Source organism: Tursiops truncatus, chromosome 19 (assembly GCF_011762595.2).
Source record: "Tursiops truncatus isolate mTurTru1 chromosome 19, mTurTru1.mat.Y, whole genome shotgun sequence".
Lineage (NCBI taxonomy): Eukaryota > Metazoa > Chordata > Mammalia > Artiodactyla > Delphinidae > Tursiops > Tursiops truncatus.
The window spans coordinates 1,567,671-1,696,342 of NC_047052.1; the positions used below are offsets into that span (position 1 = coordinate 1,567,671).

Here is a 128,672-nt window from a genome sequence, read left to right on the forward strand (position 1 = left end):
ACCAGCGCATCCCACCTCCTAAGGACAGCACTTCATTTCACACCCCGCTGCCAGCCGGCGGGGACCCAGGGGGCCTGCACTTACCCCGGAGGCGGCCGTGGCACGTCTGCCGCGTGTCCTGCGGATGGCGTGTGACGAGAAGGCTGTTGACGTGTCCTCCCCTACTCCGCGGGCCCAGGTGCCTGCGGAAACCGCAGGGTGGCTGGCGCTGCCTCTCCCCGGGCTGCTTCGCTCTCAGCTGGGAAGTCTCAAGTTCCGGACGGTCTGGGATTCCCTCTCCCCTCGCACACACTTAACCCTGCTCGTGCCTGCCGAGGCGTGGTTGGAAGAAACCCAGTCTCGTGTGCTCCAGAACGAAGGAGCGGCGCCTGGTCCCCGGCTGGCTTCCCTCCTGCTTCTCCTTCGTAAACTGAACACATGTGCAAGGAGCCGGAAGATGCTTCTCTGCAGCGCAGGCCCGCTTCTTAACCCTCTGGACCGCTTCCCCGGGCAGCGAGGGCGCACCTGCCGGCAGGGATTTCCGGAGACGTCCACCCCGGGGCTACCAGCCCGCAGGTCTCTGGGGGGCTGCCTTTCGCCGGCCTCCTTTGGGGACTTCCCTCAGAGCGTGGAGCGGCTCAGACCCACCCGCAGGCTCGGGAGGCTGGTGGGCGCGGGGGTCGGGGCGGGGGCGGAGAAGCGTGGCCGGGCGGACACCAGCCTCCCCGCTGGTTCCCCTCGGATGCTCAGCGGTCACACTCCTTCCGGGACCGGCGTCCTCGTCCAGCAGCTGTCCACAGCACCCACACGCACACACCAGTGACCCCAGGGTGGGGAGGGGGGCTGTACGTGCCCGGGGGTTGGGGCGAGGGTCGCCATTCCTCCGAGTCGCGCCCCTGAGGTGCCCATTTTGTACTCCCACCACGGCGCCCTCGACTCTCGTGAGCCCCCAGGGAGACACGGCCCGAGAGCTTAACACGGCCATTGTTGACGTTGACCCGAAGCGGGTCCTGAAGCCCTACCACCGGCCAGCCTGGGATTCCACTGCCGAGGCAGGAACGGGAGCCGGAAGTGACCCCCTGAGGGCCAGCGGCCGGGGAGGGGGAGAAGTCCCCGCCCCTGAGGGCCCCCAGGCACGCTCACGCACGCATGGCACGCACGCTCACGCACGCCCCCCACGCGCCCACGCACACGCTCACGCACGCCCCCCCACGCGCCCACGCACACGCTCACGCACGCCCCCCCCCACGCACCCACGCACACGCTCACGCACATCCCCACGGCACGTCCTCACGCACACACAGGCGCTCAGGTCCTCCCTCCCGGTCTGACCACGTGGACCTTGTGAGGCCCTTGTTATTATGCTCCCCGGTCACACGAGGGTCACGTGACCCTCCCAAAGTGTCTCAGGAATCCTCCCTCTTGACTAAGACCCCTTCAGGAAGGACCCTCAGTGGCCATTAGATGGGGAGCCTGAGAAGATGCGTCCCCGATCTTGGTTCCGATTCCTGGTTCCAGAACTCAGCTGATGCCCCACGAGCTCCAGTCCACAGGGGGCATCCCTGGGTTCTCCTTCAGTGGCTCCCCCTGAAGTGGCTCCTGCTCCCACGTGGAGGAAAGGGGTGAGACCCCCCCGAGCACCCACACCATGGTGGAGAGGCAGCGGTGTGTAGGGGCCCTGTTGGGCTGCCCCCTGCAGGCCTGCAAGGCCTGTGCTTGCCCAGCCTCAAGACCAAAGAAGGAGCCCGGAGTCGGTGACAGAGACATCAGTGGTTTCATGGGTGGCAGAGCTTACGTGTCTGAAGAAAGGTCCTGGAGCAACACCCCACCGTGTGCAGTGGACAGTGGGCAGGACGATGTGGCAGCCTCCAGCGGGGAAGGGGAGGTTACCAGTTACAGTGGAATTGCCATCAGGTGCGCTCATTAGCTACCAGGGGAACCAGCGGAGGGGCCCGTCCCTCTCCTCCCCTTGATGAGCACAGTCACCAGCTGGCCTGGGGCAAGTATGTAGGAAGGTTAGTCAGGTGCGTCGGGTGTAGGTGAATCAGGCGCTGGACATGCAGGTCCATACAGGTCGGACCCTGACTCTGGAGCCAGCTGCCTGGGTTCAAATTTGATTCCACCACTTACTGGCTGTGCTGCTTGAGGCAAGTTGCTTAACCTCTCTGAGCTTCAGTGTGCAAATCCGCAAAATTCAGATGATAATAGTACCTCTCTCGTGGGGATGGTGTTCAGGATTAAATGACTTTTAACACATGTAACATTCTCAAAGGTGCTATTACTAGAACTCAAAGGAGAGATCCTACCATCCCCTGGTCCTGACACAGGGCTCCTGCGAAGCCCTGTAGTTCCAGCACATAAGAGCAGGCCCCAGGCAGTGAATCTGCCGACACGTATCCGCAGCCCTGAAAACGCTGTGAGCCTCTAGGGCAGTCACTCCGTGGGCACTGCTCTGTGGAAGAACTGCCATGTCCAGGAAACATGTTACAAGGATGCTAACTGGAAACGAAAGGCCCCCAAATAGGGGGCTGGTAAATTAGGAAACATAATGACACAGGTGAGCATGCAGCTCACGGGGTGATGCTTGAGGGGCTGCTGCCTTGTGGGCTTTGTATCTGAACATATATTTTTAGATGTAATTTTAATAGGTTTAATAGATATTAATATATATATATTTAGAAGTCCATCTAGAATAGACAAAATAAGATGTCCAGGATGGAGGACCAATGCATTAAAATAAAATGATTAGAATTTTTAAATCATCTTAACTGATGTCTAAGACATTAAATGCTGAATCGGGGAGGTGGGGGAGGGTGGAGAAAAGAAGAATGAATAACTGAAATACCCCCAAACTTTAATCTTGGAGTTTTGTACGATGAGCAGGACTGCGTCTATAATCAGGAAACAGACATTTGCAAAACAAAAAGCCAACTCTGGGGCTTCCCTGGTGGCGCAGTGGTTGAGAGTCCGCCTGCCGATGCAGGGGACACGAGTTCGTGCCCCGGTCCGGGAAGATCCTACATGCTGCGGAGCGGCTGGGCTCGTGAGCCACGGCCGCTGAGCCTGCGCGTCCGGAGCCTGTGCGCCGCAACAGTGAGAGGCCCGCGTACTGCAAAAAAAAACAAAAAATAAAAAGCCAGCCCTGACCTCTCCCTCATGTTCAGTCACAGGCTCTTCCTTTGAAATGTCTCTCTTGTTGCTCCCACTTTTCTGTTTCTGCTCTTCTCTGCCTGACCAAGCCACCTCCCTCCTCCTCCACCCGCTGTCCCCTGCCTGGTCTGCGGGCCCACAGCATCCTGGCCCATTGTCACGCTCACCACCTAGGGTCTGCTGGTGTTCTTGCCTGAGTTACAGATGGGAGCCGAGACTCCCAGAGGCTAAGTGACCTGCCCACGTCACCAAGGTAACAGGTGGCAGGGCTGGGACTTGAGCCCAGTCCCTTGGCCTGTGAGGTCAGGAACTCCCCCGTGGGGACCAGGGCAAAGGTGCCGAGTCCCACGTGGGGCTTCCCTTTTGGAGCTTGTCTGGGAGTTGCCCTTGGGGACGGTGGCCTCACGATCCATGTTACAGTCATCCAGGTGTCCCCATCATCACAGGGAACATCTAGGGGCAAGTCTGCACCACCCCGCAGAGGAGCAGAGGGACGCGGGCCCTAAACCAGCTAGGGAACATCACAGGTGTCCAGGAGCGGTGCGTTTGGGCAAAGAATCCCAACACGGTGGCTATTTCAGGGTGAGTATCCAGGGAAGGCCCCTCTGAGGAAGGGGCGGGAGGAACCTGGGGCGGAGCCGGCCGAGTGAGGGACCTGGTCAGGTTGGCGAGGCACCTGGCCGGGCTGCTGTCCACCCGTCATTCAATCAAACGCTCACCTGGGGGCTGGGATGAAGGCACCTGGGGGATGTGTGTCACCTCTGCCACCAGCTGGCTTTAGGTGAAGGAGATCCCCCTCCGTGATGTGCGGGGGCCTCGGCCGCTCGGCTGAAAGCCTTTTGGAGAAATTGGAGGTTTCCTCGAGGAAGAAGAAATCCCGCATCTGAGCTGTAGCGTTAGCTCCTGGCTGTTCCCAGGTGCCAGCCCCACAGCCGTCTGCGCCCAGCCCTGTAAGAGATCTTTCTGCATAAAAATGTCCTACGACTTCTGTCCCTGGTAGAACCCTGCCCAGTACGAGACCGAACCGGTCGCTGGGTGTCAGCTGTCTGAAGGGACCTCATGAGTTAGTAAAACGTGGACGTCCCCGTAGTGCCGGCTTCCTAATGAGTTTCGTACCGTCGGGCAGCTGTGCTCCGGGCAGGTAGAGCCTCTGAGGTCGTTTACAGAATCAGTGAACTGCGCTGTCTGTGGCCACTGCTGTTTAAAGAGCCCAGCTGGGCATCCTGCCCTCCGCGCAGTGTTTCCTGGGGCACTTTTTCCTGTGGCAAAATGCGATTAAACGTAAACCATCTCAGGTTAGACCACTGTGTCCAGAAAAACCATTTCCTGAGATGTGGCCTGCCTGATGTGTTGGAGTCTCCTTTTTAAACAAGTGCTTGCTCTATGTTGTAAACAAGGCCTGAAAACACTTTTAAGCATCAACGTGGCTGACGTGAACCAGCTGTTTCGGCCGCGGCTGCATTCAGAACGCCCGGGTAGGTCTGAGCTTCCTGGCACCCGATGTGTCCCAGACGCTGAGCCGGTGTCGGGCTGGGGCCGGCACGGGGGGCTTCGAGCTCCCACCGCTGCTCCCAGTGCATGGCCGAGGCTGAGCGCCTCTGGTCTACCCACAAGAACTCTGATTGAGGCACTTCAGAGGAAGGCTTTTCCTTCGTGGGGCAGACACAGCCTCACGCCCTGCTAACAGCCTGCCCAGCTTTGGGGAGGAGCTGAGACCCAAACCTGGCCTCCCGAGTGGTGAAACTGCTAGTCTGGTTGTCACGTGAGGGTGTGCCCTGCTTGTGGCCCTGCGGGTTGGAGTGGACCCTCCGAGCAGGTCACTGATGCTGACGGGAGTCCAGTTACCCCAGGATGACTAAGAAGGGACCTGGGCAGGAAAATGAGAAGGTTTTGTCTGTCTCGGGTGTAGCCCCACGTCTAGGTTCTGTGCAGGTCTGGGTGCTGGTTCCAGTCACACCCCCCAAACTCAGTGGCTTCTCTCACACCGTCGGTCGGCCAGGCCTCTGGGGAGGGCCTGGCTGAGCAGTCTCCACTTGGGCCGTGACGTGCAGGTGTGGTCCTGTGTCAGCCGGGGCTGTGGCATCGTCTGAAGGCTGGCCTAGGGCGGGAGGGGCACTTCCAAGGCGGCCCTGTCACGCGGCGGGCACGTTGGTGCTCTTAGCCAGAGACCTGTGTTTCTGCAAGTGGCCCTCTCCGTGGGGCTGCCTGAGTGTCACGACACGGCGGCTGCCGCCATCCAAGAGGCCAAGGCGGAGGCTGCAGTGCCTTTTATAGCCTCAGAAGTCAACCCCATCAGCTCTGCCCTACGCCATTGGCCACGTGGACCAGCCCTGATTTGATGCGGGAAGGTGACGCTGACCAAGAGGCCGGGATGAGTGGGGTCATCGTGGAGGCTGACCGCCACAGCACTGTGTTAGAAAGAGGGTTCAGAGAAAAGCAATGGGAGGGTCCAGGGAGTCAGATTAATCACCTGAAAATGACCAAATTAGATAGGAGGGGGATCAGCGTTAGACCGTGGAAGGCGGGCTGACGGTGAGCTTACAGAAGGAGCCAAACTCACCATCTCCGGCCCGAAGTCTTAGACCTCCCACTTCCCGTCCGGGGCTGTGACCATCACGTAGCTCCCTCAGCAGCAAAATGGGGACGGTGGTGGTGCCTGACCCCCTTCTACACCTACCTGTTAGGAGTTCGAAGGAGTAACAGAAAGAATAATGAAGGGCCGAAGGGTGATGCCGTTGTCATTAACAGCTTTACTGTGCTGCAAGTCATATGCTGTGCGTTTCACCAGTAGGAAGCCCGTGATTCAGTGGTTTGGGTCTGCCGTCACCAAGACAGACTCGTGAGGCCTTTTGACACTTGAGAGGGTATTTTCGGGCACTGAAGAGAAATGCCGGTCGATGTGGCTAGTTCAGCAGGGAACTCCTTGCCCCGGAGGTACTAGGAACCATGAAGTTCGGGCTGAAAAGGACCTCGGTGGGAAGACAGGTCTGGAGGCGTCAGGGCCGAACCGCCCGTGAGTGGATATCACCAGAGAATCCGCTTCGCTCCCGTGATGCTGGCGTGAAGCCTGGCGGCCTGTCCCGAGGGGCCTCAGCACCACAGTGAGAACCTGCTTCCTGAATCCAGCGCCGAGTTCACGGGCCGACATCCCTACCCACGTTCTCTGGCTCTGTGGGGAGAGGGTCCCTGCGGCCGGGGGCATAATTCCGCCCTCCCCTCCTGCAGAGCTTTCCCAGCCCCTGCAGCTCACCCTGGGACCCGTCCAGCCCCGCAGGGTGGGGAGCTTGGGGTGTAATGTCGCCCCCCGATCCGACCCTCCTTTCCTTTGTGCTTCCGGCTCCAGCCAGGCCGTCCTGCAGCCAAACCCGGGAGAAGGGGCGGGTGGGCCCCACAGGCCAGAGCACCGGCGGGGGACGGTGGCGCGGCCCGGCGGGTTGGCCAGGCGCCTGCACAGAGGAGACGGGCACTGGCCGCGTGACTTTCCTACCGATCGACGACATTCGGTGGGAGTCGGGGTGCGGCTCTGGCGGCCCAGGGCAAAGGGACGCGAGCACGGGCTCACGGTACGTGTGGACTCGGACTCACTTCTCCCGGCCCCTTGCCGCGATCCCTGACAAGGCCAACGAGCAGAAGGCCCCGTGGGCCCCCGAGCCGGGTCACAGGGTGTCCTCCGGAGTGGAGAGGTGGGGGCTCCGTCGTGACCCCAGGAAACAGCAAGTCCCAGCCAGCCCGGACGCAGGTCACGGGGTTACCGCTCTGAGCGCTGGCCTGCCCTGGCCTAGTGCAAGCTGTGTTGCCAAAACGCTCCCTCCTCCCCTCGCCAGCTGCAGCCTGAGAATACCCGCCTCGCCCTCTGCCCCCGGCCCTCGGTCCGGAGCCAAGAATTCCGTGACAGACGCCCAAGCCATAGTTCACAGAATCACTCCCCACCACTGGACACGGAGGCCTGCTCGACCCTCTGCCAAGGTCAGGAGCTGCTGCAGAAGTCTGCTAGGAGGGCCTCGAGGACGGACTCTGTTCTGAGTTCCACCCGGGTCCAGGCTTCCCGCTGAGCCCAGGCTGCTCCGTCCATCAAATCACAGCCTCGAGGGACAGCTTCCTAAGGCCCACAGAACCCTGCCATGGACCAAGTGAGGAACTCTGTGCATCAGTAACCTGAACACACGGCCCGCCTGGCAGGGGAAGTGAGCCGGCAATGGGGAAACTGATCATGAGATAAACACGGATATAAATGTGTGAGTGAGTGCATTTGTGCGAGGGTGACTGTGAGTGTGGACCTGCGTCTGTACAAGTCCTAGTTCTGTCCACTGAGAGGGCTGGCAGCTGTGACACCCCAGCAGCAAGGACCCAGGGCACCCCAGCACCCAGATCATGGTTTCTAAACACCAGCTTCCACTGACAGTGGCCGGGACTCCTTGGAGAGATGGCCGATTCCAACCTGGGCAGGAAAACACCAGATGCTCCTGGAACATCTTGAAACACCAGATGGCCAGGAAGCCGTCCAGGGCCCCCGGGGGCCCCCAGCGTGCTTGGAGCCAGCCTGACAGGGTGCCCCGACAGGAACAGACTACCGCCTGCTGAAAAGAATTGTAATTCACGCGCTTATACTCAGATGAATAGACAAGTGGAAGTCTGAGGAAGCGTGGGATGTTTGTGTAGTTTTAAAGTGCTTTCCTACAAAATAGTTACTTATAATAAAGAGGGAAGGGGTAGCTCTGCAGGGGAGGCTGATGTCGTTTGCATGGCCAGTAGAGGGATGGATCGAACCGCCCCCCTCCGCCTGTGCATGGAGCGCATCCACCCTCCCCAGGGGTGGGGCTGACCCGTCCACAGGCCCAGCTCTGCTCGTCCCTCCACCGGCCTCTCCTGACCCGAACGGAGCCCTCCCGATGTCCACCTCCTGCTCTGCTGCCTGAGGGCTCACACCGCTTCCCTTGATGAAACAGTGAGGCTTTGCCAGCAGTGAGGGCGGGAGGAGCTGGAACAGGCCGGGGAGGGCAGAGTGGGCTCGCCAGGCAGAATCACGCGGCCCCTGGGAAGCGCAGGGTGCTCCCCCGCTGATCTGTGCAGGTAGGCGAACACTGGGATTTTCTGTGTGGGCTTTTGCTAGATGAGTAGGAGTTCAAGCGGGTTGAGGAGGGAAGAGAGGGCGTGAGGGGCGAGGCGGTCAGCGGGTTATGGCTCCCGACTGGGTGAAGGATTCCTGGGCTCAGCAGGCCAGGGGAGGGGGCCAAAGCCCAGGAGACTCCAGGGCCAGGGCAACAGGGCGCCTTGTCACCCACCAATGGGGACAGGTCTCCCTCGGGAGGTTTGTGATTTTCCCCCATAAACATCGTATGAATCTTTAATTGGATTTATTTCTTGATATTTTACGGCTACTTTAATGAAGTCTTCTTAAAGTTTCATTTTCATGTGACTGCTGATGGAATGTAGAAATGCAGCAACACTCTGTACAGGAAGTCCCCTACACACAAAGCTTCCAGTTGTGAATTTTCAGAGATGCAAACATGCCCCTGTATGCCAGCTGTTGTACCGTGCTACTGTACTTTTCAAGGTACTGTACTGTAAAATTAAAGATCTTTTATTTTTTGTGCTTGTTTTTTATGTATTATTTGTGTGAAAAGTATTATAAACCTATTACAGTACAGTACTATGTAGCCGATTGTGAGAGTTGGGTACCTAGGCTAATTTGTTGTACTTATGAACGTGCTCTCAGAAGGGAACTCGTTCGTATGTAGGGACTTGGTTTTGACCCCAAACCTTGCTAACAGTTGCGATAACCCGTCTTTGGAAATTGTTTGGAATTTTCTAGAACACAACGCCATCACCTCAAATAATGACAGCTTTGTCTCTCCCTTTCCACTCCTGAAGTCTTGTTTCCTTCTCCCCCACGGCTTGGAAGGCCTTCAGCTCAACGCTGAACCAAGTTCCTGGGGTCAACGGTGAGCCTGCTGCCGGCCGGCCGGGCTTTGTGGAAAGCCTTGAGCGAGGTGAGGAAGTTCCCTCTTATTTCTAGAATGCTGTCTCGTTTTTTTTTTAGCATTTTGAATAGAGGCTGAATTTTTTTAAAGGCTGGCTCTGCTTCTGCGGAGCTAATCGTGTGACTTTCCCCCTTAATCTCTAAATGTGCCGTGTCACAAACCAGGCTGCAGTCCTGAGCTGAAAACACACGGGCACCAAGAAAACCTGAAGGATTTATTGTGTCCACGCTTGTGAATTCACGTATTTAGTTTAGGGAGCTCAGCCCGGCTCCTAGAAATAAAATAAACCCTCAAGCCCGACGTGTTTCTCGCGACCCGCAAGTCAGGCAGCGGATGATCTCCCGTCTGCACTTTGTATTATTGCCAGATTTGATCTGCTAATATCTTGCATAGAATTTCTTTTCTCTGAGTAAGACTGGCCTGTCATTTTCTGTCCCTACTCATCTTCTTAGGTTTTGATGCCAGAGATATCTGAGCCTCATAGCTGAGCTGGGAAATGTTCCGCCTCTGTTTTCTGAAGGAGTCTGAGAAAGGGTGGGCTACGTCCTTCTCTGAGCGTTTGGGACACCATTCTTCATCCTGGCTATTTTCTTCTACCCTATTTTCCAGTTCACCAATGATCTCAGCTCTGCCTAATCTGCCACGATACCTACATCCTGAATTCGCACTTTTGATTATTCTGTGAAAGTTGTACAATGACGCTTTTGTACTTCGAGAAAGTTTTCGGGTCACGGTTCCAATTCTCAGTGCTCCTCTCTCTGAACATCGTAAGCAGATTGTGTGAAAGCCTGGGAGAAGCCCAGCGCCCGTGGCCCGCTGTTGATGTCGGTCCCGCCTGTGCTGCCCTCTCTCGTCTGCTGGCTTATCCTGATTGTGTGCTGGGTGGTGAGCGTGCACAACCGCTTGCGCACTGAATTCCATGCCATCTTCCTTTCACAAGGATCGTGTGTGCTTCACCCGGCAGTGGGGACACAGCAGTGCAAGGCCTCGGCAGCCCAGCGTCTGTACCCCCAGAGGCGCCCCCGTCCTGTGCCCCCTTCTTTCCTGCCTTCTTTCGGAGCCATTGGGTATTTTTCCTCACGGCAACTTCCCCCCTGTTAGCCTGGAAGCTACAGATACTGTTCCTAGTCTTTTAACGGATAAGGAAGGACAACTTAACGGCTGAAGCCCAGACTACTAGTTCTCTACCATCTTCCCGAGTACGCCCTTCATCACACGCTACTTCTTTTTCTCTGTAAGCCCCACAGACACTACCTTCTCCTACGCAGCCGGGTTTCCGGACAACTCACATTTACCCCTTTCTCTGTGCTTCCTTCCTCCCCGAGTCTCAGATCCTCCGTCTGGTACCACCCGCCTTCCGCCAGAAGCGTAGGTTTTAAGATGTTTTAGTGCGGGCCTACCGGCAGCAAACTCTGGCCCTTTGTGTGTCTTATTTAGAAAGAAGAAGAAAAAAAACAAAAGCTTTTAGGGTGAAGAGTGACAAGGAAACATACAAATCACGGCACACCTTCGCACAGCGCCAGCGCACCCAGCTTAAGACACGCGGAGATGCCAGCCCCCCCGGCCGCCCGCCTGCCTCACCACTGCCCCTTCCTCCCTGGATGATTCTAACGCCAGGGAGGAAGGAGGCTCGTCCTGCCCCCTCTTGAAATGGGCATAAACGGGGTCACAGTCCTGCTTCCGGCCCCACCCATCGGTGTGACGGCAGGACTCCATCCACTCCCACGACTGTTGGCGCCCCGTGGGAAGGGCAGGCCACGGGAGGCACCCCGCGCCGCTGTGAAGGGTGCGGCGCCTGGAGGGGCTGCTGGACCACCCGCCCCGGGGCGCTCTCCCCAGTAGGGAGTCTGCGCGCTTCCGCCCAGCCCCGCCCCCGCCGCGCGGGAGGCCCCACCCGCACACCCCTCAAGGTCGCTAGTCTTTCGGATCCTGGTGATTCTGGAGCCATCTCATGGTGGTTTTGACTTGACCACTGGAACACTTTTTCAGACGTTCGTTGGCCATCTGGAGGGCCTCTTGCTGTGGTCTGTTCATGCGCGCATGTCTTTTGCCTTTCCTCGGGCGAGTAGCATGGGGCGAAACTCACTCATCATTAATAATTCGGCCGCGATGAATGAATACCGTTATAAACCCCGCTTCTGAAAAGGATCAGATGGTTTCCCTCCTCCACCCCATCCCTCTTCCCCCCTCTCCCTAGGGGCACCCGCGCTTTGTCCATTTCAACAGGGACTTGTCTCTCTTCCCTTCCTGGGAATAAGAAAGCTGATTACCTTACAGGTCCAGATTATGTCCCTTACGGGCTAGAAGGGTGGCAAACACCCACCCCACTCGTGGCTGCTGGGGTCAAGGCTGCTCATACAACAAGATGGAACGTGAGCCTCTTTTTTTGTTCCGTGCAAGAGTTTATAAAGACTGCTGTTCTTCCGCAAACATTTCTGAGCACTTAACAGTGAAGTCATCTGAGCCTGCAAGTCTCCTTGTGACGATTTTTTAACTTATAGGTAAGATTCCGTAAGGATAGGCGCTATTAAGAGTGCCATCAGGGAGGGGCAGTAGAGGGGTTCCCAGGGCTCATCCCCTCCCAGGAATGTCCCTTTGAACACCAACCATCCACACGTGAAAATGCTTCCCAAGAGCTCAGGACTCCGGGTGAGGGATTACAGCACGTGGGTGGAGCAGAGAAATAAGACAAGACACAATGAGGAGGGTAGAAGAGACAGGTTCACACTACCCATCCCTGCCTCCCCTCCCCCAGGCATAGGCTGTCCAGCAGAGAGACACCCTCCGCACTGGGGAGGGCGAGTGACATGAGCGCCCAACTTTACCCCGGACTCGAGCACCCGCAGGTGGCTGCAGGTGTCCGGCTTGCCCCAGGGAACCCAGGCACCAGGCCTGCCCACCGGCTGACCAGGTACCAGCAGGAAGCTGCCCGAGGACTCCAGCAGCGAGCCCATCTGCGGACACCATCCCATGACCCACCTGGGTTCCTGGATGGGCCGACTGATGAAGGACTTTCCCTGCCAAACCCAGTCTGTATAGTTGGAACAGGTGCCTACTTCTTCTAATGTTCAGACACCAACACGAGGCCACGAGATCACGAGTAATCAAGGAAACAAGACACACAAAAGGGAACTAGTACATCCAAAAAAAAAAAAATCTTTATAAAAAAGAAAGGGAACTAATGAAACTACAACGAATGACACCAAAAAATGGAGATCTATGAAATGTCTGACAGAGAATTCAGAAAAATCCTCTTAAAGAAATTTAGTGAGCTACAAGAAAACACAGATAGACAGCTAAATGGAATTAGTAAAACAATGCGTGAACAAAATGAGAAGTTCAACAAAGAAACAGAAAACAAACACACACCAGCCCTCCACCCCCAGAAACCCTAAAGTTTAAGAATACAGTGACTGAAACGAAGAATCTGATAGAGCGGTCCAACAGCACAAAGGATCTGTGAACCAGAAGGCGGCCCACTTGAAACCATCCAGCCAGAGGCGCAGAAAGAAAAAAAGAATGAAAAAGAGTGAAGAAAACAGGGGTGAACTATAGGACACGGTTAAAAGAAAGAGTGGGCACAATACTGGGATCCCGGAAGGAGAGAAATAATGGGGGAACTTCCCAAAGCTGGAGGGGAGAGTTAGACCTCCAAGTTCCTAAAGCTCAGAGATCGCCCTAAAATTTCAACCCCAAACTATCTTCTCCAGAACACAGCACAAGAGAACTGTGTAAAATGAAAGCCAAGGGGAGAGTTTTACAAGCAGCAAGAGAAAAAAAAATTCCTCACATACAAGGGAAGCCCCGTGAGGCTATTAGTGGGTTTCTCGGCAGAAGCTATGCAGGCCAGTGGGATGATATATTAGAAATGCTGCCAACAAAGAACACCCAGCACAGCCGTCCTTCCGAAATGAAGGGGAGATAAAAGTCTCTTCTGAAGAAATAAAAGCTGAGGGAGCTCCTCACCACTGGACCTGCCTTACAAGAAATGCTGTAAAGAGTTCTTCATGCTGAAATGAAAGGATGCTAATCAGTAACATAAAAGCACATGAAAATATAAAACACACCAGCAAAGGTAAGTATATAGTCAAACTTAGAATACTCTAACACTGTAATATGGTGGTGTGTTAATCACTTCACTCTAGTATAAAAGTTAAAGGACCAAAGTATTAAAAATGACCTATAGCTGCAATTAATTTGTCAATGGATACACAAGGTAAAAAGGTGTAAATTGTGACTTCAAAAAGATAAAATGGTCACTTTGTTATAAAGCAGAAACTAACACACCATTGTAAAGCAATTATACCCCAATAAAGATATTTAAAAAAAAAGATAAAATGGGAGAGTTAAAAGGTAGAGTTTTTGTGTATGGTCAAAGTTGGTGTCAGCTTTAAAAGGACTGTTGTTAAACCTACAGGGGATACACAAAAGATGAAGGAAACGGAATCAAAGCACACAGTATAGAAATCATCAATTCACAAAGGAAGACAGCAAGAAAGGAACAAGGGAACTACAAAACATTAAGAAAACAATAAGATGGCATTAGTAATTCTTCATTTATCAATAATAACTCTAAATGCAAATGGATTAATTCTCCAATCAAAAGTCACAGAGTGGCTGAACAATAAAAAAACAAGACTCAAATGTATGTTGTCTAAAAAGAGACTCACTTCAGCTTTGAGGACACACACAGGCTCAAAGTGAAGGGATGGAAACGATATTACACACAAACAGGGAACAAAAGACAGCAGGGGTAACTATACTTACATTTTTAAAAAGTTTTGACTTTGAGTCAAAACTGTAACAAGAGACAAATAAGGTCATTAAATAACGATAAAAGGGTCAATTCATCCATTTATCAAAAGGATATAACAATTGTAAATGTATACAGTGCTCATGGTGCTGATATTTTTTTTTAATAAATTTATTTATTTGTTTGTTTGTTTGTTTGTGGCTGCATTGGGTCTTTGTTGCTGCACACAGGCTTTCTCTAGTTGCAGCGAGCGGGGGCTACTCTTCGTTGGCGGTGCGCAGGCTTCTCATTGCACTGTCTTCTCTTGTTGCGGAGCACGGGCTCTAGGCGTGCAGGCCTCAGTAGTTGTGGCTCGCGGGCTGTAGAGCGCAGGCTCAGTAGTTGTGGCGCACGGGCTTAGCTGCTCCGCGGCATGTGGGACCTTCCCGGACCAGGGCTTGAACCCGTGTCCCCTGCATTAGCAGGCGGGTTCTTAACCGCTGCACTACCAGGGAAGCCCGGTGCTGATATTTTAAAAAGATAAAATTAACAAACATTTAGCTAGACCAGCTAAGAAAAAAAAAGAAGATTCAAATAAATAAAATCAGAAATATGAGGAGACATCCAACTGACACCACAGAAATACAAGGGATTGTAAAAGACTACTATGAACAATTACACACCAACAAACTGGATAACCTAGAAGAAATGGATAAATTCCTAGAAACATACAACCTACCAAGGCTGAATCGTGAAGAAATAGAAAACCTGAACAGACCAATACAAGTAAAGAGATTGAGTCAGTAATCGAAACCTCCCAACACAGAAAAGCCCAGGACCAGATGGCTTCACTGGTGAACTCTACCAAACCTGTAAAGAAAAATTAATGTCAATCCTTCTCAAACGCTTCCAAAAAACTGAAGAAGGGATATTCCCAAACTCGTTTGCAAGGCCAGCACTACCCTGATACCAAAGCAAAGATACCCCAAGGAGAGAGAACTACAGACCAACATCCCTGATGAATATGGATGCAAAATTCTCAGCAAAATTCTAGCAAACCAAATTCACTAGCACATGAAAAGGGCCACACACCATGACAGTGATCCCTGGGATGCAAGGATGGTTCAACATACACAAACCTATACATGTAACACACCACATTAAGAGAATACAGAGAAAAATCATACCGTCTCAATAGATGCAGAAAAAGCATCTGAAAACTAGAATATCCTTTCACAATAAAAACTCTCAACAAATAGTTATAAAAGGAACATACTTCAACATAATAAAAGCCACATATGACAAACCCACAGCTAACATCATACTCAATGGTGTAAAGTTGAAAGTGTTTCCTCTAAGATCAGGAACAGGACAAGACAAGGGTGCCCACTCTCACCATTTCTCCTCGATCTAGTATTGGAGGTTCCAGTCAGAACAATTAGGCTAGGGGGGGAAAAAAAAAAAAGACATCCAAGTCAGAAAGGAATAAGTTAGTCTCTGCCTGCAGATAATATGATCTTATATATAGAAAATCCTAAAGGCACCACCAAAAAACTGTTAAAACTAATAAATTCAGTACAGTTACAGGATACAATATTAACATACAAAAATCAGTTGTTTCTGTTTCTGTACACTAACAATGAACTATATGAAAGAGAAACAAATAAAGCAATCTCAATTACAATAGCATCAAAAACAATAACTTATTTAGGAATAAATTTAACTAAGTAAGTGAAAGATCTGTACATTGAAAAATTATAAGACATTGATGAAGGAAACTCAAGACACAAACAATTGGAAAAATATCCTGTGTACATGGATTGGAAAAAGCAATATGGTTAAAATGTCTATACTACACAAAGCCATCTACAGATTCAATGCAATCCCTATCAAAATTCCAATGGCATTTTTCACAGAAATAGAAAAAACAATCCTGAAATTCTTATGGAACCACGAAAGACCCGAATAGCCAAAGCATACTTGAGGAAGAAGAACAAAGCTGGAGGTATCATGCTTCCTGATTTCAAACTATATCACAAAGCTATAGTAATCAAAACAGTATGGTACTGCCATAAAAACAGACACAGACCAATGAAAGAAAATCAACATCCCAGAAATCAACCCACACATATACGGTCAACTTGTATTTAACAAGGGAACCAAGAATATTCAATGGGGAAAGAACAGTGTCCTCAATACATGGTGTTGGGAAAACTGGATAATAACATGCAAAAGAATGAAATTGGACCCCTGTCTTACACAACTCACAAAAATTAACTCAAAAGGGATTTAACACTTAAATGTGAGACCTGAAACCATAAAACTCATACACGAAAACAGAGAAAAAGCTCCTTGACATTGGTCTTGGCAACAGTTTTTTGGATATGACACCTAAAGCACAAGCAACAAAAGCAAAAATAAACAAGTGAGGCTACATCTAACTAAAACACTTCTGCACAGCAAAAGAAATAATCAACAAAGTAAAAATGCAACCTACAGAAGGGAGAAAATATCTGCAGACCATCCATCTGATAAGGGGCTAATATACAAAATATATAATGAATTCACATAACAGCAAAAAAAAACAAATAAATCAATTGGAAAATGTGGGCAAAGGACTGGAATAGATACTTTTCCGAAGAAGACACACATATGGCCAACAGGCACATAAAAAGAGGCTCAACATCACTAATTATTAGGGAAATGCAAATCAAAACCACAATGAGCTATCCCTTCACACCTATCAGAACAGCTATTATGAAAAAGACAGAAAATAATAAGTGCTGGCAAGGATGTGGAGAAAAGGAAATCTTTGTGCACTGTTGGTGGGAATGTAAATGGGCACAGCCGTGATGGGAAACAGTATGGAGGGTCCTCAAAAAAATTAAAAATAGAGCTACCATATGATCCAGCAATTCCACTTCTGGGAATGTATCTGAAGGAAATATAAATTTTTCTCTAAGCACACCTTTCGATGTATTCCATGAGTTCTGATATGTTGACCTGTCGTATTTAATTGTCAATTAGAAATACTTTTCCACTCTGATCTCTTATTTGACCTTCTTCCTGGTCTGGTGTGTGGGTGACTTGAATAAAGTTCAAAAGAGCAGGTGGGAAGAACAGAAAGCGTGCCCCGTGACCGCCGTATGCCGTGTTCTACACGTCGATTAGGTCAAGTGCACTAATCACGCCGTTTGGACATCCCACACCTTACTGACTTCTTTTCTGTGCTGTGTTTCTTTTTTTCTTTTTTTTTTTTGTGGTACACGGGCCTCTCTCACTGTTGTGGCCTCTCCCGTTGCGGAGCACAGGCTCTGGACACGCAGGCTCAGCGGCCGTGGCTCACGGGCCCAGCCGCTCCGCGGCATGTGGGATCTTGCCAGACCGGGGCATGAACCCATGTCCCCTGCATCGGCAGGCAGACTCTCAACCACTGCGCCACCAGGGAAGCCCATAAATATTGACTTTGATGCCTTATAATTGTACAGCATCTTGATCCTTTCTCTCCAGGGCAAGGAAAGGGGGCTTTACAACGACTTAGCTCCTTTCCTGCCTGCCCCAACCTTCAGAGCAATGTTTTCCAACATTTTACTGTGAGGCAGTTTACACGGAGTACTAGATACACCTCCTCGGTGTTGTATTTGCCCCCCCGCCCCCCAACCTTCTGCTCTCAGAACCTCCTCCTGGGTCCATATTCCTGCTCTTGAAGAAAATGTCTTTCAACTTCCTTTATAGGATGGAATCGTCTGCAGGTGACACCCTCATTTTTGTTCCTGTTTTTTTAAATGCTGCCCAATTCTTTATTTTTAATAACCTTGAGATATAATTTATATCCCCAAAACTTCACCCCTTCTAGTGTGACTTCTAGTGGATCTACAGAGTTGGGCCAACAGCACCACTAATTCCAGAACATCTTCGTCCTCTCCAGAAGAATCCGCATTTGCAGTATTAGTCACTCCCTACCTCCCCTCCCCCAGCCCAGGCCACTGCTCATCTGCTCTCTGTCTCCACGGATTTGCCCATTCCGGACGTTTCATACAAATAGAACCACATAATATGCGGGCTATTGGGTCTGGCTTCTCTCACTCAGCACGTGTTCAAGGTTCATCCACCTTGAAACCTGTGTCAGTGCTTCCTTCCTTTTGCGGCTGAGCTACAAGGCTGCTGTGTCGGTGGACCCCATTTTGTAGGCTGTTCCCAGTCTCCGGCTATCGTGAAAAGTGCGCTATGAATGTTCGTGTGCACATTTACGTGTGGACATACGGTTTCAATTCTCCTGGGTGTACACCTCAGAGCAGAGCTCTGGGCCAGATGCCAACTGTCACCGGCATTCTTGAACAGCTGTTCTACTAAAGACCCGACTCCGTGCAGAGCATTTTTCCCATAACGCCTCTGCTTCTAACGCCACCTCATGAGGGTGGTCCGTCCTTCCTCTCTGGCTGCTTCTGGGTTATGCTTGTCTTCGACGTTCTGCGTGTGTCCAGGCACGGCTTCCTCTGTATTTCTACGTGAGATCTGTTCTGCTTCCCCAATCCTTTACGTGTCATCTTCCTTCTATTCTCTCCTTCTGGGATTCCAGACACACGTTAATTAGACCATCAATATGGCATGCTCCTTCAGACACGACTTTCTCTAAAGACCCCCCAGAGCTGGGACTTTCTGGGGCTGGAAGAGGCCATGCCATTCAACAGCGCAGCTTACTCGTGGGAGCACCCCAATTCTGAAGGCTCACGCTGCCTCGAGGGACACCGTGCCTGGAGACACTCCATCGTGCAGCCCCCTGCACCCCAGGCTCCATCACAGGACTGCCAGGACAGCCACGCCCCTTCCTCTGGAAGGGCCCACACAGCTACATCAGGGCCGCCACGGGCCCAGGGGCCATCTCCTAAGAGGAAACAACGTGACAGCCGCCATGGTCATAAATACATTTTATTCCATTAGAAATGCACAATCACAGTGCTGACAGCATCCCCCTAGAAAAGTAGGTAAGCAACGTTTCCATCAAAATCGTTAGTCTTCTTTTGCAAATACCTATTCTCATTACACTGAACAGAGCACACAGCAAAAGGCTTCTGCTACTCCACTTTTTTTTCAATTTTGTTTTTTGTTATAAACACCATAGCAAATTAAAAAAGCTGTTTGAACAGAGAAAAATATCGTAGTTCTTGATTTCCCACGTGTACTTAACGCGACCACGCTGTGCTTCCCGCTCCTTCCCCGGACACGGCGGGGTGATCAAAAGAAACAGGGTCTTCAGGCGGGGGCGGCAGGGGCTACCGTCGTCTTTATTTACCGGGGCACTCTCCCCGAGGATGAGGCACTCGGATGCACTTGAGCAGAACGTGTGCGGGCCCCCTCCCGTGCGAAGCCGAGGGACGGGTGCGTGTGAACGGTGCGGGTGACGGGAACCAGCGCTGAGCGGTGGCTCTGGCTCGGGCCCTGTCTGGTCGGCGGCCGTCCCCTCACTGGATCTGGATGGCCCCATGCTCCAGCTGCATCTCGGACTGCAGGGTGGGCTGCAGGGCGTCGGCCGCCTGCAAGAGGGGAGAGGGCGCTTTCTATCAAAGGGCCCAGTGTGCGCATCCGGGCCACTCCCTGGTCACGGACACCAGCGGTTTTCAGGCACAGAGTAAACACACACCCGAGCTGGAGGGTGAGGCTGGGGGCCTGAGTGTCGCCCCTGCTCTGGGAGAGGATGCTCCCGGCAGCTGTGACAGATCCAGGGCCACGGTCCGTCTCTGTGGGGCCCTGTCTTGGCCCCTGCTCCCCCCACACCTACCCACCGCCTCCCACATGTGCCCCTCAGCTCCAGCCACCAGCGCTGCGTTCCCATTCCCACTGGCCGTGCACCCCAAGTGATCAGCATATTCACAGTTTTAAGGTAGTTTAAAGGAATAAAACACAGTCCTGGACTAAGTCACTGACATCCATCTCAGCCACTAAGAACGGGCTCCCAGATGGAGATCACTCGGGGGGTTTTCAGACTCCCCCAAGCCGCTGGTCAAAGGCAACACCAGACTCTCAGAGGCGGGCTCCGCGGCTCCGCTGAGGACCTGTGGCTGGAGGGGCCCGGGGCTGGGGTGGGGTGTGGCGGTGCACGGCGGAGGCAGAGTCCTGCGGGGCCAGCGCTCCGCCTACGACTGCAGCTCAAGGGAAAGGCAACACGGCATTGTCGCAGCGGGGGTGGGGGGTGGGGGCGGTTCCCCACCCATCTGAGGACTCAGCACAGGCCTCCTCCGCGCCGTCCGAGGCCCCAAGACGAGCTGGGCTGGGCACTCGGGAGGCCCACACTCTGGTGGGGAGCCCTGCCCTCCCCCCTCGTCCTCAAAACGCGGCAGGAGACTGGGGACCCAGGCAGCAGCGAAGCACAGCGCAGCGGAGCAGCGCCAGCACAGATGGGGCGCCCTCTCGCCTGCCCATGGCTGCTCCGGGGAACGGGCCCACCCCTCACGCAGCCTCTGGGGCTCGGGGGGCTCGGGGACCTCGGGAGCCAGACCCGTCCTTCCCCAAGCACCAGATGAGGAGTATGACCCCGTTCCGAGCAGCAAACTCTGGAAGGAAACCCACAGGAGGGCGGGAGCCCTCCTGCTAATGAAGAGACCATTGGGAGACCCCTCCCTGTGCGTGAGGCAGGCGGGGGCCCAGGGAGGGGCCTGGGCCCCAGGGACCGAGCCCTTCTGCGGGGAAGACACTCCAGAAAGTGCACATGTCCCCCTCTGATCTACTGCTCTGTGTGCTACGTGGTCCCACTGGCGGGAAGTCAGGCGCCGGGAGCTCAGTGGACATGGCTCCCCTCAACAGTGACATCCGCACAAAGACCACAGACCTGGCCCAGGAAGACCTGCCACATGACACGCACCCCAGATTCAAGGCACACACTCGAGTACCCCCGTGCGTGTGAAGCAGCAATGATGTGGGTGTCAGACCCGCCCAGCTCGGACGGAGCCCCAGGGTCCTTCTTTAGGACAGATGTCCCTCGCACCACATGAATAAGCTCGTCCACCCCCCACTCCAAGTTCTGTAAGCCTCGTGCCCGCTCGGTCAACCTCCAGAGCGGCACAGCGTCCAGGCCGTGGCTGCTGCCCACGTGGCACAGTGGACAGGTCTGGAGAGAGGAGGGGGCTGCACCTTCTCCAGGACACACGTTCCAGATCTCTGGGCCAGGTGGGGACTTGTTGTGAACCAGGGTTAAGTCCCCACAGGACCGCTGATCACCCAGCCAGCCACCTGGTCACCAGGGCCACCTTGGGCCACCTGCCTGGCCCTGCTGAGCCGTGTTCCTCAGCAACTACCAGTGGGAACAGGACACGACACCTAGGACGGCGACCAGCGGAGGCCAGGAGGGGAGGGGACTGCGTGGAAACTCAGGGCTTTAATTCTAAGCGTCAAGGCCGAAGGCAGGATACGCGCAGCTCATCAGTGCTGGGCAGAGGACGCGGTCCAGGAAGGAGGCAGGGAGGGGCCAACAGGCTGAGGTCACAGCGATGAGAGTGCCCCTGCCCAGAGGCACTCAGCAGTGAGTCAGTGAGTCAAGCCCATAGCCCGAGGATTGACGGCACCCGTGTCACCCTGGCACCAGCAGCCTGAGCTGCTCCAAGGGCACCCTCTCCGGACCACGCTCTGACAGACCTTGATCACACTGCCCCCAAACAGGCTCAGGCACGAGCACGGGGGCCCACGCCTGGCTCCCCCATACCCAGGGGAGGCCACAATGCTCGCCCAACCAAGCACACCCACTGGGGCCAGAGGTGCGAACGCTTCGAACATCTCGAGCAGCAGCCCCCCTGCCGAACTCACGGCTCAGAAACTGTCCAGATGGAGCCCGAGCGCTGCTTTTCTGGGGCTCCCGGGAGAGCGCAACCGCGAGCAGCGCGGGAAGAGGACCGCAGCCCAGCGCAGCAGAGCTCGGCCCACCAGAGGATGCCATGGGGGAAAAGGGCAGAGGCCACAGGCAAGGGCTGCAAAGGGACTGCCCGTGGCCGGCAGGCGCGCAGACCCTGGGCCAGCCCTGCCCCAGCCCGAGGAACAAGGAGGTCTCAGGTACACTTAATTTGGCCTCTAAATTTATAGGTAAACATTTGCATGAGACAAGAGTTATCTCAAGAAATTGTTTAAGGCTGGTATCTGGGCCAAGAAGCAACCTCTCACCTTTACACTTTCAGGCACTTACAAGACACGGAGTCCCAAGCGAGCGCCCACGTCCACACCATCACCTCTCGTGGATCACTCACCTTCCTTGCGGGAGAAGGCCCAAGTGCGTTCACCACCTGCAGGAGGCCCAGCCCTGTCCACTTCCCAAAGGGAGGACCCACCTGGGCTGCAGCGGTGTGGTCGGTCACCGGCGCCAGCTGCACGTACTGGACCTGGATGTCGCTGCCTTGGAGCGGCGAGCCGTCCACCCCCGTGGCAGCAGGGTCCGAAGAAGCCACGGCTATCAGCTGGGCCCCCTGCAGCACCTGCAGACACAGAGCAGAACCGCGTCAGCATAGATAGCGCCGGGGGAGTCTGCCCCGTGCTACCTGGACTGCGGGGCGGGGCACCTGCTGACAAGGGTGTGGCGTGCGGGTGCGCCGTGTGGACATGCACGGCAGGACCAGGCTGCTCCACTGCAACTGCAAGTCACCTCCCTCAAACATCCAAGTGCTGGATGCTGAGAGCGGCTTTTAGGCCTTACAGGAAAAAATACCCAAAGAGTGAACTGAACGCAGGGATGTGGCCAAGGGCGAGTCTGAGATGGAACAGGAGCTAAAGCACCTGGAGACCTTCCCAGAGTCACCGCTTTCTCAGGTTCATGGAAAGGGGAGCCTGAGGGCAGCCAGGAGGACAGGCAGACGGCCGCAGGGCCTCGACCCTGGGGCAAGCAAGACACATCCACTCCGGGGAGAAGCGGCCCCCAGACAGTGGGCCACTAATCGAGGCTGAGAAACAAGCAGAAATGTGCACGTGGGTCACAAGGCTCCAGGCTCCAGAGGGAGTCGAGGAGGGCTGTGTGTGTGGAGAGGAGACACAAGCTGGAGGGTGAGGCCCAGATCCCGGGGGAGGATCCGCCTAGCCTCCAAGGAGACAAGTCACGGATCACGGACCCCCGTCCCATGCACCAGGAACCCCACTTGGACTGTGCCTGCAGGGAGGGACACATGAGGCCCCCATGACGGGCTCTGGGTGACGCCATCACTCACGAGCACCCACACCAGGCCCACGGCGCCCTGCAATAGGCAGGCGGGCGGACTGGTGCCTCGACGCCCCACAGGGAGGATGGCGAGTGGGCGGGGGCCTCCGACGCTCTGCGTTCACGGGAGTGAGCTGCCATGAGCTGTGGGGCTTTTGACTTGGGGCTGCACTCCCACCCCCTCAAATGACACGCCCCCTGGACCACCCCCTGGGGGCGCTCACCAGCTGCCCAGGCGGGGCGGCCGGAGTCACGCTTCCTGCCCAGCCCACGGCCTCCCACACGGGGTCAGAGCTGAGGATGCTGAAAATACACGCTGCAGTTTCAAACGCGATTCTAGTTTTTGATGAGCTAAAGTTCTATTTCTTTAATAACGAATCCATCAGTGGAAAAAAGCAGGAAAATTCGATTTTCAGAATAAAAGACAGAAGAAAGTCCTAACTGGTTTTCCTTTTGTGTCTTCGGAAGCCATCTGCAAACACAGTTTCACATCTCGTAGCGGCCAGCTCTGCTGGGCAGAGTGACGGCCCAGAGACGGGTATGTCCCAATCCCGGGCCCCGGGACCTGGGCCGTGTGCCCTGACAACAAGGGCACTTTACAGATGGGGCTGAGCCGGTGATCAAGGTGGGAACGGCGTCCTGAAGCATCCGGTGGCCCCTCAGAAAGCAGAGAACCTTCCCACATAACACAGCGCAGACACCACGCAGGGGCCACCAGCCAAGGAACGCAGCACCTCTGTCTCCCCGGGATTCTCCAGAGGGAACCAGCCCCGTGACCCCTAAACTTCAGCCAGCAAGGCCCGTGCTGGACTCATGACCTCCAGACTGTGAGAGGACACACTTGCGCATACTCCACCAGGTGTGGTCATGTGTCCCCGCAGACACAGCCCACGTAGGTGGCCACGCTCATCTCCTTGGCTTCCTCCTTCCGGGCAGGAACCAGCTTCTAGGTCCCCAAAGAGCTGACCTGACAACAATGGCTCTCTGTAAAACACCACTCTGTCCTGTATTAACTGTTTGTACTAATGAGTTCACGAGAGGTTTTAAAAAATTGGAGAAAACTGACATCCCCTCTATTATTCATTTTCTCTTCCCCAGAACTTCCCCACCACCAGATCATTCATGGTCAGAAAGACAGGCATGGGTCTGCCCAGTTCTGCAGCTCTGCCACCCGGTCGCCAGGGAGCAGCCACCCCCTGGACCCCGTGGGGACGAGCAGCCTCGGGCAGCAGCCGGTGTGGCCCCAGCAGGGCAGAGGGCAGCGGAGCTCAGGGGCCACCCACGCTCAAAGCCCAGCGCCCCTCCCCAGGAGGCCAGGAGCGCCTCCGCTGGGGTTCAGTCACCCTTGTGGCTTTTTACGAAAGCACAGCACGTCCCAGGAGGGCCTCCCGCCTACACACTCCCAGCAGGGACAGAAAGTCAAAGGATCCAAGCTGGGAAGCCAGCAGGACCTGAAGACAGGGGGACAGGAAGCTGAGTTTAGTCATTTTCCCGAGAAGAGCAAAAAGTCAAGAGCCCATGCAAAATCAGAGCCACGACACGTTTCCTTACTCTGAGCAAACCGAACAGACGGGCCTGTTCCTGCCCTCACAAACTACGCATCAGGACGAGGGCCCCCGGGGGCGACCTCCATGGGGGCGGCTCTGCCAGCCGGGCCGGGAGCCCCCCACCCCCCCCGGCGCACCCACTCCCCACTGGCCCGCGCCCCAGCCGCCTGCTTGGCCGTCCAGGCTGCTGAACCACCGCCCCCTCTCCACTGCTGGTCTCCCCTCCCCTAAGGAAGGGGCCGGCAGCGGGGACCAGGGACTCCCGCGCCCCTGAGGACGGGGCCGGCAGTGGAGACCAGGGACTCACGCGTCCCTGAGGAAGGGGCCGGGAGCGGGGACCAGGGACTCCCGCGCCCCTGAGGACGGGGCCGGCAGCGGGGACCAGGGACTCGCGTGTCCCTGAGGAAGGGGCCAGGAGCGGGGACCAGGGACTCCCGTGTCCCTGAGGACGGGGCCGGCAGCAGGGACCAGGGACTCCCACGTCCCTGAGGAAGGGGCCGGCAGCAGGGACCAGGGACTCCCACGTCCCTGAGGAAGGTCCCCTCTGGGCCCTGGCTTCCTCGGCCACCGTGCACCTGACTCCAGACTCAGCTCACCCCACGCAACAGGAACATGAGCTCCGTGACAACACGGGTGGGAGGGTCTCTTCTGTTCACTGCTGGATCCCCATCGTCCAGCGGTGTACCTGACGCTCAGTAACTATTTCTGAACTAAGTGAAGATCATGCTGATGTTGACGAGGAAAGAGAACGAGGAACAGGAGGGGAGTGGAGCAGAGCTGGTCCCGAAGCCCAACATTCAGAAGTGTGTCCGCACGCCCTTCGCCCTGGCTCTCTTGTGGTCCACTCTGCCCCGAGCCTGGCAGTTCTGGGGGAACCTAAGAGACTCAAACAAAAAGCTTTCAGAAGAAAACAGGAGGAAGGAGGGGTTAGGTGTTAAGGAGAGACCTTGTCACCTGGAGGATACGGGCTGGTTAGGATGCCTTTCTCGCCAAGAGTGACAGCTCTGGAGCTGTGAGCAGGGAAGAGGCAGGAAGAAACACACACGCCAGGCTCACTGCCCGCCTGCTCCATCCACCCACCCGGGGCCTAGGGGCCAGACGTAAGGCCAAGCCCCTGGCATCCTGTGAAGAGACGCATGCATATCCCCAAGCTGGGCCCTGGAAAGGCAAGGGCAGGCTAGGGCATCTGGATCTCCAGGCTGGTCCTGCATCAAAGCCGGACACCGAGAACCCAAGGAGCGGGTACGCACACGTGCTCTGCAAACCTCAAAGCACCAACCGAAGGCCGGCGCAGCACAGAGGGCTCAGCGCAGTCATCGCTCATGGTGGGCGTGGCGGGGGTGGTGGTGCGGGAGCACAGACACATGACACTGTGAGATTACAGCGAGCAGCTGAGAGCAGCTGACGGAGGCAGACAGAACTCACCGACGAGTCTGAACGTACGGAACGGACGCTGGCTTTTTCTCTGAGTCTGAATCTAGCCGTGTAAACCATCTCGAGGTAACTAAAATGCCTCTAACGACCAAATCCCAGCGAGCGGCTGGCCTTCACCGGACACTCCCCAGCAGCCGCTGCCCACCCGCGCGGGGCCCCCACGCTGCTCCCTCAGTTAAGGACCCACTGCGTGCGAGACACTGTGGGCAGGACGCGACCCCAAGGAGCCTACATTCTGGAACAGTCCCCGGGCTGTGAAGAGAAATGACTGCTTCTCAGGAGGAGCAGATGAGAACTGGCTGGCGTCCAGATACGCAGCTGGGGGGACCTGGGCCCGGAAGGCCCGGGGACGGCTAGGGAGAGAGCTGGGGGAGGTGCCGCAGAGGAGAGCGTCACTGAGGGCCGAGGCCGGGGGACACAAGCTGCAAGGCTGTAGCCCATGCTCCCCTGTCACAACCTCACCCCCGCCTGCAGGTCCTGGACTCGACTACAAATGTTAACTATTACCACGTCGTCACAGTTTTGTCACTGTTGTACACGGTGAATTTAAAGTCAAATCTAAGACTATCTTTTAATGAAACTTACGAAGTCATGGAACTTATTTCAGAGTTCAGCCTGCCCTCTGGTTTTGGAGATGAGCCACCACTCCCTACAAGTGCAGGTGTACCGCGGTGCCCTACGAGTGATCACTACCAGGCTGGCGGGTAAATAAAACGCAGGAAAGTATTCTCGACTGGGAATTCTTTCAAAATGCCATGGCCTTTCAACGTTTCCACACTGGTTTGGTCTCGATAAGCGACTCAGGAACGAGTTGAACACTTAGCGCTAAGCGAGCATGCGCCTGGACAGAAGGGAAAGACCTCCCGGGCCTTTCGTTATCGCCCCCGCCCTCCAGGCTCTGCCCTCCCCCGCTCCCCCCAGAAAAGTGCAGGGAGGGGGTCTGTTCTTCAGGTGGGGCGGCAAGGACAGTCAAGGGAGACAAGCGTCTCCATGGAAAACGGGCTCCGACTCCAGTGGGCAGGAAGGGGCCCGCTTCTCACGTGGCACTCGAGCGAGGGCGCCGCCAGGCTGGGAGAGGCCGGCGGTGACACGGCCTCCAGGGCTGCTCCACCCACCAAAGCCACCTCGCTCATCCGCGGTTTCAGTTACCCGCCGTCAACCGTGTCCGAAAATAATAAATGGGAAAATCCAGAAATAAACAAGTGCTAAGGTTTGCTCTCGCGCGGTTCTGAGCACTGTGATGAAATCCCGCCCTGACCTTTGTCCTGCACGTCCCACCCCCGTCCTGACCTTTGCCCTGCACGTCCCACCCCTGTCCTGACCTTTGCCCTGCATGTCCCACCCTTGTCCTGACCTTTGTCCTGCGCGTCCCACCCGTTAGCCACTTAGGAGCATCTGGGTCATCGGCTCCGCTGTCTGGGGATCACAGGGCTTGCGCTCAGGACACCCTTCTTCTACTCCGCAGTGGCCCCGAAGCACAAGCACAGTGACTCTGGCATCTGGATGTTCTCTTACTGTGCCTCATTTGTAGAATAAACTTCAGCACAGATGTGTACGTACAGGAAAACCCTAGTACGGGTCTGGTGTTACCCGTGGTTTCAGGCATCCTCTGGGGGTCCTGGAACACATCCCCCGCAGACAAGGAGGCACGACTGCGGCGCCTTCCTGCAGCCTTGGGAAGGCACCACCGGGGCCTCGCCTGGCTTCCCTCCACAGTGGCACACGGGCCCCAGGGGCCCCCGCACTTGGGCGGGAGGGTCACACGGGCCCCCGCTGTGGGCCCCTGCGCCAGGCACCTGTCCCGAGTGACCGGCGGGTACCCGAATGGGACAAACAGCTTGCTCGGCGAAGCCGTCCTGGACACGGACCCAGAGCAAAGCCCTCTTGGGCTTTGGTGTACGGGGACCCCAGCCGCCTCCAACTCCGGCTTAAGAATACGTCTTCTCAAAAGCAGACGAAGCTTGGATGAGAGAGCGGCCGCGAGAAGGAGTCAGAAGGTCGGCTCTGCAGCGCCCCGCCCCGCCCCCCACCGCTGCTCAGGGCAGGAGCCACCCCACCACCACCTGGAGCTGGGACGTCGCAGTGCAGCCAGCAGCACACCTGGCAGGGACAACCCCACAAAGGACAACCCGAAGGGCCTCTCCCGAAGGAGGGGCAGGAGCAGACGCCCTGGAGGCAGGGCGCTTCTCCTGAAGGTAAAAGAGCTCCGCGGGCCAACCACACGGGCACCCTCGGCGGCGGGGCCACCGCGCAGCTCCTGACACACACAGTCAGGCTTACCTGGATCTCAGCTGGTGACAAGGACTCCCGCTGCACAGAGTAGCAGGATCCCTGCGGCACCTGAGGCCGCTGGACACCTGCCGGGGGTCCTCGCTCTGGCAGGGGGACGGGGGCGGCCCCAGAACGAGCACAGAGTCAGCCCGCGGCAGAGGTCCTGCCGGACAGCGAGGGCCTGGCTCGCCTGGCTCCCACCTCTCCCGACAACGAGCCGCGGCACCTTCCTGCATCCTGCTCATTTCTGTTTGCAGCCTTTCCCAGCAGGCGGCGGGGGGCAGAAACAGCTAACTGGAAAGCAGCGAGCTCCCAGGACAGCAGCCAGAAGCAGCGCCTCCAGACTTCCAGGGCAGCTGCCCGCGGCCGGACCGGGTGAGGGAGCCGGCGGGGCCGCGCTCCCTCGGAGAGACACGCGTGCGCCGACGCGGGTGCAGCTCGCGCCACCTGGCCAGCCTCGGTCACAGGCTTCCCTGGTGTGTCTCTGAAGCAGAGCCCATTATTTTCAGACCAAAGAAAAATGGCACAGTGTCCGAATCTGAAGCCGCCGACTCAGGGAATCCTGGATCTACAAGCGCTGTTTTTCTGGAGTGCACACATCTGGTTTTCCTCTATATTCTGTCAGTTCTGAAATGCTGTTTGATACCCAACAGAGATAATGCAAAACTGGTGCAAAGCCTAAAATAAATGCAAGGAGCCCAAGGACTTTCCAGTAATACTTAGAAACAAAACTCACAATACAACCAAGAATACACCCAGACACGCACACACACACACACACACGCACGCTCACGCACACAAAACACAAAGCAAAAAACCCTCATGCACTCACAAGACAGGCACTGAGCACAGCTTAATTAAGTGCGTGGCCAGGAGAAGGGCGAGACCCTCACGCCTAAGGCCGCCGGGAGAAGCCACGGTCACTGACCTGTGTCTGCGTTTCCGCTTGAGCCCAGCTGGTTATGGTAATATTAGCACTCAACCAGTGGCCTTTTCCAAACCTGGATGTTAATTCAAAGAGCAGCTTCCCCCATGACAGAAAGATGAGGAGGTGAGAGGAAGACGCCCCAAGCCGCCAACCGGCCAGGAGACCCCGCGGCACAAAATCTACTTTGTACAATTGTACCGCAAATGTCAGAAACAAACAACCATTCTTAAGCCTCTAAACCCAAGGACAGGAACGCTAATCTGCTTCCTGGGATCCCGCTTGGAGTTGCTGCCCACGAGGGGCACGGCCAGACACAAGCACAACTGGCAAGGAACCCCAGAACACAACAGAACCAGACCGAACAGCGCTCCCTGGGTGTTCCTGGAGCCCTCGGCGCGAGGCCTGGCCTGGAGACTCCTCACAGGCCTCAGGGCTCCAGCCAATGGATGCAACGTTTCAGAAAAGCATACGCTACGGCCAGGCCAGCAAGCTGGCGCTTCCAGAGCTGACAGGCCAGCAGTCAGGAGCCAGATTTGCAGCTCGGGGCGGTGGCTCCCGTCAACACAAGCAGCTTCTGCCCTCTGCTCCGTTCCTCCTTCCAGCATCGGGCGTGAGCCTCAATCGCAATCCGGAAGAAAGGAAAACAAAGCCTAAAACTGTGATAAAGCAAAAGCGGGAGTCTGGAGACGCGTGGTATTCAGCCCATCGTTCCAGAGAGGGCGGCGCTCCTGGGAACAGGTCTTAGCCATGTGTCTAAAGACCTTCCAGTCGAGGGAGGTGGGGGTGACGGGGGGTGGAGTAACTCGGCCACAGTCAAATCCAGGGCCTCCACTTGCCCGTGGCCTCCAGGCCTCTGGCTTCTAGAAGGGCCAGGTGGGGGTGGGTAGGGAGCGGGTAAGACAGTGCTGCAAGAACAAAAACGTGTTAATTATGCATGTAAGTGACCTGACCTGTCCAGTCCCGGGGAAGGAAGAGGGTGCCCAGCCATCGGCAAGGAGCTGAAACGCCAAAACACGGACACAGACGCTGCAGCTGCCGTCGCGGCCAGGAAGCAGAGCGCAGGCCGGGGTCGGGCTCAGGCCGGCCTCCCTCCCTGCTCCCCACCCCTCGACTGTGTGCTGGACTCCCACTGTTTCTTTATTTAATTTGGAAAACTCACCCCACAGAACCACAAAAATTATCGTCGTGTTCACTGTGATGGGACGAAAGAAAGAACTTCCAAAAAGAGGTGACGCAATCTTCCTACTGAGTTCCAGTCAGCAGGGAGCATTACCAAAGGACCCACCACGCAAAAGGCCACTGGGCCCCAACTCCACCCCCGGGGCCACGTCCTCCCCAGGAGCCTGCCCGCCCGAGGCCGCGTCTCAGAACAATCCATGCTGACGTGAGGCCCATGAGGTTACTGTGTGCTCAAGAAGGTATATGGGGACCAAACAGCCCAAATCCCCGTTCTGCATCCACAGCAGAGCTGCCACAGGTCCAGAATCCTTCCTGGGAACAGACAGGGTGCTCTGGACTGAGTGTCGAAGCCCTGATTCCCTGCGTGATGGGGTGCGGGTGTGGAGGTGGGGCCTTCAGGAGGTATTAGGGTTGGACGAGGCCACGAGTGTGAGGCCCCTACGAGAGGTCAGTGCCCTTCTAGGAGGGAGAGAGACACAGGACCCCACCCACAGACACACCAAGGAAACCACGTGGGGACATAACAGCAAGAGGGTCCTCGCCAAAACCCGACCGCACGGCACTGTGGTGTCGGGCTTCCGGCCTCCAGGACCGTGGGGCACACATCTGCCGTTTCTGCCCCGTCCATGGTACCCGATGACAGCCACCCAACCCAGATCGGGGAGACAAGAGACAAACATCCCGGCCCCTCCCTGCGCCCTGCAGAGGGGAGCTTGGGGCTGTGCTCAGAGGCAGGTGTACCATCCGCAAACACGCCCAGGCTCACAAAGAGAAGCTCGGTTCGTGTGTAACAAGTGCTTGTCTACACCGCACGCTGTGCTCAAGGGCCAACTGACGGACACCAGGAGTCACAAATGGTGCAAACGTTTAACTTCGGGTGTAAAGAATGCCTTCCAACTTCCTCTAAGTGAAAAGACACCTGAAAGCAACCCTCCGCGCTCAGCCAATAGCCTGCCTCGGGGGAGGCCTGGGCCCCGAGGGGAGGGCACGTCCACACCTCACCCTACAGTGCGCTCCGCAGCGTGACCGCTAACGAGAGGGGGCTGGACGGCGGGGAATCTCACGAATCACATCCCACAGCTGCGGGCTCCAGCTGCACCCCCGGAGAGGGAGCATCCAGCACTGAGGCCCCTTCCCCCACACTCCCTCACTGGGTAAACGCCTGGAAGCCAGTGGACGAGGGCGCCTGGGGAGGATGGAGCCAGGAGAGCCCAGCTCCCACAAGAGACCAGCCAACAACCAGGGATATGTGTCTGCACCTGCCCCGCCACACACGGGGGAAAGAGGGCATTGAGGGCTGCCGGCATCAGGGTCACGTGACCTCCAGGGCCAGTGGGTTTGCATGGGAGCAGCAGGACAGGCCGGGGTCCTGGGGCCTCAGCCCAAGAGCTGCAGTGCTGGGCACTGGGCACAGATGGCCTCTTGTTTGTTACCACGAGTGACCAGGGAGGAAGCTGAGACTCAGAGGCTAACTTATGTGCCCAGGACCGCAAGGCAGAAAGAACGCAACCAAACAGAAGAGGCTCTGAGGGCGGCTGTTCCGACTCCCTCCAGGCTGCCCCAGTACAGTACGAGGCCAGGTCCAGTCACATGGGACGGGAACGCATCAGAAAGAGTCAAAGAAGGTTACACAGCAAATCAGACAAGAAGAAACCTCGAAAGCCTCATCTGACTTTAGAAACCATTTCCCTTTAAAACAGAAGGAAGAGCACGCACTCTCAACCTCTCTCCACCGGCCTCTGTGATGAAAAGGCTTTGAGCCCTTTGTTCCATCTCCTTGGCCGACTTGTCTCCTTGCCAGACACCTGCCCATCTGGCATCATCCGCCTGGGGGTATCTATCTTCCGGCTCCCGGGGGCTCCGGGGAGCTCAACTCAGGTGCCGGCGGAGCACCGCCCTAAATGGAAGAGAATTCTCTCAAAAAGACCCACCTGGCGGTTACATCACAAAGACCTACTTCCAAGGAGCCCCGCTTTCCCTCCTGTTCGCCGTGCCCGGTTTACCTGAGTGCCCCCCGTCCCCTCAGAGCCTGGTCTAGACGGCTGACGGCCGCGGCCACGCGTGTGGCCTGGGAGGCACCTGTCTCCCCATCTCCCCCTCCGCACCCGCCCTCGCTAGGTAACGCATCTGCCGGCAGGCGGGGCGGCTGTCACCGGGCTGCTGGCCCACGCTGCCCCCCTTCTAAAGGGCTCCGCTCTGAAGCTGGATGTCCACACCAACGTGCATCTTTCGCCGCAGCAAGGCCACGGTCAGAGTCTGAGCCGACCTTCACCGGTCAGCACGAGGGTCCTGTCTGTAGAGCAAGGGGACAGCGTGGGAACGTTATGTGGGCACGGGGCTGAAAGCAACAGCTCAGCGGGCAGCTCTGAAGCCGGGTATGGGGCCACCCGAGGAGCTGTCTGCTCGTTTTACTTTGGCGTCAGCAAGAAACATCGCCTGGATTTTTGAAATCAGTGACTGTGTTTGCCTACACACGAAAATAGTTCTAGATGAGTTTTCTACCCTGAATGCCTGTCATCCGCAGCGTGCCTGTTGGTTCAAGGGTCCTTCAGCCCCTCCCTCCCTCTTCCTCTCTCACACACCTGACAGGGGTGCCAGGTGCTACCTTCTCTCTCCAGTCCAAGCCCAGTGGCACATCACACGGACTGCATTTCATTAGGGGGCCGCAAGTCCTCAGACGAGATGTAAAGAAAGATGGTAGCGGAGTCTGCCAGTACGTCTGCAAATGTTCCCCCTTAGTCGCTGTGTGAGAGGGAACTCAGAACGAGGGGAAGCGTCCCGATTCCTCAGGACCTCCTTGGCCAGAAATCGGCCTCTGCTCTGGAGCTGCATGGAGCCCGAACATGAGCACCTGCGCCGGTTCTGCCTCGGGTGGCGTCAAATTTCTGAACACAACGCCCACGGGGCCCAGGCTGGGGGCCCGTCCGCGTCCTCCAACTCTGCCAGGCGTTCCAGCCCCGCCGGAGCAGCGGCCTTGGCCCGCACCCGGGCGCCCTGATCAGACTGGGCCTGTGATTTCTAGACGAAAGATTCCTCACGAACACACAATGAAGCCAACGGTCACCCTGAAGTGCACTCACACGGGGAAAAGTGGGACATGACATTGTGCTTGAAAGGTTTGTCTTCTGCAGTAACTGCTGAGTGGCTCAAGGCCTCACTCGTGTCCCAGCCCCGTGCGAGCTCTCACGCCGCAGGCCCGTCTGGTGGCCCCGGCCCCCCGGCTCAGCTTCCTGCAACTTCCACCACGTCCTCCTGAGACCTCCAAGCCCTGGAGACCTGTGGTGCCAGGAGAGCCCAGCACCAACTCCGGCACCCCACCCGCCCAGATCCACTGTCTAAACTCAGACGCCGCACACGGTCCAGCGACTCCCCTCTGGGCTGCAACCACCAGAGTCCACACGTGACTCCACCCAGAGCACGCAGAGCGAGCCTCCAGTCTCTACAACACGGACGGCCAGAGCTCCTGGGGCTCGCTCGGGGAAAAGCCAGGGCCTGCGCAGAACAGGAGGGAAACGTCCCCATGGGTACTTTCCATCCCGTTTCTCTTACTGTAAGGAAGTGAACCATCTGGAAAAATGGCCAGCACTTCACGGGGCAGCCCCATTATAGGGCTGGCCTTCCACCCACCCTCCTCCACAGCTAGAAATCCAGAAAGCAAATTCCTGGTGCAGGAGTGGTAACTCGGTTCCTTCCAACAGACAGCAGCTGCCCTGACGGCGTCTGCAGTACAGCTGCTGGGGTAAAGAATCCTTAGCTGCTCTGCACCATCACCAAACGCCAGGGACACTGGTCCTGCACCAGGCATGCGCTCCACTGCCCGCTGCATGCACGCCCCTCACGGAAAACACAGGCAGTGACAGAAAAGCTTCAGGAGAGCCCAGAGAAATCACCAAACCTTCCTTATGCAGAAAAAGTTCTACAACTTAGGCCTCACTAAAAAGAAATTTGGAATTAGTCAGAACTCACAATTTTTCAGCCTACTGAGCTGTAAGGTTTAGGTAAGTACTGCTCCAGACGTTTCCAAGTTATTACTCATGACTAAAATCATCAGTGAACATATGCCACATTTTAAAACGGCTTAAAAATAAAAGTGTATCAAAATGCTTTCAACTCACATGCGTATCTTACAGTTAACTAATGCTAATTTGAAATAATTACTATTGTATTCATTCACCAACGAGGAATCACTGAGTACTGACAACTGATACTATACTGGGTACTGTGAAGAACAGAAATGAACAAAATTTGGATCTAATAGCATTAAAGCTATTTAACTTAACATTTTAAACGTATATTTGAAAATGATGAAACTCATCAAAAACGATTCTCGAATTTTAAGGCCTGCCACTCCTCCCTTGCCTGTCTGGAGTCAAAGCCTTTGAGGTGGGGCTTGACCAAAGGGGCTCAGGGCCGTGGGCGATGCGTCCAAACAATCGGAAGGGCTTTTGGGGTTTTCTTGTAAAGCTACTCAGCCTCAACTGACATGAGTCTCCAAAGACATCGTGACTCTAATGACCTACAATACTGGAACCGTACACATAAGTAACCACATGGTGCAACTTCTTCTAAAAACATCATTACAATATCCTTCCCGGCCCAAACCTCTGTCAACCTCCTCCGGGCCTTGTCTGACCAGAAACCGTCTTGTTCGTCACAGCTCCAGGGACAAATGACAGGCGTGGATTGCCCCGCCAGCGTCACTAACTGGCCATCCTCAGCCATGCCTAAAACTGCCTTCCCCACTGCCCACGGGCCCAGGAGGTGGCGAACGGGGAGCCCTCCGGCAGCCCCGAGCCTCCGCTGGGGACCAGGATTCCCGAGGAACGGAGCTGGCAGCAGGAGATGCCGCCGGGTCCCGACGGGGCCAGCTGCCCCGGGTAGGGCGACAGCCTGCAGCGCCACGCTCGGCTTCCACGGCCGGGCAGCAGGAGACGCGCCGTTGTTTCTGTGACTCTTCTAGGGTATTTTTGGGAACCACTCAACACCAAACTCCCTCCACATCTGGCCTTTTCTCATTTAAATGATATTTTCCACCATTTCTGGTAGAGAAGGCTTTTCCATGAGGGGTTTATTCCCTGAGCTACCTAGGTTCTCCAAGATGTGTGTCTGTGTTTTGGAAGGAACATATTTTCTTGAAGGGAACATTTTTATTAGAAGTGAAGTGACAGTGTGAGGGCTTCCCTGGTGGTGCAGTGGTTAAGAATCCATCTGCCAATGCAGGGGACACGGGTTCGAGCCCTCGTCTGGGAAGATCCCACGTGCCGCGGAGCAACTAAGCTCCATGTGCCACAACTACTGAGCCCACGTGCCACAACTACTGAAGCCCACGTACTTAGAGCCCGTGCTCCGCAACAAGAGAAGCCACCACAATGAGAAGCCCGCGCACTGCAACGAAGAGTAGCCCCCACTCGCCGCAACTAGGGAAAGCCCGTGCACAGCAACAAGACCCAATGCAGCCAAAAATAAAAATATAAATAAATAAATAAATATTTTTAAAAAAAGAAGTGAAGTGACAGTGTGTACCATCTGCAAGGCTGAGACTGCTCTCCTGGCGTGGCAGACCACTAAAAGTGGACTAGAGTCCCTGGGAATGGCAGACACTGTTTCACTGCTATAGATAAAGGCACCCTACACACACACCACACACACACCACACCACACACACACACACACACACACAGCCCTTCTTCTCATCCACCCCAAAAAAGGCCTACACTCCAAAAAAGTCCTACACATAAAATGTTGGATACTTCCCACCTCTTCTAATCTTTTTCCCAGCTGGGTTTATAATGCCTCATTTTATGGAAAAAGTTCCGAGCGCTACTGAAATTTACTTTTAAGCAAAGTATAAGGATGGACACAAATGCCAAAGAACTCGAGAGAGGTTTAAGAGTCTCGAGAACACCAGGGCTATTTAGTTACATACTGGTGACGTTATCTCACAGATGCAGGAGGAGAGTAACCTGGACACATCACCGTGTTGCCTTTCTTAAACACAGGTGACCCATGCATGTGTGTGTTTCTGTGCGTGTGTGTGTGTGTGTGTGTGTGTGTGTGTGTGTGGCATACTCATTAGTGCAGAGACGGGCTTTGCCAGAACACACACAACTCCCAGGTTTCCAAGTGTCCTGACGTCGTTCAGCCTACAGACAGACAGACAACTTTCTTCATACGCATCTTAGATGACGTTAACCACAACTGTAAAAAAATAAAAATCTACCAAAATACGCATCTAGTTGAAACAGTACTAAACCATTTCGTGATTCACAATGTAAGCACCATGACTAAAGCTCCAGTCTTTAAAGATGCCCCATGTGGCTGAAAATCTCCCAACTATGGAGAAAAAACGGACCCAGATTCAGATGTTCCAACAGATACGATATTGCCTGGCAATGGAGCTGGGACCAAGTGAGAGCTCACATCTCACTGGATCTGCATCGTCTGGATCCACACGCCCTCTGGAAGCAGCTCTGTGAATCTTCACGGCCCTGCTCCACCCCTGAGCGCCTACTGAATGCTCAATGCGACAGGCAAGAAACAGCGTGGATCTGCCCTTACCTTTCTCACACACTCCTAGTTTGTTACCTCGCCCCAGTAACACTCCTAAGGGCCAGGCAGAGGGAGCTCTGTCACTTTAGTCTCCACAGAACGAGGCAGAGAAGACATATCACAGCTCACAAGCATCGAAACTCGCTTGAAACACCCCTTGATGGTGGTGTAGGGGGAGGTGACGCTGGTGGAGGTGACAGTGGCTATGCAGTCCTGGTGGTGGAGGTGACAACAGCAGTGATGACAGCGGAGGGGGAGGTGACAGTGGCTGCACAGTCCTGGTGGTGGAGGCGACAACAGCAGTGATGACAGCGGAGGGGGAGGTGACAGTGGCTGCGCAGTCCTGGTGGTGGAGGTGACAACAGCAGTGCTGACAATGGAGGGGGAGGTGACAGTGGCTGCGCAGTCCTGGTGGTGGAGGCGACAACAGCAGTGATGACAGCGGAGGGGGAGGTGACAGTGGCTGTGTACTCCTGGTGGTGGCGGTGACAACAGCAGTGATGACTGTGTTCTAGAGACCTGGAGCCAAGGCGGGGGCTTGAGGACTCATATGAGAGTTGGGGGCTGCAGCCATCCTGGACTTGACCTCCCTGCACAACCCTGGAAGAGGCACCGGCTACTGTCCCCACGTGTAAAGGAGAATAACATCCCCTAGTTCACATCATCAACAGCAACACAAGACTGGGATGTCAGAGGGAGCGTACGTCCAGCTCCAGAAAGGGACACCGGCCCCGTGGGCAGCGGGCTGGCTCCTCCCATGGCTGTGGCAGCCGGGGAGGACGGAGCATGACACTGGAGGTACAGGGGGCCCCAGCCTCCTCCTCCTGGGTTGTGCTCTGACCTTTAGTGACAACTCGGTATTAACTAAAACAAAGGTGCCAGCGCCCTCCCAGGGGCGGGCCTGCCCTCGGGTGCTGACGAGCCCAGGAAACAGAGGTGCCGCAGACACAGTGGCCAGGGGGCCTCGCGGTCGGCCAGCAGCAGCCTGCTCGGGAGCACCGCTTCTTAGTCACACGAATAAACGTTGCGATCTTTGCTTTGTTTTCTTAAACTCCCCCAAAACCAAGAATGCAAAACTTAGAAATCGTAAAAATCTAGATTTTAAAAATCTCAATTCTTTAAATGCAGAAAAGGACATTTTAAGACTGTTCTAACAGTTCAACAAAGATTTAACAGTACACAATAATCATAAAAAACGCACCCAACTTTCACCATCGGCCAAGCTGCCCCAACGAAGCACACAGTTAATAAGTGTCAAGCTCTCGATGCAGATTCTATGCCACTCGGGTGGGCGGGCTGAGGTCTCGATGCCAACACTGACACACTAACTCCCAGCCCACCAGCCTGAGCGGGGAGGCTCATTTCCGGGGCTCGTGGTGCATGATCCACCCAGTAACCGTCTCCATGAAAATCCACCGGGCCTCTCTGGGCACTCAGGCAGGCCCCTGCCTCCCCGTGAAGGACACAGGCCCTGCCCTTCAGGAGCTCACGGTCAAGCCACGCCGGGCCCAGAATGGATGCCGGGAGATGTCACATCCCTCTTTGCCAGCAACATCCTGTGCATTCAGACCACGGCGTGGACATCCCACACCGCCCTCAGGAGCGTGGTCACCATGGGGCCTGCATGTCTGCACCCCAGCTCTCAAAAGCTGGTGACATCCGCCCCGCAGACCCTGCCACCGTGCTGTGAGGCCCTGGGCCACTGGGGGAGCCCTCATGGAGAACCGAGGGGCTGGGGGGACAGCCCAGCTCCAGGCCTGGGAGGGATCCCTTGGACAGGGCAGCCCCGAGCCTCCAGACGACCCGGCGACATGACGTGGCAGAACCACCTCCTCCCGCTGGGCCCGGTGAACCCCGAATGGTGAAGGGTAATAATTTTTACTTTTTTTAAATTTATTTGTTTTTGGCTGTGTTGGGTCTTCATTGCTGTGCACAGATTTTCTCTAGTTGTGGCGAGCAGGGGCTACTCTTCGTTGCGGTGCACAGGCTTCCCATTGCAGTGTCTTGTCTTGTTGTGGAGCACGGGCTCTAGGCGCACGGGCTTCAGTAGTTGTGGCACACGGGCTCAGTAGTTGTGGCTCGAGGGCTCTAGAGCGCAGGCTCAGTAGTTGTGGCACACGGGCTTAGTTGCTCCGTGGCATGTGGGATCTTCCTGGACCAGGGCTCAAACCCGTGTCCGTTGCATTGGCAGGTGGATTCTCAACCACTGCGCCACCAGGGAAGCCCCAAGCATAATAACTGATTGCCTTCTCTGGCCCCAAATTTGGCAGTGGGGGCGGGGGTCGTACAGCAAGGGATGGCTGCAACCAGGTGACGATTAGACCAGCAGCACAGGGACGCGCCCCAGTGCTCACAGTCTCACAATAAAGCTCGTGGTTCCCGGCATGCGTTCGTCTACACAGCTGAAGGGTGACTGGCTCGGGACTGGCTCTAACTGGGGCAGATTCAGAGCCAGATGTCTCTGTGCCACAAGGCCAGCGCCAACGCGGGTTCCCAATCCTACGGTCTCACTGCCAGCCGCTGTCCCCCGAGCACGACCGAGCCGAGATGAGGCGCTCACCCCGCTTCCCTTGAACTGACGCACACTGAGCAGCTCAGAACGCTCAAAGCAGAACAGCCAGGAGATGGAGCAGAGGCAGCGCTTCGTCTGTGTCACTGCATGTGTCCCCTCGGAATCTTCCTGAATTACCCAGATGAACCCAACGCGGGGACCACACTCGTGGACGTGACAGACACGCTCGGCCTCACACCCACTCCCTCCTCAGCAGTGGTCTTCACTTGAGGGCCAGACGTGAAGCTCTAAGTGAAACAACACACTTCGACGCCTCAGACAACCCAACCCCCAAGAAAACAGTGACCTTTAGAGAAGTGAGAGGGAAAGAATAAAGCACATGGACACGTCCCAGGAGACGTGTGGCTTTGACATGAAGCGCCTGTGACCCCACAGAGCCCCACCACAGAGCAGGCCCTGCCCGGACCCACACCCTCCTCCCGCCAGGAGGATGCCCTCCGCTTCCCCACCACCATCTGCCTCCTGGAAGCATTTCCAGAACAAACGTCCTCTTTCGGCCACTTCTTTCCTCCAATTCTCAGAGTTCACCTCCCGTGTAACGTCTGTACTTCCAGATTTAGTTCTGCAACTGCACTGCCACCTCCTAAACTGAGTAAGATTATTTTGCCTTTCCTCCAACTGATTAGAGAAATCAGAAAGATTATTTCGAGCTGGCTAAATCTTCAACCACATCCAATTCATCAGAACCAAAGCCTGTACCTCTTGCTGTCTAAACTGAATATCCAGATATTCCCTTTAAAGACATGGCCACGTTTTTACCCAAAATTCACCATGCAAATTCGAAGAGCCCACCGTGTGGGTCGCAGGTGATTTCCAAGAAGCCAGGAGGCGCTGTGGTTCCATGGGAACCAGTCCCCGGTCTGAGAGCATGACCCTCAGCCTTCCCTGCCCTTCCTAAGGGTCAGATCCCTGAAGCCCAGCACCTGCTGCTGCCAGCACCGGGGACCCCGCTGACGGGGGTCAAATTCGGACAGTTATCGACAGTACACAGTCCTGCGGTGTGAAGAGAAAGCACCCCGAAATTGTCATGCATTACTGCAAAGTCACCCGGCCCCGGCCGTGAGCAGCTGAAGCAGGACCGAACCCATCGTGGTGCTTTAAGGGCCTGGAAGCGAGCGGAACCCCTCTGTGGACAAGACAGCACAGTGGTGGGGAAAGGTGGGTGCCTGGGAGGCAGGGAGGCCCTGCCACGTGCCTATGCACATCATCAGATGGGAACGCCCCCTGCACGTGGTGGGGCTGTCCCACACCCCACCCTGCTGCCCCACGCACGGCCAGGAGGAGTCGGGATGGAAACGGTGAGGCCGCCTCGCGAGGCCCGAAGGCAGACTCACATCCGCAGTGCGCCTCTGAGCTCTAAGGAGGGCGGGCAGACCTGGAGCCAGAGCCGGGTTTACCTGGCCACCGGTGAGCTGGGACGAGGGAAAGCCGACCGGGGAGCAGCGGCCCCAGCTTGGGGTGTCCCCTCTCTCCCCCAGAGGGGAACCCCTCCTCACCTGGAAAAGCTCCTCCGGCAACCACAGGGTAGGGAGAGCAGCTCACCAAGCACCCACTGGGGTCCAAGGCCCAGTGTTTGTTGGCTGGACTCAGAGAGGCCCCACTTTGGAGGCTCAAATTCAAACCTTAACGGTTGAAAGGGGCCCCATGACCCGATTCCCCAGCGACGAGCCCAACTGAAGTGACTGCTCCGTCCACAAGCTCTGGGGCCTGCCTGCCAGCCAACAGCGCAGGAGGCTAACGGCACTGTTCCCGCAGCCAGGCCCCTGCTGCCCACATACTCATGACAGCGGGCGGACGTGTCCGCTCCTTTCAAAGAGCAGCATCTTTTTGCTTGAACACAGACCCTCACTTCCCCCCCAAAACAGCCTGCATTTCGAGGGGCAGAACATCAGGCCAGCACAGCCCTGGAGGCAACCAGACTCCAGGCGTGAAAGGCAAACTGTTGCGTGACTGAAGGCGAGGATTTATGGACAATGCGCGGAAAGGTCTCAGCGGAAGGACAGACGCTGTGCTAAAGGGACACAAGGCACAACTTACTGCTCCCTAAACATGTTTTTAATCACATCATTCTTAATTAATGCACCAAACCAGGTCAAATTCTAACCCTGTACAATTCATTTAACAATTTTAAATATCTTGCTAAGGTTAAAAATGTCCACATAACCTCCCAAACATCTCTAACATATACAGCGGCAAAGCCAAGAAAGCACGTGTTGCCAGAGTGAACCCGACATGAACCTCGCGTGCGGCCTTGTTGACCGACGGAACCCTCTGGGGACTGTTCTGTCTACACTCGGCCAACTCGACGTCCGGGTCAGGGAGAGGAACGAGCCTCACTGAGATGCTGAGGCATCTCAGCATCCGATCATGACTGTCACTCCACTCGACAGGGACTGGGTGAGAAGTGTGACTGGGACATTTTTCCAGTAACCGGAACCCGTGCTCTCAGCCCAACTGGAGCTTCACCTCTAACCCCCATGCTCTCCTCTCCGCCACCCTCACCCCTCCACCCTGGGTTTGAGTGCCTAGCCTCACAGGGCCTACCTGGGGGTTGGGGGACCCCTCAACCCTTAATCTGCTCCAACAGACGCAAGCGGCAGATCGCGGTATGTGAGGCCCAACGTGGGCGGCGGGGCCCACGCTGCGGTATGGAGAAGGCCGCCCTCCCGCTGGCAGAGGCTGGCTCGACGCCCCTGCACTGCGCCCCGCTGTAACCAACCCTCCAGGACAGGGCTCCTCTCCCTACACCTTCCCCGAAAGCACACGGAAAGGCAAGCAAACACAGCTGCCCGGAAGCGACACCCCTCCCCAGGCTGCCGGGTCACCTCGGGCCACCTCACCAGCAGCAGCAGAGAAAACCAGAGCACAACTCTGGGAAAGCAGAGGTTTTGCTGCAAGGCTCAAGTGACAAAGAGCCCCCAGCTTTCCCGACCTGGAGTAAGAGCCCTGAGAAGGATGCTAAAGAAGAGGTGTAACTAAGGTTAAAACTCAGCGCAGCTTTTAAAATGCTGCAACTCTTTGGCCTTTTGCCAAGGCAGCCATTGTAATATATTAATGCTGCTTTAGGACTTTGATTAGAACCTCATGAGTATGCTCAAGATGACACTTTCAACGAAGAAAGTCCAACTTGAACATCGCACTCGTCCCAAGGCGCTCCGAGGGCTCAACGGGAAACCCTCGGGGCGTGACGTCCTTTGGTTTCGAGTCCAGCAACGCACACCCTGCATGACCGTTTGTGGCAGACACGAGCCCCTCGCCGAGGACGTGGGAAGTGCACACAGTGTGCCAGAAGGGAGCGTGCACTCGGCTCTGAGAATAGTGTCTATGGTTATCTTGATAGTGACTGAGCTCCATGGTCATGATTCCTAAGTTACGTTCTATAAAAAAGGAAGATCGTCCAGACTCTCTCATAATTATTCAGGTTATAAACATCTCTTTAACAGAAACTCTTCATGAGGACGTGAAAACGTCAATCCTCGAATTCACCAGCAATTTCACTCCACCTTAGAAAGCAAATCACCCCTAGAACGCCTCAGCCGGGCGCTTCACTCTGTAGACAGTTCATATCAGGTGAGCTCTATGAGGGTTTCAGGGACTTTTTCTCAGGACCAGAAAAAAAGGCAGTGGTTGGAGTTTGACAGCAATGAACGGGAACGAAACCTGCCTTATTCTAACAGACAGCTGCTGCACAACAGCCCAGGGCCCCGCCGTCCACATGCCCCAGCCCCGTGTGTCTCCGTGTGTCCCCGGGGCCAACGCTCCCGCTCCTGCCACGCTGGGATCCACCGCAGGTGAGCACTTACCTGCCCATCTTGTCCCACGTGGTGTATCTGTAGATTGCCCTGCAAAATGGATGAATAAGGGTGTGATCAAAGACAACAGCTTCAAGATGCACGAGACAGAGGCAGGAACGTCCCCAGGCCATTAGTGAAAACCAGCAAAACCATTAACATCAATTCCAACATCGGTCCCTTGTAGCCATAAAAATCCCAAAATATCAATACTTAAGCTGAGTTTACAGGTGCTATTTTTTCTTACAAAAACAAATAAAACAAACCAGTTAAAAAACATTGTAGCCATCCCCCAACCCTGACCCCCAAATGGAAATGTCTTTTTTCTAACTCTTCACTTTGAAACAATCTCAGACTCACAAGAAGAACCAAAAGTAGTACAGAGAGGTCCTGCGTCCCATCACCCAGCTTCCCCTTTGGGACATCTGACACATCATGGAGCATTACGGCAACCAGGAAATCAATGGGACGTGATGCAATTAACCAGACTACAGGCCTACTGAGATCTCACCAGCTGGAAATTCATTTTCATTTGTTTAAAAAAAATAATAGTTGTTTTAAGTCTTGTAGGCGCCGCTAAATGTCTCTTTACAGATATCCTCATTTTGACAAAATAACTACCTAATTTTTAAGTGAACAAAGTAAGGTTTCATTGTGATAAGAAGACTAATTGCATATTGTAACTTATTACAAAGTAATCATTACACTATCAGCAATTTTTTCTAATTCAGTGCATTCAATTCCTAATGGAAGCAAAAAAAAAAAAACCGCTGGATTATATAGAGGAGGAATTCAGTTAAGAAAACTAAAAAAAAAAAAAAGGTCAAAACTGATACTAAAAATTGGAATTCAGTAAGTATTCTAATGAATTTTTAGCAGAAACAATATAAAAGCGGATGTACATTGATTTCTCCTTTTCCAACCCTAACCATTTTCCTTCCTTTCAAGGGCCGCCAGCAAGGTAGGCGTGCTGGTAGACGGCCGGCCCTCTGTGGCCGTGGCCTCCCCCTCACCTGTGCCTGGAGAAGGGAAGCTCCCCTGCCCCCAAGGGGGCGCCTGCGCTTAGCTTGCTGCCCACTCCCCCCCTCAACATGTTGCTCTGTGTGAGTTCACAGACACCCACCCCCAGTCCGCTGGCCCCGCAGGAGGCAGGGGGAAGCCCACTCCTCACCTGCGGTCAGGCCTCCCGGGACCTGCCCCTCCCATCCCCCAGCCTCTGTGTGCTGCTCCCCTTCACCGCCCCACCCCCGGCCCCGCTAGCCTCCCCACCCCCCGGGCACCCACCTGGCCGTGCGCCCCACCTTCCCATGGACACACCTGTCCCGTCATCTGAGGACTCACAGGGATTTGTCCAGCTCGGAGCCGTCCCCTCAGAACCCGCCCACCTCTTCCCTCTCTGACTGTGGGGCTGGGGGCTGGGACTGAGAGGTCGGGGGCACTAACGTCACCCACTTAAGGAAAGCAGCCCGGTGCGGCCGGAACACGAGGAGCCAGCAGGCACCGCTAAACGAGTCCCAGGCTTCCCCGGGACTCTCCTGAGACCGGGGCCCGACAGCCCCTGGCGCCAATGCCGGAGGCTGGAAGCAAGCCCGGCCCTCAGCTCCGCCCACATGGCACACGTTGGGGGGGATATCCAGGGCGAGCACTGCTCCCAGGCAGGGACAAGGTGCAGGAAGCCACGCCCCAATCTGCGGGCTGCAGCCCTGCGCCCCACAAAGGACGAAGGTCAGAGTGCAGAGGGCCCGTGGGCACAGAGCGGGCCCTGGGCTGGCAGCCAGACTCACCTCGCTGTCCTGTGTGATCTGCACCTGCTCCCCTTGAGGCACCTGGGCGATGTGGAGGTGGCCCTGTGGGATCCGCAGAAGAGAAGACACCAAGAAGCATCAGAAGAAACAAGGAACGCTCTCCGAAACATTTGTTCCTGATTCTCCACTCGCAGTTCAAGAAAAGACAGCTAAGGCCTGAGTGGCCAGCATCACACACGCATGGTGTGAGCTTACTAAACACCCTCTTGAAGTCTACTTTAAGGACATAACACAGAATACTTTGCAGTAATTCTTAAAGGGGCAATGAGGCCTAGGAAAAATCTGTTAAATCTTTAAATGTTACTAAACAGGCAAATTTAAGAATGTGAAGGACATACAGGAAAAGGGAGAAACCACAATTCTCCAGAAAGCTAAACTGACAAGCTTTTTTTTAAATTGTACTATCAACTCAGAGGGACCAGAAACCTCATGGACTTTCAGACAGGGTCCCTAGTGACCTGGGGGCGCTGGAGGCTACACAGCCGCGTGACTAGGAGGGTGGGTGGCAGTTATACACGTGTCTACACAGAAAACACGTCAGCCAACTCTTTTTAAATCAAAGAAACACGTGACTACTTAAACAGCTGAAGTAAACAATAAACGTGCTTCCAAAGTCTCAGACTCCAAGTCAAACGCATTTATGTTTGTAGATACAGGCAGACAAATAATTCCTGTAAACCTTAACTCAGCTCAATGAAATGAATATCCATTATCTTATTTAAAATTCTACCTTAATCAAAATGGACCTGAAAATAAACTACTGTTGAATTTTCTATTGCTTTCATTTTACTACATCTATGTAAACCCTATATCACAGTTATCTCTTCTGGGATTCTTTCAAAGAACTTCCTTACTAACGAGATTAGAGTAACTGCTTTTGTGACTGTCAGCTAAACAAAGAATCCACTGTTTATAACTGTTCCATCTCCCTTGGAAGAAGAAGAACTCTTCACAATCCTCCTCAGTGCTCTCGGGAAGCCCTCCCTTTCCAGACAGCGTGCTGAGTGCAGCATCAAACCAAGGCCGCCTGGGTCAGAACCAGGGCTCCAGGAGGCAGCCCTGCAACGAGGCCCACGGTGAGGAGGCTGGGTGCCTACAGCATCCCCAGCATCCCTGGGAAGTTCCTGCCCCGCTCTCCCACGAAGCGTCGGGAGGAACGTCCACCTGGGCCGGCAGCACACAAGGGTGACTCGTCACACAATCGAAAGAAACTACACAATGACTAAGGCCACCAGCTCTCTCGGCTGGCCGCAGAACGAAGTCATTCTTCTCCTCTCAGTAAAGGGTGCCCATGCTTCTGAACTGAGAAAATATCTGTGATACATCTTGATGTCTCCCAGGAGGACAGGCAGAAGCGCACAGGCAGGGGAGCCGCGAGGGGCCGGCAGAGAGGTCTACGAGATGTAGGAGGCCTACCTTAACTATTTCTACTTGGACCCCACCCCAGGCTGTCAGCGGGATCCAGAAGTGCAGGGAGAGCTGGTCGTGGCGCCCCTCCCCCCGCTTCCCAGCCGTGCCCTCCCCTTCCACTCGCAAAGGCAAACTGGCGAGAAGTACATACTACTTGGACCTGTCCGTCCTCCCCGATCTGGTGGATCTGGACCTGCTGGGCGTTGGCCAGGGCGTAGTGCAGGGCCTGAGGCGGGGGCTGCTGCAGCTCACTGGCGGGCGGCGGCGTGCTCATCATGGTCTCTGCGGGGAGATGCACACGAGCCTGAGCTGCCGTCCTGGGGCTGAGCCCACCTCTGCCTCCCTCTCTCCGCAACCACACTGCCCACGGAGATGAAGGGAGAGCCTTCGTTCCTGGACTTCCAATGTGCAGTGTCGTGAGCAACAGCTGTTAGACAGCGGGGCTTTCTCACCTGTAGTCAGCATCTAAAGATCCAGTGACCCACAGACACAGATGGTTCCCACCTACTACGTAAGTGAAGCTCCTCAGATATAGTGACAAAAACGGAAAACGGAAAACAGGAAAAAGTGCACACTAAACTCTGTGTGAGACCGGCGCAAGGCAGGGACCATGGATAATTAACGCAACTTGGGGGAGGGAGGGACTTCCCCAGGGGTGCAGCGGTTAAGAATCCGCCTGCCAATGAAGGGGACACGGGTTCGAGCCCTGGCCCAGGAAGATCCCACAGGCCGTGGAGCAACTAAGCCCTTGCGCCACAACTACTGAGCCTGTGCTCTAGAGCCCAGGAGCCACAGCTACTGAGCCCATGTGCCACCACTACTGAAGCCCACGTGCCTAGAGCCCGTGTTCCGCAACAAAGAGAAGCCACCGCAATGAGAAGCCCGCGCACCACAACGAAGAACAGCCCCTGTTCGCCACAACTAGAGAAAGCCTGCTCGCGCAGCAACGGAGACCCAAAGCGGCCAAAAGTAAATAAACAAACAAAAAACTAACTTGGGAGAAAAGTTCCATCCACTCAATTGAAGGAACTCTTCCAGTAAAAGTTTACTCTCCATGTTTAACCCAGAATGAGATGCGTTTGTTTTCACGTGTTGTGTATTACTTTTAACTGTAATACTATCTCAATCAGAAGAATCTTCTCATACACTTAGAACATTAGGACTCAGAAACAAAAAGATTTTAATTTTCAATGTATATACATATTTTTGTTCTAAAGAATGGATTACTCAGAAAGACTTCTAAAGATAAAACCATATTACATTAAAATGAAATTCTGTGAGAAGTAGAATGCTGATATGAATGGAAAGAGGAAAAAGATTAAATGTCTGATTCTTGAAAAAAAGAATTTTCCTGCATTTTTTAATAGCTTAACGGTGGGTATCAAATTGACATGGCATAGATTCCACTGGCTGCCTTTTAAAAAGTTACAGTATAACAATATTAAGATGTTAATACTTACGAAATTCAAGTTATTGAATTTACCATGTCATCAATAGCTCCCTCTAATTATGCAACGTGAAGACTAATTTAAATCTATGTTTTACAATCAATACTGATATCAAAGTGCAGTGCAAAAAACTGCATCTGTTACTTGCTTGTGGTCAAGAATAATCCAAGAGATACGGCAAGTGACCCCAGGCAACGACTCACGCTGAGGGAGGACCACAGCCCCCGGCAGTGACACGGCAAGGGCAGCCCCTCAAAGGCCTCGCCCCCACTGGCCACGCTGCCCCATGTCCAGAGAGACACACAGTCAGGAGCTGGTTCTCTGTGACCCTAAGGTTCTGGGCCCTACACGGATGCTCCCCAATGAGAGCTGTGGGGAGAAGCGCTGGGGGCGGAGGTTTACACTGTAAAACGCAGCCACCTTAAACTCAAGCACATACGAAAGTTCACGTGGTGTGGCCAGACAGCAAGGTGAGATACAAACGTTTTAATAAACTGATATTTTTAAAATCCCTTGAAAACCAGTGATGTTGTGGTCTGTGTTCAAACTGGCAGTACTAATTCAGCTTTAAATAGACCAGCCTCGGCTCAGAATCTCACTTGTAGCATCTGTCTGCTGATACTTCAAAAGAGAACACGGCAACTCCAGCTGGAATTACTACCAATTCCAAATGAACGGAATCCTGGCTAAATTACACGTTCCTGGATTATGTGTGTCACCGGAACAGCCTTAAGGAGCAGATTCACTGGGTCAGGCCGCGAGTCCGCAGGAAGGACAAGGACAAAATCCCAGAGGCCCTTTAACCAACCACCCTGTGCTGTATCGAGTTTGGGCCAAGTAGGCAGTACGTTAAAGTAGAAAAAGATCCTCAACAGAAAGTTACAGAACAACGTACTTCCAAGAGTTTGATGAAAGAAGAACGTGGTCCGTGCTCCTCTCAAAACTCCCAGGGCTCCAGCGCCCGAGGAGGGGCCGCCCTCTGGCTTCCAGCGGACCGCCCGAGAGCAGTCCAGACCCGTCCCAGAGCCCGGAACTCGCCCCCCGTGCTTCCCAGACACACAGCACCTGAGGCAGAGGGAGTGCGATGGTGCCGGCCTCCCTCAAATGCTCCTTAAAAGGCACACCTTGACCCCCGCCCCGACGCAGTGCCCCCTGCTGCACAACCCAGGCACAGAGACCCAGGTGGGCGGAGGCAGCAAGGTGCCGGGTGGCACCACGGTGTCCGTCCTCTGAGGCCCATCAGGACGACACAGAGGGCCCCCTGCTCCTGAGAAAGCGCCCGTCACTCTGGCCATGGACGGTGCTGCTGCAGCCAGCAGACCTTCCCAAGCCACTGAGGCCGGCCAGAGTCCATTCCGAGCCACACGTCCTGAGGCTCAGCGCCTGCCCGGCCACGGCACTGAAGAGCCCCTCATGGTGGCCATTCACCACCTGCAAGAGGCCACGGGACCAACAGCAGCACTGAGAGTTGCCAGACCCACAGCCTGGGGACCTCCCTGGTGATGCAGTGGTTAAGAATCTGCCTGCCAACTAAGCCCGTGCACCACAACTACTGAGCCCGTGCGCCACAACTACTGAAGGCCACGTGCCTAGAGCCCATGCTCCACAGCAAGAGAAGCCCGCGCACCGCAACGAAGAGTACCTCCCGCTCGCCGCAACTAGAGAAAGCCCACACGCAGCAACGAAGACCCAACGCAGCCAAAAAGAAAAAGAAAAACAAAACAAAACCCACAGCCTCTTGGGAGGAACCCTGACACGTTTATGGACAGAAAAACAGAGGAACTAAAGACATGCAACTACCATTAAAATGAATTACTGTCATTCAACTGAAAGAAACACTAATAACTGGAAGAAAAACAAAACAACAAGTGAGCGAGGGTAAAGACAAAGCATGACATCACCAGCCTGTGATGGAGATCAGACCTCAGGGGCAAAGGCCACCTGAGTCCCCAACCACAAGGTCAGAAGCGGATGCAAGGTGGCCAGCCCGGCAGTCCAAGCACAGCTTCAGGACCCAGCACCCTCCTGCTCCAACGTGGGCCGGACAGGCTTGGGGCCTCACGCAGCTGCTGGCTGGCAACGCCGAGCCTCAGACCACCACCCAGAGGCAGGATCTGAACTGAACACAATCCTGAGGGGCCCGCCTGCAAGTCAGCTCGTCACGTGTCCCGGGCACCTCCAGAGGCGGGGACGCGGGTTCCACAGCCCACCTCATCTGATGGGGACAGGCACTGAGCACGGCCGTGCTGACCAGGTGGCCCCGGGGTAAGACGGCAGATCCCCGGCCACACTGAAACCTACGTCCCTGGAGCCACAGTCCCCACGCCTACCCTCTTAGGACCACAGAGCCAGCCCGGTTCGGCAAGGAGCCACCCCCAGCGGGGCCCCAACTGCTACCTAAGTTCCCAGGACAGAATCCTGGTGGTGACAGAAAGGCCGGGCTCCTCACCGAGAGACTCTTCAATGCAGGCCCCACACAGAAGCTCTGCTCAGCGCATGACCTGTCTGGCCCACGAGAGTCGGCTACCCCCAGCTTGCATGGTTCACACGGCAAGCTAAGGCCAAGTATGTGATAACCACCAAACCACCGAGGAAAACCGCTTCCTGAGGTCGGGCTCAGCAAGATTCATAACCCCGTAAGGACTCCAGGTGACCTGGTTTGTCACCGCAGCGCTTCCAGAACGAGAGCTCCGCCCACCCTGCCCGCTGCTGCCCCTGAATCCCGGTCCCGACCCCGGTCAGGGCTCAGGTCTGAGAGCCACTGCCCAGGGACCGTCCGCGGGAGTTAAAAGACCATTTCTGTGACAACATTTTGAGACATCTTCGGTGACAAGCGATGCTGGTCTCCTGGTCACTCCTGGTGAACTTTCCCAGCTGTCCTTTCAATGCCTGAAAAGAAAGCCTAAGAGCTTCCCGTTCTTGAGGGTGGGTATACCCGAGGCTGCGTCCTCACCATGGCAGTAACGAGCACGACTTAGGCTGCACCCCAGCCTTCGCCTGCAGACGCCAGGCAGGTGGTGACAGTGACAGCGAGCCAGCGACGTGCTGGCCCACCAGGCAGAGGGAGCAGCGCTCAGGGTGGCGTCCGAGGTGGTCCTGGCCCAGCTCCTGGTGCTGCTGAGCCCAGGATGCCCTCCACCTAGACAGCTGCCCCGGGAGCCTCTCACAAGGCACGTGCAGGCACAGAACCACCGTTCTCACTCTGACCGTCCCCGGGGCCACCTGCCTGGGCCACCCTGCATCGTACCTGAGGCGCCGTACGAGGACGAGGACGGGGTTCTCCTGGAGAAGCTCTTGACGGCCAGGCTCTGGCCTCGCTGTTTTCGCCGCCAGGCCGTCCGACATTTGGAGTCGATGCTCTGTTTGATTCGATACCAGTCGGATTCCGTGATTCCAAATTTATAGAAGAGGTGACCTGCAAGAACACACCCGAGGGGAGGCTCTGTGAGGCACGGGCCTTCTGCGCGGCTGGCGGTCAGGGCACAGCGCCAACAGGAAGCGTGACGGGCGAGAGCCGCCTCAGGCCTGCCTGTCATGTGCAATGATCGCTTCTCATTTATTCAGCTTTAACCTATCTGACGTGATCCGCCCCCACCAGATGGAGTCGGGCAACAAGCTGGAGGTGAGGGTTCGCACAAGCGTCCTGGATGCCCCGCGTTCCAACTGTCCACCCTGATTTCACGCACGGCCTCTAGGGTTCTGAGGCCGAGATGGAACGCCAGCTCGTTCCTCCTTGCTCATGCCTGCCTGGCTGCCTCCTTCCCTCCTCTCAAGTCTGGGCTCCAGCGAGAGCTCAGTAACCCTCCCCTCAACCAGCTCACTTCGCCCCAGAATCCTCCCACCGCCAGCCCCGTCCCGGCGCTCTAACACTTTAGAGAACTTAGATGCTGATGGCGTTTACACCGCTTCCCCCACAAACACGGGGTTCTTTGCTCTCCTCGTCCATGCCTGCCGAGAACCCAGAACGTCCAGGCACACGACAGATGCTCACACATTTGTTGCCCAAATGCTGGTTACAACTCAGCTGAAGACTTTCTTCCACTGCTACTGGAGTCTGAGGCCTATGGAACTTCCCTTGCCTCTCCGTCTGCCTCCCTCCATCAGAATGAGACTCCCTAAGGGCGGACATAATCCACTCCCTGGGGCCCCACCGCATGCCCAGCCCGGCCCAGCCGAGTGGGCATCACCTCCACTGGACCGCTGGCCGCAGAGGGCAGGGCAGCCCTCTGGCACCCTCGCTGTCCGCCTCTGCGCCACGGCGAGCTCTCAGTGCGGGATGTGGGCATCTGAGACCACTTACCAGCAAGGAGGAAACCGGGTGGCAGATGGAGGCCCCTCCCTGCCAGCCCGCCCAGCTCTCACTGGACCACTTCACTTCTTCCTTGTGCTGAATCAACAGGGAGTAACGGTCAGGAACACGGGAACCACAAAAAATGCTTTTCAACAGGGTGACCTCCTTTCTAGCTGGTCATGAAGCTTTGCTGATTAACGGGAAAATAAATGCATGAAATTCAAAAATTTAATAATAAAAAGATTCAGCTCGGGGCTTCCCTGGTGGCGCAGTAGTCGAGAGTCCGCCTGCCAGTGCAGGGGACACGGGTTCGTGCCCCGGTCCGGGAAGATCCTACATGCCGCGGAGCAGCTGGGCCCATGAGCCATGGCCGCTGAGCCTGCGCGTCCGGAGCCTGTGCTCCGCAACGGGAGAGGCCACAACAGTGAGAGGTCCGCGTACCGCAAAAAAAAAAAAAAAAAAAAAAAAAAAGATTCAGCTGGAAAACTTGCTGTTTTGGCTACTAAGAGCACCCAGCTTGGAGCGGCTGCTGAGAGATCATTTGATGCCCAGTCCCTAAACTCTGCTCTGTGGAGAGCACAGACCCTAGGAATAATCAAAACAAAGGAAGTCTCTGTTTTCTTAACTACTGTATTAAGTTTCTTTTGTCTTGGAAAGACACTTAACTTTGTGAACATAGCCTAAGGCATTTTTGACTCCAAACAGAAAGACAACCAACACGTCTGTCACCTTGATAAAAAGAAATTGGGTTAAGGAGGGGCAGGGTTTACAGGATCAGAGAAGATCAACTGCAAGGTAGTCTCGGCCCCACTTTGTCCTCCTGCAGAAAAGGAGGCGGCGCCTCTTCGCTGGTGTCCAGGTCATCTCTAAGCTAACTGAGTCATCGCAACTGAGACGGCTCTAGATGCAGGGCGGGGCTCACAAAGTTCCGGCCAGTTACCCACATGAGTGACAAGAGGACCCAACTACCCACTGTAGTTACCACAGAACGCAAATACTGACTGAGCCCAACTATGAGAACAAGAACCGTAGAGTCACAAGGGGACCCGACCACTAACTACAGCTCTACAGTCACAGGCGGAGCCAACTCCCCACCACAGCTACAGAGGAGCCCGAATACAGGCGAAGAAGTGGCGACCACACGTGTCCAACCACCTCATTAGGCACCTGCTCCAATACAGAGGACACCCTGCAGGCCACCCGCAGATCCCCTCATGCCTTCCCACAAGGAAAACACCTTCCGAATGCCTCTAGGGATTAATGAGATCATGCAAGATTCCAAAGCTTGCTAGTAATAGAAGAGAATATATACAACACACACGTGGGCACACAAGCATAAGAAATGAGTGAAAACATTCATACTTAAATTCAACTTTGTAAAAACCAATCTGCCAGTTCAAAACCTGGCTTACATCCTTCAAAGAAAAAACGTACATTCGTAGAGTTGTGCGTTAGCCATTTTCAAATTCTTCTAAGACATCTTATTACATAGTTCCTTCCAACAGTGACTCAAGACTCCAGCTCGATGGCAAATGCCCCCGGGAAGCTGCCAGGAAACACTAAGGAAGGAGCCAGCAACACCGATCCTCCCCCACCGAGAGCCGTGCTGCAGGAGGGCACAGGGGGCTCGGCTCCGCCCCCGGAGCCTCATGGGTGGGCTTCCTCTGACTTTGCTAAAAGCGTTCTTCAACTTTTCTGCCAGCCCTGAGCAACCTCAGCTGAGTGAAAGGAGGAGGAACCTCTTACAATGAGTGATAAAAAGATTACTTTGAATTAACTGGTATTTCACACTTGTTGAAGCATTTTATCTCAAGTCATTTGATGCTCCTAAGAAAACCTCATGAAATAAGAACGTCAATCTCCTCACTTCAGCTCCAAACCGAGTTATCAGTGAGGAGTGAGAACCAGCCTTAAAATTCGGGCCTCCGGCGCCCACCCAAGTGGAGAAGAAACGGCCACAGAAAGCCCAGCAGCGCCTCCCTCTGCCCAGACAGCAGCGGGCGCCCGTCCGCAGACGAGCCACGTAGCCCCCCAGCAGCCCGGGGAGACTAATGCGCTGCTCCCAAGTGCTGCCCGGGCGCCCCCCGAAGATCTGAGCGGGTCCCCGTCCCTGCTGACCACCTCCCCCTTTCCAGGACGCCCATCGCTGACACTGGTGGTTCCCGGCTCTCATGTGAGCCCCACGAGGGGCTGAGATGCACCGCAGGAAGGACAGACAAGAAAAAGGCGCGGGGCTTGGAATCCTGTGTACTCAGGGAGGGGTGTGGGGTGGCGTGGGGCTTATCGGTCACAACGGAATGAAAACCAGGGCACTGCTAACATAGCCTCGAGTTCCAGGGAGAGGGAAGCAGAAACCTGAGTGCTGGCAACTGACTTCTTCACGTGACGGTCTCAGCTCCCGCGTGGGCACCACAGAGTCCAGCGTCCCGGCCACAGAGCCAGGCTGGCCCCCTCTCCCCACACACAGGAGCCGCAGGCACTGGGCACAGCACTATGAGTGAAGCCGCTCTTCGGTGATGAGGAGAGCCCGGTGGCCGCGGTCGGCAGCTCCAAGGTTGCTGTGAGCCAAGGCGCCCACTTGCGTCCATTCTCACAGGCTCCGTCCCACCACCAGCCCAAATGAACCACGACTTCCTCCCAGCTCCCAGAGACACATGCTGGGCCCAGAGGAGGCTGATCACCCAGGTTCCAAAGAACCCAGGCCCTGCGTACTGTGCTGAAGTGTCCCCCAAAATTCATGTCCGTTCCAGGACCTGGGAACGTGACCTCCCTTGGACACAGGGTCTCTGCAGACGTGATTAATTAACTGCAGATGCAGTCACACTGGAGTACAGTGTGCTCTAAGTGCAGGATGACTGCTGCCCTCAGGAGAGGAGACACACAGACACACACACAGGAGCAGATGGCCGCGTGACGACGGACACGGAGACTGGAGTTACGCTGCTACAGCCCACAAAGGCCACAAGCTGTGGGCCTCTGCCAGAGGCAAGACAGACTCATCCGTAGCCCTGTGAGGCAGCGTGGCCCTGCCGGCGCCATGGTCTCAGCCCCGTGGCCCCAGACCCGGACAGGGCACCGTGTTGTCGGCGGAGCTCGGTACGGCAGCCCCGGGCCACTCGGGCAGCCCGTCGCACGTGAGCGAAGCCCCGGCAGCAACACCATCTCTGCCCCGGGGGGGCTGACCCGACGACAGTCCTCCGTGGACATGTGACTCCTCCATCTGTGCCCAAGCTGCTGCGGGGCTCATGGGATCTCACCACGTCGGCGCCCCCCTCACAGACGTCTTCAAGGACCTGTCGACGCTGGGGAGCGCGTCCACCTCATCTCTGTTCTCATCAGATCAGCCAGGCGTGTCCCGCAGCCTAAGCAGACGCCTATGTGACCCACCAGTAAAAACCCTAAGAACTAAGGCTATAACATTCTCAATTCGAGGGGGGAAAAGGCAACTGCTCCATTCTTAGGTCACATGCCTCATGAAAGCGTGGCCAATTTTTTTTCAGTTACAATAATGATCTACTTTTGCACAGAGCACACGAACTACATGGCTGGTTATCCAAATTTCTGGGAGGCCCGTCAACCCTTGGGAACCCTGAAGAAGGTGGCATCCCACACGACTTCGCTCTCCCTCAGTAACCTTGTTCCCTCTCTAGAAGAAGCGCCTATGTGTTTCAAAATGCTGGGCTTTTTCCCTTAAAAAAGAAAGGGAGGAAAATACTTCTGACACTCAGAAAAGAAAAATGTAAGTCCAGTCTTGTCCACAGCGAGGTGGGCGTGGCTGGCGGTGGCAAATGTATTCTCTGGGTCAGGAATTCCTCTATTTTAAGGACACCCACAGGCTTCCCCTGCCTGAAAAAGAAACTGTAGGGACTCCCCTGGTGGTCCAGTGGTTAAGACTCTGCGCTTGCAATGCAGAAGGCATGGGTTCGATCACTGGCTGGGGACCTGAGATCCCACATGCTGCACGGCGAGACCAAAACATTAGAAAAAAAAGAAAAAACTGTAAGCTAGATGTACAGGGCAATTTGGGCTGCTTACACCCAGCGCTGTCCGCACGGCTCCCGGCCAGCCCCCAGACGCGCCCCCCCTTCTCCCAGGCACAGGGGCCTCCGAGAGAACGCAGGCAGGCCGGCCTCGCACCAAAACACCCTCCGGCCCACCGCTGGCTCCACTGTAAGCACGACCACCCCGCTGCCTAGAGAACCGGTGACCCCTGCAACACGCAGCAGCCATGGCGGCCCCCAGGTGACCCTCAGTCCAAGCCTGACATTCCGGCTCATGATTCCAGAACCCCTGGCATCAGCCGGCATGCTGTGAGGGTCCCGGCAGGCACCGTGCTCTAGAGCGGGGGCGCTGCCTGTCATGAAAGCAACATTCTTTTGGAACACGGTCACGCCGATCCGTCCGCATTGTGAGAGCGGCTGCTTTCAGAGCCCGGCAGGTACGACCCAGGCCTCACAAAGCCTAGAACACAGACGGCAAAGCCCTTACGCACCTGTCAGTTGGCCTGGGCTCTGCCCGCCGTGCCCGGCTTTCTTCCCCCCCGAGGGCTGACCTCAGCGCGTCCCACGGGTGGGTTCTCAGGAGCCACCCCACATGATTCCCAGCCTCCGAGACACACACGGGGACTCGGAATGGCCGGGGCCATGAGCTGGGGACCAGGAGGACGAGCCCCCTGGGGTGAGGCAGGGACTGGACGCCCAGCTGAGTACCTGTCAGGAAAACCCGCAGCCAGGCCACCCCCCAACTTCCACCAAGGTCAGTGTGCAGACACAGGAAAGACAACTCCGCCTGTGCATGAAGGCTCCCGGAGAGCTCCTCTCCCTGCTTCTCACCGTCTGCACCCAAAGGCCCGGGGATCGCCGTCAGAGCTCTGTGTGAGCAACGAGGTCCCCCGGGCAGGGTGGCACCCCTTCTCTATTGTGAGACAGTGAACTCTGGGTAATTGTTTTCCATTCCGCTTCGCTAACTCAGACTCTCCAGCACCAGGTTTTTCAGACGTGACCACCTAACCCTCCTGCCGGAAGCCTACGTGCTTCTCGCGCGTCTTTATCGTCAGACGTGACCACCTAACCCTCCTGCCGGAAGCCTACGTGCTTCCCACGCGTCTTTATCGTCAGACGTGACCACCTAACCCTCCTGCCGGAAGCCTACGTGCTTCCCGCGCGTCTTTATCGTAAGCCGTGTCGAACGCCCTCTGGGTCGGGCGGGCTCTCGGGTGAAACCAGGCCAGCGGGTGCTGACGAGCAGGAAGCGGGCACGCCGCACCCCTTCCAGATGTCACCCGGACGATGCCGTCACGACAGACTCCAGCCTGCGCCACCCTCGCAGCCACGCGGGGGATCCAGATCCCTATGACGAGGTCCCCGGCCCCACCAGCGACGGCAGCCCAGAACCCCAGCCCTCTAGGACAGGGACGAGGCGGGTGGCCTGCCTGTGCCCTGGGCAGCCCTTCCTAAAGGAAACGTTCAATCCGCAAAGGGCTCTCTTGGCCCGTGCCCAGGTCTGACCCAGAGCCCCCTCCCCCCGACAGCATGGTCCCACCCCCAGCGGAGCCCTCCCGCGGCCGGCACGGGGGTGGCGGCAGACACTCACAGCGGATGCCGTAGATGGTGAGGGGGTCGAGCTGCTTCTTGCCGTGCTTGCCCTGGCCCGAGAGGTTGGAGACGGCCTGCACCTCGCGGTGGAAGAGGTAGTCCAGCAGCGTGAGCGCCATCTTCTCGGCCGTGCGGCAGTTGGTGCTGATGTGCAGCATGTCGGAGGGGATGATGGCGCAGCGCACCCGCATCTCGGGGTTGTTCTCGTCCCCCAGCCACGTGCCATTGGGGTAGTCCTCTGCGAGAGAGAGGGGTCTCGGTGAGCTCCGGCCACTGCCCCCGCTCTCTCTACCTCCAGCAAGGCGGCCCGGGCCGTCCCCAGGACAGGCAGGGGGCCCACAGAGAGGAACAGGGCAGCTGGCGCTCCTCCCGCCCAGAAGGAGAGGCGGGAGACCCCTGTCTGCGAGCCCACCGGCGCCCCGCCAGCTCCGTCTGGGATGAGAGACGATTTGGGAGGCACACAGTGGGCACTGGGCCTCCCGGCTACACCCTGACCAAGTGGGCCAGCGTCCCCCACCCAGCCTCCCTCTCTGTCACAGCCTCCCAGGAGTTGCAGGATCGACCACGTGTGTGAAAGGGCTTGACGGCTGTCAAACAAACATCAACTTTAAAAAGCCTTATCGTTTGGCAAAAGGAAACTCCACGTATGATCACAAATCAAGAGGACTCTTGACTCGCTTGGACATCTGGCCGCTCTCCAAACGCTCCCTTCTGATCCTAACGTGGAGGCAAGTTAAGGTGTGAGCGGCGGCCCCTGAAAGCACCAGCGCCGGGCGGCGATAAGGGGGAGAGTTAGAGCCTCTAAGAGGGACGCAGCTTCCTGCCGAGGCCGGCGGGCCTTTAAGCCGTGTCCCAGCCAACAGGGTCATCACTGTTTCAAGATTTCTCACGCGATTTGTTTTGAAATGTCCTGATATTTACATTCTGGCCTCTACGCGCAAAGAAGGCCCCACAAGGGCAGCCAGCCCCGCCTGGCTTTGCCGCAGGCCTGGAACAGAGCACGAGGCCCAGAGGCCAGCCGGTCTGTGACTCGCACCCCCTGCCCTGCCACGCCACAGGCAGCCGCTCCTGGCCGGGCTCCTGAATCACAGGACATCCTCCGACACCAGGCGAGGCTCTGCAACCCCGTCAGGACGACCACGTCACCGATGGGCTGGGGCGGCCGCTGGAAGGGCCGGGGCGGCCGCTGGAAGGGCCAGGGAGGCTGAGCTCCTGACTTCAGCTAAGGACAAAGAACAAATCACAGATCTGATTTTTGGAACTCGGAATCAGAGGTAAGTCAGAAGAATCATTTCTCAGGAACACAGATGGTTTAGAAGTGAAGAGGTAGAGCTACGAGCACAGGCTCGGATACGTGCAGTTTTCTCGCCAGCAGCCACCTGTTACGTTCACCTGCCTACAGGAAAGCTAGTGGACACGTGATCTAAACGTGGACGGAAAGCGACTTTTAGAGGCGCTGTCTCTCAGTCATCCCTGGAATGCCAAGAAGGCTCCAACTCCTGGAGAGTTTATTAGTTTACCTACAGACACTGGGCAACTCTACGCCTGGCACTGGGTCTAGTGCTCAGGATCTAAACCCTCAGTGAATGTAGGATCACAGGCTTAATTACACCAGAGTGGAAGGACCACCCTCCCTCCACCTGCGGCCATCAAGCCACAAGCAAATAGAGGGAGGGACAGGGAGGGGAGTGGGGGGGGGAGGGGCAGGCCGCTGCAGGAGGGGCGCCGCGTTGGACTCAAGGACAGTGGGCTGCAGGCTCTACCCCACTGCCACGGGGCCAGAGAGCCTTGCGCTTTTCTCAGAAACAAGTACCATGAATTCTACAAGGCCGGCTCCCGCATTTAGATAATATCTTTAAAGCAAAGTAAACGCTGGGCAGGAGCTCAGCATCATTTTCCAAACCGCGAGTCAACATCTCATCAAAGTGACGCTGAGCGTGCGTGGAGGTGGCGGGATGGCCGTTCCGTCCAAGAGCGAGGCCGGCTCGGCTTCTCCATCACTGACTCCGACTGAGAGCCGGCTTCCCCGGGGGCTGCCCGCACACGCGCCCCCTCCTCGGCTCCCCAGCCCCGGAAGCATCCTCTTTGCCAGAGCCCTCGCACATGCACCATGACAGAACCAGAGGCCGCGGGGCTGGGGGTTGGGGGTCAGGGACAGAGTCCTGCCAGCCCCCAGCAAGGGGGCCTCGGCTCTCTGGCCGGGGCAAGGAGCGCCCCACCTGTCCAAGCCCCAGACCTGGCCCTACTGCTCCAACAGCGATGCACCAGAGCAAGGGCCACCTTCCTTGCAGACGCCACCCCGGACAGCCTCAGCCTCCCAGCTCCAGCGACAACCGAGAAAGGCGGGGCCACGCCACGCCATCCCACGCACACAGCGGGGTCACACGTGGGTAAAGGCAGACACTGTCAAACTGATCCAGGAGGAAGGAACGAAAAAGCGACCTCACCTATTAAACTTAATTCTTAGGAAGGCAAAACACCAAGTTAAATGAATGAAAGCGTTCACAAAGGAAAGCCAAGCCTCATTTTTACGTAAAGAATGACCATCCTCAGACCGATCAGAAACTCCCCAGGCTTCACGGATGATCTCTACGAGCTGTGCTGCAGAGGAGAACATGGAAAGGGCCGGACGGGCTCAGTGAGGAAGCGACCGGCTGGCCACCGTGAGCGGGAGGGCGCGCGTGGCCACTGCAACGGGCTCTGCGGGCCCGCGAGGGCTGTTTCCTCGCCCAGTCCCCTGCTGACACGTGGCCACGGATGAACGCCCAGCCCCAGAGCTGGCAGAGGGGCCTCCAGGAGTATTACCAGGACATTCTGGAGGAGGAAACACGGCATTTTAAATTCCTACAGAAGTTATTATTTCAGGGAATACTGCTCCCCCCAAAAAATAAATTAGTCTAAAAATTAACTATTTTCCCTCCCTATCACTCCGGAAAATAATGGCTTAAACATCTCTGGTCATGTAGGAAATTGTCCAGAAAGTGTCTTTCAAACACCTCAAAATTTTGCAAGGCATTTTATAACCTGTCTACAACCTAACTTCCTTCATGCTGTGAGTCTCAGGTGTGTGGTCATCTGACCAGCAAGAAGCCCGAGCCAGGCGGACAAGAAACACAGCCTGCAGCAAGTCTGACTAACACAGCCATTGTCGTGGGAACAGAGGACCCCTCCGGGGCAGGGAGGACCAGGGCTGCACGGTCACTGCCGAGGCACTCCCGGGAGACGGCAGCGCCTCCACACTCCCTGGCCCAGACGCTAGGGCGCACAGTCCTCACCCAGGTGCGAGGACCACACCTGCTGACTCCGCCCCAAGTCACCTCTGACCCGACCCGAGAGCCGGAGCCCAGCCTGGGCCCAGCTTCCCACCAGTGACAATGAATCTCGTCTTTTAAATGTAAAACAAGACGGAGCACCAGCCCACATAAATATTTGAGAAATCTGCCTTTTGACAATTCAGAAAGGATATATTTATTTTACTAAAATAGCTTGGTCCAGTTTTGGCATCTGAAACAATAGATTCTAGTGGCTTTATTTAAAAACTACCAGTTGGGTTATAAGAAAAATAAACTTGCTTTCTATTCCAATCATTTAAATCTTTAATTAAATTAACTGACATTTCTAAAAACGCTATTCAAAGAAAAACCTTCAGCAGTAGCTTCAACTTTCTTACCAAACAGTTCAGAATACAAATACTTCTTGTGAGGGTCTATTTTAGTTCTAGGAAAATGAAACGAACGGGAGAAAGCCCCAAGACGAAAAAGATGGCCACAGTCTCAGGGTCGCCGACTTGACAGAGAGATAAAGCAGCTACCTGTGCCATGCCTCCCCTGCTCCCCACCCGCTGACACACATGCATACATACATGTGTATACACAGAACACACACGTCCATACAGGCACGCACACACACGCACCGGCACACGTCCCGAGGCAGTTGATGCACACACCAGCACGTCCACTGACACCAGGGAGCCTTGGTTCCGAGCCACTCGGCTGGGCCCGGGCCTAGGCGTGGGAGCTAATCGCGTGGGGCAAAGACAAGACAGTATCTACTCCGCGCCTCCTGCGTGCCAGGACTTCACATGCCTTACTGCAACTCAGGGACTCTGAGAAAACGCGACACAAGGCGTCACCACTCCTCCAAAGCAAAGGGCAAACTGCGAGTCCTCCGACAGCAGCCTGCATGCCCTGCACACACGTCACGCAGGCTGGGAGGTCACCAGCACTCCAAATGCCACCCCGGAACCAAGCCCAGCCCAGCGCCCGGGCTCTCTCCAAAGACGCCGGTGTTCCGTCCAGGGGGCCCCAGAAGCCTCTAAGTCCTGTGCGGGCAGCTGTGATGGAGGGAAGGGCCCCCAGGATGGGCCACTCGGACACTTGCTGCCTTGGCTCCCAGACGCCCTGGCCGCCAGTCCCCCTCGGCGATCACTCACAACAGGCTTGGTCTCTGCAGCCACGAGAGGGGACCACCAGGGAGGCGTTTCAGTGTCCACCCAAGGGATGGTGACGACGCAGGCTCTGAGGTGAACGGGGTGTCCACACACGGCCCAGGGGGTCACATGAGGTCAGGTCCTCGAGGCCGGCTCCAGCACCTCTGGGCCAGCCTCAGAGGACACCTCGTGCCCACGAGCAGGGATCAGGCTGTGTTTCCATTGGGCTTTTATAAAGGCTGCCCAAGCTGGTTACGAAGTTCTCTACATGTGAGGTGCGGGCTGGGGGTGGGGGGGACCAAGTGGCCCCGGGAAGGGGCTCAAGGAGGCTTTCCAGAACAGGCCCTGTGGGCCGCCTCTCAGCATGGACCACACTCCGTCCTCGGAAGCTGTCGCCTGTTTCTGAGCCCTTGTGAATTAAGGTGTTTACACCCTGACTGTGAGCCTCATTCAAGGGTGACGCCTGCAGTGAATCGGTAACACTCCAACCAACCACAGAACCTGACAGCTTGCCCTCCTGGCTTTAGACACAGTAAACTATGGGCCTGCAGCCCAAGCGCCTCTGCTCCTTTGGGACTGACGTGACATCTTCAAGCTATGGACAGATCGACAATTTGGGGTTTTTAAACTGGGAATTCGAAAGCGTTAGGTTACATACAGGATAATGCTGGAGGGAAAGGGAAAACACAAACGTCTCTGGCACTGCGGCCAATTCCAACCCCCGAGGCTGGGCCCATCCCACAGAACCACGTGGCCACACCTTGGACGGAGCCCAGCCTCTTCCGGGGAATCCCGCCCGCTGAGCACAGTCGTCATGAGCTCAACCGTGACAAGAGCGAGTGTCCAAGGACACTTGGCAGAAAGAGCAAGAGCGCTGGGCAGAGACGGGGTGTCCACATGCTGGGTCCCACATGCCGACCCGAGACTCGGCGAGGGATGCTGGGACGCCACCCTCCGGCCACTCTCCTCTGATCTGGGATCAGTGACCATTCACTACGGGGTCCTGCACAAAGACCCACTGACGTTGTTACACTACTCCTCTTTCTTAATCCTGCTCTTGTCAGCAGCCTACTTATGACGGCTGCTAAAATGCGTTTTAACGTTACCAAATACACAAAGAATTTATGCAGGGACTTCCCAGGCGGTCCAGTCGTTAAGACTTTGCCTTCCAATGCAGGGGGTGCAGGTGCGACCTCCAGTCGGGGAGCTAAGATCCCACATGCCTCGCGGCCAGAACACCAAAACATAAGACAACACCAATATTGTAACAAACTCACTAAAGACTTTAGAAATGGTCCACATCAAAACAAATCTTTAAAATAAAAAGGATTTGTGTTAAGAAAAGTTCACGTAAAATAAATTATGTGAACAAATTCTCAAGAAATGTTGCTGGCTAAACTTCCTCCTCAGCACACGTACAGCTGCAGTTTCGTGAACACAGCAATTTGTACTGATCTTGTTTCGTAGCCCACAGCCCAGCAACACCCCGGAGAAGGTGCCCCAGGGTCCCCGTGCTGTGCCTGACAGCCCTGCTGAACCACCCGCTCCTCCCAGACTTCATCTCCCTGCCCTGCCCCCCACCCCAGCACAGATATGCGAGTATCTGTATCTATTTATACTCACAGATACGTGAGTATAAATCACTTCATTGACTCGGGGCTTTGCAACATATACAAGGCTGATTTCTGACAATAATTCAATTATAACAGAAGTACTTCCCTATTAAAGGCAAGTACCAAACGTTTTACATGCAGGATTAGTCAAGTTCTGTAAGAATTATCAAATGCATAAACGGCAGGAATTAAACTCTTTATTAAGAATCTAACTAAATCTCTTCATTAATGCACAGATCCCACTTTTGGTCCATTTTGGCTAATCTGTTTCTCTGACTCAGTTCACCAGCTTAATCTTGGAACGATGAACCCCACACACTTTCAGTACTTCCCAAAGATCGGGGTAAACGAAGGCCTTGTGCCGGGGAAGAGAAGGGCAAGAGCTAAGAGCTAAGCCTGCAGCTCACCGCTCCCCACCGTCAGCGTTTCTCTGATCCAAACGGAGCTGGTGCCGTGACAGCCAGCACTGCCGATTAACGCACGGGTAAATCCCCTGGCGCCGCTCCAGTATAATAAAGATCTGCTAGGGGACGGCATGCCAATTCGTGCAGACAATGCGGAATTCTTAAGAAATAGCCATTCTGAAACTCTGCGGTTCTCTGCAATCAGGCACAGAAATACTTTTATAAGAAGAGAAGAACGTCTGTCTACGTGCAGCCCTGGGCTCTTATCAGGAAGTAAGACGACTCCACCTAAGGCCGAGCCTCCAGCCCTTCAGCGCCTACATCTTATCCCCATTTCTCTGACAGGAAGTCGCTGACTGGACGCTCCCCAGTCGAGCAAGCTATTCTGGTCCCGGGAGGACGCGGGAGGGAAGCAGCGAATCCGACTCTCAGTGCATCATAAATGTCACCAGATGTTGGCCACAGGACGCCACTGCAGGCCCGTGTGAGACGTTCGCAGATTAGCTCTTTTGCCCACATTTACGTGCACACACCGGCGGTCTCTGTTCCATCTTCCCAAACCCCGTGCCAACCGAGGTGGCTCAACCTGACATTCTCAGGACGTAGAACTGCAGGGGGGTGGGGGGGGACACATTCCCGAGGACAGTGGCAGCAAGCTTGCACTCAGACACACAGAAAACCTGTACTTTTTTCCCTACAGATTTTAATGCTAATAAGCTCAAATTCGGATCCCTTTTTGTAAGCTCACGTTAGAGTCAGTCTGCAGTCCCCCCTGAAATATATTTCACATTAATCAGATCACATTAGGGCATACAAACTTAAAAGATGACATTTTTGGTTTTTATGATAACCCCAGACTCCCCCCAAATTATCCAATGTCATGTTTCAGAGCTGAGGCCGTTTAAACCAAACAAGTTAGGCCTAAAGTACACAGCTAGACCTACGGGAGTATTTACCCAAAATCCACATGGAAAAAGAATAAGAACAATTAGCTTTCTCTGCAATTGTTACAGATGTAATTTTCATTCGATATCCACTAAGATGAAATCAGGAGCAACCCTCTTTTCCTCAAGTCTAATGAGTAGAGAGACTAGCTGCCCTGACCCAGCAATTCCACTCCCAGGTATCAGCCCAAGAAAAATGAAGACACGCACAAAAACCTACACACAAACGTTCAGAGCAGCACTGTTTGTGACAGTCAGAAAGTGGGAACGCCAGCGTCCATCAACGGGTGACAGATCAGCAAAGTGTGGCCTATCTACACACTTAGATGGGCCGTCATCCGGCCATAAAGAGGAATGAAGGACTGGTGCATGTACAACGGGAGGGCACCACGTGCTTCCACTCGTATGAAACATCCACAACAGGCAACCCCACAGACAGGAAGCAGATCAGAGGTGGCAGGGCTGGAGGCTGGAGCACGGGGGTACTGCTGTGGGGTCTCTTTGGGGTGGTAAAAATACCCTGCAATTAGACAGGGGTGATGTGCACCCTCTACCGGCACGTCTGCTTTAAAATGGTCAGTTTTATGGAATGGAAATTAGACCTCAATTTTTTTTCTAAGTGGCCCAGTTTGCTTTTTCTCTGTTCCCTGCTCTGCCATCTCAACCCTAGCAACTTATGTTAGAGGTGAATGACGTTTTAAGGAAAACATTTTCAATGCTTCAGATGTGGTAACAAGTCTAACAGGAAAATCTTTGTAGAAAAATCTATACTGTGCTCTTAGGAAACATCAACGACTCAGACGGAGAAGCAGAAACACCTCACCAGCCCTTCCTAGTTAACAGATTATAGGCTTGAGGACCCAGTGACACGATGCTACATCTGCCCAGTTCCCTCCTCTCTCTCTGCGCTATTTTGGGAAACACTGACTCAGCCCTCAAGAGAAGGGCAAAGCTGCCAGGTGGCAGGAACCCTCTGGAGGGCATGCCAGGCCACCACCTGGACCCAGAGCCAGGTGAGAGTGGACCCCAGACCCAGCAGGAGAAAGGATGCTCCCCCTATATCACAGTGGGCAGGGGCAGCGTGGACTCAACGTGGACGTGTGGCCCCTCTGAGTCTGCGTGAGGCCCTCATCAGAGACACAGGACAGAGCTGTGGTCAGACAAGTGAGCCAACCGATAGCTCTCAAGTTACAGCTGTCCATCATCGGAAAGCCTCCAGAGCTAGATTCAATAAGCAAACCTGACTGAAAACGATTATGTAAATCTGCATCAACGTGGAGAGATTTCTACTACGCAATGGGGAAAAGCGAGTTACAAACTCGTAAATCTAGCGTGTATGTTAACGCAGAAAAAGCCCAGAGGGTTTCTGGAGATCTCTGGATGAGGAATGTCTCCGGTTATTTGTACTTTCTTTGTCATTTTCATATCTTAGCATCTTTCAAAAACAATAAACATATATTACTTTTCTAAAAAGCAGGGGAAAAAATTACAGCTGACACCGGAACAATGTGGGGGGTTTCGACCCTCCATGTGGTCCGGGATCCACACGTAACTGCTAGTGGGCCCCCCGTGAACGCAGCGCCCCATATTCACGACTCCCCGTGTGCAGATCGTACAACGCTGTAACAACTACTAGTGAACAGTCCACGTGTCATGGACCCGCGCAGTTTCAGCCCGAGTTGTTCAAGAGCCGCGGCACGCCCATTACCGTCCACGCGGAGAAGAGGAGCAGCTTCGAGGACGCACCTTCCGAGTTCAGGGTGATGAGGGTGACGTTGTTGCCGATGTTCTGACTTCCTGACTGTCCACAGTTGGAAACGGAGTCGCTGGCCTCGGACCCGCTCTCCCCGTCCTCATTGTGGCTGTCCTCCTGACCTGGCACCTTCACCACGATGGTGTTCTGCCGACGCCCGGGCACCGCGCTGCGCGGGAAACAGAGACACCAGCAGTGTGGTGAGAGCAGCACAGCAACACGCAGAGACGGTTCTGTACCCCGACGTTCTCCCCTTCACGTCTCACAGAAGCTACCTCTGCACACGCACTGGGCCACCAGCCTTCCCTCAGCTCTTTCTACTCAGATTAATAGCAGGAGACAGCCTGTGGCTCCAAGAAACTGTATGAAACTTGGAACGTTTAAAAACATGTTTACATCACAAAAGAAGTGAAATCACAACCCACTGTGACTCAAGGCCTAGAACGCTCCCTTCCGATCATGGAGGTAACCCTACAAAACGCTGACGTTTGAATCAGGGTGAGATTGAGGCCGTGTCAAAGGAAAGGCTGAGTGAGAGAAAGTATGTCTGCAGACCCAGACTGACTGCACCGATCCACTCCGTCCCGAGAGATGTCCTAGAAATGACCCGGCCTGTGAAGACGCAGCTCTCACTCCCAACTAGCCCACTGCCAGAAACCGCTCGAGGGGGCTAAAAAAGCCAGTCGAGGATCTCCTGGGGGGCATCCTTAGCACCACAAGGGACCCCGATACAGCGCAGTAAGGCACGGCCAGGAAACCAGACACCAGCCAGCTCCGAAACGGGCTCCATTACCCGGAGGCACGCTACTGCCTTCTGAATGACCTTTTCGACTTCCTTCGAGATGCTGCCGCGCACGGGGAAGGGGAAGCAGCGCGAGGTCCCTGCTTGCCGAGGCAAACCCCGGGGGGCTCCATCCTGGGGGCTGGACCTCGCTAAACGCTCCGGACCTGGCCACGACTCCGCCCTCGCGGGCACGAGGCACACGGACCCTCTGCTGCTCTGCCGGCCCACGGCCTCGGCCCGGAGCGTCCGCACCCACCTCCCGCGGCCGGTCTGCTTGGGGTCTGGGGCCCTGGGGACCTGGGCTACAGCCAGGTAGAAGCGGGACCGGCTGCAGGAGGGCCTGCGAGACTCGCCGGGAAGCAGCGCGGTGGGGCCGACGCCGGCGGGGCGCCAGCACACGAGGGGCGATGGTGCCCTCCACGCACTCCCGCCTCTGACCCAGGGTACAGCCAAAGCGTCTCCAAAGAAAAAGGGGTGGAAAAGGCACCACCTCGAAACGCCTCCGCCACTTCACCAACCAGAGGGGACGTCGCCGACCCGACATGCTCGGACAGACAAGACAGATGGGAGTGAGGTGAGAGGGCGGGATCCGCGCATCGTGGTGAGCACACAGGGTACCTCCCGCCGGCACGCGCGGCGGTGGACACAGGCCAGGCCGTCCTCCCCAGACCCTGGCCGCGGAGAACCCTGGGCCCAACGACACGGGCGCCCCAGGACGCCGCCCTGTCCCCGGGGCCCCAGCGGTGGCGGTGAGAGGTGGGGTGTCGTGCTACTGACTTGCTAATGATATTTTCCAGGGGATCCGGTGCCCTGCCGCTCAGGGGGTCTTCCATCTTGGCTACAACGGCGTTCTGCCGATCACTGTTGAGAATTACTGTAGTCTGGGGGACGACGCTAGGGAACAAAAGAATCACAGAGAAAAGAAGACCTTAACACGACAGCGTTCATTGTCAGAGCACAGAGTCATCAAAAGTCAGCGCCCACGCCCCAAGCTCCAGAGGGGAGGCCCCGGCAGGGCTGCGCTACGTGCACGGGTGACACCGGGCAAAGTGCGAGCCGGGGCTGGGCTTCTGAATGGAGAGTCTAGCTCTGCTCCTTGTTGGCACTGTCGGGAGAGTCGGGTTACAAATATTTACATGTTTACAGAGAAGAGACAGAGGTGTCACAGCTGTCACTGTGCAGGAAGGTTTCTGAAGGAGCAGGTCTGCATGAAAAGCAGCTTGAGACTTACTCACTGCATCCAGCGAATTCCCACGTGCAATCTGGGCTTTCGTGACCACTGTGCTTATCAGTTCCATCCCAGGATGTGAGTGTCATGACAGAAAGGGGCGAACACCTGCGGAGGGGCTGCGGGGGAACCGCCGGGCACTGACCTCTGGGTTCTGCTGGGCCAGTGCAGGAACTACAGCCAAGGGTCCGGGGACTTTGCTTCGAAGGAAACGATGCTACAAAAGAATTGTGCCCCCCCGGGGGCTCTTTCCGGAGGGAGGCATGTGTTTATTTATTTTTTTATTTTTTGAGACACGTGTTTAAACACGCGGGAGCCAGTGGCTCGTCTCTAAGCACAGTCGTCAAGATTTTTTGCTCATTAACCTTCCAGCCCTCAGAGCTTCCCGCCGTGCTTTGTGCAGAAAGAACAGGCACTCGAGATGTACAGCAGTGTTACCTGAGAGCAATGTCATGCCTGGATCTCTCTCTCCAAACTCCAAGTCGGGGAAACCCTGCTTTTACAGGAGGAAAGCCCATGAACCCAAAGGCACCCATGAGAAGCCAGCCCCTGTCCCAGCCACACCCTGTTAAATGTCCCCAAAAGCAGAGGCACAAATGGCACCGTGTCATGCGGAAGTGAATGGCAGGACCACAGGATATTTTCCTAAAAAAGAAGCATAATCGCCTGCATTCCACTCAAAGGTGTCAGCATTTTCTCAGCCGTGCTACTTAAGCATCAGTGACACCTGAACTAACCCACCAGATCCTGACCACCTACCCACAGGTCAGGCACCACAAGTGGCCAGGTACCGAGGTCACACACAGGGTACCCACACAAAGGTGTTCCCTCTCACCCCGATAGGACATCACGATGGACACGAGCACATTCAAGGTCTGAGATGTCTGCCGGAAATAAACAGGTTAAAATGGATTCACGCCAACATCCGGCAAAGTCGTTAGACTAAACACACCTCTGTTTCCTAAAGGACCTTAAGACCAAGGAAATGCTGGTCTGAGACAACCAGCTTCAAGCTGGAGCACAGGGAGCCCCGGGGCACCTGACCGTCGGGGGCCCCTCGGTGTGCAGATCCCGCAGGGCCTCAATTCCCAGACGCCCTCCTTCCAGAACGTTCTATGTCCTAAAGATGATGCCCCAGGAGAGCACCTCTGGCCAGTGTGGTTGTTCCCTTTCACAAAGCCTCCCCGCAATCACATTCAGGCACCCCGTCCATCCAGACGGAAGACAGCAGGCGCTCTGCGGGGGTCACTCCTTACCACTCGCCTCTGACAAAGCGCACGCAGGACCTACTTAGGGTTTCAGCTCACAGATAATCAAAGTAATCTGTGATGACAGACCACTAAGACTGCTGGCACACACCTGCAAGAAATGAGGACCTCCTCCATCTTCCACAGATTTATTTATGTAAACACAGCTTCTCAGAACTTCAAACTATAAAAACTGAAAACAGAAATGGAACCAACATTGAACCCTGCGTCATTTTAAGTGATAGATTACTCATAACCGTGCAGAGATTCAGGAATTAACTAACACTAAACCCCATCCATCTCAAGGGTAAATTCACAACACTGCATTGTTAACTATAAACTGGTAATAATTTACCCTGTTTTGTTCAACTGTGTACTAAGAACTGTAATGAGACCTCAATCCAGAAGAGCTTTTTTTTTTAACCCTCCAGGCCTCACGGTTACAGTAGATACATTTTTCAGCTTCAATTTCTATCCGTATTTCTGTTGCACAGGAATGCACCAGCCTGGCTGACAGGATAAAATCTTGTGAAGGAAATGAAGTGGGAAAGAAAGTTCAAAAAGCAAAAGGGACGATGTAAAATTTGACGGTCCAAAGCTTATTCATCAGGGGACTTGTTTTTAATGGATGATGGTATTTAGATTATAACAGAAACATTTAAGTGAGCAATGAATCTGTTTTTAAATACCAATATTAATATTCCAGAAAATACACCTTTCCACTAATGCAATTACGTCAACCTCAAGTTGTACAACTTAATATTTTGTTTTTCAAAAATTATGGAACATCCACATCACATGAAGACAGCAGGGCTTCCCTGGTGGCGCAGTGGTTGAGAGTCCACCTGCCGATGCAGGAGACACGGGTTCGTGTCCTGGTCCGGGAAGATCCCACATGCCGCGGAGCGGCTGGGCCCGTGAGCCATGGCCTCTGAGCCTGCGCGTCCGGAGCCTGTGCTCCGCAAAGGGAGAGGCCACAACAGTGAGAGGTTCGCGTACCGCAAAAAAAAAAAAAAAAAAAAAGAAGACAGCAGTAGTTATCCTGAGGGTCCGTACGGGGCAACTGTCACAGCACGTCAGTGTCCTGCCAAGGCCGAATCACAGCCCCAGGTACCCAGTCAGACACGATTCTGGGTGCTGCTGGGAAGGGGCTTTGCAGATGTGATAGAAAGTCCCAGTTGGTTGATGGTAAATTACTCGAGAGACAGATCACCCTGGGTGGGCCTGGCCTGATCGGGTGAGAGCTTTAAAAGGCAGTTTAAGGGCTTCCCTGGCGGTCCAGTGGTTAGGACTCTGCGCTTCCACTGCAGGGGGTACAGGATCGACCCCGGTTGGGGAACTAAGATCTCACATGCTGCGTGACATGGACAAACTAAATAAATAAATTAAATATTTAAAAAAATAATAATAAAAGGTTGCATGACATGGACAAACTAAATAAATAAATATTTAAAAAAATAATAATAAAAGGTTGCATGACATGGACAAACTAAATAAATAAATTAAATATTTAAAAAATAATAATAAAAGGTTGCATGACATGGACAAACTAAATAAATAAATTAAATATTTAAAAAAATAATAAGAAAAGGTTGCGTGACATGGACAAACTAAATAAATAAATTAAATATTTCAAAAAATAATAATAAAAGGCAGTTTAGGCTGTCCCCGATCTTGGAGACTCCAAACAGCTCCTGCCCATGGGGTGCCACCTGGTGACGATGCCCCCTGCCTGTCCACCTGCCACACAGACTGTGCACATGCTTGGCTGCCTCCACAGCCGTGTGAGCCAATTCCGAGTGGGAAGCCCCTTAGACTGGGTGCTGGCTGTCCCCACACACACCCCTCCCACTGCTTCTGCTTCTCTGGGAATCCTGTGTAAGCGGCAGCGTGACACCGAGGGCGGGAAAGCGACACTGGGACCCCGCTGGCACCAACCCCGGGCCTCGTTCAGATCGCACCAGTCTCCACGTGCGCCTGTCGTGCTGCCTCCCGGACACGCCCACCCTCCCTCCCCAGCGCACCCGCTAACCTGCTCCCTGTCTACCGCTCGGACGGACGCGGAGGATGTCACAGAGGTGGGAGCATGGGGCGTGGGACCTCTGAGCCACCTCTGCTGACACCTCCCAGGAGGCCAGGCCCAAGCATGTGCCTAGGGGCACACCCGCATGTTTAACCTTTCACCCAGACAGGGGCCTTCGGGGTGTTTGCAGGTTTGGTTATTACAAACAAAGCGGCCATGGCCATTCATGTGGAGGTTCTGTGTGAACATGAGTTTCCATTTCTCTGGGATAAGTGCCCAAGAACGTGCTTGCTGGGCCACACGGTGAGGACATTTTAACGGCGAGAAATGCTTCCGATCTGTTTCCAGAGCCGCTGCCCCGTCTTACACGCCTACCAGCAGCGGCGCGAGGCCCGGGGTCTCCGTGTCCCGCCGGCATCTGGAGGGTCCCTGCTGTGTCCAGCTGTCTCCTGTCCTCGTCTCCCTGCTGGCTAGCGCTGCTGAGCTCCTTTTCACGCGCTCACTCACCAGCCGCCTCTCCTCTCCGGTAAAAGAGCTGTTTCTGCTTTCTGCCGATTTTCCACTTGGATTGTTTGACTTTCCACTGTTGAGTTTTGAGAGGTCTTTCTTCTAGACATTCCACTAGTCCTTTATCAGATATGCGGTTTGCAGTTTCTCCTGGTCGGTCGCTTCTTTTCAGCTCCTAACAGGTCTTTCAAGGAGCGTAAGTTTTTAATCTCGATTGAGTCCACTCTCTCTTTTATTTTTCATGGATAATGCTGTTGGTGTGACGTCTCAGAAGCCTCTGCCTAGCCCCAGGTCCCACAGGTTTTCTCCTGTGTTTTCATCCCAAAGTTTTACAGTCTTACATTTTATGTTGCAATCTGTGATCCATTTTAAATCAATTGCTGCTCAAGGTGTGAGGTTTCCACCGAGGTTCATTTCTTTCATTTTGCCTGCGGAAACTACTCCCGCACCATGTGTTCAAAAAGCTGTCCTTCCTCCATCAAATTGCTTTTGCACCTTTGTCAAAATCTAGCCGGCATATTTGTGTGGGTCTATTTCTGGGCTCTCTATTCAGTTCCACTGATCAATTTATCTATTCCTCGGTCATTCTGGTTTTTAAAACTTTATGTGCTCAGTTCATTCTTTCACAGTCTTAAACCATTATTTATACCTTTACTTAGAACTGTATGTCAGTTTTCAAAGTTCCTGTTAAATAAAAACTTAGCCAAAAGGGAAAAGGGAAATGCCTAGACCCACAGACCATCCTGATTGTTTTAATTCTAAGATGAGGCTAACGCGCAAGCTGAACACTCTTGCCTAATTCTAAGATTATGCTAGTTACACACAAGCTGAATACTCTGGCCTAAGGACATTACCATCCAGAAGTAAAGCACGCCCTACAGCTTGTGACCTGTGACCACGTGCCGAGGGCTGCCCGCCCTGGCAGACAGTGACTGTGAGCGCAGGGCCCCCACCACCTCCGCGGGGCAGTCACGCAGGGGCCGCCCCCCTCAGGCAGGACTGCCCCAGGGCCCCGCGTGAAACAAAGCCTCAAACCTGGAGCGGGCACTGTGGTACCTTCCCCGCACAGATAGCCAACAGCCCGTCCAAGATCACACAGCCACTCAGTGGCAATGGCAGGTTTGAGCCCAAAGTCCTCAAGCAGCAGAGCCAACGTCCTTTACCAAAGTCAGTGAAGCCGGACCTGCACCCCACGACTCCCTGAGCATCAGAATCTCCTGGGGAAGCGAGGGCCCGCCCTGGAGAGCCTGGACTTCTCTTTTTTTAACAATTCCCCCAGGTGATTCTGATGGGTGCCCCTGGTTTAAAACAACACCAAGCACAAAATCCCCGCCCACTGCTCCCAGTAGCACCAGCCTCCCCCAGAGCCCACCCGGTCCAGCCCACTGTGTATGTGACCTTCCGTCTGCTTTGTTCAGTGACGCATCCCGGCTGCCTAGACGAACGCCCAGGACACCGGCAAGCCTGTGTGTTCAAGGAGCAGCCTCAGATCTGAGGGGCAACCTCGGGCTCGCTCGGCTGGTCCATACTGCGAAAAAAAAGAACAGAGCAGGCGCCCACAGACGCGAGGCCCAGAGCACAGCCCAGGATGCCGTCCTCACTCAGGGCAACCTGCGTCCTGAGGGCTGACCGTGTGCGCCCAGCAGGCACGAGGCTGGCTGACGGCGTCGGACACTCGGTGAATGATTTCTCGGCCTCCCGGGGATCAAGGAGCACTAAGCGCTCACACGCGTCATCCCCTCACAGCAACCCTCGCTCACGACTTTTACTCGCCTTCTACTGATGAAGAAACTGATGCTTAGAAAGGGTAGAATCTGCCCAAGGTCTCATCACGTTCAGGTGACGGAGCCTGGATTCAAAGCCAAGAATCTCTCGTGCCCTTTGCCACTTGTTGGTGAACAACAGGAATAATCCTATTTCAACTACTGCTACCACTTACCCTTTCAGTGTTGGGGATTTTAATGGTTTTATTTTGATGGATTTAAAACCAAATATCTTCAGCTTTCAGAGCTGTCCTGGGAAACATTTCCAAGTTCTCTTACAAAGCGGCCTTCAGCCTCCCCTGAGTTTCAGAACACTGCTTGGTGAGCAGGTCAGAACGCCCTGTGCTGCTGCCCTAAAGCACCGGCTCCTCTGCCCCTTGCTCGTCAGTCCCACCACGTGACCATGGTTTGAATGGACACCGAGGCTGCCATCAGTGAACAAGCGGCCACGGACGTGGCTCAGGGCAGGCGGGGGCAGGTTGGGCATGGGGTTAAACCCCACCAGCACTCCTTAGGCTCCCTGGAGGAACGGGGTCCCTCGGGAAAAATCAGGTCTGTCCAAGCAGCATGGTCACCCCTTATTTCCAGTTTCCAAGGAGCAAGAAGAACGTCCACAAGCGCTGACTGTGAGTTCTCTGAGCAAAAGCTCATCCGGGAGCGGAGAGCAGCCGCCACCCGCAGCAGCGCGCCGTGGACACCAGATGCTCTAGGGCTGGGGCCGGGCTGGCGCACCCCGAGCATCCACAAGCGGGCGTCCACACAGGCTGGGGGCACTGCCGTCCTAGGAGAAGCTTCTAACCTTCCCAAGACAAGGCTAGGCGACTTAAAATGCCCAGAGGCGAGGCTGCGCGGCGGGGGGGCCGGGTCACGGTGCCTGCGCCAACTCCCAGCCGGCAAAGCCGGCCTCCAGAGTGACCTGCGGCCGCAACGGCGCACAGCAGCGCGGCTCACACGGGGCTGCCGCCTGCAGCCTGTGGCGAAAGGGACGCTCGCACACTGAGGTGTGGGCGCCACCCTGGCTCACACCTGAGTCAGCTTGACTTTGTGGCCTAGCGGACACTCCCTGTACATCCGCTTTAACCGTTAAAGAAAAGGCCACAGTGATCAGAAGCAGAGAGTGTCCACGCGAAAATAACATGAAATGCCTCCCTCCCCGGGAGGCCAGGGCTGCTCCTCCTTCCACGATAAGCCTCCCTTCCCAGGTGCCAAGGCCACGCCGACTCTGTGCGCATGCCGGTCTGTCCCGTGGGAACCCTGAAGGAGTGTGTGTGTCCCTGACCTGTCTGATGTTCCCTGTTCTGACGAGATGTAAAACTGTGCTGAAAACCCTGCTTCTCTGGAGCAGTCTTCTGTGCTACAGTCCTTAGTTTCACTCACGTAAAACTCTTCTCTGTTCATATTATAGATTGTTTATTGATTATTTTCGTCAGCACATGAGTGAGGCAGTCAAGTTGGGCATTATTTCTGCTCACACAATGATGCCCAATTTTGTTTTCTGTGGTGGGGGAGGAGTTCCAGCCGAATATTAAAAAGTGTGTGGGGCTTCCCTGGTGGTGCAGTGGTTAAGAATCCACCTGCCAATGCAGGGGACATGGGTTCGAGCCCTGGTCCGGGAAGATCCCACATGCCGCGGAGCAACTAAGCCCATGTGCCACAACTACTGAAGCCCGCACACCACAACTACTGAGCCCACGTGCCCGAACTACTGAGCCTGCGAGCCACAACTACTGAGCCCACGTGCCACAACTACTGAAGCCCGCACGCCTAGAGCCCGTGTTCCGCAACGAAAAAAGCCACCACAATGAGAAGCCTGTGCACAGCAATGAAGAGGAGACCCCGCTCGCCACAACTAGAGAAAGTCCATGTGCAGCAATGAAGACATGACGCAGCCAAAAATAAATAAATAAAATAAATCTTAAACAATAAATACAAAAATGAGAATAAAAAGTGTGCAAAAAATTGTTTGCCTCCCTCTCTCCTACCATTGAGCCTCACTACAGTGTATCTGCTGACACTGATCTTTCTGCAATTCAAAATTGTCACTCATCCAGCTCAGTTTTTGAAATGCTGAGTTTTGTGTAACCCTCTACTGACAGAAGCGAGCTCACAAGAATCTCGAGTAATCCTCTTTTCTGCTTATGAGAATATGCCAGCAGGAGGGTAAGGCACATATCCTTGGCTTTCCAGTTATAGTCCTGTCTCACATACAAGAACCGGGGTCCTGATAAAATACGAAATTGTGTCCCACGTATTGTACTTACAAAAAGAAAATTGTTTACTTTTTTTACCGGGGTCCTACAGTTTCAGTAAGAGCAAAAAAAGAGGGGTCGGGGGGACACTCAGTTAAACAATAAAACCAGATTTTTTATTAAATTAATAAAATAAATTAAAACAATAAATAAATTAAATTAAAACAATTTTGTTACTGTTTAACACTCAGTTAAACAATAAAACCAGATGCCCCAAGGTCCTCACACCTGAGAGGCAGGTAGGCTGGGGTCCACCATGACCCCCTGCCCCCTTTCATAGGTGCACCTGTTCTGGGAGATGCCACACAGCCAGGCTCCATTTCCAGGTGCCTTCCATGCAAACGTAGCCCCGGGACAAGTGCTCACGCATCCCAGAGGCCTTAGGGAGTAGGATGGAGGGCATGGGGTCTCAGGTCCCTGCGGGGAGAGCAGTGGGGGGACCAGAAATGCCACTTGGCGCCAAGAACATGAGCAGGAGGCACAAGTCCCAGGGGTCCTGGGCTGTGGCAGTTCCCGTAAATCAGCCAACAGCCAGGCATCTGAACAGTCACTAACATGTGTCTTAAAGGGTTTATTTCTCTAGCTTGCAGGTTAAAGATGAAAAGGTCATAAAAACCAGGATCCACAAAAACACTCTTAGGGATAAGAATAAATTAGCACTGAAACTTTGTTTCTAATACCGAAGGGGATGAGCAAAATACAGTGTAAAACCAACTCCCCCAAAATAACCAACTGCACCAGAGAAATGGGGCAACCTGCTGCCACGAACGTCAACCCCCAGCTGCCTGGAGCCAACAGGACCCAGAAGGCGTGGGATCCACCCCGCCCCCACCCCACAGAAGCCACAGCGCCCAGGACAGGACGCTGCAAGTGCAAAGTCACAGCCCCGAGGCAGCAGAAGAGCTGTGCGTCCCTTCTTCTCCTTCCCGAGGAGCTGCAGAGACGCCTGCTCACAGAAAGGCAGGCCTGGGAGTGGGGGACACCCCAGGCAGCCAGACCCTGGCACCCACAGCTCCATCCCCAACGAAAGGAGACAGGACGCCTCTAGGACTAGGCAAGGGACGTCTTGCACAGCCCGGAAGGAAGCGCTCAAACCAAACAAAAGACCCACGGGGGGGGGGGGGCGTCAAAGGTCACCAGAGCCACCGACGAGCACCCCCGACGGCCAAAGCTGGGACAGCGTGAGGCCAGTGCCTGAAGGGGCAGACGCTCCCTGGGACGTAGCGCGCGACTTCTGCTCCCTGAGCGGGGCTGGCACAGGGGCCGGGGAGGACAGCGCCTGCGCAGAGGCCAGGCCTGCCGCCGCTCAGCCCCGTGACCCGCCTCCACGCCACACAGACAGGCCACGCCGTGCTGCACCCCAGCAGAGGCGGTGGGAGGCCTTCACCTCTGCGACCGTCCTCCCCAAGCCACCAGGGGCACCCCACGAGACACCTGACCAGCACCCCCAAAAGCCATACAGACAAGGGGCTGAGTAAGTGCCGCAGGCCAGGAGCCCGAGGAGACTCAGCAACTGAATGTCACGTGGACCTACAGTGAAGAGAGAATATTATACAAATAAACTCCAGAGTTTCAACAAACAGGAAACCTCCTGAGGGACACAAATCAAACAATACCGTCTCAAGAAGTTCCACGTTTATTAAAGTTCTGCATTTATTAAAGAGATTGAATTCAAAATTAAAACCTAGGCCAGATGTCTTCACTGGCAAACTCTACCAGGTAGTTAAGGAGGAAATGAAACTAATCCTATAGAAACACTTTCAGAAAACAGACAATGGGCTTCCCTGGTGGCGCAGTAGTTGAGAATCCGCCTGCCAATGCAGGGGACACGGGTTCGAGCCCTGGTCCGGGAAGATCCCACATGCCTCAGAGCAACTAAGCCTGTGTGCCACAACTACTGAGCCTGCGCTCTAGAGCCTGTGAGCCACAACTACTGAGCCCATGTGCCACAACTACTGAAGCCCGTGCGCCTAGAGCCCGTGCTCCGCAACAAGAGAAGCCACCGCAATGAGAAGCCCGTGCACCACAATGAAGAGTAGCCCCCGCTCGCCGCAACTAGAGAAAGCCTGCGTGCAGTAACAAAGACCCAACGCAACCAAAAATAAATAAATTAATTAATTAATTACTTCTTTTAAAAAAACGGACAATGAGCTCACCTTCTGAGGCAAGCATTATCCTGATAACAAGACAGATAAAGACACGTCAAGAAAGAAAACTACAGACTAATACAATCCACAAACAGAGATGCAAAAATCCATAACCAGATATTAGCCGTCACTCCAAACACATAAAAAGGGTTCTACCCTACGATCGAGTCAGGCGTATTACGACAGAAATGCAAGGCTGCTTTAGTATCCAAAATCAAGCAGTGTAATTCACCGTAGCAACAGAATCAAGGAGGAAAAGCAAATGTCATCTCAAGTAGGTACATAAAAAGCAGGTAAACATTCAACGCCTGCTCAGGACAAAAACGCACAGAATAAGGGATCTAAGGGAACTTCTTCAGCCGGACAAAGAGCAGCTATGAAAAATGTGCAGCTAACATCACACTTAATGGTGAAAGGCTGGTTGCTTTCACTCAAAGACCAGAAATAAGGTAAAAATATTTTTTAAAAAGTATACACTGAAATGGAGATCACAGTCAGTGCGGCAAAGTAAGAAAAGGTACAGAACTTTGATAGGAAGTAAAACTTTTTAAAAACCCTACTGAAAAGCTACTAAAACAAGTGAATTTAGAAATAATTCAGGATAAAGGTCAGCAGAGAAAAGTCTACTGTATTTCTATATACTGCCAATGAACACGCAGAAGTTAAAATTTAAAACACAATACCATGTATTAGAGCATCTAAAAGTATGAAGTACTTAGAGATAAATTTAACAAATGCATGTAAGAGCTTTACAATGAAAACTATACGACACTGCTGAGAGGGATTAAAGACCTGCGAACATGGAGAGGTACACCTTGTGCGTGGATCAGAAGACTCAATGGTGTAAGGACGGCAGTTCTCTCCAAATGGTCTTCAGATTCAACACAACCCCAGTCATGAGGCATGAGCTATCCTAAAACTAGAGAAGTGCTCCAAACTATGAGAATGTACATCATCTATTAAAACTTCTGACTATACCTGCTTTGGTTATTAGACTGTATCTCTAATCTGTAGTCATGAGGTTAACAATCCCCTAAATTGTATGTATGTAAACTGTATGTTTTCTTTGATCGGTAGCCCTGACATGTACAGGGTATCAGGATTAGGCCACCAGAAGTACGCAGCTGTGAAAGGTAACCCACACCAGTCAGGAAAAGAAGTCATACATACACAAAATTAAATGGAAATCGCAAAATGCAAAATTCGATAAGGAAAGGATGAAGCAAATCCCTCATGGCTAAAACCAAACCATCTCTTCACAATTCAAACAACCCTATCTTGTCACAGTCCAAAGCCTATGAAATGCTGTACTTTCGACCTTAAACTCTGAACAATATGACTACCCAGAGACGCTGGGGCGGCACTGCCGGAACCGAGACGCCCAGAAGGAGGCCCCTCTCTACCCAGGAGCCATGAGGGCTCAAAAAACCAGAACAGCCTTTCCATAAACATCCATCAACATTTTTACTTTTTTAAAAAGACCCTCTGGGAAATAAAACAAAGAATCAGCAACCAGCATATTAGAGGGAATTTAAATAATTTAATAATTTAAATAACTTTTTGATCAAATAGTTCAATTCTCTGTGGGTGAATAACCAGCTTAGAGGAAAAGAAAGAAGAAAACTTTCCCCTTACACGTAAACTTTCATCTTACATGACACATTTCTCTGAAAGAAAAACTTTAAAAGAAATCACTTTTTTTTCTTTTTTTCAGTTTTGAGTATTAAAAGAAGACTCTCGGGACTGCCCTGGTGGTCCATTGGGTAAGACCCCGCGCTCCCAATGGAGGGGGCCTGGGTTCGATCCCTGGACAGGGAACTAGATCCCACATGCATGCCACAACTAAGAGTCCGCATGCCGCAACTAAGAATCCACATGCCGCAACGAAGAAGCCCGCATGCCACAACTAAGAAGCCCACAGGCTGCAACTAAGAGCCCTTGTGCCGCAACTAAAAGATCCCACATGCCTCAACGAGGACCCGTGTGCTGCAACTAAGACCCGGCGCAGCTGAAATAAATAAATAAATATTAAGGGGGGGGGAAGAAGCCTCTGATTCATTACAATTGTTTTAAAATTATAGGAACACACTAAAGCTTTAAAAGAAATGTTTAAGCTTTTAAAACTAAAAATTTGTTATATGTCAATAATATCTCAATAAATAAACCATTTGTACATTAAAAAATAAAGAAAAGAGGGACTTCCCTGGTGGTGCAGTGGTTAAGAATCTGCCTTCCAATGTAGGGGACGTGGGTTTGATCCCTGGTTGGGGAACTAAGATCCCACATGCTGCAGGGCAACTGCTAAGCCGGCATGCTCTGGAGCCCATGCACCACAACTACTGAGCCCACGCGCTCTGGAGCCCGTGTGCCAAAACTAGAGAGACGCCCGCACGCCACAATGAAGAGCCCGCATGCCACGACTAAGACCAGAAAAATAAATATTTATATATATATATATATGTATGTATATATAAAACAAAAAAAAGAATAAAAATCAATTGTTTTAAAAGAAACACAAGCATTTTTCTAGTTAATCAGTATGTTCAGTTCATGAAAACAAACAAACCTGAACCAGCTGGCTTGGAGTCACTCTCGGTAAGTCTGGCTCCACAGGACCCCGCTGGGCAGCAGGGACAGGTCCCTGGGTCCCCACACTGCACATGGGCACTTGCACTGGCCTCCCAGAGGGCATCTACCAGGACAGCAACCCAGGTGGGCCTGCACCCCAGGCTCAGCTCGGTCCTACCTACTGCCTGTCCTTCAAGTGGCTGTGCCTGGCCTCAAAGCTCAGAAAATGGGGTTTTACATTAATCCAGATAAACGTCCCCATCCACACACTTGATCCCATCACGCCACGCAATTCAATGGAGGCTGCTCCTGAAATGCTCACGGGGGCACGTGAAGGGTGAGCTGCCACGTACTGAGTTGTGCAGCTCGTCACAGAAAGCTTCGGCGCCTGCCCCTTCCAATGCCAGCACGACACAGCTTTAGGGTTGAAACTTCACATGGCTACACCTAGGATCACAATGAGGCAAAATCCCAATTTACGGCACACGTACAAGGAGGAAAGGAAGCAGTCACCCCAAAGAAGCCAAGTCCATTTTTCTTTTTCCCAAGTAGAACACCATTGCTGAATGAAAGCCCATCCAAGTAAACTTACAAACATGTTTATTACAATGATTAAGCTTTAGCATCAAAGAAAAAGGTTTTCTCTCTTTCTTTCTCTTCTTTTTTCTTGAATTTATTTAAAGGATCTCATTCAGGCGTAGAATCTGAAAAATCTGGATCCAAAATGCCAAATAGGGTTGGCAGCAGTCCACTGCCCTCTGTGCTCTGGGAATTCAAGAGAATAAATAAATAATTCTCAGAGCTAAGAGCAAAGTCTAGTCCAGGCCAGTTTTAATTAGAAATAACCCACAGGCGAGTGGATTTCGGTGCGTCCCACAGCTGCTGGACTGCTCTGGGCCAGGTGCGGCCTCTCCGAGTGGAGGGGCCAGTGACACTGCAGTGGACAACTCGTCACCCACCATCCAGAGGCCTCGTCACAGCCGACAAGCCCCTCAGGGTCGTCCTCGTTTGTCCTGGGAGATGACAGACTTCCCAACAACACTCACGCCAGTGCCAAGTGGCCTAAGGAATCTTAAGTTATTTTTTAAAGCACATGATCCGGATATAAAATAATGTGGGATTTATATGCTTCTAACTGTTATTTTAAGTATCTGAGGTACAAAGTACTTGTAGAAGTACTTTATTACTCGGAACGTTAACCGATTTCTCATTGTTTTTTGGAGACTTCCTTTTCTGTGTTCTACTACCCACACTTAAGACACACGTTTCTCATTTACTTATGTGCTTATAAATTAGTCATTTTCTAACTTAAATATACACTTTTTTCATTGATATGCTAGGGTTGAATTCTTGACCTTTACTTCTGCCCAAATTTTCTTGTTAACAGCTTTCGATTACTGGTAATTTTTATTTCTCATTTTTAGAACATTCATGGAGGGAAATGCCAGACTTAGTATCTTCTTTGAAAATCATTCATAAACAACCTATTCTAAACTATGTCTAAGAAAACAAAGGAGTGACCTTTCCTTCTATTAATCTAACATTAACTTGTATAAGTAATGGTTTTATTAACGATAGTAATAAATCTTCTGCCAACATACAATAAGTGTATTCTATAATGGGTTGACTTTATGTCACGATACGATCCTTTAAAACCAGAAGAGCTAACTGAGCTGGATTAACTAGATTACACACCTGAGTCTGTATTAGAAAATTTTACTCTGATTTCACCACTTGTCAATGCACACGGAGGTCTCTCCACGATGACAGCTTCTCCCCAGCGGAGGGAAGCGCTCTGGGTTTCCTGAACGGGAGAGTCGCTAACACGCCCCACGAGCCCCGCCGTCACCAGAATGCTGGAGAGAGAAGGGGCCTCCCTGCAGTCTGGAAGTGCCTTCCCCCAAGCAGCCATCAGCGCCATCGTCAGACGGGACATGGCCCACGAGTCAGGCCGCGCTCAGCAGCAGGCCGGGCGTGGCCATGGCGGGTCCATCACTGGCCTGCAGGAGAGGACAGGGCTGGTGGTCCCTGCAGACCTGCCCTTCTCCCCCATCCTCCTTCTGAAAACGGGCAGACTGGAAACAGCACAACTCTGTGACTCAGCCCGGTCACCCCATGGTGTCAAACGAGGACAACCTGCCCGCCGAGGTCCGTCCTCCCCCCTGGACCTGACACCCAGGGAAGCCCCAAACGAGCGGCCTCAGGGTCCAAGCACAGCTGCAGCGCCACCTGCAGCCCCGAGGACCCGTCCTCGTCCGCCCAACCTCATGGAACGGCCACAAACCACCGACGGTGCAGTATGAGCGGCACATCCCTGGGTCCTGAAGACGACCTCTTCCCGACACAGGTGACAAAGTGACACGCCACCACGAGAGCCATCCTTACTCAGGGCAGGAAGCCTGTCTCACTCTCGCCTCACCTCTCAGAGCAACAGTCCTCGAGGGCGGGGCCCGGGGGCGCACTTGGTTATACCTGAGACCCCACGGGTTTGGCAGGCAGAGCCAAGGAGGCTGCCAGCCTTCACGGCATGAGACAGCCTCCCCGACAGAAACCTTTCCCACACAGATCCCACAGGTCCCATTCATGGGCGTGAACAACACGCTTCTAACTCTCTGAGCCCAGAATCTTACTCCATTCTACACTCATACACAAAATATTTTTGGATAGTTTCAACGTAAGGTGAATTTTCCCGGAATTTCACTATTGTTTGAGTCTAGAAAAAACTACACTTTGCTTTATGTGAAACTTCATCAAGAACTGCTCATTTTGAAATATTCCACCACCAACTGGTATCTGAGTCCCAGGGTGACAGCCCTCCCAGCTGCCAGCTCTGACATGGGAGGTTTGGTCCTATTCACTAACTCCTTATGTAGTTCCCCCAGCCTTTTCCATATCAAAATATATGTTATTTTATTATACATGACCATCCTTTTATTTCTCCTTACATTATTATTAAGACATTACATTAGTTTTTAAATTACATTTTCTAAACATTGCATTTTAGGATATGAGGGCATTACAAAAAAATTATTCTTTAAAAAAGGCACTGGCTGGGACTTCCCTGGTGGCGCAGTGGTTAATACTCCGCGCTCCCAATGCAGGGGGCCCGGGTTCGATCCCTGGTCAGGGAACTAGATCCCACATGCATGCCACAACTAAGAGCTCGCATGCCACAACTAAGGAGCCCGCCTGCTGCAACTAAGATTCAGCACAACCAAATAAATAAATAAATAGGTAAATGGACAACCAGCTTCTTCAAAAAAAAAAAAAAAGGTACTGGTCCTGGTAGGTCTGAGCCTCACTGCCTGCAGAGAGGACACACTCCACAAATGTTCACTGGGAGAAAAGATACGGCTGACCCATCAGGACAAGGTATAAACACAGGGTGAATCACCACGGACCAACAGGCCTTCCCTTTGGGGACAGAGACCCCTGGGGTCCCCCACCCCGGCTGGAGAGCAGCTTTCGGGGCCACGCAGGGTCTCCAACACCCCAGGACACTTCTGAGAGTTAAAGGAGGCCCACACTGCAGGCGTCATCCACGGCTGTCCCAGGCAGACCAGGACAGGCAGCCACCTTGACACGAGGCACATACTTGAGCACCCTCCTCAATCCCACGTGCCCCAGGGCACACGTGCGTGGACCTGCAGATGCGGCAGCAGCCTGGCCGTGGCTCCCCCTCCTCTGAGCCCCACCACCCTCCTCCGCAGACACACGGGAGAGAGGCAGCAGTTGGCCCAGAGAGCCACGACAAGACCCTCAGTAAAAGCCCTGAGCTCTGGTCAAGCGCAAAGACAAGTGTTGCCATCGTCACACTGAGATTTCCTCATAGCCCACCGTGGGCAAGGATAAAAACACCAGTGGAGGGTTTCCCTGGTGGCACAGTGGTTGAGAGTCCGCCTGCCGATGCAGGGGACACGGGTTCGTGCCCCGGTCTGGGAAGATCCCACATGCCGCAGAGCGGCTGGGCCCGTGAGCCATGGCTGCTGAGCCTGCGCGTCCGGAGCCTGTGCTCCGCAACGGGAGAGGCCACAACAGTGAGAGGCCCACGTACCGCAAAAAAAAAAAAAAAAACACCAGTGGAACTGATGGAAGGAGCCGCCCACGACCTGAGCTTCCGCTCATCTCAGCAGAGCCCATGACGGTGCCCTGGACCAAGGACAGGCAAACAGGTCAGAGACAGAGACACCCTTCCCATCGGCCCACACTCTCCAGAAGCTTTGATTCAAACGGCACCTGAACTACTACACGTCACTACCGTTAGGCTCTAGATAGAAAAACAAAATACAGGCACAATAAAAACTATAGACACGAATGGAAAGTTTGATATACTCAAGTGAAATGTATAAAAAGCTACCTATGGGGCTTCCCTGGCGGCGCAGTGGTTAAGAGTCCGCCTGCCGATGCAGGGGACATGGGTTTGTGCCCCGGTCCGGGAGGATCCCACATGCCGCGGAGCGGCTGGGCCCGTGAGCCATGGCCGCTGAGCCTGTGCGTCCGGAGCCTGTGCTCCGCAACGGGACAGGCCACAACAGTGAGAGGCCCGCGTACCGCAAAAAAAAAAAAGCTACCTATGAAGAAAAAATTCTCTCAAGACTAGCCAGATGGAACAGAAAAAAAAGAGAAGAAACGAACGTACAGCTTCAAAGCTCCGGTGGGCCAGTTCCAAAGGAGAGATGCACCAGCCTGGCTTATGTCAAAATAAAACTGTGAGGACGACCCCAGCCGCCCCGCAGAGGCCCCGTGTTTCCTTCCAGTCTGACTAGGATCCTGCCCTGAGAGCACCAGGGGGCATGGGCCCGGGGAGGAGGTTCTTACCATCGCACTTTGTTGCAGGTCTGGGTGGCGCCGAGAGGAGAGCCCGCCACCATGGGCACCTGGATGGGGCTGTGCTGCTTGTTGGTGACCAGATCCAGTTTCTCTTCCAGTGATTTACATGTGGCCTCCAGAGCCTGCAGCTTGGCTTCAATGCTATCCAATCGCAAGCAGATTGTCTGGTTAATGGAATACAGGAATGACTGCAAGTGAAAAAAAGGAAAGCTTCAGGAAGGGCATCCTGAACTCCAAGGAGATAATTCCAAGGAACATCAAACAGTTATTTCCCAGACTCAGCTGTATCTATTCCCACAGAACGATCCTCGCACTTCAGCTCTTTAGTTATAAGCCAGAAGCATTTCACTAGACAAGCTCGACCTTGTGCACTCACAATGTGACTACTTAATCGGGCTCTTCTCTGTGTAGTTGCGATTCTTAGTTACACTTAAGTCCGTATAACACAAGATGTAAGTGGACGTTACAACGCAAGTTTCTATTAATCAGTAAACTTACACATAAAACTGGTCAAATTCTACAATGAAAACAGATGACATCCAACATCAAAACGGCCCGGAAACCGCCTGCTCGCGTTACACTCGCCCGAGCCCCACCCCCAAGGTGAAATGTGGCAATGACTCTCCCGCGCGTGGGAGCAGCACGCCTGCCACCTAGTGGCCACAGAAAGAGCAGCCTCGCCTTCCACTGCTGCCACCCAAGTCCCGCCGACCACAGGGACGTGTGTGGCTCCAAAGGCAAGGAATGGCTCAGACAAACACCGGACAGGAAGCTCGCCCCCTCCCACGGCGGCTGCTCCTGCCCTGAGTCGGCAAGGGCACAGAGGGAAGCAGGCTGCTGCCCCCGCTGGCCTCACCAGCTGATACTGGGAAACGGGCGCCAGCCCGGAGCAAGCCCCTGGGGCATCCAACCGCCCAGCTCAGCAGTGAGGGGGGCAGGGGGGGGCAGCGCTGAAATAGTGAAGAGCTCGTATTTTACCTTGTCTCTCTCCTTTTCTGCCCTTGACTTCAAAGGGAAAAATGCCCAGAGTGCCAGTCACATCAGCAGGAAGGGGACAGACCGCGGAGAGCAGACGGGCACAGGGGCCATTCGGAGCAGACCGGGACCCCAGCGCACGGCGGCACGGAGGCCGGCCCCTCTGCCCACTGGCCGCGGCTGACCCACTCCGGCGGCCGCTCCCCTTCCTCACGGGAGGTGACCCCACAGCTAGAGCCACGTGGTCCATCACACCGTGCGGCTGGAGTCAAGGCCCAGGAGGCGGGGAAAATGGATACTCTTATTCAGTGCTTTGAACAGACTCAGCTGATCTTCTGAAGAAATTAAACACATCTGTCTAACTGCCCGGTCTGTACAGCAGTAAGGGCAGCAGTGGGGTAAATAAAACCCACACACTGTCCCAACAACCTGCTGTGTCTCAAGCAATCACCCCCCTGACAAGTCCCATCGCGGGAGAGCTGACACATACGGGAGAGGGCTAAATCCCACACCCTCCGCTGACTCTCCCGCAGGAGCACGGGCCGTGGAGGCACGGCAGGCCGCGCCAGGGTCATGTGGAGACAGCGCGGGCGGCCCATCCCGAGAGTGACATCGAGGCAGCGCCCGAGGCCCACCCTGACCTAAGACGTCGCGACAACCACTAGCCGCTGGCTGAAGTCTTGAGATCAAATCACCGATGACCCCACTATTTTTTATAATTTGAAGACATCAACCATGCGGCTCCCAAATTCCCTAAACACAGTGAAACCTCCTCGTCTTAATTCTGAATTAGAAGTGATTCTGCCTGGAGTTTGGACAAACATCACTGTTAATACACTAATAACACAACTTCACAAATTAATAAAACAAAGAAAGGCAGAGAATAGTACTTTTAAGTAAGTCTTCTAACAAGGGATATTAACCAAAAATCATCCAAATCTATTCCTTTTAAAGAGCTCTGAGCAACCTAAGTGTCCAGCGACAGATGAATGGATAAAGAAGATGTGGCACATATATACAATGGAATATTACTCAGCCATAAAAGGAAACGAAATTGAGTTATCTGTAGTGAGGTGAATGGACCTAGAGTCTGTCATACAGAGTTAAGTACGTCAGAAAGAGAAAAACAAATACCGTATGCTAACACATATATATGGAATCTAAAAAAAAAAAGGTCATGAAGAACCTAGGGGCAGGACGGGAATAAAGACACAGACATAGAGAATGGACTTGAGGACACAGGGAGGGGGAAGCTGGGGCAAAGTCCGGGAGTGGCATGGACATATATACACCACCGAATGTAAAATGGATAGCTAGTGGGAAGCAGCCGCATAGCACAGGGAGATCGGTTCAGTGCTTTGTGAGCACCTAGAGGGGTGGGATAGGGAGGGTGGGAGGGAGACACAAGAGGGAGGAGATATGGGGATATATGTATATGTATAGCTGATTCACTTTGTTGTACAACAGAAACTAACACAGCATTGTGAAGCAATTATACTCCAATAAAGATATATTAAAAAATTAAATTAACCAATTTAAAGTGAAAAAAAAAAATAAAGAGCTCTGGCAATCTGGTGAGCACACTTTTCCTAGCACACGGGTGCCGGGTTCAAGCCAGGGCCCGAGGCCCTGCTCGCCGACCAGGGGACGGGGCTGAGGCGGGGGCGCTTTCACTGCACCTTATCCACATCTAACTGCTGTGCTGTTTACCACACACGCCTCTTTTTGATAAAATTATAACTGCATTTTATTTTAAGACATAATGTGGGGTTACTGAAGCAGCAGCCCTCTATCCATTAGTATGAAATAGAAATTTAACTGAATGTGTCTTTAAACCACGCCACGTATCTTTAAGCTCACGCTGCTTCTCCTTGTTAAAAAGATGAGCCAGATGTTTCTAAACACAGCCCTACAGAAGCAGAGGGCACAGGAGAAGTCGCTTTGGTTCTCTGCACTGCTGTCCTAACTTCTCACAGGTGCTGGTGTTTATCTCCGTGGCTCTGCAAACTGTAGACCAAACAAGCAAACCCAAGAACCAGCCATCACCCACGACTGACTCTGTGGTTTCCCAGACCCCATCCAGCAAACTTTAAAATTCAGGTGACTTAAACGATAGGCACCAAAGTGCTTCATCACTAGTAGAAAATATTCGCCACAGGAATTGTGCACTTTCCCTCCGTGCACGATAGGTCCACGGGTCTACGGAGGACGAGGCCTCATGTGGCAGCGATCCCAGTTAAACCATGTGATTCTTCAAGGGAAAACATCATGCCTTTATGCATTCGTGGGGGGTTGAACAGTGACTCCCAGAAATGATACATCTACATCCTAACCCCCAGAACCTACAAACGTGGCCTTTCTTGGAAACAGTATCTTTCCAAACGTAATCAAATTAAGATGAGGTCATCCTAGGTTAGGGTGGCCCTAAATCCAATGAGACTGCCCTTATAAGAGACAGAAAAGGAGAGACACAGACAGGGAGGAGAGGCCACGTGAAGACGGAGGCAGATACTAGAGGGAAGCGGCCACGAGGCAAGGGACGCCTGGGGCCCCCAGGAGCTGAAAGAGGCAAGAGGGACACTCCCCCAGAGCCTCTACAGGGAACTCAGCCCTGGTGACAAACTGATTTCAAACTTCTGGCCTCCAGGACTGTGAGAGAGTAAATTTCTATTGTTTTAGGTGCTCCCCGCTCTGCCCCGCATTGCGATAATTCGTTATGGCAGCCCCACATAAGATACAAACAAAAACATACATTAATATTTTTACCTTTATAGAAGGATCCTGGCAATTGATCTCTAGTCGCTGACGTTTCAAAGCTGGTTCATCTTCGTCTGTCACTACATGATTCTCCAGTACAACTGAAAATTAAAGGCAGAGACAAAAACACTTTAATTCAAAAAGTTTTACAGAGCTGTTTAATATTAAGACAGGAAACAGTTCTGACACCTGAAGTGTAGAGGGTCACCTTGAGGTGACATGAGAAATGGCACAACCTGCTTCGTATTTCACTTTTTACAGGTTTAACTTAAAATTCTCAGTCAGGCAGAAAACAGGATCTCTCCCTAATCTCAAGAAAAACTGAGATACCGGATAAATTTGTTCACTAATGCGCCACTGAGTTGACCCCCACACCGAGACAGCAGGCTTTTCACTCAACGCTCTATCCGGCTTCCCTTTTCTGATAGAATCCAATCGCTAATAACGATTTCTTCCCGACTTTAAAATAAAGTCTTGTCAGCCGGCCACCTCATTCCAAAATCAAAGCCACTCTCTGAATACTACATTTTCTGAGGTGCTAATCATCAAACTTGTCTCCAACGTAACACGCTAAGTTACAGGGAAAGCTGCTTCCCCGGCCAGTGTGGCTGAAATCAAGGCCTCCCACCAGCACCTTCCAAGGGGTCTTCAGGGCTTCTCCACGGATGAGCAACTTGGCCCAAGTTCAAGGCCAGCACCACATGGTCCCAAACCCGGTGCCTTTACACCTGTATGTGCCAGGTGATTCGTCGCAAAACTCTAAAATGTAAAGACGCTGAACAGACCTGCGACTCTAACGTGAACCTTTCAGGGGTCCCAGGCGAGACCAGTAAGCTGGTTTCCAGAGCTAAGTTGTCACCCAAAGCTCTACCTCACAGAAACCAGCCACGGGCCAACGATGCCAGAAGCATCCTGCTTACCAGAGGGCCCTGCATAGTACACTGTGTCTCCACACCTCAAACACCTCCATGAAATGTGTGGGAATGAATTGTCATTAAGGTAAAAAAGGAAAAATCCGTGGCTACAAGTGCAAAACACAGGTTCTCAGAACCTTCATCGAAGCCTACCTACTCCCACTGGACGCTGGTAATTAAGAAAGGACTGGGAGGACGGGGAGACTCCGGCAACCGCTAGTCTGATCCTTTTAACTTGCTGAAATCCAGTCCAGAGAGGTTAAGCGACTTGACCAGGGTCACACAGCTGGTTTCCTGTAACTACAGGAAGGAGACTCCGAGCCCTTGGCAGAGCGAAGCACCTCAGGCTGTAAGCAAAGGGCAGCAGAGCAGATGAGGGAAAGGAGACACAGCCCGTGGCAGGGACAGGGGCACACACCTGGGTTCCGGCGCTCACTTTCTACGGGCCGCGGGGCTGCTAGTTTACTTTCTTCTTGGTCCTTTCTTACTTTGTTTTTTATCATTCTGCATGCGTTACTTTTAAAATTAGACAAAAGAACTCAGTGTTCATTTTAAAGCCATCACGATCACCTGCAATGACAGGCCCGATGAAATTTACAATCGTACGTGTGTGCAGATGGGCAGAGACTGCAGCCATGTGGTGAGAGAGTGCAAAGTCACAAGAACCTAAGCATTTTGATTTTAAATGGAAATCAGAAAAAAACGGAAGGAGGTACATGCCAATAATTTAAAAGCAGTTCTATCACTAGGATTATGGGAAACTTTTATTTCTTCTACTTGCTTGACTATACGGTTTAAGTTTTACAAAGTTCACATTTCAGAAATGAGGAAAAAAATCATCTCAATCTTAAATCCACTCAGGACAATCGTGTGGGATGCAGCACAGTGCTTGCCGGTGTTGGGGGAGCCCTCTGGGGCCAGAAATGGCAGGCCTCCTGTCTACAGAGGCCTCAGGGAGCCCTGCACACAGTAGGTGTTCACTACACAGCCACAGCTATACTTCCCAGTTAGTTAAGGAACCCACATGGAACACCACCAGGATCAGAAGTGACTTCTCTAACCCTTCCTTGGACTGTAATCTACAGAGAGAGAATTTAATTGGGAAGTAAACTGTCAGAATGTTAATAGTTCTAAAAATGCTTAAAATCTATATAACTGGAATATTTTTCTTCTACAGCATTGCAGTTGAGTGTTTTCTAAAGAAACCGTCATCCACCCACCAAAATATGAACAGCTGTTTTTAAAATTGTGATGTACAGTGACAGCGCTGCGTGTTTTCTAGTTCACTGGTTTCTGAGGTGTGGTGCTAAATGAGGTCGTCTTCACATTCTCGCTCTAAACAAACTGGTTCACTTTCACAGAGAAAACTGGGGTTAAACAGCTACATTCAGACACCCTGACTTGGCTCAAGGATCTGGCAGGTCTTGATCTTGCCAGTTACCAGGTGACAGTGCTTCTCATAAACAACTCAGAGGCAAAATGACAAAAACTGACTAAAGAATAGCGTTCGTGAAAGGGTGCCCCAATCTCTTTGTGGCTGCTTGTTCAATCCCCAAATCACATGCTACCCACCCTTCCATATATAACTAATTTCCCAGTGAAGCTTTCTCAACTAACACAGCAAAGAGATCACACAAGATAGACATCGTCATACTTTCTTATGAGATTTCTGAAAATTCTCTTTTCTGTGGGGAAAAAAGTTAGCATTTCAACTCTACTATTCCAGAAAGAATAACCAGACAACCAAAACACTATGTGATTTAATTGTATATGCTTGTTATTTCAAACTTAACAGAAATATAAAACTTTACGAAAAAAAAAAAAGGAGGACCCTTACTAAGAAATCTTTTTATACAATAAAGTGCTAACAAAGTATTTCATAGGTGAAGTAGTTCAAGATGAAGTTCTTGAAATTTAGGGTTTCCCTTATAACGTGTCTAATATCTAGTTAAGGTTCCGAAGTAGATGGGTGCCTTTAACGTGACTAAGGAAAATTACCAGCCCTGGCAAAAGGGCAGGAAAGTCACCTCACAGAATAATCGGATAAAGTGTGTCTTACCAAAACTCTGAACATACACAGCAGTTCAGCTTCTGGGAACTTACCCTACGAAAGTATTTGCTGCACTACGCAGCAAGGACCTTTGTAGCAGGGTGTACTTAAAAGAAAAACAGTGTTAACGATGTTAATGGCGTCCCCAGGGAAGAGGTGGATGAAGGAGGGAGCAGCGTGCATGGAACACCTCGCAGGTGTCCACGTGCAGGGCAGACTGTCCACAGCAGCGGAAGAGGCCCAGGTGTGACCACAGGGGGCTTTAAAGGGGAGTCAGGGAAGCTGGGGGCAGGGCAGGAAGAGGGGTCGAGGCTGGACAGCCACGTGTGGTGCACAGGTGGGCCGAGGGGAGGCGGAGGGACCACCAGGGTGGGCATGGGGCTGACAGAGCTCACGCGCTCTGGTCCGGGTTTTTCATACGGGGCGCGCACCGCTTTTTCTCTTGCTTTACTGAAGGGAGAGGAAACTTGTGGAAGCGCTTTGGGCTTTTACAGACTCGGGGGAGCGCCGGCTCCCTACTGCCCGCGCTGTGTACCTGGGTGGTCGGGACTCAGCTCCTCCACGGCGATCTGCACCACATCCGCCAGGTCCTGTTCTGACATCATCCAGGACGAGAGGAGAGTGGCCGGTCAATGGGCAGGAATCAGACTCACCAGGCACGGGGTTTCTGTCACCTAAAAACAAAAGCCAGGATAGCGGAGAGGGAGATGAACGATCCTGACCTTGAAATGCTGGAAACTGCTAGCCACGTTCTGTATCCAAGAGGACACCAGAAGCCTGTGGGTTTTTTAAATATAGGGTTCTTCTTGCCCCAAACCACCAAAAGGTTAGTGTCCTTTGAGAACTGAGAAATGGCCCCCAAACATTTCTCGCTGCCTCTGTCCTTCAGCACCAGACTAGTCCCCACCTCGCCAGTCCATTCCCACACCGCCTCCTAAGTCACCTTCCTAAGACAGCTAGAACGCGTCACCCCAAGCCAGACGTCCCCGGGTCCCCTTCTTGCCCACGGAACACGTCCTGTCCCTCGCCTGCCCCTGCCGGCTCTCAGATCCACTAGACACACCACACCCCGGAGAGCACTGAAAACATACCTCCCGAATTTTACCCAAAAGGACCCTTCCGCCAAGGCTGTCCCCTCGCCCCATTTCCACTCCTCGCGGCGCCCTCCCCTCAGGCAGGCAGAGAGCGGCAGCTCCTGGGAGGACTGAGCCCAGCACCGGCCCCCTGCCCCAGCCCGGGGCCTGTCCGCCACCACCCTGCCACCGCCGAGATGGTACCACATCTGCAACACGGTGCGTTCCTTTCTTCCTGATCCTCAAACGCTCCGATTAGGCCTAGACACACCTTCTCCAAGACAGAAATGAGGCCACGTCACTCCAAATAGGACCCATCAACACAGCAGTCTAAATGCAGTACTTGCAGACAGGATGCCTGGAGATCAGGAATCAATGCCACCATAACACTTTTATCATTCTACACTTTATATTTTAATTACCTATAAACAAGTATTTATGAAGGAAGTAATGTATCTTCCCCAACTGGACTGCACGTTCCCTGAGGGCGGACAGCGGGCACCCAACTCTACAGCACAGCGCCTGCCCCGCACGTGCCCACCCCCACCATGCCCACGCAGGGCAGCTGAATTAAGAGTTTCAGATCACCTAGCCTCAATCAGGAGTCTACTGACAGCTCCTTTAAATGGCTAAGTTCCAAAGGCATAAAATTAAATTCGCAGGTTCCACACGTGTTCGTAAATCCTATAAAGCCAGATTTAAATTCTACAGCTTACACGGTAGCAGCGCCAGGATTTCTTAGGGACAGCCATTTGCAGAAGGAGCCGAGCTCCTCCCTTAAATTTCCCTTCACAAAACGAACGCAACACCTTCATGTAGGTGCAGTCCATCAAATGGCCAAGGTGTGTCACCACCATTTAGGCACCTCACGCGAGACTGAGGAAAGCACGAAAGCACCAAACGTCCCTTCCAGAGCAGACGCCCATGACAAACAACTGGGTGAGCCCTTCAGAAGTCCAGCTGGGGAGGGGTGGCAGTGACAGACAAACAACTGGGGGGGGACCGCAGAGACACTGCCAAGCCCTTCAGAAGTCCAGCTGGGGAGGGGTGGCAGTGACAGACAAACAACTGGCGGGGGGGCCGCAGAGGCACTGCCGTGAGCCCTTTAGAAGTCCAGCTGGGGAGGGATGGCAGTGACAGAGATTTTTAATCTCTCAAATGAGGAGAGCGAACCCAGGTCAGGGTCTGTAACAAGCTGAGAGATCGGGTGTTTCCGGAAGAGCCCCAGAGCATGAGCGAGTGGACAAACCACTGACAGCACGAGGTCCTCAAGGGTGCAGCAAGGAGGAAGCAGGGGTCAGCGAGAAGGAAAAAACGGGTCTGCTTGGGAACAGTGGCTGAACCCAGGAGGTGAGCACCACTGGGGGCAGACAAACGCCAGGGCAGCTGCGGAACGGCCACAGGCCAACATTCTGGGCCACGGACGCTCAAAGACTACTCATCCAAAGCTCCCTCCTGCGCTAAATACACTGGAAAGAAATGACTAGAATAGAATACGAAGCATACAGGACAGGGAGAATGAGAGTCTAATTACGGGGGGGAGAGGAGAACAGCCAGGAGAGCACAAGAAAACAGCTACCACATGTTTTACAACTTTCTAAAAACAACAGAAAATAGAGCTCTAGGACACGGAAATTAGAAAAACTATTCTAAATCTAGCCTTCCTTCCATATATCCAGGAAAATCCATTCCACAGAAAATTAACAAAAGAAAATATTGAGGTCAAATCTCATGCCAAGGTGATATATTTTAAAAGTGAATAGGAGCAAAGTAGCATCACTACAGACAGTTAAAGTATGCTAGAAAGACATGTCCCTAAGAGATGAAAACTCTATCTTAATATTTCAAAACAAACTAATACTCATGAAAGAAATTATATAAGGTATCACTAACCATAAACCAGCATTAGAAAAACTCAGAAATGAGGGGGGAAAATTCAGAAAAGATTAGAAATAAAAGGAGAATAATTTTGGAAATGAAGGCTAAACTAGAAGGAATCCAAGAGCAAGTAAATACAATAAATTATACCGTAAGAAAAACAAAATGGGGGCTTCCCTGGTGGCACAGTGGTTAAGAATCCGCCTGCCAATTCAGGGGACGCAGGTTCGAGCTCTGGTCCGGGAAGATTCCACATGCCGCGGAGCAACTAAGCCCATGCACCACAACTACTGAGCTTGAGCTCTAGAGCCTGTGAGCCACAACTACTGAGCCTGCAAGCCACAACTACTGAAGCCCACGTGCCTAGAGCCCGTGCTCCGCAACAAGAGAAGCCACCGCAATGAGAAGCCTGCGCACCGCAACGAAGAGCAGCCCCTGCTCGCCGCAACTAGAGAAAGGCCGCGTGCAGCAATGAAGACCCAATGCAGCCAAAAATAAATAAAATAAAATAAATAAATTTATTTTAAAAAAAAGAAATGAAAGGAAAAAGTTGAAGAAAAAGTAGCTGACAAGCAAAGAGGATGCAACATATGTTTAATAGGGGACTCTACAAAGAAAACCAAAGGAAAGCGATGAAATGGAATACTACAAGCAAATCTGAAAAAACTCTTTAGAAATGAGGAGAAAACATTTGAAACTACTTATGAAAAAGACACACCATAAACCTGGGGCAGGGCAGGCAGAACAACCAATACCAAGACACATTCTAGTAAAATTATTTAAAGAAAAAAAGAAAAGTTATTTTAGACATCTAGACAAAAATACTGGACACCTTAAAATGGTGGGGGGCAGGGCAGGTTATCCAACTACAGCAGAAGAAGGGAGACTCACACACAAAAGACACTCGAGGAAAGTAACGGGAGCCTTTACACCCAGACAAAGTGAGCTTCAGGTACACAGGCAGCAACTCGTGCCAACATACAGCACTCAGAGAACAGCGCTCCCAGAAACCCTTCCTGAAGAAACTGCTGGAAAACAGGATTCAGAAAACCAAGGTCACTTGGAGAGACAACACATGAGCTGGTCAGTGGTGAGCAGCCTACGTTTACATGGAGAACCGAGACTAAAGGAGAAAGCAGTCTGCAACGGCTCTATGCTCTGACAACGGAGATACAATTTACCTGCTTAGAAACGGGGAGAAAAATTGGGAGAGTACACACAAAACAAATTTTAACAATTTTAACAATCACACTGGGTGGTGGCGTGGGAACTCCCTCCGAGAATTTTCCACGCGCAAATGAGGATCTACAGGATATTCCAATTCTGTCACTCCCGATGTCCTGACAAGCAGATCCAGAGGTCGGGCAGAAGAGGTCTCGGGGCTGCGGATCTGACTCCAGGCATGTATTGGAATTGGACATATGAAGTCAGGCGTGTGTGCAGAATCCAGGAGCTGAATCCAGTAGCAGCGTGCCTCCCTACAGCCTACACTGTGAAATACCGCCTCTCACCAAGAGATGAGGGCTTCCTGGAGAAATGGCCAATTCCACATCTGAGGCAAGGAATATGCAAGATAACATCTTGTCATCCCAGATGTAGGGAAGCGATCAAAGACATCAGGGCTGTACCAAAAGGACTCAGAAACCAACTCAAAGATGCTCCTCCTGGCAAAAGGTGGGAAAAAATGACCCTCAACAAGGGTAACCACGTCCATGGGCTGAAAGAGAAATATTTTTAAATTCATTAAACGGGGGGGGGGGGGGGGGGGGGGGGGGTGAGGGGCGGCGTCAAAAAGGCCCCTATAAATTAAAGGAGACTTCAATGACAACAACAAACAGGCAAAACTATGATTTTCTCTATTTGTATTGTATTTAATAAAAAGGTTTTTCTTAAGGCAAAATTCAAACAAAGTGGAAAACACTTGTTACACATGCACCAAAGAGCTAATTTCCTTCTTTCACAGCAACAGAAAAAAGACCAATAAAGCTAATCAAAAGGAGGATAAGAATGAGAGTAAATTCACAGGGAAAAAAGTCGCAAAGCTTTTAAGCACGAGAAGACACGACCTCTCAATGCAAATTTCAACCAGCCGCTCAGTGTGACAGGCGTGCTAGAGACCTGTCAGGACATGGGCGCTCTTGTGCGCGTTTGATGGGAGCTTAGCTCTGAAGACCAATAGGCAACAGGCATCAAAGTGCTGCTGCCCGGCCCTGACCTTCCCACCAAGGAATCCTCCCAGCACAGAGAGTCACACGTTTGTGCAAATATCTACCCACCAGAGAAACAAAACAACCAAGGCATTGCTTTTAGCAGCAAAAGAATGGATGATGCAACCTGAATGCTGTTTTAAAAACACAAGTCTGGCACAGCTGAACAATGAGAGACTAGGCAACAGTCTAGAACAGGGGTCCCCAACCCCCAGGCCACGGACTGATACCAGTCTGTGGCCTGTCAGGAACCGGGCTGCACAGCAGGAGGTAAGTGGCGGGCGAGCGAGTGAACCTTCACCTGCCGCTCCCCATGGCCCCCCATCACGCACATTACCGCCTGAGCCACTCCCCCCACCATCTGTGCAAAACTTTGTCTTCCATGAAACCGGTCCCTGGTGCCAAAAAGGTTGGGGACTGCTGGTCTAGAAGGACCAGTCAGAGCTCTCTAAGGAACGACTCCCGAGATGCAGTATTACGTGAACAAAAATGGGGCAGAATGTGTACAACACACTTTAAAAAAAAAAAAAAGAAGCTAGACATGCACACACTATCCCTGGGGCACAAAGATGAAAGGAAATTCTATTTGCCTTTTTTTTATCATGTACATTTATCAGCTTTTCAAAAGTAAAAATACTTTTTAAAAATGGTCAGACAACTAAATATTGAGGCGTCCACCGTGAGGAAATCCTCACCTCCGACCTCCCTCATATGCAGTACGACTCTCAGCCCTGGCACCCGTTCAGCCTCACCCGCAGCCCCAGGACTCAGAGGCAGGCAGGACCTACAGCTGGGAGGGCCCAGCAGGCCTTACAGGGGTTATTCTAAACCTGGGTCCTCTGAAGGTGACCTCTGAGCAGATTAACTGTGGTTGGTACAAAGACCAAAGCCACTAGGGCCATAACTCGGTCTTTTTTCCAAACTAAGAACCAAAGCAAGGATTATTAAAGGGGTACAGTGGACTCCTTCATGAAGGCAGTGGCCCTCAGTTAGATAATACCACCCTACCCACCTTTGAATTGATGGATTTAAAACGTTTTAGGGTCACACACTGCTTTCAGGATCTACTTTTTAAAAAATTACAGATCCTTTTCCAGGAAAAAAGCACAGACACAGTCCTGCCAAGTTTCAGCGCCTCATAATTACCAGAGACTGCTGGCTGCCTACCCCAGTACCTGCTCTCCCTGATGCTCAGTGTTACAAGAGTCCGAATTCACAGGGCACGGGGCCACCAGACAGCACAGCCGCTGCTGCAGCACCCCGTGGCCACGTGACCCACTCTGGCCAATGGGGTGTGAGCGCAGACGCAGTGCGGGGCAGCTCCTGGACCCTTCCTCCTTCTCGCCCTCCTGCTGCTGGCCTCCTGGACTGCCTGCCTCGGACTTCCTTTACACCAAAGGAAAATCACCAACCACCTGCTCTAAAAACAACACATTTTGGAATCTGCAGCATGCAGCCAGGCTTAACCTCCGTGACTCACCCCATGAGCCATGGGCCACACGTCCCAGGTTAAATACCTGTCTCTCACAAATGGCTGGTGGAACGTTCTCAGGTGCCCAGCTTAAGCTTTTCCTGATTTCTAGAAGCTCCGTGAGTGACTTAAGAAAATACTCCGAGCTCACCATAAAATCCTGAATCCTACCCTCTTCCAAATGAGGACACCACACAATTATCTAAGCTGTTTACTCAAAATGACTCTACTGCCAGGATAAAGAGTCATTTAAAATTCTGCTAACAGTGAACGTTTGAACAGAAAAAATTAGGGCAACAAGCCCAAGAAAACTAGAACAGAACGATGCATGTGGATGCCAGTTTGGCAAATGAAATTTGCCATTTCTCAGAAATCCTGGAGACAGTCCAGTCTTAATATCGTAAAGCAGCTGGACTGCGATTACTGTTCAATAATGTCTCTAAACAGCAACGACTACAAGCCTGTGAAGAGAGCGTCTTCCAGGGTGCCGGCGGAAAAAGAGCCCACCGACCCAGATCAACCACCCAAGGGCTCAGCCTCAGGGGACTGGTAAAGTAAATGATCTGAGACACCGCAGTCACTCATGTGAATGGAAAGGTCTCCAGAACACAATACTAACAGAAAGGAGTGTAAGAGGAAAATTGCATGTATGTGTAGTCACGTGTCCGTGTGTGCAAATGCACACGAGATGCTCTGGAACGATACACACTGAACCAAGGTGACACAGGAGGGAAAAGGTACAGATAAAACCACCTGACCTTCATCCTTTATCCTTCTGGACTGCTGAGCTTTGGCTGCGCTGGGTCTTCGTTGCTGTGTGCAGGCTTCCTCTAGTTGCGGCGAGCAGAGCTACTCTTCATTGGGGTGTGTGGGCTTCTCACTGCAATGACTTCTCTTGTTGCGCAGCACAGGCTCTAGGCACACGGGCTTCAGTAGTTGGGGCTCGCAGGCTCTAGAGCGCAGGCTCAGTAGTTGTGGTGCATGGGCTTAGTTGCCCCGTGGCACGTGGGATCTTCCCGGACCAGGGCTTGAACCCGTGTCCCCTGCATTGGCAGGTGGATTCTTAACCACTGTGCCACCAGGGAAGCCCCTGGACTGTTGAACTTCCTATAAGTACATATTACTTATTGTGCTTATTATTATTGATTTTGTTTTTCTAAAACAGAGCAATAAGTACACGGATGAGGCCAAGCACATCAAATCTGGATAAAAATTAGGGAGCCTTCTTCAATCCTGACTTCAATCCACCTCCCAGCCTACAGCGTGTGAGCGTCCACAGCCATGACCACTCGCGCAGGTACGCCCTGCCATGCCCTGCCCTGCAATGTCCCTTCTCCTGGACCATGGGTCAGACTACCCCTCTCCCTGCGGCTCAGCGCTGGACCTCTTCTCATCCACACTGAAATACCATCTATCTGCTGACGGCTCACGATCCACTTCACCTCCGACCTCTCCCAGGAACTCCAGATCTACGTGACAACCGGCCTCCAGGCCACTTCCCCTGAGTGTCTAGTCTCAACGTGAAGGAATCCAAACTGAACTCGTACCTCTCCACAACCAGCCGACACCTCCAGACTTCCCACCCCAGGTGCTCAGGCCAGAACCTTTGGGCCTTGGTTCTCCTCTCTCATCCGACCTATAGGCAGAATCTCCCGCTGTCCTCACTCTGTCCTTATCATTGCACATCTGGACCCACGCACTGGCCCCCACCTGGGTCTCCCTGCTCTGTCTTTGCCCCAGAATTACTGCCAATGTTTAAAAGCTACGGGATCACGTTAAAGCCCATCTCAGCATCACTGTCTGCTCAAAGCCCGTTGAAGGTTCCCCAATCATCCAAGGTGCGTGCCTGGCGCCCAGCACCAGCCAGCCTCTCTCCGCGCCCCTCAGGCTCCCTGTGTGGCTCCTCAGTCCGCCGTCTAAGGAGGCCGCCCCAGCTGGGCAGGCACACACCAGCTCAGCCCTCACCCTCCGAAGTCCACCTGCCCCTCGGCCAGCCACTCCTCACCCGTCACACCCAGCACCAGCACCCACGTCCCTGCTGCCCTTTCCTGCTTTATCACAAAGCCCTTATATCTAACCTACGACACAGGCTAAACACCCATCTTGTTTAGCATCTGTCTCCCCTGCTGGAAGACGAGCTCCACTGGGCCGGAACTCTCACCATCTTGCTCGCTGCCCGGCTTGGGGCCTGGCACACCATGCACGTCCATGCCGTGGGTCTAGTGGGAGAGCCCAAGGGAGAGTCACCCCCCAGGGCAGAACTATGAAGGGCCGCACATCTGCTGACAAAGCGTGCAGGAAGGGCGGCAGAGTTCTCTACATCTGTGTTTTGATTTCAGTAAGGACTGTACCACAATTAAGTCACAGATCTGTTTAGCTTACAACTGTGAACTTCATGCAAATGACATGTTAGGTTTAACAGTGAAAATACAAGCTGCTCAGGGGTTGTCAGCAACAGACACGAGCAGCTGTTCATCAGCAGAAACAGAACGATGTAAATATGTTATTTTTCTCTATTAAAAAGAAGCGTTGAGATAAAAAACACAGAACTGCACAGTTAGTTTTAATTTTGCTCATTTTTAAATATTTCGGACACCTGTAAAATAAAACCACAAGGCCACTGAAACAGGAAAAAAAGAAAAGCCACTGTAATCGAGCACACGACTGAACTTCAGCAGACGCAACCAGGCAAAGCCCCGTGTGCCCACCCTGGGATTTTCTCAGTCACCACCGAACGACACCACACGGGTCATCTCATTAGGGATGTCACAACATATGGGGCTTTTAGGGCAGACACTCTGCACAGAGCTCTTTCTCCCATCAGCCCTTGAACAAGCGCCCCACTGAGCCTGTCTGCAGGAGGCTGTCCCTGGGAGGCGCACACTACAGCCACTGTGTGACCTCCGACTCTGCTCTACCAGAACTACTTCCCAGCCGTCAGATCCCTGCAGGCGAGCCGTGTGAAGAGACGCGGCCCAGGTGCCGTGACGTCATGGGTGGAAGCGGGGGCACGCCTAGCTCACCGTGGAGGGGCCTCGGGAGTAGGCCATGCCAGGCTGACCTCCCTTTACAGATGCCAAATACACGGACTAAGACAGTCCTCGGAGGCGCAGGAGCGGCCCCGATGAGTACAAGGGACAGAAGACCCTGAAGACAAGTCTCGGAGAGCAATCGCACACGAGACAGTGGGAACCGCCAGCACCCAGGCCCAACAGCATCCCCGTCCCACCAGATGGGGATGGGACGGGGCCCCAGCCACCGCCCCGCCTCTGGCACCAGCTTCACGTTCACCTGAGCAGCAAGGCCGAGTCCACACACCATAAAGACCAGAGTAGTAACCTCCACCCCCAGCAGGAAGCGGCCCAGTGGTGCCCAGTTAAAAAGCTCAACTTCCAGAAACAGGGCACCTCCAAGAAAATAAAGATCATTCCATTCAATCAGATCCATCTGGATATAGATGGAGCAATAAAATTAATTAAAAGCCAGTAGGAAGTAAGCAAAGAAATCAACTTTTATTAAACTGAGACATGTGAACAAGACTCAGCTTACTGATTTTCCCCAAGTCAGTGTGGCGTGGCAGGGGGATACTCAAAGGACAAATAGGGAAGAAAGAGAAAACATGACTATAAATGACCAGCCAGGTACTAGATCATCGGAAAGCACTGATTCTTAAGAAAATCCAGGCCACACTGTTTCTTCTTCAAAACAGCCCCCCTAAAAATGTTTAAGTTTGAAATTAGGAGAAGAAGGTCAAACTACCCTCAGATGGCAGGTCCTTCCCCTCTAAAGTTAACATGTTTGATTAAACTGGCCACTTCTATTCACCTTTTCCAAAATATATAAACCTCCTCAAATACAAACCACCAACGCAGGAAACGGAACTGGCCGGATTTAAATTGATCCCACAGCACCACTGTCCTACTTCAAGACACACTGGTCTCAGGACCCCCTTCCCCATCTGAAAGTTAGTGAGCTTGTACTCGTGGACGTGTATCTATCAATATCACCATCTCTGATATTAGAACAGAAAATGTGTGAATACTTTATTCATTTAAAAATTACAAAAATCCATACATTACATATTAACATACAAAACTTTTTTTTACCAAAAATAACTACTAGAGGGGCTTCCCTGGTGGCACAGTGGTTAAGAATCTGCCTGCCAGTGGAGGGGACACAGGTTCGATCCCTGGCCCGGGAAGATCCCACGTGCCGTGGAGTAACTAAGCCCATGCACCACAACTACTGAACCTGCGCTCTAGAGCCCGTGAGCCACAACTACTGAAGCCCGCGCACCTATAGCCCACAAGCCACAACTATGGAGCCTCTGCTCTACAGCCCGCTAGCCACAGCTACTGAGCCCGCGTGCCGCAACTACTAAAGCCCGTGCCATGTGCTCCACAACAAGAGAAGCCACGACAATGAGAAGTCCGCACACTGCAAGGAAGAGTAGCCCCAGCTCGCCACAACTAGAGAAAGCCCGCCTGCAGCAACGAAGACCCAACACAGCCAAAAATAAAAACAAATTAGTTAATTAATTTTTTAAAAATAACTACTAGAGTTTCCAAAACAACAGCAGTAAAATCTTAGCAAGAAGAGACACAGTTTTGCATTTTGACAAGTCTCTTTAATGTCAGACTTACTGGAAAACAACTGGGTTCTCATATCTATTACTGCATGAAAAAGAGGGCAGTGCGTCTGAACAGCCCGTTCAAGATAACTGCGGATATTCCTCTGTAATACAACACCAAACCTCAACAAGGCTTCATTTCTCCCCAAACGTGAGCTGCAATGTGGAATCTAAAACTGTACTGCTGAACTTTTTGTTACTTTATCACTTTAAAATCTGTCTTTAAATGGACATTTACCTGGGTCTGATTTGGTCATTTGGAAAAATACTGGTTCAGTGAGTTATGCAGACCTTCCGAATGTTGTTAATTACAGATTATCTAAAGCAACACATTCCTTAACATCAGCACTGATCTCATCAGAAAAGTCCTGGGGACTTCCCTGGCAGTACAGTAGTTAAGACTCAGCGCTTCCACTGCGGGGGCACGAGTTCGACCCACGCTCAGGGAACTAGGATTCCGCATGCCGTGCGGCGCAGCCAAAAAAGTAAATTAATTAATTAATTTTTAAAAAGAAAAAGAGGGGCTTCCCTGGTGGCGCAGTGGTTGGGGGTCTGCCTGCCGATGCGGGGGACACGGGTTCGTGCCCCGGAGTGGCTGGGCCCGTGGTCCGGAGCCTGCGCTCCGCAACGGAAGAGGCCACAACAGTGAGAGGCCTGCGTACCGCCAAAAAAAAAAAAGAAAGAAAAAGAAAAGTCTTGAAGTCTTAGGAAGCTGCCAGGTTCACAGTGGCAGATACAAGCTTTCTGAAATTCCAATTCTACTTGGAAGTACAAATTTTACCACTGGCAATAGTGTTAGCTGCTTTCCTTGCAGTGACAGGCTAACTCTGTCCGTTTAGTAAGAAATACTGGTAGTGTGTCAATTCTTCCGTTATGGTGGTCCATGAAAAAAAGCGGCCAGTTCAGCTAGCAACCCAAGTAACTGCAGAAAGGCCCATCTTCCAGGCAACCTCCCAACTCCAAAACGCAGAAGTGCTTTCCACACACTTCCTGTTTTGTTACAGAGTGTTAAAAAGGGGTGCACTCAGGGCTGAGATTTAACAAAATGAATGATTTCTACTGCTGCCCCAAGGACATTCTTAGAGGAGAATGGCTTTTCTGAACTGCACGGCAGTAAGGAATCCAGCAACAATGGTAGCTCGGGGACTCGGTCCAAATGTTAACAGGCAAAAAGAGGCAAATGACCTCTTGACAGTCATGAAAACTATTTTGACCTCAAATACCCACTGGGAATGTCTCAAGGACATCCCTGGGGTCTGTGGACCACAATGACAACCACTGCCTTCAGGAATTATATCTCTAGAAAGAAAGCATAAGAACCACATACACATTAAAATGAATTTCAGATAATGTCTGCTATAAAATGGAAACCATAAAAACAATTAAAAGCAACTTTTACTTGATTTACCAACTGCCAATGATAAATGTAAATACAGTGCAGAGGCCTGCATAGATCTCGCAATAAAAGTTTCAGTTTCTACGTAGATAATGCCCGTATTTTAATTCTTCTCTGGTAGCTCCTAAATTGCTTACACTGTGAAGTATTATTCTGATAACATAAAGTACTAAATCTGCCAAAGATGCAGGACTGTAATAATGTACGGGGACTGTAGGCTTAAACACCTTCACCTTACTTCTTAGTTCTGTGACGAGCCTTACTGAGTGTCTATGGACTACGTATACAATTAATATCAACGACCTTACTGCATTTATTCATACATTCTTCAAAAAACAACCCCCGGGCTCTGTGCTAGACACACGCCGAAGGGAGCAGAGCTAGCCCTGCCCACAAGACACTTACTAAGGCAGTAAGTCGGAGCAGTGACACTAGGGGTATCCTGGGGATCGACTGCCCGCCAGGGCTGAGGGCAGACACGGGTGGGGGGCTGCAGCAGCTGCCTGGCTGGGAGGATCAGGGCACGCTGCCCAGAACCGGCGGAGAGCTGAGCAATCGGAGGACGAACGAAGGGGTCAGAGATGCCGGTCTACTGGCCAGACTCTTGAAAAGTCCACGGCATGAAACAAACTGGCAGAGGCTGCGGAGACCTGCCAGTGTAGGGAGGTCCAGGGGCGGGACAGGGAGAGGCAGCCACAAAGAATCTCAGGGGAAACTTGAGTATGGACCGTACCTTCAGTGACTCGGAATCACTGCTCCTGTTTGTAGGTGCAGTTATGTAAAACAATGTCCTTGCTCCCAGGACACGAGTGCTCAAGCACTGAGGGGTGAAATGAGGTGACCTCTGCAACTTACTATCAAACGCAGGAAAAAACAGAAACAACGCAACGTGCCAAAACATCGCCCCGTCGTGCACCTAGATGCAGGGTGTATACCTGTGTGTCCACCAGGCCCCTCTAGGAAGTGCCCCCTAGATTCCAGCGAGGAGGCAGCCAGGATCACAGATTCAGTCAACAAGCTCAGGTGAGCTCGGGGAACCAGCGCCCTGGAGGCGGACACCGTCCCGGCCACGGCCATGCACGACGTAATGGTGGAAAAACAGCCTGTACCACCTCTGCTACGTACCTGCAAATCTCAGGCGACTGCAAAATAACTGTTTTAGAAAAAACAAAAATAATAAAACCCTCCAATCCACTCTGCCGCCCGCCAGCTGCCATCACGTCCCTCCAGAGCCAAACTCCTATAGCACATTCTGGAACTCTCGCCCACGCCCGTCCGCAAACACGATCCCTCCCCACACCCTTCAGGCCCCCAAACAAAACACTGGTTTCCAAACTCACCGTCGGACTGGACAAGAGCCCTGTGAACAATTCCCACCGGCCTCCCCGCTCAGCACTTCTCCTCGCTCAGAGCACCCTGGGGTCCTCCTCCTCCCCGGGGTTCACCCCTGGCCCCACCTACGCTGGGCCCTCCAGCGGCACTAGGTCTGAGCCTCACGCCGCGGCCCCCGGAGCCCCTTCTGGGAACCAGAGCCCAGAAGCACGTGTCCTGGGGGCACACGGCAGGCCCTTACAGGGAGTGGCACCCATGCGCCCAAATCTCCGCTGCCGCCCGGACCCCTCACCAGTGACTTCCCTGGTCCAGTACGTCAAACCACACTATGGCCATTTGACAATAAAATCCGCTCCCGCACTTCCAAAGCTGAACTCTGCCCCCATCCCTACTCTTTCCCGAGAGCACCGCCCAAGGAGATCCCACCAACCCCCCCAGAAGGAATCCTGCAACTCCTCTTTTAACTCTCTCTGCTGTCACCCCCAGCATCTGACCATCACCAGGCCCGGGGGCCCTGCCCACCTGCTCCTTCCCACCCAACTCCTCTCCCACTACACCTGCGCCGCTGGGCTCCGCTTCCTTGAACCCGTGAACCGGCTTCCCTGTCCCTGCCTCTGGTCCCTGGCGATTAGGTGTCCTCTCTCTGTAACCCACCCTAAGGTGGAATCCACGGATCTGTCCCTTGGTCCCTCCCAAAGCCACACACGGTGAGGCGGGAAGCCAATCCCCTCCCAGCCATCCTGCAGATGAGTTCCAGGCTCATCCCTCCCAAAGGGCTGTCGTCACAGCGCCCAGCTTGGCATCACATCTAAACTCTACCCGCATTTCAGGCCTCTCCCAATCCGGCTCCTGCCTACCTAGATATGACCTCATTTTATTCACTCACTCACTAGACCAAGGGTTGGCCCCGTGGACCAATTCCAACCCTCCACCTGTACAGCCCATGAACCAAATCAAAAGAAGAACAGTATGTCCTGACATGAAATTACATTAAACTCAAACATCAGTGTTCACAAATAAAGTTTTATTGGAACACAGCCGCAACCAGCTGTCTGCACGCTGGCTGGGGCTGCTCGGGGGCTGTCACAGCTTGTCCAGTGACTGACAGCCTCACTCTAATGTAAAAACCTCTGCTCTGTTCGCTGGATCATCACGTCACAAACACCCTGCTGGGCACATGGGAGCGACCCGTAAATCCTGGGCAAGTGAATAAAGAAACGACCTTGAGGTTCACGTGCTCCGTAAGCACAGATTCTCCTGAACTAGTCACTGGCCTGGCAGCTCCTTCAGTCCTTCAGCTACAGGGACAGAAGAGATCTTGGTTGTAATCATCTTCCCGTTATAAAAATAAAAAGGTAAAACATGAAACATTTGGAGACTACAGGCAATGCTCTCTCCTACACTTCACTTCACTTGTTGCTGTGTTTTTTACAGTTAACGTGGAAAACATTCAGAGACGTGAGGACAAATTAGATGACAGGTCAATTTTTTTTACCTCTACAGAAGAAAGTTACGTCGCAAAGAGCCACAACACATCACGCTGAATTCAGGGTGAAATTTAAAATTTTTAGTCATTTTCCCACTTACATGTGCCCATATAAGAAATATTGGCCCTAAAATTATTAAGAATTCAAACTCAACATTGCAAACTGTCTAAAACCATCTGATAGAATTTAAAATTGTCAATAAAATATCACTGAATAACAAATAATCTGCCAAACTTACAACACTATATAGCAACAGAATCTACCACAATTTACTTTCTGAGAAGTGCAGGAGAAAAGTCACCTCCCTGGAGAGAACAAGAGGCTATCTTAAGCCTGATGACTGTCAAGGGCGGCTGCTGGGCCAGCTGTGTGGAGTTCACACTGGAGGATTCCTCACAGTAGAAACACACATTTATCAAGGGTCCTTGCGTTTCTAACAAGTGTATACTTTACAACCATGCCCAAGCTTTTAACTAGCAAGTTGTACTATTTAAATCACCTCTAAGCTCCTGTCCAGTTCTCAAATTCTAAGATTCTGTGATGTAAGTTTATCACAGACAAAACTCTGACTACATGCAAATGTCTATCAATTAAATCTGCCCCATATAAACTGGTAAGCATAAAAAGATACAGGGCCTGGTGGGTGAAGCTGATGATAATAACAGTAATTATAGGCGCTACCATTCATTGGATCCTAAACACATCTTTGCATTATTTCACTGAGTCTTCACAACCTTGGATGTAGGTGCATCCCCGTTTTACAGAGATAGGCCCATCCCCTCACCATAAATATTTATTAAGGCAACATGAGACCGGAGAGCAGGTGGGGTGGCGGTAGGGGTAGGCATGGGGGGCAGGGCCTGGTCACTCGGTAACGCACTTTGCGTTGCGTTGGACTAACTAACCCCACTGCCATCCATCACCACATGTTCCCTTTGCCTCCCCTGAGAGCAGGGCTGTGCATCCATCCATCCTTCAGCTCCCTCCAGAAACTGCAATCCGTTTAGCACTCATCTGCCCTTCCTGTTTATTCCCAGGAACTGCAAAGCTTGGAGAGGAGGGTGGTCAGCCGTCCAGGGTAAGGATGCCAGTGTCCTAATCATTTTCCACCTGGAAATTTCACAGAAACCAAATAACTAACAACATGTGCCAAGATGTTAAGGAAAGCTGTACTCCTAGCCAGGAACATAAAAAAAGACGATGAACACCCAGCTCGAGCAGTCATTAAAACAAGTAATGAGGACAGGTGACAGATGCAGGGACCACTCCAGAGGTTTCTGACGCACAACTGACATCAGGCAAACACAGCCGCTCAGAGGCAGGGCCCATAACCAAGGAGAACAAAGTAATCTGATCTACAACAGAAAATGGACAAAAGTGTAAGGAGCCTGCCAAGGACGAGTCGCAGATGCTGGCTGACCCATGCACGGCGCTGGCATGGCTCGGTGGTGGCAGACACAGCCCATGCCACTGTCACCTCGGGGGCCGAGGAACCAAGTTCACAGTCTCCATTTTACTCAAGATCATAATTCTCAATGTGTAATTAAAACTTAGTCATGGGGACTTCCGTGTGGTGCAGTGGTTAAGAAACCGCCTGGCAATGCAGGGGACACAGGTTCAAGCCCTGGTCCGGGAAGATCCCACATGCCGCGGAGCAACTAAGCACGTGCACCACAACTACTGACCTTGCGCTCTAGAGCCCACGTGCCACAACTACTGAAGCCTGCGCTCCTAGAGCCCATGCTCTGCAACAAGAGAAGCCACCGCAGTGAGAGGCCCGCGCACCACAACGAGGAGTAGCCGCCGCTTGCCACAGCTAGAGAAAGCCAGCGCGCAGCAACGAAGACCCAACACAGCCAAAAATAAAGAAATTAACTAATTTTAAAAAAACAAAAAAACTTAGTCACGAAAAACAACATCCTAAAGATTAGAAACTGCACTTAGAACCCCAAAATTACTGGGCCTGATCTAAGACTGATGAAAAGTTCATGCGATTAAAATGTCCATGTAAAGCATGTATTTATAAAGATACTTTAATCTTTTCAAAGCCACATGCGTAGTCAAATGCCTTAATCAGACCAGAATGCCTCCCTCTTACTGCTCCAGAACCCCAGGAAGCCGGTCTGAAACGTGATGAGGACTCTGAACTTCAGGCTGCAAATGGGCGAGGAGGCCCAAGTACCACGAACGCCGTGTGCCAAGGGCCTCACACATGCTCAGATGTGCGCCCCACACCACCGCGGGAGGGACGCCGTGCGTGGCTACCCTGCACGCAGAGCAGACACTGCCAAGTCTGCCCCAAAGCCAAGCAGCCACAACACTGCTTTGAGTGGCACAGGTCCACCGATATGCAGATGTTTTTCAACAGTAAACATTTCGGTACTGCACAAGCTGCAGCTGGTTGAACCGAAGATGCAGAACCATGGATACGGAGGGCTGACTACAAGTTCTATTCAGATCTGCCACTACGTGCAGGGCTGCTGCCCCTGCCCCCCACACTGTTTAAGGGTCACCTGTACTTTTGTAAATAGATGGGTCCAGCACTGAACAGCAGAAGCCCTTAGAAAATAACCCTTCCCCAGCCCAACAGGACTATGTAGACTGGAGAGTGACCTTAAAGAACTTTTATAAACTTAGCAAATGACACCATGTAAGGTCATACTCATTTCGCATCCACAGCTAGCACATCATAAGCCCACCGCGTCCACACGTGCAACCAATGATCTGGGCAGACTTTAAACGCAGCCCAGCATTCTGCCTCTTACCTCTACTGTCAGTCTCTCCCATCCCTCTCCCAAACACAAGAGCAGAAGGAAATGATTATGCAAAGTGATTGCTGTCAACAATAAGTACGCAGACTTTTGATGTCACTAAACTTGTAATTTGTAAGGAGTATGGTGCCAATTTATGATAATGTCGGTAAGGGCAAATGTTCTTAGGGAAAAATACATCCAAAGTTAATAAAGGAGTCCCTTTTTCTTTTGCTAAAAATGGACGTTATTGGGATAATTAATAAAATCTGAACTAGATCTGATGCTTAGATAACACAGCTGCATCGATGATAGATTCCTAATTTTGAAAATTGTACTGTGGTTATATAAGAGAAGGTCCTTGTTAATAGGAAACAGCCATTTAAGTGTTTAAGGTTAAAGGGACTTACTTCATAGTTTAAACTGTTCAGGAAAAACAATAGAAAAATATACACACACACAAACACAGAGAGTTGCAAAGAGAAAGGATAAAGCAAATATAAAATATTAGCATCTGAGACTCTAGGACAAGCCTACACCATAATTCTTTGTACTATTCTTGCAACTTCGAAGACTGAAAAAACCCAAATCCAATTCCTATGAAGAGATGCTGAGGCTATTCTTCCAAAGAACGGCAGTGAGGACGGACAGACGCGTTCTCATCTGAAGGTGCTTCGCTGACGCCAATTATACTTCGTGCAGATTTCCCCAAAATACACCCTGCTGACGACCCCAGGCTCCCTGAGTCAGCAGAGGAGCGCAGCCGCTGGCGGTGGAGCGGCCTGCAGGAAAAGGGCCCAGCGGGGGCGCCTCACCACCGCCTCACTCTCGCCCAATTCCCCTGCTTGACTTCTTTCCCCAGCTTGCATGAGCACTTGCAGCCTCGAGTCACACACTACGGTCTGAGGGGCAGGTCCAGCCAGCGGTTAGTTTTTGTAGATAAGTTTTATTGGGAAACAGCCACGTCTATTCCGGCCTCTCCAAGGGCAGAGCTGAGTGGTTGGGACAGACCCCCAAAGCCAAAAATGTCTACTCATACAGCCCTTGACACAAAGTTTGTTCACTTCTGCCCTGCAGCCGAGCGATTAACCACATCAGTGGCATCTCCAGACTCTAGAAACTGCCTGGAGACTAAGACGGGGAAAAAGAGACAGGAACTTTTGTTGAAGAGCAGCGATCGCGGCCTCCTGAGAGGCGCTCCAGGATGGGCTGGCTCTGCCGGCTCCACCTCCTGTTGGCCGGAAAGAGCGATTTCTGCTTCAGATTATAGTGGATCCACAGAAATCCCAAAGAGGCAAAGCAGGCTTCCTGAGCTCTTGAATGATCCCTGGAGAACTCGGGAAGCAAGTTGAATTGAGTGTTTTTTGTTTGTTTTGGCTGTGTTGGGTCTTGTTGCTGCGCGCGGGCTTTCTCTAGTTGCGGGGAGCGGGGGCTACTCTTCGTTGCGGTGCGCGGGCTTCTCATTGCGGTGGCTTCTCTTGTCGTGGAGCACAGGCTCTAGGTGCGTGGGCTTCAATAGTTGTGGCACGCAGGCTCAGTAGTTGTGGTGCACGGGCTTAGCTGCTCCGCGGCATGTGGGATCCTCCCAGACCAGGGCTCGAACCCGTGTCCCCTGCATTGGCAGGCAGATTCTGACCAGGGAAGCCCTGAGTGTTTTATTAACAGCTACGCACAGAGGGAACCCCAGGCAGTACACGTTTGCTTTCGTCTTACTGCGCCCCTTCAGCTTTCTTTCTCCCAACACAGTAGGACTGCATTTTATACAAAGCTGAATTATGCAAATTTGTTATACAAATGTAAAATAACGTAATAAATATTAAACCATCGCTTCACAAAAAACGTGAAATTAGTTGAATCCTGCAAATCTGAAAAATCCACAAAATGTTTAATTTCAAAACTAGAAAGGCAGTTGGCTGCAAACTATTGTTTGCCCACTGACAGCTGCAGCAATTCTTCACTGGTAAACAGGATGCCCAGCATTCTTTGTCAGATTCAGTCAAAATCGTGGGTGGAGTGAATGACTTGGCGTCTCCAGGGAAGCTCCCAGCATAAAAGGCAGCTTAACGCAGCACTCTGCTCCTGAGACCCACCCCTGGCTCCAGCCCACCAGTTCACAGGACAGGTCCCGTCCTGCCATCCACCTGCCAACGCAAGTGCAGGGCCACTCTTGGTGGTGACAGCTGGAACCGCAGCCTGAGTCATCCCACCCCACCCAGGAAGATCCAGGTGCCCGGGGGCTGTCACCACACTCAAGGGACACAGTTCACACCAAGAAGGAAATGCCAGCAGCACACGCACCAAGTTTTCACTGCCAGCTTTATCCAAACCCATTGCTACTTTAGAAAGGTTTAACTTTGCTTCAAGTCATTTGATGACTTTCCACCTTGAAGAAAAAGGAAAAATCACTAGAGACCAGAAGCAGCATTCTTTGTAGCACAGAACGTAAATCTTTATTACAAAAGGTTTGTCAGTACAGGGCTCTGCCCAAAGCCACTCAGCGCAGTGCCGGCTTCCTGACACCACTCCGCCCGCCCCATCCCTACCTGGGCCCTTCCTGCCAACTCACTTTCTCCTTCAGAGCGTTACCTGCACTCATGTACTCTAAATGCTAACACAGGAGGACTTAGGGCAAGGAAAGGGTAGTCAGCTTCCACAGACCCTCCATCCCACCTATCTACCTTTTCAGTGATGTAATAAAACCTATTCTCATCTCTTCACCTTCTCTGGCCTTTTCTGGTGGATTTATTCTTCCATCACTTATGCATTGTCAGCAATCCGACCCTATGGGTCACCAGTCATCACCACCACCATCCCCCCTCCCCAGCACGAGGGTCCTTATAAAGACAAAGCAAATCTTACTGGCCACCCCCCCCACAGAGGCAGATGATCCAAAACATTTAATCAAATCAGACAGTTCTTGGCTATGGGTCGATGTGAAAGATGCAGAGAATTTAATTCAAAATAGGAATCAATTTCACATGACTTCCACAATGCTTCGGGTGTACTCTCAGCTAGTGGCTTAGGAAGTTAAGGTTTCCATCGTGTTTTCATTCAGGAATACCCACAGGTTTCAAGCAATGGCAGGCTCTGGGTGGTCATCCCAAGCTCAGCTTCCTCTCAGACTTAGTCTGCAGCATTATGATGAGGGCGTGCACTGGGGGGGGAGGGGTGACAAGGCGTCAAGAGCGATCCCCCTGCTCCCTGCCCTCTAGAACTGAAGAGGGCCCCCTCTCTTCCCAGGAGGCAGGCCGGGCACAGCCCCGGATAGTGGACAGACAGAGTCAAAGGCAAGGCAGATGGCATAAAATGAGATCATTAGCTAAAGCTCTCGCTTTTAACTGGTTTCACAACCTACACAAAACCTAAGGGTTAAGTATTTTTAAAACTACTCTGAAAGGGAGGGATGATGCTAGGATTCTACTCTTCTGTGGACTTAGATGAGCTCCAGGTACGATCCTGGAACAACAAAACCAGTGTAACTTTTTAAGAGCAAATTTCAACCATGTGATGCCGCCCCCCAACCCCCCCAGCGGCTCTCAAATTTGCCAAAAATAAACATTTCAGAATAGTTCAGGGCAATTCCAGTGAACAATTCCAGTGAACAATTCATTATGCAATTGTTTTTATGACCATCATATATGTGAAGTCAGAGAACACAGTAACGACCTTTATTTCCCTCTCCTAAAGGGAGAACTTTTTACAGCTTTTTCTAAGACATTCTCGTTGAGAACTTTAATACGTATTTTCCCCCAGAAGTCTTTTCTTCAAAATGAGAAAATGCTTATTTTTTCCAGATTTAAATAGCTAAAGTGGTAAAGTTAAATGGACATTTTAAAGTCAGTCGCCATTGTCATGTAATATGTATACTTAACTGTACAGCTAAAGTTTTCAGAATTTATAGCGTAGATGAAGGTCATAAGGAAAAACTAAGGCTCGTAAGCTGTAAGTGGTGTTACCAATAAGCCATTTAGGCAAGCTCACTAGACCCTGTGCCAGGGACACCCATTTACCAATCCACCAAACAAGGCTTGTGGTTCTTTATCTTTTCTCCTTGACAACCATCTAACACAGGAAGTATTTCTTCAGCAAAGTGCATATGCTACACCTGGAAGTCCTTTAAAGTGCAAATTCTGAACCTTTCCCTATCTTTCAACACCTGGGGTACTTCTGCGGTGCACTAGTCCAGATTTTGGCACATGTGCCTCAACTTGGGTTTCGTCATGGTTAGACTTTGGGTATGCATTTCTGTCTCAGTGCATATCAAGAAACATGATATCATTATGTCTTATTACTGGTGATGCTGAGATGCTATCTGCCAGGTTTTTCCACTGTGAAGTTACTACTTTTCGCTTGTAATTTATAAACATCTTGGGAGAGATACTTTGGGGCTGTGTAAATATCACAGATTGGAAGAGACTTAAGGAGACGTGACAACTAAATGCAGAGAGGGATCCCGGATTAGCTCCTGAAACAGAAAAAAGACATTAGTGGAAAGCTGATGAAGTTCAGCAAAGTCTGCAGTTCAATTAACAGTACTGTGACGATGTTAATTTTCTGATTTTTATAAGAATATTTGATAATCTAAGATGTCAGCATTAAAGGAAGTGGGTGACGGGCATAGGGAAGCTCTCTAAACTATTTTTGCAATTTTTTCTGTAAGTCTAAAGTTCCTTCAAAAGGAAAAGTTTACTGGGACCTCCCTGGTGGAGCAGTGGTTAAGAATCCACCTGCCAATGCAGGGGACACAGGTTCGATCCCTGGTACGGGAAAATCCCACATGCCACAGAGCAACTAAGCCCATGCGCCACAACTACTGAGCCCGTGCGCCACAACTACTGAGCCTGCACACCACAACTACTGAAGCCCGTGCGCTTAGAGCCCGTGATCTGCCACAAGAGAAGCCACCACAATAAGAAGCCCGCGCACTGCAACGAAGAGCAGCCCCCGCTAACCGCAACTAGAGAAAGCCCACGCAGCAACGAAGACCCAACGCAGCCAAAAATAAACAAATAAAAAATAAAAAAATTTTTTTAAAAAGGAAAAGTTTACAAAGCTCCAGATTCTGATTCCGTATGTTGGACAGGGCCTGAGAGTCTGCTTTTCTCTCAAAAGCCCAGTGATGGTTATGCTGTGGTCCTTGCTGTGGAGCACTCCACTAGCAAGGCCCTGGAAAACACAACTGATGTATTTCACTACTCACAACTTTCAGAGGACAATCAAGTAAATGCATCAAGATTACACTTTGAGCACTGTAATCACTGCTTACCTAGAGGCAATCCTTAAACTTCGGCCCAGTGACACAGAGAGAAGCTCACTGCAGAGTCTAAAATCACAATCTTTGCTCTAACGCTGTCTGTGCTTGGCCTTCCCCAGACGAGCCTGGCACCCTGCAAGGCTGCGGAGCCAGAACGGCCAGCAGGAACGCACACCACCCGCCCACAACTGCAATGCAGCGGCGGCCATGGGGACCGTGATCCGGCCATCCATCCCACTGCTGGTGGGCAACCATCACCAAGGCCACTGGGAGGCAGGAGAGCAGAGCAATGAGAACAGACCCTGGACTACCTACTCACAGAAAGCGACTGGCCCCACAGGTGAGCTCTGCTCATCCCATTAAAATGACTTTTAATATCGTATAATAAACCCACAAGAACGAATATAAGACAACAGGCAAGAGATTTGGCAAATTTCTGGCAGACCAAGAGGATTTAATGGGGGGAAAAGGAAATAGCAATCTGGAGCACACAGGAGTGGATACAACCAAAGGAGGGCTCTAAGCCTGTGGATGGCGAGGACCCCATACCCAGGATCCTCGGTCGAGGGCGAGGGCTGTGGCTGCCCACAGAAGTCAGATCCCTATACAGAAGAGCTGCACCACGGCCCTCCCTACACCAGATGGAGCAGCCCCAAATCAAAGGGGTCTTCCTTATGCTGAAAGGCCCATAGAACACCTGTCTTCTGGCATTTGAGGTCCCAGCACAATAAATAGTTCCCAAACACCTGAAGGGAAACCCGCACATTTTCAAAATCAGCCCCACAGGGGACTTCCCTGGCGTTCCAGTGCTTAGGACCCCACGCTTTTACTACAGTGGGCCCGGGGTTCAGTTCCTGGTTGGGGAGCTAAGATCCCTCAGGCCACGCAAATGTGGCCAAAAAAAAAAGAAAAAAATTCAGCCCCACAGACTCAGATTTCTCTGCCTGCTTCCTCCTGCCTTAGACAAGAATAATTACCAATACTTGAAGAGTACTTGCCGAACAAAGTAAGAAGCCAATCTTTTTAAAAAGAAGAAAACAACAAGTGACACTAGACGAAACAAGAAATCAGAGAACAAGAGAACTGAACAAATCCTTAATAGTATATCCTCAAAGCCAAGGACATAATGCATTCACCAGACAATACATTATTATGAAAAAAGAACAAGTCAGTCCTCAGAAATTAAAACTCTGTAGAAATAAAAAAATTTTAAATAGGACTGGAAGATAAATGGAAGCCCTATCCCAGAAACAAGAATAAAACGACACAGGAAGAGGATAAAGACGGGAGATTCAGAGAGTTAATCCAAGATGTCCATCATCAAACTAACAGCAACTCCTAACACAGAAGAGTAAAAGCAGACCAGACGAAATTCTCAAATGATACAAGAGCATTTCCAATTCCAGAGCCGAAGGACACGTCCCCAAAGTCAAAGAGCACTCATGGTGGGACTCGACACTTTCGGGGCCTTCTAGAAATGGCTGAACACCAATGAGGATCCTCACGAGTTACCCAAAAGGAATAAGGCTCCTTGGCAGAAAGTTTTCATTGAAATAAAGCAAGCCAAGATTAAAACGTGAGACCTGAACAAACGCAGATGTATAGTAAAAGAAAACATCGGGATGATACCTGGGCTGGTCTAAAGAGTAATCAGTCCACACGAGAAAAAGGTTGGAGAGATCCAACACCATCCTTGAGAATTTAAAACGAGGTAAAGAATCAATGGGAACAGAAAGTGCGAAGAAAAAGAAAGGCCATCACGAACAATAGGAAAAAAAAAAGGCTGTAGAGAGGGGAAATGTATTAGCTGGCTGTGAAGCAATATCTGCTCGACAGGGATAGAAGAGGTGAGATAAGATACGAAAAGCTAACTCATCCTGTCATAACAGCAAGTCAAGAACGTATAAAACCAATACAATGCCAGCTTATTATTTAGAGCTATGGAGAATTTCAAGAAACAACAAAAAGATATCAAAGAATTTGAGGAGCGGAACTGAGAAGTGGGGCAGGGGGCTTTGCTTCTCATGTTAAGTTTTCCACGGACATTTTATTGGGTACAATGCTTTATTAAGATATCAAGTATGTGTGCAGCTCTTTAAGAACATGGACTTGAGACAGATCGCGTTCAAACCTGGCTGTGTGTCCCGGACAAGTCCCTCACCCTCCGTGAGCCTCAGTCACCTCCCTGCCCACCTGCCTGGACCGCTGTGCTGAGAAACGCTGCAAACGCTCGGCGGGCCCGGCCGCAGCACAGGACCCGCACATGACAGCCGTTTGCTACAAATTAACGCCAGTGGTGACAGAAGCCCACGTCCCAAGAACACACGCTTATTTTAACTGCCAGACAAAGGAGAACTGGAGCTGAATCCACGGAGTTAACGTTACAGGCGGTTCAGGCGTTCCGAGCACCGACTAGTGGTCCCCACGGACGTCCCCCTCACTCGGGCCCGCCCCGGGTGAACCTGCCGCCTCCCGCACTTCCGCTCCGCAGCCGCGGTCCCCGCGCCCGCAGCCTCCGGCTTCCCGGGGCCTCTCGGAGGGGCTGCACCGCAGCAGCAGCGCGACCCCGCCCCGCCCGCCCCGCGGCCGGACGCCGCTCGTGAGGGGCAGGTCCCGGACGAGAGGCCCGCGCCGGCCGCCGGCACCGCGCCGGCGGGGGCGGTGGGGCGGGGGGAGGGGCGGCCGGAGCCGGGCGCTGAGGTGCGGCGGACCGGCGGCTGACAGGGCTGACGCGGGGGCGCGCAGAGCGGCGGGCCGTTGCGGCCGGTCCCCGCGTCGGGGGGGCGGGGGCGGCGGCGCGGGCGCGGCGGCCGGAGGAGGGCGCAGGGAGGAGGGAGGAGGGGAGATCTCGCTCTCGCTCTCGCTCTCGCCCCGCGGGAAGGGGGAGGCGGAGACGCGACCGGCTGCGGGAGCTGCAATTACCGTGTGGGCTGCGGAATTCTCGTGGTGTTTGTCGAGGAGATGCGATAATGGCGTCCGTCCTCGCGAGAGAAGCCGCCGCTCTGCGCAGGCGCTGCGAGTCCCTCCCTGCGGCCCTCTGCTTTGCACCGTCTGCGCAGGCTCCCTGGGCGGGCGCGCCGGCCGGGGGGCGGGGCGTAGGGGAGGGGCCTGCCGCTCGGGGCCTGTCGCGCGCCCTTCGCTGGCGCTGGTGACCGCCGGGCATGCGCACGCGTCGTGCTCCCGCGCCACAGTTTAGGCCCCTAGGCTTCTTTCTTCCCCGTCGCGCGCTCGGGCTCCTCGCTAGCCCCTGAGAAGTCGCATCGCTGGACCGTTGGAGGAATTTGCATTTTCTTTGAGGCCTAATGAATAGGAATTAGCTCCCCGACGACTACATATCCCGGAGGGCCCTGCGCGAGCTTCGAGCAATGCATTCTGGGACTCGTGGTTCCTGCGTCTGCGCCAAGCCTGCCGGTACTTGTGGTCCCTCCGCCCTCCGGTCGCCCGACTGCGCCCGCGCATGGAATGGTGGGACTTGTAGTTCAGATGCCGCGGTCGGCTGCTCCCGGCGAGGCTCTAGCTACTGCTCTGGCCGTGTTCCCCCGAGTAACAGCGGGTGTTCAGGGGACCCTAGGGCCGTCACAGGCTCGAGGGCACACTCCTGGAAAAATATATATTAATTACATGTGATGTATATTTTATATGTAACTGATGTTAGTTATGTATCGTGTATAATATAGGGACTGTTACATATGAAAAACGTAGTATGAATTTGGCTGTATTTATAGAGCATAAAAGTGCGTTTGTGGGTACTCGTAGGAAAAAAATTCCCAAACTATAGGCAGTTCCCAGAAATGTTATTCCTGCTTACTGGTATTGCTGGGATTACCACTGCTTTTTCATTTTTCTTCTCGCCTCTGTTTTCTGAGTTGTTTACAACGAGCTAAAATTCCTTTGATCCTCCAAACAAGAAACGGTGGAGCTATTTTCATTCGGAAAGGAAAACGCTGTACCGTTAGTTTCCTGCCCACTTCTCTTTCGCCAATAATAAAACCGTACTCAGGGCAGTAACCAGCTGTGCGGCCTTGGGCAACCTTGTTGCGTTAGGGGCTCTTCAAGAAATAGCCCTCGGGGGTCTCCTGAGACTGGTCACTGGATTCCTCTGCAGGAAAAGTGCCCTAAAGAAATTCCAAAGAACCACAGCAGCTCAGCGCTTGGAAGATCCTGATAATGAAATGAGATCTGTCCTGTTCAGAGGTGAGGAACAGTCCAGAGAGATTGGAAACATTGCTCAGCAAGGTTACATAGCTGGAAAGAGATGAAAGCGGGGTCTAGAAGCCAAAGCACCTGGGTCTGGAGTCCAGAGTCCGTTTGCAGTGGGAAAAGGGTTTCTGAAGCCAACCGCAAAAGTCCCGGGAGAGCCGTGCTTTCTGTCCCCACTTCTGTCTCAATTACAACCAGTCTGAACACATAACTCTAAAATTCTTGACAAGGATTCATGAATATCTGACGAGAAAGCAGATGAACGTAGGGTGATGGTTTTCATACTATTTCAGAACATCACCAAGTCCTCATCTGCAGCTCCCTTCCAGGCATGGCTTTGCCTGCTCCTTCCTTTCCAGGCCACTGCTAAGTCATCGGACGTCATTTTTAAGCTGATCAAAATGACAATTGTGCTTAGGCTGGAGTGCTTGACTTTTCTTTTCTGTTTCTGATGTTTCACGTTTATATACTTTTCACTTTGCTGCCCAGGAAGCTCGAATAGACGAAGGTGTGCAGTATTGACAGCTGATTAACCATGGTTTAAAAGAAATTAAATAGCTAGAAATCAGCGAAGACAACTGCCTACCAATGAAAGTTGACTTCCCTACCACAGGGGACTCTTCTCCTTGCCATCAATCCTTACAAGAATCCAATCCAGGGAATTCCCCGGTGGTCCAGTGGTTAGGACTCCACACTTTCACTGCTGAGGGCCAGGGTTCAATCCCTGGTTGGGGAGCTAAGATCCCACGAGCCACACAGCGCAGCCAAAAATATATATATATAAAGAATCCAATCCAAGTTCCTGGAGTTAACTAGGCTGAAGTCTCATCACTGGGGGCTTTATGGAAAGACAGGGAGGTGCACCCTGGCCTGGATGACACCAGACATGGGGGACCACGTGGATGTGCGTGCAGCAGGCGTTTGCAAAGATCTCAAAGGCCGCTTCTTCAAAACCGCGCAGGGCCCACTTCAGGCACACCCCGGAATCCTTAGAGGGTCCTGTTCCTGAAGATGCACCCAGCATGGAGAAGAGTGAGTTATTTGTGAAGCCCTCAGTTGCCCAGGAAAAGCCTAGAAAACAGTATAACTCCATAGAGCAGGGCTGTGAGAGCAGGCCTGACGTGGGCTTGGAGTCCAAGCTCCCTGTGGCAAGTTGGCCGTCTCCTCTGGGAACTGGCGTTTCAGACTCAGAGCTCGTGAGGCTATTGGGAGGATTCGATGAAGCAGAGTTTGTAAAGGATTTAGCGGAGGGTCTAACTCAGGAAATGATCATATTACCGTGTGTTGAATTACCTTGCCTTGGCCAGGCACATCTTATAATCCCTTCTCATTGTGAAGAACATGAATTTCAGAGAGGTTAAGCGACGCGCCCAGGGTCACACAGCCATGCAGTGCTGGAGCTTTGAGGAGGAGGGTCGTGAGCTACGGCGGGAAAGGTACTTAGCATGTGGGATATGCGGGTCCTTTTTGGCCAGGGGACAAGTTTTGTTTCCATCCTAAAATAACAGGAAGCCTTTACAAGGTGTGGGGCAAGGGTGGATATGATGAGATTTGCATTTTCAAAATTCACTCTGGCGGGAGTGTTGGAAAATGAGTTGGGGTGGGGAGGAGGGGTCCTGAGTGGACTTGGGGAGAGCAGTTGAGGCTGTGGTAGGGGTTCAGGCAAGAGACGGCGGAGGCCTGAACCAGGGTGGTCACAGTGGAGACGGAGAGGCGGGGGAACCGAATCAGGAGATTCCGAGGGGTGACGTCAACGGGACAGGAGCACGAATCCGACCCTGGGGCAGGGGTGAGGGAGGGGGGCCTCTGGATGCCTCCTGGGCCTGCAGATGTGCGACTGGGTGGACGGATATGCTATTCCCTGAGCCTGCACTGAACAGTGTCTCTTTGTGCCCCGTCCACCCAGGGGACCTCCCATGTAGTTCCTCCCCCATCCCAGACACCTGGAAGAGACCTGGTTTGGGGGTGAACCGGAGTCCTGGGGACAGAGCTCAGAGGGTGATTCAGGGGGAGTGGGAGAGAGCAGCAGCCTGCAGCCCCACCGCTGCTGGCGGGGATTCCACCCAGGCCAGGACAGACCACTGCCACACGTTCCGGGCCGCCGAGAAATGTAAGGAAGTACCATCAGTAGAGGTTCCCTTAATGTAGAATTAACCATTAACCATTGTGAGGTGTGCAATTCAGTGGCACCAGGTGCATTCACGACGTTGTGCAACCGACACTACCTTGCTCCCGAACCTTTCCATCACCCTTTACCCGTCGTTCCCCTTCCTTCCTCCCCCCTCCCCCCAGCTCCTGGCAACCGTCCGTCTGCATATGTGCCTGTTCCGGACATTTCGTATCAATGGCATCACACGATATGTGGCCTTTTGTGACTGGCTTCCTCCCCGTAGCGTGATGTTTTCAAGGTTTATCCATGTCGTAGTGTGTGTCAGCATTTTGCTCCTTTTTTTTTTTTAGTAAACTTTATTTTTTAGAGAAGTTTTCAGTTCACAGCAAAATTGAGCAAAAAAGTATAGATTTCCCACATACCCTGTGGCACCTCTCCAACTGACCCCGCATCAGCATCACCTCTCGACCCAGAGTGGCACATGTGTCACAGTCGATGACCCTGCACGGACACGCCACCATCACCCCGGTCCAAAGTCTACATTAGGACTCGCTCTTGGTATTGAACGTTCTATGGGTTTGGACACATGACGTGTATCCACCTTTATAGTCTCCTGCAGAGTAGTTTCACTGCCCTGTAAATCCTGTGCTCCACCTGTCTACCCCTCCCTCCCCCCAACCCCTGGCCACCCCTGATCTTTTCACTGTCTCCACAGTTTACCTTTCCTAGAATGTCACAGACTTGGAATCATGCAGTCTGCAGCCTTTTCAGATTGGCTTCTGTCACTTAGTCACATGCATTTACGATTCCTCCGTGTCTTCTCATGGCTCAACGGATCATTTCTTTTAAACACTGAATAATAGTCCACTGCCTGGATGTCTCACAGTTTATTCATCCCTTCACCTACTGAAGGACATCTTGGTTGCTTCCGAGTTCCCGCAGTTACGAATAAAGCTGCTATAAACATCCATGTGCGGGTTTGTATGTGGACATAAGTTTTCAGCCCCTTTGAGTAAACACCAAGGGGCCCAATTGCTAGCTCACATGATAAGAGGATGGTTAGTTTTGTGAGAAACTGCCCAACCGTCTTCCAAAGTGGCTGCTCCACCGCATTCTGACCGGCAATGAATGAGAGTTCCTGCGTCCTCACGCCCTCGCCAGAGTTTGGTGTTGTCAGTTTCTGGATTTGCGCCATTTCTAATAGGCGTGTAGTGGTATCTCATTGTTGTCTCATTGTTCCCTGGTGACATAGGACGTGGGGCATCTCTGCAGATGCTTGTTTGCCATCTGTCTATCTTCTTTGGTGAGGGGTCTGTTCAGGTCTTTGGCCCACTTTTTAATCATGTGGTTTGCTTCCTTAGTGTTGAGTTTAAGGGTTCTTTGTATATTTTGGATAACAGTTCTTTATCCGGTGCATCTTTTGCAAATAGTTTCTCCTTCTGTGACTTGTCTTCTCCTTTTCTCGACAGTGTATTTCACAGAGTAAAAGTTTTAAATTTTATTGAAGTCTAGTTTATCGTTATTTCTTTCACGGATCATGTCTTTGATGTTGTGTCTAGAAAGTCATTGGCAAGCCAGAGGTCATGTAGGTTTTCTCCTGTGTTGTCTTCTAGGAATTTTACAGTTTTGAATTTGCGTTTAGGTCTGTGGTCCATTTTGAGTTAATTTTTATGACAGGTATAAGGTCTGTGTCTAGACTGACTTTTTTGCATGTAGACCTCCAGTTGCTCCATGACCATTTGAGCACTGCCTCTGCCACTTCCTAGCAAGGGGACTTAGTCATGTCACTGCTCTCAGCTTTGGTTACGTCGTCTGTAAGATGGAAACTAAGGTAGGACCCTTTGGAATACAGAAAAAAAAAAATTCAATGAACTTAATAAAAGGAACTTACTGATTCACGTAAGTGAAAAGTTTGGAAGTGGACTTCAGGGGACAGGAACAGGAATTGCTTGGCTGAAACAATGTCATTTTCTCTGCATGTGTCTGTCTCTGTCTCTTTCTGTCTCTGTCTCTCCCTCCCCACCCTTCCCATCTCTGGGCTCAATTTTCTCTCCATTCTTGGGCAGGATCTCAAAAAGTGTTCCCAGCAACTGCAAACAGTGCATATGTGAGCAGTTTCATAATCCCCAGGGAGAGTCAGTGCTTCTCTCCCCATAATCGCAGCAGTTCCCAGGACTAACACTGACTGGCCAGTTCAGGTTCCCTGTGAACCACTTTCCCTCCAATTGGCCAAACCTCAGGTACATGGCGGGGTGGGGTGGGGGCTGCTGGCTGGTTGGGGAGAGGGAGTGTCCCAGGGAAAACCCAGGTGCTGTTACCAAAGGAGAGGGACCAGGCGTGGGGCAGACATCACAGCATTTGCCCCAACACAGGTCTCCCTGGGCTCTTGTGACCCGGAGGAGTAGCCGAGCGTGAGCTGTGACGTTGACACCAGCATCCGTCCAGCGGAGTGGAGGCTCTTTTCTCCCAGCAGCTGTTGAGCACACTTTCCGGAAGAAGAGGCTGAGTGCGTCTCAAGGGAGGAGGAACCGATTCCCTTGGGCTCCCAGGCAGCCCTGATTCATTGCTTTTCATTTGTCCCAGGCCGCAGTGCAGTGAAGCCAGGCAGGTGATGACCGGGGCAGCACTGCTAGGTTAACGTCCATGTAAAGACAAAATTTCGGCTACAAAGCATCCCCTCAGGCTCTTCAAATCGGGAATCAGCAGATCTATAAAATCAATAAAAGTGTCTGCCGAAAATCATGGTATAAAAAATCCAGTGGAGAAGCCGAAGAAATTACTGTGAATAACACATGCAGAAACTTCCGTGAGTTTTCAAGATTTTTGCCCAATGTGAGTTTTTCTTTCTTTCTTTCTTTCCTTCTTTCTTTCTTTTTTTTAACTAGAATATAATTTTTTATGAATAGCGCATGTATCTTTTGGGATCTTAAAGTACTTTGGAGAGCATTTGGTTGCATTTAAGAGTGAATCTGAATTTCTATCATATAAGAATAAAGCACTGAGAGTTCCCTGGTGGTCCAGTTAAGACTCCGCACTCCCACTATAGGGGGCGCGGGTTCCATCGATCCCTGGTCGGGGGGCTAAGATCCCTCATGCTGTGTGGCACAGCCAAAAAGAAAATAGAAAGCAAAAAAAGAAGAAGAAAGCGTTATTTGAAAAGAGTAATGCCAAGAAATGTGAAGGGTCTTATAGAAAGGGGGGCTCCAAACTTTTCGGTCACACACTCATTTCAGCAAAAAGATTTTGAGTCTGCCCCTCCAATGCATGTGTATTTATGTATGAATTAGATCCGTGTATCAGATAGTAATGTACTGTGTACTCTATGAAACATATGAAAAATAGGAATTATAAAAGGTGAGAGAGGAAATAAAAATAGAAATTCCAGTCTTTTCCTCCTGCCCTTTCACGACGTGATTGGGGAGGTCTAGCAAGTCCAAAATCTGATGGGGTGGGTCAGCGAGCTGGACACCCAGGAGAGTGGTTTGGGGCCCAAAGGCAGAATGCCTGCTTTTCCAGCGGGAATCAGTCTTTGTTCTGTTAAAGCTTTCAACTGATTGGCCGAGGACCACCCATTACGGCAGGTAATCTACTTTACTCCAAGTCCACTGATTTCCGTGTTAATCACACCCAAAATAACCCACCTATCCTGGAACATCCAGAAAAACATTCAACCCAGTATCTGGGCACCACGGCTTGGCCAAATTGACACAAAATTCACCATCACAAATCCACAGGAGGAGCTTGCAATCCCCGAAGAGAATTGCAGGTCACGGGAAGCTCACTAATTACTGCGTGTTTTATGGGCAAAAGGAGATAGTCGAAAATTAGAAGATGTTGAGCTGAATAAAATGAGGCTCTGCGGCTCACAACGTAAGGTGGGCGGGTGAGCAGGACTCAGCACAGTCTTTTGGGCGGGCAGCATCGCGTGGATCGGCAGTGTCCGTGCATTTCTCCTCTGACCCACAGACATCAGACCTAGGAATTCCATTCAGAGATGTTCAGTGCAGTGTTATTTATAAGACAAAAAAAAGTCCATCTGTAGGGAGAGTGATTTGATAAATTATGGTATATCTTGTTGCGGCCTCTCCCGTTGCGGAGCACAGGCTCCGGACGCACAGGCTCAGCGGCCATGGCTCACGGGCCCAGCCGCTCCGCGGCATGTGGGATCCTCCCAGACCGGGGCACGAACCCGCGTCCCCTGCATCGGCAGGCGGACTCTCAACCACTGTGCCACCAGGGAAGCCCTTATATGTTTTTTTAATGGCAGAGAGTTCAGCTCCTACTGTAACAGCAATTGAATTGACGTCTGAGCCAGCCTTGAGGATGTCTGGGACAAGCTGGGTTGGTGGTACTTTGTAAGTGAAGCAGGGCCCTGCCATGTGGCTGCAGGGAGCAGGGAGACCCCAGACCCACAGAGACAGCCAGTGAGGTGGTCTCCCTAAAGTAGGGAAGCTGAAGGCAGCAGGGCAGCCCGCCCACAGTGCTGAGGACACGCCCCTAAGAGCCAAGGGGGTCCTCGGGGTGTCAGCTGATAGACTTGTGATGCCAGGACCTGCTCCTTCAGGGCTCAGCCAGCGCCTGCAACTTGGCGCTCGGCAGCGGATAATGGAAGTGGTACCATCTAAGCGCTTTCTTTGCATCAGTTCATTACAACTGATAATGAACACGACAACATAACAGAGTACGTGCTGGTATTTCCCCACTTTACAGATGAGGAAACCGAGGCAAAAGTCAATGAATGAAAGAAAGAAAGAAAGAATGAATGAAGCTACCCAAGGGCTGGTACATTTCTAAAATGACTCCATGGGAAGAAAAGCGTATATATTCCAGAGTTGGTTTTTTTTTTTTTTTTTGCGGTGCGCGGGTCTCTCATTGTCGTGGCCTCTCCCGTTGCGGAGCACAGGCTCCGGACGTGCAGGCTCACGGCCATGGCTCACGGGCCCAGCCGCTCCACGGCATGTAGGATCTTCCCGGACCGGGGCACGAACCTGTGTCCCCTGCATCGGCAGGCGGACTCTCAACCACTGCGCCACCAGGGAAGCCCCACAGTTGGTTTTTGTGGCTTGCAACCCAGGCAAGCAAACTCACAGGCCCGTCAGAGAATTGGATGGAAGCTGCAGACCAAACTGTGCATCCCATCAGCGGGATTCTCGGGCCCTCGCGAGCCCACAAGTAGACTCAGTGTTCAGGGCCCCTGTCCTGTGGGGTTTCCAGATCTAAGAATCCAGGATTCCAGGATCAATGATGCTATCCCGACTCCCTTGATGCTTATACTTTCAACCTCCCCGCCCCCAAATGTACACACCTTTCCATCCGAACACTGATGTCTCCATTTCCCAGGTAGGAAGTCTCTGGGGGAATAAACTGCTGTAGAGTCCAGAGCAGGTGTTTTGTTTTCTGGCGTCTGCAGTACAAGCTGTGTAGCTGAGGTGACCATCTAATTGATTGTCCAGATGTGGCTAGTTTGCGCACGAAAAGGGCACATTCATATTTCTGCTGAGGCAGGAGGCAAAGCCTAGGAGTATCCCGGGCCAACCAGGACGCGCTACTTTGGGCAGAACGAATTCCTATCAGGTGGTGTCTGTTTTGTGGAGAGGTGACGGGCTGCTTCCCAGGAGCCCTGGGCAGAAGGGCCACTTGCTCCCCTGTAGGTACACGCAGTGTGGCTCCGTGCCTGGCCTTGAGTGCCCCAAGGCTGGAGGGCTGCGCAGCCCTGAGCCAGGGTCACGCGCAAGATCAAGGACTTCGCTCTGGTCTCTTTGTTCCTGTCTGCTCCCTGGCCTGGCGGCAAGCTCTCTGCAAGTTCCCCTCACTCCCTGGTACCCTCACTCCGCTGTTTACCGGGTCAAAGCACAGTGACCCGAGGGAC

General features: G+C 52.6%; 1 protein-coding gene across 15 annotated transcripts; it reads right to left on the minus strand.

Moving 5' to 3' along the window:
- Positions 1-2,812: 2,812 nt before the first annotated feature.
- On the minus strand, positions 2,813-119,543 carry BANP (BTG3 associated nuclear protein). 15 transcript variants are annotated; one of them, XM_073796298.1, is made up of 14 exons: positions 93,551-93,685; positions 91,384-91,535; positions 90,061-90,152; positions 86,308-86,507; positions 68,535-68,651; positions 66,967-67,142; positions 57,829-58,068; positions 51,193-51,360; positions 46,649-46,779; positions 45,067-45,138; positions 43,295-43,333; positions 22,155-22,298; positions 3,849-4,077; positions 2,968-3,088 (listed from the first exon to the last, which is right to left on the minus strand). In XM_073796298.1, the coding sequence occupies exons 2-13, from the start codon at positions 91,466-91,468 to the stop codon at positions 3,907-3,909; spliced, it is 1,635 nt and encodes a 544-aa protein (XP_073652399.1). In that variant the 5' UTR covers positions 91,469-91,535; positions 93,551-93,685; the 3' UTR covers positions 2,968-3,088; positions 3,849-3,906. The 15 variants fall into 15 exon arrangements, with proteins under 15 accessions (XP_073652397.1, XP_073652398.1, XP_073652396.1 ...); XM_033846346.2 differs by lacking the exons at positions 2,968-3,088; positions 3,849-4,077; positions 91,384-91,535 and adding exons at positions 12,242-15,285; positions 19,136-19,376; positions 119,416-119,543 and having other exon boundaries at positions 45,067-45,129; positions 93,551-93,689; XM_073796303.1 differs by lacking the exons at positions 2,968-3,088; positions 3,849-4,077 and adding exons at positions 12,242-15,285; positions 19,136-19,376 and having other exon boundaries at positions 45,067-45,129.
- Between the last annotated feature and the right edge of the window lie 9,129 nt (positions 119,544-128,672).

What these genes read in the sequence shown, in the direction of transcription:
- BANP (XM_073796294.1), bottom strand. Translation starts at nt 91,468, where the DNA reads ATGATAAAAAACAAAGTAAGAAAGGACCAAGAAGAAAGTAAACTAGCA. An exon ending in GCCAGGATCCTTCTATAAAG is followed by an intron (nt 86,508 to 90,060) that starts GTAAAAATATTA and finishes TTTCACTTGCAG; the next exon opens with TCATTCCTGTATTCCATTAA. An exon ending in CACCATCTACGGCATCCGCT is followed by an intron (nt 51,361 to 57,828) that starts GTGAGTGTCTGC and finishes GTGTTCTTGCAG; the next exon opens with GTCACCTCTTCTATAAATTT.